This window comes from Passer domesticus, chromosome 1 (assembly GCF_036417665.1).
Source record: "Passer domesticus isolate bPasDom1 chromosome 1, bPasDom1.hap1, whole genome shotgun sequence".
Classification (NCBI taxonomy): domain Eukaryota; kingdom Metazoa; phylum Chordata; class Aves; order Passeriformes; family Passeridae; genus Passer; species Passer domesticus.
This window is the reverse complement of record NC_087474.1, coordinates 87,103,929-87,220,631: the sequence shown is the minus strand read 5'-3', so window position 1 is coordinate 87,220,631 and position 116,703 is coordinate 87,103,929. Positions and strand designations below refer to the sequence as shown.

Genomic DNA, 116,703 nt, shown 5'->3' with positions numbered 1-116,703 from the left:
GAAGTTCACCCTGATGATTATCCCTTATATTAAGGGAATCCAGCCATGTTAATCATCAAGGATGCAGTCACACCTTTGTGTTTGCAGTGGGGCATTATATTCAAAGTCTGGATATTCTTTTTATTTCTGTTCTTGATCAGCAAGATATTACTGTACATGGGGTAAATATTGGCTTGGGGAGAGGGTGATGATGGCAGTGAATATATCTACTAGTTCCATGAGAGAAATAAACTGGCTTCTATGGTGAATCTCAGCAGCTTGTCACTTATTCTGAGAAGCATCCTCAGTAAGGTGGACAGCTTCCCACTGCTTTGTTTTTAATGGGGTGGCCACATCCTCCCCACTTACCCCCCACCACCTTCATCCCTTGCAAAACTACTGTGACAGGGTAAACCACAGTGACCAGAAGCACAGACCCATCATTACATTTCCATCAGACTATGCAAGTAGTAATTTTAAAACAGGAAGTCCTTGCGTTGTTGCCTAGCTGCATTCTTTAGGAAGGAAACAAACAGGCAGGGGTTAAAATCTAGGTGACTGATGGTACCATCTTGACAATCTTTGCTTCTATACCAGTGTATTTCAGAGCACTTTATGATGGTGTACTGCTGCCTTTCCTGAGACAGTGAGGTAACTGTCATGAGGGCCAGCAATCAGTAAAAATAATGGGGCTTTTTCAAAACAAGCTGCAAATTCTCTTTTGTAGTTTCAGTATTTAAGAGGAAAAAAAAGGCATTTTTAGGTCTATTTCTTTGGTTATAATTGTTATCTCCACATGCCATTGCTGTTCTGTACTAAAATACAGAGTCAACAGCTTGCAATTAACGTGAATGCTTTCTTAGTGAAATTGATCGCTTATTTATCCACTAATTTTATTTTTTTCCAAAGTCTTCCTTTACAGATCTGTCACTCTATATCGACAGATCTCTATAGGCTATAATTAGCTGTTTATTTAGTTGGAATTGAAGGATGGCTTCAGCCAAGCTTCAGAAAGCTTCAACCTTGTAACTAGGGACAGAATCTGAATTGATATGTGGCTATTACAAGATGTATAAATTTGTAGAACTCTTATTTATAGAAATCTTATTGTGGATTAAACATGCAAGCACGAAACATGCATACTTCACTTTCTGTCCCACAGTGGCCAGAAACAGGAACTCCCAAAGACACTGATCTTCACATATGGAAGTATTGAAGCTAAAAAGCAAAGCATATGTTTTAAACTGGTTATTGTCTACCAGAGGAAGTGATTTTTTTTTCTTTTTGTACATTCAATTAAAAGTATTTAGGAATGCTATGCATCCTACCAAATCTGTGTGATACTCAGATGCTGTAGTGCCTGTGGATACATGCTCCATACCAAATTGCTCCATCGTTTACAACAAAAGGAAAATTGTATAAGGGGACTAATGAGAGGACCATGTGGAACATGGACTCATCTTTTCTGAGCTTGCCATCTGAGAAGCTGTTGTATTAAATTATAATCATAGGCCTAAATTTCCTATTGGCCTATGCATATATGTTCTCTGACATAAGTGAGAGAGAATTTTTTTCATGGTTTTTTTTCAGTGATGCATTTTCCCCAAGACTAAGACCCAGCAAGGAAAACAATCCAGAGCAGAACAATAGAACAGCTTGACCAGCTGGCAGAGCTCTGTGATCAGTAGGTAGAATATTATTTTCCTTTGGAGTGTGGGTGTGGAAAAGGGTAAACTACTTTGTTTTTCCATTGTGATAAATTTTCGGGAAGACCTGAGCTCCTGGAACTTCTGTTTTTCACAGTCAATTTTTGGGATTTATGGTAAATTTGGCAATCGGGAAGTGGAGTCATCCTTCCTGACTTATGATGATGAAGTGCAAATATCAGCTCTTCATTCTCCTGAAGGTCGTATGACTTGCTGTGAACTGCTGTGAATGCTGGCTTCTCAGACCAAAAAGAATAAACAGTGTTTTCAGCTGAAAGGCCACTAGGTTCACAGGATACTTAAGCTCAGTACGGAGTAAGAACTGCTGCAGTCATGTCATGTCTCTTCCACAACTGTCTGCCTCACATGGTCTCTTAATACTTTGAACACAAATAGATTTTATCAGCTCTGAGAGGCATGACAATATTTATTTTTCTCTTATTAGTATAGAAATCGTAGTTCCTTAGTCCTTCTTCTCTTCTGGTTAATTTCTTAGGTTCAAACTAAGTTTGTAACTTGAAGAAAAATGGAGAAAGCCTGAAATGATGATTTAGTATTCATGCAGGGTATGAGAGAGTCACAGTCAACACTGGTATACCCAGTATGATACAGCCATCAAGAAGTCCTTATATATGACTCCTTCATTTGCTCCCAGTGTTTGGAATGAGAAATAAAGGCATTATATCAGCTAAGATCTGCAAGATAAATGTGGAGTTCTTAATGGTTACTAGCACACAGCTCAAAACCTGACAACCAAACCTCTTCTACAAGTCTCAAATATACAGCTCTCTTTAGTGGAGGCAGAGAGGTTCACTGTGTAAGTGTCTGGCATTTCCTTCTATTCAAGGAAAATTGCATGGTACATATTTACTCTTGACAATCCATCAAGAGGCTTGTGTAAGCCAAGAGTGTACGTTCATGTCAAATATTTCACCCATAATTCTTATTTTTTCATTCCAAAGCTTGCTTAAGAGTTGCATAAAGTGGATATGTGTGGGTGCGTAGGCGAGAGGAAGGTTTTCCTAGCTGAGACCCACACATCTGGAATTCTCTCTTCATAGTCATCATCTGGCCAAGTAAATATCCTGTGTGGGATCCTTCAGAGAAAGACTCAAAGATCCCTTCCTTTTCTCTTTATCATGGTTTCCCTGTAATTGCTGTTTTGTGTGGTTTTGATGTAAGGGGAAAAAGGGGACAGTGTTTTGAGACAGTCTTTGGAGTGCCTTTCAGGTGCCACTCTGAAGTCTGCTGATGTAATTATTTCTGTACTACACAGTTTGATTAGTTGTTAATGAACTTGTAACCAATAGCTACTTAAGAAAGAGGAGTTTAACAAGAAAGCTTGCTGTTTACTCTTTGAAGGGAACTACAATAGTCTGAAACTTCACTAAGTTTTGCATGGCCACCTCGGCAATATCTCTCACATTCTGGCTCCCTGAAAATGTTTGGAGCGTGTCAGCTGGTCTCATGTTGTCCCCCACTTCTGCTGGCATAAACCTAGAGGCCTGTGGCTGAAGTCACTGCAGGTTTGTGTAGTCTGTGCTGTTTAGGTTATTTTGCTAAACCCCACCTTCTCTGTATAGTTGTTTTTAATAGGAATACAATGAGAATAAAAACTTATTCTCCCAATGTTTTCCAGACTGTTTGGTGAATTACTTGGGGTTCAACTACTGACCTGGGGGTGTCTAGGTTGTTTTCCCTCTTGTGATTAAGTGAGGTGAGTTGATATTGCCGGAAGCATAGCTGCAACACAGGGAATGGACTGAGACAGACTAAGAGTTTTGTTTTGCAGACAGGCCAGACTTATTTTTGGTGGCTTTGGCTTGGTCATGTTTCAGAAACCTCATTCCATAAGGGTTTTTTCCTGCCTTCAAAACCTCAGTTGTTTTAACAATAACAATAACAAATTATAAATGTCTCCATCTGTAAGAGAAGTAACTCGATCAAATTGAAAGGCTCATGTTACCCAAGACATAGGGAGCAGGGTGCTTGAGTGCTCTGCAAACATTGTCCAGAAGCATTGCCCTTAGGCCTCGTGGAGATTTCTGCACTGCAGAGTACCTGTGGGTACAGAATTTCACAAAATAGCTGTCTTTGCAAGTAATGCTAGAAGTAGGATTGATTCTAGGCTGGCTTTTAGGCTGCTGTTCTTGGTTGTCTTGCAGGTGGATAGGTAGCTTAAATATAAACCTAACATGTCACCTGGCATGGCAGAAAGGCTGAACAGTTGACAGTACCACCATTTGGAGTTTGCTTCCACAACCAGTCCACAACTAATTCTACAGTTCTATAGTTTCTTTCTTGCATATTTTTGTCTGGCTAGTCTCTAGCTGATCCCAAGTTATTTGGTACAAAGTAACTTAAGCCTTTAACAGCTTATTCTCTCTGCTTTACATTAGCCTGCACTGAAACCCCATTTGTATATGGGGCAGAAGGAGACTTACAGACACCCCCCACTGCTGATTTGCAGCATGTGAGTCATGTACCTTAATGAACAGAACCCTTCCAGTGGCTTTAAAAACAAAGGCTTTCAGGCTTAAAACCTGTCAATACAATATTCCTTTAAAATAAAAAAAAAAAATTCTTTTATTTTGGCTATGATCATTGTAGAAATGATAACTACCAGAAAGTAGTTGGTAGGGAAAGAAGAGAGACAAGGTATATTTCATAATAAAATACTTTTAAAAATACAGCAAAAGCTGGTTAATTTTGGACCTCTGTTTTCGTTGTATTTTACTGTCTAATGAATCAGAAATAAAATATTTTATTGAAAATATAAAATAAATCCAGATGTTTACATTCAGTAGTGTCTACAAGGAGAATGTTATCCTATTAGATTTATTCCTCTGAACAAAACCAAACAGCTCATGCTGAGTAAGACTGGAGCTTCCGTTCAAACAGCAGTGGTAAGACTGTGGGACTGGAATCTCCTGTATGAAGGGAAAATTTTAACACTAATACACATAAAGTCTGTGAAAACATAACACACTGGGCTCTTTGTACTTCAGAAATATGCAACTATTCTTCTTATAATTTTTTTTTACTTTGAGAATTTTGGTGTGTGGCATTTGCAACTGCACTAAAAATTTATAATAATGCTATCTAAAACGGAACTATTCTCTTGAGGAAGTTTTTACTTGTGATTCTACTTGGATGTGGTTATGCTTTGGTTCTAACTTGATGAGAGTCCTCAAAGCTGGAGATGTCTGTCAAAAGGGAGTGGGCTCCTTACTTGTAGGGGAGACTGAGAAGATTGAATTTGGAGCTTCGCTACGTAAACTCTCCCCACGATATTTTATGGGCCAGACTTTCATTCTGTGGGAAGATACTCAGAGCATGTTTGCAGTGGCTGAGTTCTTTCTGTGACGTGTCCTGGCCATAGGCCTGACACTGAGGAGTGGCTCTCTGGTTAGTCTAATGGCACACTGGTTCTGAAAAGGAGAAATGAGAGTTCTGCTTCTTTGAGAGTCCCCATCTGGGGAAAGCACTGGCAGGGAAATTTGAGACAGCCTAGCATGAGTTTAAGTCTTATTGAAAGTGTAGTGCTTTATGTTTAAACAAACTGAGTACCATGTATTAAAGGAGGAATGTATCAGTAAAAGAGGCTTCGCAGTCCTGAGCCTCTGTGACAGCCAAGTGAAGACACCCAGTATAATCCATTATTTGTAACTTTTACTTCCTCTGACTCCTGTGATTATTTTTTTGGGGTGTGTGTGAAAGTCTGTGGCAGTCAAACTGTTTGAAACATTACAGTAAATGAGGTCATTGGGGCAGGAATAGAGGTGTGGGGATTGTTCAGACAGTCTTTTTCCATTACTGTCAACAAATTTAGTTTGGTTCCTTGATTGTGGGCATTGATGCAATCTTTATTTAGATCATCACATCCTATTTTTCATTCTAAGGCAAAACTGAGAATAAGACCTCCCAGGATTGCTGTGATCCCAGAGTGGCTTAATACTGCTGTGTCTGATGCAGTAATGAAAACTGGATATATTTATCCTGTATAATCAATCAAATCTGTATTTTTTTCATATACATTGATACATAATGTCCACAGTAAACCACTTTTCACACAGAAGGGTGCCAGTAATTCCCCCCAAAAAATATAAATTGCCTCACTGAGGCAAGTTCTTCAACAGCCAGACAAATTAAAATAACCCTGTAACAGGGGAAATAATAACCCTGTAAGGTATTTGAGTGTCCTGAAAGACTTTGCAAGCTCTTCTCCTTCCTCCTGATGGGGCCTGAGTGAGGAGCTGGCATGGTGGGGCAAGAGGAGACAGCTGTGTCCCTCAGTGGCCATGAGCACACAGAAGGGTTGAGATGTTGAGGTATGTTGAGGTCTGGGTGACTCAAGACTCATGGGAAGCTGTTGCAAAGCTGCTAGAGGTTCTCTTATTCCCATTCCCTTCATAATGCTAGACCTTACTTACAACAGAGTGTGCCACATCTGCTGGCAGGACTTTTGTGAACATTTCTTTTGTGTACTTTGTACAGTGTTCCATGAAAATTAACTCTCATAGATACTTGCATTAAAGTACTTTACACATTTACTTGTGTAAAGGGCATTGCCCTAACTTTAGAGGTGAAAATCAAAACACAGAGAAATTAAAGTCAAAAGTCTTTGGTGACTTGAAATATCTGATCTGAAAAGCCTTTAAAATCTGAGTGTCAAAAGCCCACATATACTATATGACATGTTGAAAGCATGCCTCCCTCTCCACAGCTTCATTTGCAGTTCTGAATGTTGAGTTTTTAAGCCAGATTGATGGGTGTCCTTTGAGTGTCTGGTTAGCACTCTTGAAATTTCTGTCTTGCATGAATGTCCCACATCCCACAGGGGCTGTGTCAGAGGTGGGCACATAATTTTCTTTTCCAGCGCCAGTATCAAGTTGCCCAAAGGAAGATCACTCAACCTCAGTGTGATTTTCCCTGCAGCTGCATCTTCTGACTCCTCATCATTCTTATTCTAGGGATCAAGTAGAATCACTAGGTGTGCCTGTGAAAGGTTTCACTGTACACAGCCCAGATAAAATCTTTTGGGGGATATGAGCTTTGCAGTTAAGTAGCCTGCTCTGAATGCATAGATTATGGCTAGTACAAAGGCTTGTATTCTGCCTGGATTTCAGTGATTGTGCATTCCTTTTACTCCTGTGGCTGTAATTCCATTGCAGCAGACTTCATATCTTGCTGGAAAGCACTGGGTATGATTTTTTAAAAATAGAGGTTTTCTTCTCTTGTTAAATCAGGAAGAAAGGCTCCTCCCACTTGTTAGGAATTTTAGAATTGTTTTGAGTCAATCTAAGGTGCAAAATTATGCAGGTCAAGGAACAACTCAATAATGAAGATGTAGCTTGTCTTTTGGTAACAAAGGAATGAGGCTGGTTATAGAGAGATGCTGTCTAAATTACTAACTACACAGCATGGCTGCTTGCCTTACAGTATCACACAAAACTTGTCCCTCTAGAATCCAGAAAATGCTGTAGTCAAGTCAAGAACATCAAAGGGTATTTCTCATATTGCACCAGCAGCAGCATGAAAAAAAATTGAATTAAGTGATAGCAGAACAGAAGGATACAGAAAACTTACAGGGATCTAAACAGAGTCTGAACAAGAGCTCCAGGTTTATTGTAGAGATAAGGTAGATTAAGAAGTGTGTCTCAAAGATGTGCTTCTTGCAGTTTAATTGCTTTAAGTTCTTTTGGTAGTGTGATGAACAAAACATCAATGTTTTAATGATTAGAGACATATAGTCCCATGTTTTCTTGTATTTTTGTACAAGTCTCATTCTAAGTTTAGTCTAGGTCTACATGTAAGTTGATTGGATACTGATCAGTAGCACTCTTTTTTCTTCTACTGCTGGCTTTTGCCCAAATCAAACATTTCTTACTTGACAGATTACACAAGAAAAAGAAGATGACTCTCTCCTTCATCGGTAAACAGAAGCCTTGTTTTTTTCACTCAACATGTACTTCACTCCCCCTGTTTTTCTTGCAGTATTTAAGGGATTTATAATGTTGTTTCCCCTGTGCCCCCTACATCCCAAGATTTTTTCTGCTGTGGTCAGGTCTTTCCTGCCTTCTTTTGGAAAACAGGACTGTGACTTCATCATATTGTGTAATGAAGTTTAAACTAGTGCAGGGAGAGATGGTACAAAATAATATTTTTAAAAAATTTCTGGAATAAGCTTCATAATCTGAGAGTAAAAAGAAATACAAGTTATTGGTCTAAAAATTTGCAAAGCAATCTACATAATTTTTATTTTAAGATCAAGTATCTTTACCATAAAATTAATAGTTTGGTATGCAGATTTGCTGCATATAGCATTTGTTTTTCAAATCGATCTTTGTAGTCTTGTGGAATAGTTCAAAGTATGTAGTGCAAAAGATCTATGCATGCATACTTCATCTGGGTAGATGTTTTTGTTTTGGTTGGTTGGGTTTTTTGTTTGTTTGTTTCCTATAAAAGGAAAGCCTTTGTATTGTGGTGAACAATAAATCATTTGTCCAACTCTCATGCAAGTGGTGGCCAACACTTTCTTAAATTGTCTAACAAGGCCCACTATAAAGTCCAACAATCTGCTCTTAGGAAAGGGTGAAGAGTTGAAAAAATTATTTTGAGTTCCCTTTATGTCAGAGCAGTTAGCCTGCTTCTTAAATGCAGCCTGAAACATACTTCCAAAAAATTTAAATTACTTTATTTTTCAGGAATCCATTATAGCTCTATAGGTACATATAAATTGTCTTTATTTTAGGAAAATGTTATAGTTAGCAGATATATGTCCCCTATATAAAACTCCCTTATGGTCATTTGCACAAGTGAAGGTCTCCTCGTGGTTGTACTAGTAGGACAGTGACTGATGATCTGATGTATGAAAATCTAATTTTTGGTTGTAACAAATGATCCCTAAAGTCTGTGAAAGTAACTTTTCCTTTGGTGTTTTGAAATAAATTGTTCATTATATCTACTTTAAAGTGATAAAAACTATTAATTGCATATGAATTTTATTTATTTCCATTCTCGTGCTGCTGTCCTCTTTCCTTGTGGGAGAGATGTCTCTCCCTAATTTTTTATGCACCTTTACAACAACAGAAGTGAAAGCAGCTAGTATGACAACTTCATCGAAAACCAACTGTATACCTATTAATTTGGAGAAGCTGAAGAAAAGTAAGTTAAATTCTAGATAATGCTCATCCATTGACTTTCTTTCCCAGTGGAGTGGTTAGTAAGAATTTGTTTTAATCATGGTGCAGGACAGAAAGGTCTAATTCCAGGAATGGGTCAGCCAAAGTTGTGCCAGGTAAACTACAGCAAGTTGCCTCTATTGCACTATAGGTAATAGGACCTGTGACTAAACCAGAGCTTGGGAATTTAATTCCACATGAATAAGTGTGACTTTTGGTGTCATGAGCTTCTGAAGTTCATTTTACTTGGTATTTCTGATGGTTGTTGTATTCAAATAATTAAGCCAAGCATGTCTAATGCCCACAAAGATTAGACATGTGATGAACCAAGGAAATGCTGAATTTAAAGAAACAAGGCAGGCAAAGAACTCTCGGCCCCTGTGTTTTGCTCTCCCAAAAGAGAGTATTCTGGTAGCAAATAATTTTTGATTGTCTTTCTAAAAGTAAACTTTGTGCCTGTTGATTGTTCTGTGTTGTGCATACAAGCTGTGTTGAGATCAGGGCTGTTCGCTAAGGGATGGGGAGATGGAAGTCAAGGGTGATCCCTGGAGTATCAGGATAAGGGCCTCACTAGTCCCAGCCCACCCTCCAGTACCCACAAGAGCCAGGCAGGACAGATCTGTAGCTGGTGACCAAGTAATACCAAGAGTTTGGATCATCATGCAATGTCACGGCTGTAGGCAGATTGAAGGTCAAGCCAGGAAGTCAATCCATAGGTCAGGGTTAGGAACAAAAAATCCCAACCAACCAAAACAAAACCATCTACCCAGATGAAGCATGCAAACACAGATCTTTTTCACTACATACTTTGAACTATTCCACAAGATTACAAAGATCCACAGTCAATCCATAGGTCAGGGTTAGGATCATAGGCCAGTGATCACCCGGCAGGAATGCAGCAATAAGGCTAGGCTTAGGCTGAGCCAGGAAAAGAGTCTGTGAGCCTAAATTAAGGATCTTCAGTGGCCAGCTGTGGCTGTGGAGAGCAGCACTCCTCTGTCATGGCCCAGGCGAGGAGGGAAGGCCCAGGGCTGAGCTTGAATAGACCTCCTGGGCTCAAGGGTGTGGAGTGGCCTCAGCTGAGGCTGGTTACAGCTATTTATGGTGTGTTAGTGCACTCAGGGTCTGCCAGACCAGGGCTATCTTGCAATGTACCCCAAATGTTTAATGGTAATGGATTCACATTTTTCCTTTATTTTCCTGCCCCCCCCCCCCCCCCCCCCGCCCCCTTCCTCCATAATGGGCACAGCAGTATAGGAAATCAGCACAGGTAAGAAGACTTTTTTTTTAATGTCCTGAATTCTTAACAAAGGCCCTCCTTCCCATAAGCTACATTTCAGAGATCTTTGTGGTGCATCTTTATTAAAGTCTCATTTCTGCAGGCTGCTAATGTACTCCTTGAACATCACCAGTATGAAAATCAGATATAGATAGGATGTTTCATTATGAGTTGAAGATGACTTATGAAAGCAAATTTCTACAGTGTGCAGAGCACCAGCTGAGCAAAGGTCAAACTTTTTGTTTAGTTTGGATATTTGTTGTTTCTTAAGAACCTCTTAAAATTCATGAGGCAGGTGTGTGTGCAGAGGAAAAAGTAGAATTCCTGTCATTTTAGAGTGAGCTGGTGGAAGGAAATAGGAAGAACCTGGATTCCTGTACCTGAAGATGTCCTGGCAAGAATGAAGGGTGGGAGAGTGTTCTATGCCATAAAGCTAAGACACTAAATGTGATCCTGAGCTGCTGCTGCAATGTGTCACAGAGGGGATGAGAGAAACTCCTCTTTCTCTTGGTAAGACACTGGAAGTTGAGTTGTGAGCAGCTGAAGTGTAAGAACCTGGGCTCACTGATGGATAAGTTCTCTCCATGAGTTGGGTCAAAACCTTCTCTAAACAGGTTCACATTTCTGTGGATGTGAGTTAAGCAATTTTATGGATTTTTTTTGTTGTTGTTCTTAAAATTTTAGCTTTGTAAGAAACCTTATATGACCTATTCTTATCTTTTTGCTGTCTGACCTGCTAATCATTGTGTAGTCAAAGCTGTACAATGAGTTTAAAATAACATTGGTGTTTAACTGATACATGCTTGCTTCAGTTTACACCCTGCATTCAGGATGCTGTAAAGTCAGGAGCCTGATAGAAACCTGTGAGTAAGCACTCAGACTAGAACTGGTATAAAAAAAGCAGTGTGGAGTTGGAAAAATACGGCAGGAAGAAGCACTGAGCAGCTCTTCCGGAAGAAAAAAAAATCTTACCAATTTGTCAGGAGTCAGGTTTCCAATTCAATTAGGTATTTCAGTGCATATCTTGTATGATAGTTTATGTCCTTGAAATTAATGGAGAACCTACACAAATGTCTGGATTCTTTACTTGAATGAAAGTCAGAATGGTCTCTTTTCCATACTTATAAGTGGTTTTAACACTATTAGTCATCTTTTTTTTTCATCTGTGAAGTTTTGCTAGTTTATTACTTCAAGTGGGTTGTCTCAACAGTTGGATCACTACCTGATTTGTAATGAGTTGTGTAACATGTCGTGTTCATTTTTCCCAATTTCTCTTTTTTTTCTCCCTTGTATTGTGAAATTCTCAAAGCATAGTTGTCAAAAGCAGGGATTCATGCTGAGGACATGGATTGTCAATCAAGAAACTCTCTTTAATATATTTCAAGATTGCCATTTATCCTCTGAACAGGAAATATTACAGAAATTTACTCTGTTCCTTTCTTAACCATGGTTTCCAAGGCCCTGTGATACTTGTGCTTGTAGGGGCAGCACAAAACAGCTGTCTTCTCTCACCTTGGGTACCTTTAAAATGGTGCCAGCTGTGTCATTACAGAGCTCTCCAGAGACAGAAAGTTGCTGCACAGAAATAGTGCTGTAATTAGCCTGCACTATCACCAATGACTAACTGTCTGAAATTCCTTCCCTGGAAAATACTGTTCTGCTGACATCAAAAGAGCCACACTGTATGGGTAGTACTCATGGTGATTTCAGTCCTCCTGATTTGACTCTAGTAGTTTTTAGACCCCCCCCACTCTCAACTTAAAGGAAAAGTAATGGGAAAAGCCTGTGCTGTAAACACTTGATGAGCAGGAGAACTTCCCTGATTCTGTGAGGTCTGTGTGCCGTGAGGAGTGTGCAGTGGCACTGACAGTGCATGGTTTAATGATTGCTTGTGTCTTTGTTTTACTGGCTTTTATCCCGAGATCATCTGACTGAGTGCTTTTTTCTTCTCCAGAAACAAGCCCTGCTCCCAGTGATGTCCTGTTTCTCATCCTACCCTCTTTCTCTGGTTTGTGTTTTAACCTGTGCAGCATCCTTTTTTTTTCCTGATGCCTTTGGGCATCTCGCCCTGCATGCCCAGTTGCCTTAACAGAGTTAAAGTATATATAAAGGTGTCTGTAAGAAGATAGGTCTCTGTGCTTTATGAAAGGAGGTAACCATGTGGGCTTTAAAAGAATTTATTTTCCTTGAAATCTAAAGGATGACTTCCTGGTGTGGCACTTATGCTAGGTGAATAAGTGATATTCCCTTCTGTTGCTTCAGTTTGTGAAGAAGTTGGAATCTGCAGAAACGGTACTTAACATGTTCACAAATTATATTTATCAACAGCATAGCCTAAAGGAATGCCAATTTAATTGCAAAGGATGTCTAGTGCAGAATGATAAACTGCAAAAGTCTGCCTTAAAATGGTAGATAGCTTCTTACAGAATAAAACTCTCTTATTTATTTTCAACATTTCATTTTTTATCTTTAGGCATAGAGAAACAGGTTTTTGCTGTACCAAACTTTATCATGCTGAACAAAACTTGGGTTTCCATGGTATCTGACTCACATATGATGATGTATGAGACTGTGTATTCAAGTGTGGTAACATGAGTTTCTGTTCTCTTGGCACTTGAATCCATCTGATCATCCCTCAAATGATGATCAGCTGGATTATAAAAATAATGTTATCTGCTTGATAATACAGATGGTGTATTTTGCTTTCTTATCAATCTCTTTACATTAAAAATGGTAACTTCAATTTTACGGTTGCTTTAACCACATGGGCTGATAGTCCTCATTAGGCTGAAAACTAGTACCAGCCATTTTGAAAAGCAAACCACACCTTTGATAAATTGATTTCAGTAGAAGTGTAGGAACCAGGAAGCTGTGTTCTGCAGTCTCAGCAGAGGGTGAGGATCACTTAAGTGCTTGAATAGCTGCTTTGTAATTGCAGCTGTTAAATCTGTGTAACCTTTACCTGAGCTATGCATCAGTGCCTTGCCCACACATCTGTGCTCTGTATATTGCTTGCAAGCACTTCAGTGTGCGTCCTCTCAGCACAGGCGCACGTGAACAGTAACTCAATTCTGTTTTTAAATTTCTCTGATTGAGCATTCATGGGGCAAATTGATACAACTCAAATCCCCCTCCATCTGTTAACTTGGTGCCTCTGTCCTGCCAGGGTTGATTGATTGCAGGACTGTGCTGTGGTCAGGTGAGTGGCAATTGAGCTGACAAAGCAGTGGTTTACCCCTGCTGACAGGGAGGTTTATTAGTCAGGATCATAATGAGCTCCAGCAATGAAAAAGGATAGCAGGCAACAGCAATTTTTTTGTGCTGTACCTTTCTGTTTAGAGATACATGTGGACTGAGTATTGAAGTAAAAGAAAATAGGTTGTCTTAAAATCACATTTCAGATCACCTTTATAGTTAGGCTGCTCTTCAGCTTCACAATGGGCATTATGATTTTGGTCACCTTTGCTTTTTTCCTGGGACATTGCAAACTATTTGCATAAAAGTATTTTATTTTAATGCAAGTAGTGCATGCAAGGACTTTTTTTTAAATGTGGTGGGACTATATTTTGTTTATGACAGTAATGAGCATTCTGTCAGTTTTGAGTCATGTTGGAAGCTGGTGTAGCAATTAGCACTTGAAAGAGAAAAAAGGGAAATATCAGTATTTGTGACTGAAAACAGGAGTCTCTGAGTTTAACTACTTTAGCATGTATTCTGGTTATTGCTACCTATTTCCAGACTAAAAATGCGTGTCAGGGGCTAATGACATCCCTCTAAATTAACTTTTGTAAGGTACTTGTACAGGCACGCCATTTGCCTAGGAAGACCAGCCAAGGCCTTGACCTTAACTACATTTAGAAATGCAAAATATGAGTTTTATAGAGCAAGTTCTTATTTCCCTGCCATGCTAGCTGCAACAAAAGACCTGAGGAGAATTCCTGGGCAAGCTAAGTGTTTGGTACTTTCATGGAGTGTTCCCTCTATGCACAAGAAAATCAGAAAGGATCAAAATGTTCAGACTGAAGTGCATGTTTTTCAGAGCTTTTTCTGGTAGCTGGAACAAAGTAGTAATGTTCAATTCAATTTGCCTCAGTATGATTCTGATTTGTGAGGATGTACGAAAAATAAGGAGTCAAATGTAATCGTATTACAGCTCCTGAGGTTAAGTATAGCTAAGTATGCAGGAGATTAGTTTCCTTTCAGACAGGGAGGAACTGACCCATTCTCTCTGAGAGCTCTAATTAGAGCAGCCAGTAATATAATCAGCACTGCTTCTTCACTGAGACAGTCAGGTTGTGCTGTTGGTAAAGGCAGCAGAGCAACTTTGTCAGCTCACAAAGTGTGGTCAGGTGTCCTTCAGAGAGGATGTTCTCACCTGCTTAGCAGGTTTGAGGATGTGTGTTGAGAGATGAGGTTGCTGGGGTTTTAAGCCTAGTGATTTACAGGCTGGTAAGGAGTTGTACTCTTAAATATGACTGAACACCACCTTGCTTTTCACTTCTTCAGGAGCCAGTTATGAATCTAGTATCCCTTGGACTAAGGGGGGGGGGAACACCCTGAAAAACCCAGAAAAGCAGGCTTGTAAATGCCATTTCTGAAGAGGGAAGGAGAGAAAACAGACAGATGTACTTTGTTGACCCTTCATTCTCTTCCCCCACGCTCTCCTCCCACAACAGCTTAGATCATTAAGCTCCTGTATAATTAAACCTTGGTCCAAGTCACACTAATTCTGTTTACTGGCCACAGTGAAGGATATAAATACCTCATCACTTCCTTACACAGAGGCTGCTTCCTGCTAGTGGTTTGCAGTTGTGAAGGACTTGGTCCCTCAGCAAGCTCCTTGTCCAGCTGCTTGCCCTCTGTGAAGGAGCCTTACTCCAAAGTGGTCCCCTGCCACAGCACATTTATTTCCACAGATTCCACCTCCTGTTTTTTCAAAGGGAGTAATGTCACTTTCTATAAACAAACAGCATAGAAAGGCTATTGTCAATGCACATAATAACTGGAATTAAATTTACAGAATGAAATTTAAAAGGGAAGAAGAGACTGTCTTTTGAGGTTTTCTGATGGGACTGCTGTTGTAATGGTCAGCTGAAACCACAGCACAGAAGTCCTTACAGATGAAAAGGTCCTGAGCATATATCCACTGAAGTCATAGCAGTGGTTAATTGACAGCACCATAATTAATACAAAGTGTTCTCAATATGGAATTCAAAATGTCCATCAGTCATCCTCAGCATGCAGAAGTTAAACAAAGTGCTGCCTGCAGTAGTATTTCATGGGCTTGTTAGATCCATCCAACACCCTTCTCTCTCTGTAGGAAGGAATTACTGCCTGAGGGGAAAGCAGGGAAGAGGGAGAACCTTCCTAATTCACATCACCATGTTCTTGTGAAGCTGTCATAAGTGGCAGCTTGAAATAAGCAACTACTCTTGAGCTCCTGTAGGGTAGATGTGGCTCTGACTCATTGACGAGCGAGAGATGTACTAACAATCATACAACCTGCTTGGACACTGCATGTGGAACAAGTCTCAAAATTAGATGGAGGGTTTTCTCGAGACAATAGGAATCCAGACCTGTTATTCTTGATGGCCTTGAGCTCAGCAACTCCAAGTAGTTACTGCATGAGCTACTGCTTCTTCTGTGAAATGAGAAAGTTTCTCTTGATTTGCAATTCTGCCCTAAGTGAATGTACTGCAATCACAGCCTTTTGACTTCACTAACAGCTTCAGAAATACTCCTTGTTCTGCTGAGGATTTAAAGCAAGTTATTTCTGTCTTTTCTCTCTCCTTATTTATGAAAGCTGAGTGCTGCTGTAATCAAATAAGGTTGGATTGTATTTTGCTTATGTTTTATCTATGCAACTTCATAAGTACCTAATGGTGAAAGATACTAGATGAAGACCTTTAAAATTCTTTAATAAAATAATTTCCAGGTAGTATTGGTAAATCTTGTGTTTAAGCTATAGTCAAAGAGTGACACAAAATACATCAGTCCTGTCAGAATGGACAGGGCTTGTGCTTTGGTGTTTGAAGGGAGTCTATTTTAATACCTTTTCAAGCCATGTGGGGGAGAAGGTAATAGTTACACACTTAGCCCTTAATATGCACTGGTGCTCCCACTCAATCTTCTGTAAAGCAGTTTTAGTTACATGGGTTATTAGCATAAAAGTAACTTTAAAGTAGTAGCCATATTAATAACACCTTAAAATTTATAAAAAATTATCTGGGATACAGGTAAAATATGCATTTATTTCAACCAAACCTGTGTGAAATAGAAGCAATTCAATGGAAATGAGTGTTAGACATATATCTATTTTAGCTTTACTTATTTTCTGCATCAGATATATACCTATACAATTCCCTAGGCATTTAATGTTGTTTTGTTGTAGAATTAATGGTTCAAATAATTTTATTTGAATGCAGGCCACTTAGTGAGCATTTGAATTCATTTGTCTTATTCTTCTGTACTCTATGCATGTTGCCCTGCATATTTCTTTATTACCTTCTACTAGGGTACCTAATATCTGTCATGATTTTTCTTCCCACCTTGTTGAGGCGGAAGTGCAGTGGATTGCCTTGTGTGTGGCTTTTTCCATTTATTTTTAATTACTACATGCAGTTTTATAGAAGAAACAAAGCAAAGAATTGCAGATGAGGTTTGTGTCGGATATTTATTTAACAGACTGAATGTGAGACTTTGTCTTCTACACAAACAGCACCTCTTCCTCCCTGGCCCCCTCCTTCCTCTCCCCAGGAGATACTCATGGCAGTCAAAAAGGAAGGGTGATCTATTCCAGCTGTGAGCCAGAAGCTGCGGGTGGTTTTTTTAAAATAAGGCTGCTGATGGTGTGCCTATCATTTCACCTACCTCAGCTTCAGTTTCAACCAGCCTTCTCTCATCTTGTAATTGCTCTTCTCCAAATACTGAATCCCTGGGTGTAGCAGTAATGCTCTGTCAACAAAGAGCTCTGTGCCACCTGAATGTTTATATGCATTATCTGGCCAATTTATCTCAGTGTTCAGCATTGGTAAATATGTGTTTGAAGGGTGCAGTGGATCTAAAGCAGAGAATTCATTAGCATAAGACAGAGTTTAAGCCCTTCTAGTATGTTTCCACAGGACCAAGTTGGATGGGAAAACAACTTCTGCTTAGCAGAGTATGATGATGCAGAGTAGCCCAAAAGACAGAAATTTTGCATTGTTTGCTATCTGGCATGGTGAGAAATTACCACTAAACAAAATCTCTAAGACAAGGAGACTTCCAAACAGGTTATTTTTTAATTTTTTTGTATGAATGTATATAAACAACATAGGAAGGATTGCTTATAGATTATATATTAAAATTTCCAGAACTTCATGTAAAAAAATCTGTCGTTTTGAAGCCTTTTGGTTCAGCCTTAGGCATGGTGTCACACTGCTATCTTCATAATTAACTATTGCATAACAGTTGTCTTTGTAATGACAGTCATTAGCTTTCTTGGTCCTTTTCCTTCTCATTTCACAACTTTCGCATTCTACATTTACTTGTCTTAAAGTCTTGTTTAGTGGAAATGGGAGACAAAATAGTTGTAGATGAATAACAAGATTTTTCAAGCTGCATGCAATGAATGGAAAAAGAAGAAAGCGAATTGTTATTTCCTGAGTATATTTTTTTAAAGGTGTGCTTTCATTGTTGTAAAGATAGCATGCAAAACTGCAAAAAAAAAAGGATAAATGATGTTTCTGAGGCCTTAACAGCATAACAGGTTCAGTATAAAATTCAGAGACTCAAAGAGATTTCTAGAGAAGATGTGGAGACTTTGCGGGCTTAAAAAGAAGCTAAAATCCTTCTCTCATTTTATTCAGCTTCTCTGGCAATTTAGAGTACCCTGCGTGTGTTATACAGGTTGGAAATGAGGACATGCTTTTAGAGCTAGTTTTAAAAAAGCTGATTCCATTTTAATTTTATTTCTTACCAAAATAAGAAATTTCTTCTGAAGATGAAAGAGTGAACTGTAGCCCGGAATCTTAGCACTGGGAACTGTCTGGTACATTTCTTTGGGTATTTTACTTGTTGCTTGTGTAATTATCTGGGATTTATATGCTGCATTTACAGAGGCCACTGTAACTTCTGAATTCTGCAAACTGCACAGGTACTTCAGTCGGGCTAGTTATCCAGTTGTTAGGGGTGCTACTATCCAAATGGATCAGGCTAGCATGGATATGATATGATGCAAAGCCCATGGCAGGCATAGCAATATTCTTTGCTCATACTCCTTGCCAAGTCTGGATGATTTACTTTGCAGGTCACCCCACTGCTCTTGGCTAACTTTCAAACTCAGTATTATCTAACCTACAAATCACTGCTGTTCCAGTAGTTCAGCTCAAGCAAACAAAAAAGAATTTAAATGAGAAAAAAAAAAAATTGCCTAATTGAATGAATAATTGAAGATGGAGTTTGGTCCAGAGAGAGACGTATTTCAATCTGGGGAATGAAGAGCAGAAGAACTAATGGCAGCTGCATAAATAATTAATAAAGTCTCAGCACCCTTTCTTTTGCTGCTGAGACTGAGGGAAATAAGGATGCAATGCTTTTCCCCTCCTCATATGGACTGCAGTGATTTATCCTTTAGGCAGCTACCTGCATAACTGTGACATAAGAGGAGAAATCCCTGAAGGTGACTGCAATGGAAAGACAGTGCTTGGCTTATCTGTCTTTGATTTGGAAGACAAGTGATGTTCACTGGTTCTGTGCAGAGAGGAAAGTGCGTATTTTCACTGTATTTCTTTAGGAAGGTTGATCTCTGACCTTCATGTTAGAAGTAATGTGTATTGTTCAATCAAATTCTAAGTGATGTCTCTGCTGCTCTTTCTTGGGAAGACAGAGGTGATTGATCTTGTGATTTCACCACTATATAGCAGTTACTACTGTCCACATTTCTATTGTAACATCTTCCTTGAGATGAGCAAAAGAGTAATGCTAAGAAATTGTTTCTACTCAATGTATCTGAGACTGACAGTGCAGGTATTATCTAATAAAGAGGGGTTTTCAACTGCTGGTTAAATGGTGCAGTTATACATTCAAAAGCTATTGCTGTCAGTTTGATTATGGGTTATTCCCTTATGTATGAAAATGGAAGAAACTTTGACTCCCTTGTATCTGGTCTGTTAAAGAAGAGGTATAAAGAAGTAAATACTGCTATTTCCTAGAGGTGTCCACATGCATTAAGGTAGTCTTTTGGTTTGTTTCCTTAGGCTGAAAGATTTGCTGGTCAAACCCCCTAAGACAACAAAGTTAATTTATTTAACAGCCATTTGTAGCCATCTCTAGTGTGTGCCACATGGCAATGAAGTCACCTAAGTCACTTACGGCTACAGTTGTCTTGGTTCAGGTAGGTATCACCATTTTCACCCACCTCTTATGTACAAAAACCACTTTTATTTGTTCAGAAAATTCTTCTCCATGAAATTCGGATGGATCCTTGCTTTGCAGTGCTGCAGCTAAATAAGACCAAACATAACGATGACTGAAAAAAAACCAGGGGAGTAAGAAGTGCAGTAGACTGGCTAATAAGTGATGCAACAACAATATGATTGTTGACTTTCCCAACTGTTTATGCCCCATTTTTACAAACACCTTTTAATATGGAGCATGCTAGAGCACTAATTTTGAGCTCACTTCGCTTTTAATAGTGAACTTTCAAAAGTCAACTTCAAAGGTCAAAAGTAGAGTCAGAGTATGCATGAAGGTGCCTTTGATACTAGCGATGCCACGCTTTTCAGAAAATATATGGGAAGACAGCATCATTGTCATAAAAACTGTTGGGTTTTAGCTGTAACAGATTAGGTAGAAGAGAGATCCTCTGGTGTGTTTATATATACCTGTGTCTTGCACATGAAGAAGTGTCCATGAGACTGTTGCCATCAACTGCTTAAGCAAACCTTTTCAAATCAATCAGGGTGTGAAAGTTAAAATATTTGTCATTGGGGTAGCACTGTCTAGTGGTCAAAAAACTGTATGCAGATTTGAGGCTTACCACAAGATAGGGAAGGACTGAAGTATAAGAACTGAGTGTTTCCTGTGTGAGGATTAGATAGCTGAAATCAGCTCATTAAATCACAGTGAAGGTCTATTATATAAAATTTCTCTCAGTGATGGAATGATGACAAATTTTTTGAGTTGTCACAGCACATGTTTCCAGGCTTCTGTCCCAGCAGGACTCCACTGTGTAGGATGTTAACTTTGTGTTTGCAGGGATCCACACACTCATTAGAATCTTAAACTTGTCATCTTCTTTATTACTGGCTGAAAATACATATTTAAAAACCCAATTTTCTTGACTCTGTGGCTTTCTAAAACAAGCCAGTGTGCAGTGATAAACATAAACCAGCCATCTTGCAAATTAATCTCGGAGAAATGAATGTGGTAACAATCACTGTTTATATGGCTTTATTCATACCTCAGTGATGCACACAATAGGGGGTGTTTAGACTGGGAAAAAAAATTAGTCAGCGTCTGAAGTACTCTCTATGTTTTATGGAAAGAAAGGGGAATAAAACCCTTGAGTCAAAGCCTCTTTGTTTATGTAGAAACACTCAACTTCCAGCATGAACACAAGTTGGCACACCCTTTCTTATCCTTCAATAATCTTAAAAAATTAGAAGTGCTCAGACCAGAACTGTTTAAGCAGGCTTCTTGTATATATCTGGAGTTGAGGATACTTGCAAGTAAGTAGTTTGACACCCAGACTATTGACAAGTACCAGTACTGTAAAAAAGCTACCCTTTTAATTGTTTTGCTGTTGATACCTTGGCATTCAGGATGCAATAACCAAGGCAGGATGTAAAGAGTAGCAGAAAGTCCTCATGACACTGAACAGTTGTTGAAATTCTGTGTAGAGAGATAAGAAGTGATGCTCAAGGGGTATATGGAGGAACCACTCCCATCTTGCACACAAGGCATTGTTTGTCCTCCAGATTTCTGAGAAATGGCACACAGACAAGGCCAGGCTGGATGGAGCCCTGAGCAACCTGGACTAGGGAAAGGTGTCCCTACCCATGGCAGGGGAGGTTGGAACTAGACAATAAGGTCCCTTCCAACTGAAACCATCCTGTGATTCTATGATTTTGTTGCAGTCATTTGTTTTACTGTCAGCTCAATGCACTGTAGTGGTAAAGTCCAGAACAAACAGCCCTGGACCACTGCATAAATTCAGAGTATACCTATACCTGGCACATTGTGTACTCTTAGGATATTGCTTTTCACCCTGTACTTCTCTTTTCCACTTAATCCTCCACCAAGCCTTCCTCCAAAAGAGATAATAAAATGGAAGGAAAAAAGGTCAGAGGTATGCAATGACTTCTGGATGAAAAATCAGCTCAACAGACTTCGACTCTTCAGGATGGAAGGGAGAGAAGCAGATGCCACATGTAATATTTGTAATGTCACAGGTAGTGGGGTTGGATTGCTTAGTGGGGTTAGATTGCTTGGTGACCCTTCTGATGCAGAAATAGGGAATATTAAATGAAACTGGCAGTGCTCAGGTTTGAAGCTTCTTGTTAAGCATTAGAAAAGCCTATCAGAGGATGTTATTTTTATTAATGTTTTTATATATGTATAAAATTTTATTTTGTTATATAAGAACATACTATGTTTTATGTATGTTCAAAAGGATACTGGACAAATCTGTAGAATAGAATAATATCCTCTATTATTAAATAATAGTTATCAGTTGTTCAGGAAGTTTGTCTGAGCTGAGTCACTGGACAGTGCATGCATGTTACAGGAAAAGATGGCTCCCCACTCATTCTTGTTGTACACTTTCTCCAGGCTGTGTGCCTTTTGTGCCAATGGCAAGTATTGGGACAGGTCCTGGCTTCCCAGTGCCACTCTTCCTTTCTTCTGAGAGGCCTCTGCACCTCAGCCTTGTCTTATCAGGTGCTCTTTTCAAAAGCAGGTGACATTATGAGAGAAGCCAGGTAAGAGGAATCACCAATAAACCCAACTGATGATTTGGCACATCGGCTACTGAGTTAGACTGTTCCTGCTCTTTCTGCCCATTGCCTCATGTATATGAATGTGTGTGTGTATATTCACACACACACAGAATTTATGTGCCAGAAGACCATAGAACCACCAATTGAGCTCAAGAGTTTCGATTAAGAACTTAGTCTAAAAATTCACGTTTTCCCATGTGCCAAGAAAATGCCTTCAAGTGTTTTAATTCAGCCTGTTTGTCTTGCAGGCTTAGCCAGGCTCACTAAGACATAAAAGCTTTTGGTGAGGTTCTAAGTTAAATTTATAAAACCTGCTATACTGGAACATCCACACGTGAAGATTGGTCTCTCCTCAGCAGCTTTGGTATCCTCAGTAGTGGATTTGAGGTGTCAGACTGTCCATTGCCTGTCTGGTGGGTATTTAGGCTGAAAGCTGAGCACACTGCTGCAAACACTCTTCCCCAGAGGCTGCAGCAGTAGGTGTAGGTTACAGCCCACTGGGCTTAGCAACACAGGGGCAAACTAATCTTTTTAGCTTGGCATTAAATTGTGCCTTGGGATTCATCAAGGAATTGGGGTCAAGGAATTTGTCTGATTGTTGTTATTTCCAGAGAAATATGTTATATCTGTAAAAGAGATATTTCACAAATGCACTCTGTAAAGATTCTCACATTTCCAGTAGGGAATGAGACATTAGATACTTCAGTCCCATCATCAAGGGGACACAGTACTTTATGTAGTGTGTGGCCTGCATGAATTCAAATTACATAAATAGCTGTTGAAATTAATTTGGTTTTCACATAAATGTATACCTAGCATTTAATTATTTTTCCCTTTAAGAATGCTTAACTAATTTTCCATTGCAATTTTGAGAAAGTAGAGAAACCTTTTGTCATAAAAACAAATGTTATTTTTTATGAGCTCTGAATATGAAAAAGGTCTTTTAATTAAGAAAACCAAGTTTTGCATTAATATGCAGAAGTGCTTAAATTCCGTCACAGGTAAAACAAAGTAATGAACCATTTTCTTTAAGTTTATATTGCTTGTTGAATTGTCATTTTCAAATCTAGCAAATAATGGTTTTGTGCCCTCAAGTGATAAACAAATGAAGTAATTGGTGTAGAGGTTGCATTTTTTGAGCTAATGATCTGTCACAAACTGTACCAAAGCCTTGAAGTTTTTCATTGTCAGTAAAATGTCTCAGTAGGAGGCACCAGAGAGCAAAGAGAAGGTTAAAGGATTATTGAGCTAATTCTGCTAGGCTGGCACCACCCTTCAAGAAGAGAGGTATATAGTGGAAATTACCTTCTAGTCAAACTGCCAGAGGTTTCTCTCCCATCCTTGCTTCCCTGATTTCTGGGCAGTTTAAATATGCACACATTGCTTCCTTTCTTCTAATTTTCCCGAAATTTTCCTGCTCCAAATAAAGCATTAAAACCCCCATACCTATGAAATGCCTACATTTTTAATGAGAAAGTTACTTTCAAGTTCTCTCACAGTTATCTCCATATCTTTGTTTTCTGCATAACACAATAGTAGTTTTTTAAAACCCAAGGGAGATTTCTTTACTGCCCTTCCCATCCTCTCTAGCAGTCAGGAAAAGAAAAATTGAGCTTCTAAACGTTTTTCCTTTACCCTTCTACCATGTGGCTGCAGCTTTTTTTAGCCTCAGCCATTACGTCACCTGGGCCTTTTCATGCCCTGTGTTTAGGCTGGGTCAGTGCTCTTTCACCCTTTCTTACAGAAAATCTGCCCCACCACTTTCTGTTTAAAATGCCGGACGCTGTAAAAAGTACTCTCCAGTTTCTGATGTGCAAACCTAGAGTCCTTTGAAGTTTAGGGGAAACAGTATTTTTCTGCAGAAATGTCATAGCTAACTTTCTGGATGCTTCTAGGTCTCTGTGTTAGTGCTTCCCACTGAGAAGAGAGAGAAACTGCTTTCCTGGGGATCCTTTTTTGCAGCTGGTTCCTGCGGCTTCTAAGGCCAAGATCTGCAGTCCTGAAATAGCCATGTGGTAGCAAGTGCTGTGGCTGCTGCCTTTGCAGCTGGTCTGTATAAAATAGCCATAATGAGTCTCTTTTCCTTACAGCTAATGTGGCATAATACTTAGAAGCTATGATTTCTGTCTTCCTCTGGCATATCGTAAACTTCCAGATTTTGAGCTGGCTGGAGGAGGTTTTCCTTTGAAACGATAAATATAGGCTAGTCAGCTTCATATAGTTGGGAAAAAAAATAGTGCTAAATATATATTTGATAGGCAAAAAGGATGGACCAGTAATTTGGTTTGTATCTTGATGAAAGAGAACCATGATGTGCGCTTAAACTGCTAATATCGCGGTGAGGTTTCTGTAACCCCCATGGTAAAGCCTCCAAACTCAGCATGAAGGTATTAATTCTAAGGGACAAACAGGTTGCTAATGAGCCCTGCAAGCAGAGCAGATGCCTGTCTGGTCTTCATGCCATCCAGTGCAAAACCAGGTGTGTGAGATGGACCCATCCAGAGTCATATTTAATTACATCCTTCTGCAGTAATTTCCATGTGCATTTGATGTTACCTCCTTGGCCTTTTCCTTGAGATAGGAGCACATGAAGAGGGAGAAGAAAAGGTTTTTATTACATTTTTTCCCCCCAGAATCTCAAAAGTTTTGAAAATGATCTTAATGTCAGGTATGTGCCTTTAACTGCTGAAAGAGGCTGTAGGATGATGGATGGTTCTTTATTCATGAGACTTGTTTTGACTCTACAGTTTTTTTTCTGGGACTGATAGTCCCCAGTGGCCTTAAGCAGCCTTACTTGGGGTCGCCCATGACCTCGGTTTTAGTTCATCTCCAGGTCTTCTGCTGCTCTACAAGAGTCTGTAACACTCCTGCCCTGGTCATGGACAGTGCTGTTCCTGACCTGTGCTACCCTAGCCTTGACCTATCCCCAGGGAGGCACCTGAAGCCAGAGCCAGGGCTGCCCACCAGCCTGCCCTGCTTCCTGGCTGGGGCTGTGAGGTGGCCCTGGTCCCAAGGCAGCAGCCAGTCCTCAGTGTGCTCCAAAATCTTTTCTGAGTAAGCAACAAAAAGTTCTGAGCTGATCAGCACTCTGATAACAGAAAGTTTGTTGGTAGCAAATCACAACCCACTTCCTCTTGTACAGGTCAAGTTGTTGCTTCATTAGCATTGATGTGTGCATGGTGAATAATGAGCAGTAAAATTAAAAAGTGCTTCACAGAATGCAAGTTAATTACATAGTTCAGATTCACTGTGTTTGCTTACGTATGTGTGTATGAAGATTAGAAAATCTGGAGAGATCATTAGGCTCTAACAAGTAATCACAACTATTTGACGCTTAGACTTTTTTAGATTGTAGGTTTGATAGCTGCTCTGTAAAGATCACACAATATTCAGGGTGCAGAGGGCAGGAAACACTAAACTGAGGGTTATGCCTGCCTTTCTCTGGAGTTTCAGCATGGTAGGTTAGAGCACCTGTCCTGGAGTTTAGGGCTGCCTTCCAAAGAGATTTGAGAAGTTTGAGATCTAATTTTCTTATATTCCAGAAATTTCCCATGCAGGTCAGAATCCAGTATTGCATTGGCACTGCTTTTTTAAAGTCATGTTGGTGCCTGGGATCTTCCATGTCAAAGGAGACCCTACTGTTGCACTGCAGTCTCATCTCCCTCTAAAAGACAGTCTTCAACTTTGCTGCCTCTGCTCCCAATACTGGATCACAAACAGAATAATCATCATGACAACAATAATAGCCTGAGAGTCCACATGTTGGTTCATGACTGCAGGTAGAGTTTGAGGCTGGATTTTAGCAGGATGACCTCAAGATGTCAAGAAGATACCTCAAGGCTCCAGCTCTGTGTTTATAAACTCACAGTTCAAATCTGTGTGTGTGTGACTCCACAGCTCTTGCACTGAGAATGACCTCTGCTACTATAAGGGAGCCAGTGTCTGGGCTGGCTTGCAAGGTAGCACAGGCTTTATAACTGACTTTTCTCTTTGTAGCTTTTTGCCTTGGCATGAGCCTTCTGTAGATGAAGTTAATTCACCTACATGAATTCATCATGGGGTTAATTCTCTAACTGTCCACTTTACATATTTCAGCTATCTTGTTCAACTCAAGTGGCCTAGCATGACCTTCCCAAACAGAAATGAAACAAAACACTTCAGTGCCACTTAGCTTCACGTAAGGGGATGATGGTGCTTGCCTGCTCACTGGAGGTGCTTGTGGCACGTGGCAGGGAGCCAGGCAGGGCACGGCCTCTGTGGGCAGGGGCTGAGGCTCAGGCAGTCTCCTTCATCCTCTCCCATGTTTGCTCTCACTGGAACCAGCACACAAATGCTGCCAAAGCCCAGGGTTTGCTGGACACTTGAGCCGCTGGTCCTGTGAAAAAAGGGTGTTTCTATTTGGTGTCACTCCAACAAATGTTATTTTATTCTGTATCCCTGATATTGGTGTTTCTATCAGTTTTTATCTCTGGCAGTCACTGGGATAGCTAAAATTCCTGATAGGCTGATATAGTAGCTAATATTGTTGTAATTGTGGTGTGTAGGTAGTTTCTCTCCTCCTCAATCTTGCTGTATATACTGGAAGATAATCAAAAGAAGCTTGTTGGTTTGGTTTAAATTTTTAATAATTTATCATTATTAAAATTTAAGAATTAAAATTTATTATTATCATTTAAGAAACAAGTTACTCATCTTTGCTACTTTTCAGCAGTCCTGACTTGTCCTAAAATAAGCTATAACAGTAAAATATCATCACTGAATGGGCTGCTTCCCTGGACTTGTTTTCCCCTTAAATACTGTTTTGTATTATTTTTTTCCTCTCTGAGTAACTGACTTCCAGCAAAAAAAAAGGTTGATGTTTACTTTTCTGTTCCTGTTAGTGTCTTTTTTGCTGAGTTTTTATCTTTTTTTTTTTTTTTTTCTAATGAACCTACATAAAGCACTACTTGAGTAAAAACATTTTGGATCATAAACAGCCAGAGTGCTACTCATTTCTTGGTTTTTTCCAGAATTTTATTTGGCAGGCAGGATCAGTGTCTGTGGGAGGAAATAAACTGTCTTAAATTTGGGGAAATACAGGATGGAGCTTGAAAGGGTGTGTCCTCAAAGATGTGTGCACATGTGTCACACTTGCAAGTTGGGTAATTGCATATTTAGTTTCCTGTCTGTATACGTGTGTGGGAGCAAATGTACGGTTTGTGTGCCATAAGGGAGATAGATCCATGCACTGAGGCCATCACCACTTTCAGGCTGTTTTGAACTCAGTGCACTGGAAGAACTTACAGGGTGCTGTGAGCCACGGTGGTGACTCAGAAATTCAGTCCCACTTTTATGTCTGTCTACCAAATCCTGGTAATAATTGTGATGTTAAATATGTTTTGGCATATACTGATGTCAATTAAACAAGAATATGCTGGTGGATTTTAAAGGGCTGTTATCCTCAGGCCTCATGGGAGCTTGGCTAACAGCAGCCTTACTCCACTTGAGCTTTAAATACCAGTACATCCTTGGTGCTACCTGTGCCATCCTTGTGGAAAAATACCCCTTACTGCTCTATTTTAGTTGTTGATACTGCCACTTGGATAGCCTGATAAAAAGCCTCAAGCGTAGGAGCTGAATGGAAAAAGAAAGAGAGGGCACATACAGGTCAGCATTCAGTGACAGTGCTGAAAGACAAGAAAGATGATGAGGTTTTCTTGTAAACAGTTTGTATTGGTAGCTAACGAAAGGAATAAATTTAATGCTGGTTTTCGTGTTTCTATTCTGTATCCCCAGCTTCCCACATGGTGATGCTCATCTTCCATTTGGAGTCCTTCTGATTATAACTATGAAAAATAAGCTATTTCTGATACACCAATAAATATGCTTGCTCACTAGTCCTGAAAAACAACTCCTTGCAATTATGATTGTGGTGACTGCACATAATGAATGACAGAGTTAGTGGTAAAAAGTTTTGCTGTCATAACCAACCTTTTAAAAATGTAAACTTTCAAAACAAGCATCCCACTGTTGACAGTTTGCATTTCAGATACTTCAAAACACGAAATACAAGTTAAAACTTATTTCTGCCATGAAATTGCATTATATGGCCATGCAGGCATGATGTGTTGTCCTTCATTTTTCCTGTTGTAATGAACGTTTATAAATGAGTATTTTTATTCTAAGGTATAAACATCCTTTCTTGTAAGTTATGGAATTAATTAATTATAAGGTAAACACCCTGATACTCCTCTGAGGGCTGTGAAAACTTTGAAATCTAGACACCACACAAAACTGCAGATGTGAAATGACTGACTTTCTGGAGGGGTTTCCAAGCTTCTTGCAGAGGTTTTGGCAAGCCAATAGCCTTACTCTAATATTGTAATTTTAAATAGAAATTAAGGATTATTTTCTTTAAGGATTGGTGTGGGGCACTAGAATGGAGTACAAATAATGCAGTTGTCACTAGCTCAGGTATGTCTGCTATTGCCTGCTACAAGCTGGTGAGGTTTGGCATGGGCCCTGCAGGGTTTGGCATTGGGTTGGATTCCTGCTCAGACTCAGGACATCTGTCTGGGACTCTGCCATGCAAAGACTTAGACCTTGCTCTTCAAGTCTTAAACACACACTGGGAGAGGCCTAGTCCTACAAACTGATGTTTTATTTCCCATAGAAAGTGATAGCAAGGGGGATAGGGAACAGGGGCACTTTTGTGTCTTTTGGGCCTTTTCTTTGTAAATTGGTTTAAGGTCTTCAAGAAAGATTTAAGAAGTTACTGTGCCTAAAGCCTGGCTCAATTTCATCACTGTTATTCATGAACATGCCCAATTCAGAGCTCTGCCACTTAGATCAACCAGAACAAGGACAATAGATTCATAGCAAGATCTGAGCTGGAAGGGACCTTGAACACCCCTGTTGTGGGCAGAGACACCTTCCAGTGCACCATGCTGCTCACACATGAGTAGCCTCTGCTTCCTGGTTAGGTGACCTGTAGTTCTTGAGGTGTTCTAAAACTGAAGGAAGGTGACTGTAGGAAGTGTCTGCTTGTCCTTCCTCATTCCTCTTTACAAGCACCTTTCTCTATGAAAGCACCTCTATGAAAATGTTGTGGTGGCAGTCTGGTGACTAAATTCAGCTGTCTGCTTCCTCTGAGCCTTAAAATCACCTTATCAGCATGGATTGATCTCCCTTTTAACCAAAAGCTGCCTGTGATATTGCCCCAGGTTGCTGAGGTACAATGATACCCTTATGAAGAATCATGAAATGACAGAGGAGGGAAAAGTTACCTAAAATAATCAGTCTGCCTACACTGTATGCTGTGCTCAAGTTATCTCTGTGCAGATGTGTGTTGTTCTATAGTGAGACACTGTTTGAAATTCTGGATGGGAGCAAAGGAAATGGGTCTCTCTAGGCTCAAAAATGTTCTTCTGGCTAGGTAACTGACTTTTCAGCTGAGCAAGAGAAAGGAGCTAAGATGATGAAGCAATCATTCTGGGAATGACACCCAAAGATCAGATGCTGATCCATGTGGACAGTCCTAGGCACACTCAGAGCTGAACTATTTCCTCTGACACTTGAAATTCCTTTAGGATTTGTCAATTTCAAAAGTGGGAGATCTAAGCCTCCTCTAGTCAGGAAAGATCCTATGACATCTGAAAATGCAGCTGCTCAATCGTGTGTGATGCTCCTTGCAATGTATGATGCTGTATCTTCTCCTGGTTTACTCCCTGGAACTAAAACCTGCTTTTCCACTGGGTCAAAACTTTAGTGTACCCAGTGCTCTAGACTGGATGTTAGCTATATCTGTTGTAAGTCCTAAGGCTTAAAAGTATTTTTAAGGCAATTTCCATTTTTAGGCAAGGCTTAACATTTATTTACGCCTTAAATAAATTGTCTGCTTTTCTCTTAAATTCACTATGGTGGGATGGTGACAAAATAGTGACAGTGAGCAAGTCTGCTTGTAGTTCTAAGCATGCATACACACACACATATATATATACTCACATACATGAGTTGAATATGTGCATGTATACATATGCACGTATAAGTGTTTTGAAGTGTAGGTGTGCAGATTTTTCTGATTTAAAGTCAGACAGGATTTAAATTTATGTTTGGGGAACTGGTAACAGGAGAACAGAGATGCAAAGGAGTACAGTGAAACTCTAATAGATAAAGTCACAGAATAGCCTGATTTGGAAGGGACCCACAAATGATCACTGAGTCCAGCTCTTAGTCCTGCACAGGACGGCCCCAAGATGTCACACCATGTGCCTCAGAATGTTCTTGAAATTTCTTGGGCTTGGTGCTATGACCAAGTCCTTGGGGAGCCTGTTCCAGTGCTCAACCACCCTCTGGCTGAAAAACCTTTTCCTGATCTATCCTATGCCTCAATCAACTCAGCTTCAGGACATTTCCTGGAGTCCTGTCACTGGTCATAAGAGAGTGACAGTGCCTGCCCCTTTGCTTCCCCTCATGAGGATGTTGAAGACTGCAACAAGGTCTCCCCTCAGTCTCCCCCTCTCCAGGCTGAGACCTCAGTTGCTCCTCACATGGCTTCGCCTCCAAGTTCCTTCATCATCCACATGGCTCGCCTTTGGACACTAACAGATCAGTGTCTGTTTAATGTTGGGCACCCAAAACTGCACACAGTGCTCAAGATCAGGCTTCATCAGAGCAGACAGGGCCAATCCCCTCCCATGCTTGGCTGGCCATGCTGTGCCTGATGTCCCCCAGGGCAGGATTGGCCCTCCTGGCTGCCAGGGCACTGCTGACCCATGTCCAACTTGCCATCGACCAGGGCCCCTTTCCACAGTGCTGTTTCCAGCATCTCATTCCCTGGTCTATACAAACATCCAGGGCTGCCCCATCAAAGATGCAGAATCTTGCACTTGACCTTTTAAACTTCTTAGTTTAAATTAATGAGTTGGTGATTGTTCATCTGTCTAATTTGTTGAGGTCTCTCTGCCCTCAAGGTAGTTGACATCTCCTCCTAATTTAGTGTTATTAGCAAACTTACTTAGTGTTCCTGCCAGTCCTTCCAAGTGGTTAATGAAGATGTTGAAAAGGACAGGGCTGAGGACAGAGCCCCCGCTAGTGACCAGTTGTCACCCCATTCACTATTAGTTTTTGTGCCCAATCCATGAGCCAGCATGAAGTCCAGCATTCAGATGGAAAAACACATTTGGTGCAGAAGGATCCTGTGAGAGACAGTATCAAAAACTTTGCTGAAGTCCAGAAAGATTACATCTACTGGCTGAAATACACAGACTGAGACCAGCCCCTTGACACTGTTCTCTTGCAGCTCTGGAGAATCTGTTGTGCTGGGGCAGTGTAACAGCATGCTTCTTGGGAAACTGACTTTAGCTCATATGGGCAGTGTCTGTGATGGAACCAAATCTGTTGGCTAGAAAAACAAAATGTCACCTAAAATGTGTGGTTTCTGTTTTTTCTTTCTTTTTTTTTTTTTTTCCTGTGACAGAATTTTCCATTCTGTTGCTTCTCTTTAAGCCTTTCAATACTTACGGAAAGTTTTCTCTAATCTGCTTCTTGAGCCTGATGAAAGATAGGAGGAAATCTGATCAGTGGATGAAAGAATCAGGAGAAAAAAAACTTCTTGCTAGAGAAGGGAAGTAATGAGACTTAACAAGTGTCTACTGTCTGGAGTTTGTAAGAGAGGGGTTTGTTTCAGGCAGTGACAGACTCTGTGTCCAGCCAAAAGGTTTCTTGAAACAAAAACCATTAAATGTAAATGACTGACTGGTATGCATCAGGTGGCTGTACTGCACACACTCTCACCATATGTCCCTGAGTGGAGAAATGGCAATGGAGTGCCTTAATTTTGATATTGGATTTCTGAGAAGCTAGGAAGTATTTTAATCTGCCAGGACCATGATACAAGTATAGTGACTTGGAATATGTGTACTAGTTGCATCACTTGGAGAGGAGGTGACAACTGAAAAGTATGAACAGAGTGGCAACTGTTTAATTTTTTTCCACTTTATGTAAATAAAGACAACTGGGTTTGAGGTTCCCTGATATCATGCTGGTAGATTTTCTTGCTTGTCAGGATCACAATGCACTACCTGAAAAAGCAGGATTTATCAGCAAGAAATATTTTCTTCCCTCTTTCAAATTCTGACTGAGAGCATTTTAGTATTTAACTTTGTCCTTAGATTAGCTGCTGGAGGTTTTTGTCCTAATGTGATTATTGTTAAAGAACTAAAGAGTTTTTATTAGCTTCCTGGCATACAAGTTGGAAATACTTTTTCTGCACTGATGTTGAAGAAAAATTAAAGTAGTATATGAAAATTGCCTGAAAACCTTATGAGATGGTTCTAGTTTTGGTTGAAGAGTTTTGAGGTCTGTCTTCACTCTCATGGCAAGGGTGAGGAAGAAATATTTTCTTGTACTGAACCTTATCCCTTCCTGGGAAGCACAGGCACAGTGCTTCCATGAGTGGCAGAAGGTCACTTGGCTTAGTGGTTTCTTGGCTGACGTCTGTCAGTGCTCATAGCTGGCCTTCTTGATGAGACTGCTGATAGTGGCATCCAGGTGGGTTAGGCTCTTTGGGAACTGTTGGTGTATTTCTCTGATCATCTATCTTAGCTGATTTTCCTGAAAGACAGTTAATCAAAATCCAAATGTTTTTAGGCATAGTATTGTTTCAGCTTGTACATTTCCTATGTAAACAAAATGGAGGGTTTTTCTTTTTTTTCTTTTCCAATTTTCAGTACTTTGTGATTGACACCAGAGCCTTTGCAGTAAACCATATGGTTAGTTGCTAGTTTGAAGTCTGGCACTTCAATTTTATTTTTTTAACAGGTACCAGTAACTTATATTGTAATTCTTATTTTCCAGCAAGCCTCACGGGGCACACAAGTTACAGTGAGTGTTGGTGCGGAAAGAGGGTCTAGTCCTGCATGGCCATTGAAGAGTATAAAATTGATCTAAACAGTCAGTGACTTTGGGAATAGAAGCACATTTGAAGGTGATGTCATGGCTAGTTATTTTTAGAGTGCATGGTTTTAAGAACATCTAGAATATATAGAAAATTCTAGATATATTCTCTATGTTGCAGGGGCTAGCTCCATCCAGTAGCCCAACAGAGGGGATGCTGCCACAGCTTTTACCCTTGGTTCCAACCAGTGCTGGGGCTGAGTGTGTATTTGCAGTAAGGGAATGTGCATGCACATACATACCCTGCATGTGTACAGCAGGTATCTACCTGCCTGACCACGCAGGTCAACACAGACAGGCACACAAATGGCACCAGTGGCCTCATCCTGTTTCCCTCTGGCTGAACAAGATGAAGGTCTCTCAGTGTGAAACATTAATACCTAATTATATGTCTGTCTCTCTCTCTCTCCAGATACACACCCTATGTATTATATATTTTCAGTATATTAATTATATGTTATGTCACTAATATGTATTAACAACTAATAATCATAGGATTATGGCCAAAAATGACTATTAATTATTACTAGTTATAATTAAATATATATATATAGATATAATTATATATGCACACATATACATATCCCATGGATCTCTCCAGCAGAAGGACTTAGGCATGCAGACTAAGCTACCAGGTACCTGTCCCTGGCTCCTTCTTTGAGAAGACAGGACAGACTCTGCTGGACAGCTGCAGGACAGGAGTAGACAAATGTCCTGAGAAGCTACCTGCTGACATGTGATCAGCCCTTTTGATTCCCTTATCCATTCTTTCATGCTTCCCCCATCCTTCACAAAAACGTACAGTAAGTCCTGTGCAATCACAAAATGCTCTTCCCTTGCATCCATAATGTGTCCTATACCCCTAGGCAGAGCATGAGACACACTCTGGGGAGATGATCCTGTTGTCCCTCCTTGATAGGTCAGAGTCTGGGCAGTGGGGCTGAGGTTCTCCTGGGACTTGTAGGTATGAGCCTTTGATGGGCTGATGGCTCCTGGGATGAGCCTGGGAGTAGCTGAGCAGGGGATTATTTGGGGTCCCCCATTGCCATTGTCCTTGTGTGTGTGTACAAGCTTTTTCCCAAAACCTAGGGCTGGGTGTAGAACATGCACAACTCCTGGTCTGTTTGGCCAAGACAAGGCTTTGCATGAGAAGATACATTTTCCTTGCTTTTGTCTTGTGCAGGTTAATTAAGAATAATTTTTGTATTCATGATCCACAAGGTTTTAGAGGGCTCAGAGAAGCTTGAAAAGAAAAAAGAAAAAAGGAAGAAAAAAAAGGGGTTGAAGTGGGGGAATTGGAAGGATGGACACAGAACTGTATTAATTATATTCCCTTTTTTGGAAATACTACTACAGCCTGAACACAAGAGATAGAACATAAAGCACCACAGCCTGGGCTGATATGCAGCTGAAGGAGACCTGTGCAAGAACTAAGCCTGTCCACATCCCAGAGTTCTTATGTGAGGCAGCTGCTCCTACACACTCCTCACAGTTCATGCCACTCTTTGGGTAGGAACTGCATCCCATCCAGAATAAGAGTGTCATTGCTGCTGTATGAGCATGTTGAAGTAGAGAAATATAGCTTCTCTTGGCTATGACATGAACATTTTTATGTTAGAATGGTTAAAAGCCTTGTTAACTCTTCATTCCTATAATGTTTGGCACCAAATACAGATTGCACAAATATTCAATTAAAAACCTTTAATGAATTTGTAAGGCAAAGTAATAAGACATTTGAGGCAAGCCAGATGTAAAATTTTGCTCATTGACACATGTAGTCTTTGCAGGTAAGATCACAGTATGGCTTCCCATCCATTTTGGGATGCTTGCCTCCATCACTTCATTAAATGGGAAACATTAAATGAACAGCCACTAATATTTTGTATTTTATTGAAGAGTCCCAACTTCATAGCAGTGTAGACCAAACTGATTTTATTATGGCTTTTTAGAAGGTTAGCAGATTTTTGCATGTTTCTTAAATAGTTTCTTTATGTAGTACTTCTGAGTTAGAGAAGGTGGGTGGAAAATGGAGGTGGGCAGAGAAGTCAAGAAGATAGGCAAAACAGGTTCTCACAATTTACTATTTTTCTTATATGCTGATACCATACTTACTTAGGATTATGAACCCTGGAAAATCCTTCTACAACTCTTTCTGCGCCATCTGGGAACTGTTATGCTTCTTACACACCAAGAAAACCTGTTAAATTTAAATTATGAAACACCTGAGGTATGGTCTTCCCAGTAGATTGGGATTTATCTTGTTCAACTGGCATGAAAATTTTCAATTGGCAAGACTATTCTCCCTAAAAGCCTGGGACAAATTTAGCAAGCAGTTAAAAAGAAGGCTTGCTTACAACTTCCTCTTGAATTTTTCTTCTTTACCTAGTTTCATATGCAGATTTACTGGTGAGTGACATGCTCAAGTGCTCTCTGGTTGTATTTTTCTCACCCCTTTTGAAAAACCGTATCTTCATGCATCAGTGAAAAGATTATTTCATTTGTTCCGTTTGGGATTATTATTGGGAATAAGTGAAAATGGTTCATAGGAAGAACATATCAGAGCAAAGAACGGATTTGTCTATCAAAAATCATAAATCTGTAAGATTATTCACTAGGGGTAGCAGGATCCTGTAAGGAAATCAGCTGAACTCCCCTCTTCCTCCCTCACCACTGTCAAGACTTAATCCTGTTTTATACTGAAGCAATTTTTTTCCAGTAATGGATAGGTACTTTAGTATGGCAAAGCCGATAAACAAACGTGCCACATGGAAAAGATTATGTCATTGAAAAGACTTGGATGTGTCTCTAAAGGGAGGAAGGCATGGTGCTGGGGAAAGGATGGATGGGCAGGAAAGCAGCTCCGTGAGCACACACGTACTGCTGCAGCCTGGCCGGAGAGGTCCGTGCACCTCTTCTGCACGGGATCTGAGCTAGAGCGAGCAGCCGAGGAAGGGGTGGTGTGACCGGGAGCTAAACACGCCTTAGGGCTCCCCTAAGCTTATTGAAGGGCATTTATTGCCCTCTAGTGTTTCTGGCTGCAAAGCTACTGTCGCTCGCGGGTGCGGTGTGCTGCATGGGAGGAGCAGAGGAAGCGTATCCCGATGTGGATACAGCCGGAGCGTTTGGTGGCAGCAGGTGAACAAGGGACCGAGAAAGTAACTTGTTTGTATCACTCTTCTTCACGTGTTCTCATGGATGTGACTAAACAGAAACTGAGCATGAAGGCAAATGCAAGGTGTGTCAAGCTTGCTGTAAGAAAGAACCCAAATTCTGGCTGACATAATGGGCTTGTGTGAATTCATAGCAGCTGAGTGTAAGCTCTTAAATGTAATCAATCCTCTTACAGCAAGAGCTGGATGTGTACTGAAATGCAGAGCAGAGCCATGTGGTAAATTTTACTACATAGATGCCTGACTTAATTTGGCTTCTAGCTGGCATCAAAAGCCAAGGTAAAGCAGGCTGTGAGTTGATTTCATTGAAAATTCTATGTGACTGGAAAGTGAGGGGTGCTGCAAAGCCTTTCATTCTGCAGGGCTGGTTTAGTTCAAGAGAGTTGCAGTTTTTCAGAATCCAGGAGAGTGATGTCTCCTGCATTTTCTTTGGCTTCTGTGTTCTCCCATCAAAGAGAGGATGCAGTATACAAATAGATTTACCAAAACTACTTCTGGGGCTGAAATAGCAATATGCCAGCTCTGAAATGTCCCCCATGCTCAGAAATTGGAAATTATCTGAGCTACCGAAGTGGATGATGAGGCTAGGCCCAGCTCAGTGCCGAGAACTGAAAATTATTTTAGGGTGCTAGCAGAAATTGCATTGTAGTGTATATCATGTGCTTTTCTTCCACCCACCATCAAGTATTCCTTTAACAAATCTTGCTCATTCATACTCTTGGGAAAAATCCAGACATGTGTGTGAGTATGCATTAGGTGGTTTTTTTTGTGACCTGACACTTGAGATACTGTGTTGCACAAGGGAATATCTTGCTCAGGCAAGAAGCTACATATGCTATTTCTTCTTTACCTCATTCATGCAATGGTAGCCAGTTACAAGGGGACCTGGAGTGCGTATCAATGGACCAGCTGTATTTTTCTGATGGTATATGTTTTGACTCTAAAGACTGTGTTGCAGATCAAATTTTGTATATGATAAAAAAAAGACTCCTTTTTTGTCTTATGGTTAGGGACAGTGGATGGGGATCATTAAGGAATGCCCAAAAGGCCAGTTCAACACAAACTGGATGTTTAAAACCAAACAACTGCATCAAATTCAGATACATACTGTGTTTTAATCAAGATTCACTTAGAGAAAGAAAATAAAATTTGTTCCTTGCTTATCACTTCTCTCATGTGCTTTTAAATTACGGTATTGATAGACACCATCCTCCTGGGTGATTCTTTTTGTTGAAGAGGTGAGTTAAAAATAAAATTCTACCTGTGAACCAGAGTTACTATTTATAGCATTTAATATCAGTCTTTTGATTTCTCCAAATGGATGTTAAACTGGCTCCAAAGACATTCAGATGACAAAGATACTTGTGCCCAGGAGAAAATGTGTTCATCGAAGAGATGTGATGGGAATCTGTGACAGTCAGTCTAGACAGTCCCTGAGCGATTGCTGTGTCAGTGGCTGTGCTGATGAGGAAGCAGCAGCACTCAGCTGTCACATTCAGTGGTGACCTCAGGCACATTAAGCAGTAGCTCCTGATGGGAAGTACATCTTAGGCAGCTGGGTGGATTTTTACCAAGTATACAATGATCTTTTTGAAATAGTGGAGAAAATGGTGTGAGGATGGTCTGCATCACCTGAGCACAATGGTTGTTCTGTCTCACAGACTCCTCAGCAGATTTTACCACTGCTGCTTATAAGTCTGATTTCTATTGAAAACATTAATCCAATATAAATATATAGATCCAAAGTGATGATGCAGGGGTCTTATGTACTATCAGATCTGGAATTCAGGATGCAAAGTTGATTTATAATTTTAGTGCCATGGGCATATAAGACTTTTGGTAAACTGGAAATTAGAGATTTGGTAAACTGTGAGGCTTGTTGATCCCAAAGTGAGCAGAACATCAAATCTGGAAGCTGAAATGGACCTTTCCTCAAACATAATGGCCACCCCTTCCTGAACACTTCATGCTGTGTTGGAAGACCTTTTCTTTTTAGCGCTTTGGCTACTTTATCTACAGGGAACAGACTGAATCTGGACTGCAACCAGTGCTACATGTATACGAAGAATACCAGATTAATTTGCGTTTGTAGGTGTCAATCAAGCTGTTAATACAGAAAAGTTTGGATGAAAGACTGGGGAAGATATTAGTGCCAGAAACATGCAATTATTATTTATTTTTAGTGTATGTTTTGTGAGAAAAATCGTTGGAAGTGAATTTTTGTCGTAGAGGTAGTTTTTGTCACCCTTTGAGAGAGGTGTAAACACTGCATCCTTAACTCTAACAGCAAAAGAATAATGAAATTACTCATTGACTGCAGGAGCTTAATGTTCAAATGTTCAGAGTATATGCAAAATAGACACAATGAAAACAGCAAGATCCAAGTTGTGGGTTTTGTGTCCTTTTAGATTTCTTTTGGGTTTCGTATACTTTCAGGTATTTTTGTGGTTTTGGTTTTTGGTTTCATTTTTCTTTTTTTTTGAATACCTGCTTTCCCTGGAAGATAATTGTCGTCTTCCTACCTATATGAGCACTGATTAAATTCCCAGTTCTTACAGTAGTGAAAGAGAAAGGGTTATGATGAAAGTATGTGATAAAAGTGCAGGGAACTGAGGCAATGGCAGATCCTGCTTCCAGGTATTCTTTAGGCAGCAATCTGCAAAATACAACTTCAAGGTGAGAGATTGTGTCATATTGACATCAATTATTGAGACTTTTCTGCTAAAATTTATCTTGTCTTCAAAAATCTTATTGTTCCAGAGGTGTAAATTAAATTTTTCTCACAGATGGGCTCTCTTTCTTTGTAAACAATGGATAAATACCTCATACACGGTTCTTGAAAAATTTCTCCCCAAACCTAACCCAGTACTGTAGTAGCCTCTCATATGCAGTTATGTTAAATAAAGTGTTATTTGACTTGCGGCTCAAGTTTCAAGATTGACAAGTTTTCTTTTCCTTAGAATCATAGTGTATTTTAATGAAACTTTAATGTGTAATTCTACAGGTACTTAGAACACCAATCAAATAAATAAAGAAAAAAGACTAAGTTCTACTTTCATCCCACTGAGGATGGAATTTTCTTCTAGGTGAGGAAAGACTAGAAGTGAAAGCCAATACAGGCATTTTCCAAGCTTGAATTTCTTTTGTGGCATCTGTAGAAATAGTGAGTCAAGCAACAAGAAAATTCTTTAAGGTACAACAGAAAATTTTTGGCCAGGAAAGTATACTGATCAATAAATAGAGACCAAATGTCATTCATGCAAGGTGTACTTGCAATAATGGGTCTGCTCTCATTGATAAAGTTCATTTATGAGCAAACACTGAGAGGCTACTGTATGCTTTTTCTTTTGTGATTACCACATGTGATTCAGTTCTAGTCCCAGCATTTCAAAATTCTCTTCTTGAAGACGTGTGGGCATCAAAATGCTTTTGGCTCACAGTCAAACATAAAAGGTAGCTCACTTCATTGCAGCAGTAAGGATTGCGCTGCATGTGTGAACACCAGCATATGTTTCATGTTAATGAAAAATACCTGGCAACTGCCTGTTGGATCAAGATGATGTTTTGGTGGGGAGGAAGAGATATTTTCAAGGCAATTCATCTTCTCAAGAGGAACATTGTGATACAATGGTCTGCTGACTGAGTGCTACCCTTCCCCTCTGGCATTTTATTCTTGGCCCAGACATGGTGACTGAGCAAAATATTGCAGAGGGGAAATTAACCGTGTACTAATGCTTACAAAACCCACCTATTTGTTGTGCTGCTTTACCTTGCATTCTGCTCCCATTTGGCAGTGTAGAGACTTACAGACCCCTGAATTCTTGTGTGAATTGTATTAAATCATTGTTCCTTGTCTCAGAGGCGCTATCTTGTCTAATGGAGGTTTGGAAAGTTATTTTAGACTTTTTTGAGACATCCTGGCTGCCTGCCAGTTCACAGAAGATCTGTAGCTGTCCAGTCAGTGTGCCCCAAGTGCCAATAGAACGAGCTTTGCTTGGGTGAGAAGACAGTGCTGATAATAGTTACAGGTTATGTACAGCGATTCATATACTAAAATTCAAGAGTGATTTGCAGAATATATTTTAAAGAAAAAAGTTGTCTAGCTATAAATTGTACAAACCAAGCTTTTCTTTTATGTTGACAGTTTTGTCATTGGAGATGTTTCTTTCAGAAATGGTAGAGCTGCAGAGTCTTGTAAGAATTATAAGATTAGATTAGTAAAAAATAATTTTGTGCTAAGAAAAAAATAAAAATAGGCACTTTGAATCCTGTGGTTACATTTCCTTCTGTAGTGATGTAGTTATAACAAAAAGGCTGTTGGTTTAAACATAAAAATCACAGGATAATTGTGCCAGCTGATATATTTTTCTTCATTTATTCTGTAATTTTGCCCTTAGTTGCTTTAGAGCCACTTGTAAGATCTATAGAATTAATTTAGTGAGAGAGTATCAGTAACGGCAATGCTACTTCATGTACTGATGTTGTTGCTCAGTAATGCATTGTATTGAAATAATGAGGATTTATTTTAGGTAACTCCTTCATGCCAACCCGAGTAACATAAATTATGCTGCCAAATAAATTCAACTGAAAGAAATCCTTTGTTCTCATCTCATTATTTCAGTTCTTGCTTTTAAATGCATAGATATAATTGCTTTAGACTAGTGCCTTATTTTTTTAAAACATGAATTGATAGCTTTGTTTGGGGCACTTTAACAAGCGTAAAGCAAACAGAAGCAATGTGTGTGGTTTTAAGAGGCAATAATGAGTTCTTCAAGGCAGTATAGCTATAGCATCCTTTTTAAAAGAAAAAATCTGAAATGTACTTCAGTAGGCCCATTCAGAGCATTGAGCTGTCACAAGCATAAAGAATGTTTATAAAGATGTGTAATTTTTCTCTCCAGACAGCTGTGCAAGTAGACAGGAGCTGGGTGAAAGCACTTGAGAGGAAGTAGGAATGAAGCATGGGATGGAGTTACGGGTAGGAGGTAAAGATGATGTTCCCATCTAAACGGGGAAATTTGCCTGGCTCTTGTCGAAGTTTGTCTGGTGACTCACACAAATAAGAGCTATTATTGGTGTGAATAAGCTAAACTGCCCTATTAGATTCACAGTCTTTAACAAAGACCTGACATGTGGTTTCAGTGGAATAATTTTCACTGGAACACATTATAGTTGGGATATAAATTCAGTACTGGACAAGTTATCTTGTAAGAGAAAATGGTGTCTAGCAGGAGAGGTTTGGAATTGATGAATGGCATCATGCTGAGCAATTAAACTAGCTGCACAGCTGTGCTGATGTCACAGAGCTGACTGCTTTTATATTTATGTCTGGGCTGTTAAAGTGCAATACCAACAGAAACCACAGGACCTGGACAAAGGTTTTTCAGATAAACTGGTGAGAAAAGACATTAATGTTTATTGAAGTGCTCATGTCTGGTGCTTTCCAAGGAACACAGCAACAATTTCCCTGTTTCACCATTTTAAAAGCACTGAAGTACCAAAGGTCTAGTTCCTGGCAACTGGCTTTATCATGCAGAAGTGACACAGGGCAAGTAATATAATGAAAGGGTTTAGCTGGAGTGCTTGCAGTATCGCCTGATTAATGAAAATGGGCCTCTTAAATTAGAGAAAATGAGAGAAAAAAGGCTGGGCTATCATGCACACAGCTGTGGGCTGGAACAGTTGTTGAACAGAGGCTGAAGTGACATGAATGAGGGCCACAAGGACTGTGGTTCACATATTTCACCAGAAAAGGTCCTGGTTTTTTGGTTTTTTTGCCTTTGCTGAATTCAGCAAGAGCCATGATGTAGGATATTACTTGGAATATAATCTATTGCAGAAATGTGGACTTTTTTTGCCTGTACTAGGTGTCACTTGAATGTTCATAAAACTGCTGTCCATATTCCTCATATTTGGTGTTTCCTGCAGCAATCTTAGCCAGACTGCTGAGTTTTGCCTCTTGGCTCTTCATTGAAGGTACTGATGTGGGAACCCCAGGAGAGTAAGGCAGAATGTATGTGTTCAGTTTTTATGAGAGAAGAATCTGTCCAGGGACACTCTGCAGCTGGTCTTTTTTAATATAAGGATTTCTTCTTCTTTTTTAAGGTCTAATTAGTTAAATTTTGTACTGGTGCTTTTTCAGTGCTGCATTCTTCTAGAGCCAGCGCAGGAGAAATGACTGAATGCATAAATATCAATGTTATTGATAATTTTCTCTGCAACATGAGTCTTTCTGACATGCTAAAGATGCTACTTATCCTGTCTTTCCTCTTCCAAAGAAGCAAAGTCTGTCAATAACATGTATGAAATGTGTTTTGATAGGGCAAAGAAACCCCCTCTCTCTCTTGCTACAAGAGAGACAACACAGCTTGTGCTCAGCATAAGAGTGGGAGTGTCCTGTGAGCTGTGTAGATTTCATGAACAGTGATTACCCATGCTGTCTAAGAAATTGCAGAGGGTGCTCTGGGAAAGCTGATTGCCTGCAGCTCTGCTTACAGAGGAAATGCTCACAATTTTGGCAGGAGGGAAGGTGAAACTGATTTCCATGGGAAAACATAAACAAAGAAGGCTGTAACTTCCCTTCCCATATATCTTACTGGTCACAGTACAATGCAGGTTCCCCCAAGAAGATAAAGCTGTCATAAATCCAGTGTTGTTATGGGACTGTGAATGATGTATTGATTTACTTTGCAGTTGTTTCAAAACCTTCTGTACTGTGCTCTAGAGACCATGCTTGTTGGTAGAGCTTTTTGACTTGGTGTGGTGTTTGTTCCCACACTCTGTGAGCCTCTGGGGGCTGGAGACTCTGAGGATAGGGGATACCCTCAGATGGTTAGAGGAGGTCTCTGGAGGACTCTGCTGAGCAGAGTTGCCCCATGAAAAAGAGGAAGCCTTCCCTCAGCACCTGAACAGAAAGGGAAGCTGACCTTTGGGAGGCAACTCCTTTAAGTTGCTGGAGAACCATTTAAGCCAGGTTGCATTTGCAGCCCAGAAAGTCAACCTTGCCCTGGGCTGCAACAAAAGAAGTGTGGCCAGAAGGTCGAGGGAGATGATTCTGCCCCTGTACTCTGCTCTGGTGAGACCCCACCCAGAGTCCTATGTCCAGCTGTTGAGTTCCTTGTTGAGGAATACATATAGCTCAGGGTGCAGTTGTAGTGGGAGTTGCAGGATGAGCTCTGGGTGGCAGCCCCAGGCAAGAGGCCACGAGGAGCCAACTCTTTGCACAACAGAGGGCCCGGGGACCTGTGGCTCATCCAGGTGATGGGACACTCAGAAACACAGCTGGAGCCAAAGACTCAGGAGGAAGAGCCAAGACTTTTGCACCCTTAGACTGGGATGATCAGGCGTCCTTTGTTTGGGTTGTTGGCCTCCTTGGAGGCACCAGCTTAGACTCTTTATGTGTTATTGCACTGTGATATGGAATGAGACATCTGAGATGGTGTTATGGGAAATTCAGGGTCAAACTGATAAGGAAGGCTGGTCTAACTGTGTGGGTGGGGTGTGTAGGGCACCATTCAGCTCGCTGGAGCTACTGGCTGTGAAGGGGCTTCTCCTTAGCATCCCCAGCACAGGAAGGACATGAACCTTCTTGGGTGAGTCCAGAGGAAGACCATGAAGATTATTAGAGGGATGGAGCACCTCTCCTGCGAGGAAAGGCTGAGAGAACTGGGATTGTTCAGCCTGGAGAAAAGAAGGCCCTGTCCAAGGGAGAGCTTATTGTGACTCTTCCATACTTGAAGGTGTCCTGAAAAAAAGATGGGAATGTACATTTTAGCAGGACCTGTTGTGACAAAAGAAGGGATAACAGTTTTAAAATGAAGGAAGGTCAGTTTAGGTCAGATGTGAGAGAAGTGTTATGCTATGGGAGTGGTGAGGTGCTCAACATGTTGCCCAGGGAAGTGGTGAGTGCCCCACCCTCTGCCTGACACTCAAGGTCATGCTGGACAGGGCTCTGAGAAAACAGATCTAGTGGAAGATGTCCCTGTTTGTTGCAGCAGGGGTTGAACTAGGTGATCTTCCAACTCAAATTATTCTATGATTCTAAATTACAGTGGTGTTTGGAAGGGGAGATACAGGCTACATCTGTTGGTTGTGTCTAGTTTAAGGTAATGCTGCAGCTGGAGGAGGGGGAAGGAAATCCTGAATAGAAATGAATGGCTGGCCAGGCTACCTCTTTTGTGATGATGGGTGTTTTAGAATCTTATGTGCCCTGATGCCATTTTAAAGAGCTTAGTTTCTGCAAGATGCTGTTGTGTAAAAAGTAGTCCAGTAAGGGAACAGCTGACTGGAAGGCCTGCATGCTCACCCCAGCTAGTAGGAGAAGCTATTACAAAGGTTAAAAACATTGACCCAAATAGAAACACAATAAAGACAAATTTGGAAGCATTTTGTCGGTGGTGCTGTCAGTGGGCTGGTTTGAGGGAGCAGCCTGCTGCTGATGTGGAATCCCGTATGTGTTTCACAAGCCTGCACCAGGATAAGAGGGTTTGGTTCATAAATAAGGTACAGAGGTAGATTGCAGAGGCTGAACTGAAATAAAATGTGCTAGCTATAAATATGAAGGCTGGTTGTATATTTTTGCATCTGGATATATAATTTAAAGGTAAAAGGGTATTAACGCAACAGTGACATGGTGATACCAATTACAGAAAGCCTCAATGCTGAGGAATTCAATACTGAAAGGAATTCCCTACATTCACTTACAAGAGGTGGCTGAGACTTATCTTGACGCCTTAAGTCTAGATGATTCCTGTGAATTTATTTTCTCTGGGAATGTTCAGTTGTTTCAAATAGCTAGGTTGTAAAATTAGTTTTCTTTCTCCTGCTGTGGTAACTGGTCTGTTCCTTTGGTCTGCTTTTCAAAGTCAGTGCCATAGCACTAACCCATGGCTTTGTCTATAAGATGGATAGAAAACACTTTAAGCACAATCTGATATGTTGTATGTTACTGCACAGCCTTGGCAGACACTCACTTATCTCTTTCCAAAATGTTTCTTGAACTTATACAAATGTTAAAAAAAAAGAAAAAAGTCTTGCTGAATATTGTTCTCTGGGCCATTTTTTGTGGCTCTGGTTGACTTTCATCTGTACTTTTCAACAAAGGAAGGAAAAAGACAAGTTCAAGTGTATGTAGAATGAAGCAGTAAATGTCATTCTCTTTTTTTCCCCTTCATGTTTATAGATATAGCAAAGAATTCAACTCGTCTCCAATCCTTTTGTTTCCCTATAACATTTTAGTGGTCATTTGACTTTCTTTGGCAAAAGTAATGAGTCTCTCCATGGTCCTTCATCAAAATCTTTTTATTACAAAGTCCTTGACAAAATTAATTAAATATTGTTGTTATTTTGATGTGGTAAAGATTACTTTCATTTTCAATGAAGATGAAAGAGACAAGGGAATCCCTTCTAGGGACAGAGCCCCACCTTTGCAGGCATCCCAAACATTGCAGATGGTATAAAATATTACCTAAGGTAACCTGTAAACTGCTAACAATAAAATTCTAATGCCAGACTAAGCAGCAGGTAAAGATATGGGAGTGATTAGAGAGACAGCAGGGTTTTTTTTATTATTATGAACATGCCTGTTGTGTATTACAACCGGTAAGTATGAGGCTATGAAATACTTTGCTTAGGATTATCTCTTGGCTAAAATTTGATAGAATGGGGCAAGTAGAATAATACATTAATTTAAGTCTATTAAATTGAAGGCAAAAGTTCATGATCTTAGCCTACATGGTGACCCCACAATTTTCCATGTGTAGATCCCTCATCTGCCAGGCACAAAGCAGATGTTTGGAAAAGCAAAGTGCACAAATAGTTCCTGTGTGTTGTGATTAGGTGTTTAAGTTGCCTGGGGCTAGCCAACTATCTGAATGGCAAATCTTAGGGAGGTAGAGTAAAAACTAATTGTAGCTGAATTTGATGTCTTTCTGGTTTATATGATAAACTGATGATTTTTTTTGGACACAAGTAATCCCTGTAGGCTGAAGAATTTAAAGGTGAAATATATGGAAAATTCTTTCCATATATTCATAACTATGTCTGTTTGCCATATTGAAAAGGTTTTTTGCCTGGAAACTTCTATGCCTGAAGGGGACAAAATTATCATTAGGGTATTTTTGAGTAAGAGAAGCTTCTGTCATTAAAAGATACAAAAATATAAAACTTTTTTAAAAGACTGCTTATGCTATATCTATACACAGTTATATACAGTGTTGTGCAAAACAGGGTTTACAGGCTTGAATCCCAGTTTTAGCTCTCAGCTGTTTAATTAAAAGAATGGTTTCTGAAGGAGGCTTCTACTAGCATTCTTATTTATAGCCTTATTTTGTCTGCCTAGGTGGTACGAAAAATTTTAAAAATATGACTACTGTAAGTTAATTACAATCTTAGACATCAATGTCCCATATAGTTTCACAGAACCAAGGAATAGTTGAGGTTGGAAGGGACCTCTGGAGACATCTAGTCCAACCTCCTTGCTTAAAGCAGGTCAATAAGATCAGGTTTATCAAGATACTGTCCAACTAAATTTTAAACACAACCAAGAATGGAGGCTCTACAACCTCTCTCGGCAGCCTACTCCAGTACTTAACCACCACCAAAGAAGTTCTTGTTTATTTTAGGTTTAAATGGATCTTCTAGTATTTAATTTTGTTCCCATTATATCTTCTCCTTTTACTGTGTACCTCTGAAGAGAATCCATCTTTATTTTCTTTTTCCGTTCTCTTGGGTCAGCCCACCATATACACACTGATATGGTGGGCTGACCCAAGGAGTTGCAAGGTGCTCATCAAGCCACTCCATTATTCCCCTCCTCAGCTGAGCAGGGAAGACAAAGATATAATGAAAAGCTCATGGGTTGAGATAAGGACAAGGAGAGATCACTCACAAGTTACTATCATGGGCTAAACGGACTTGACTTGGGGAAATGAACTTATTACCAATCAAGTTAGAGCAGGATAATGAGAAATAAAACCAAATCTTAGAATACCTTCTCCGCACCCCTCTATTCTTTCTGGACTTCACTCCCAATTTCTCTACCTCCATCCCCACAGTGGTGCAATGGAACAGGGAATGGGGGCTGCAGTCAGATCACCACATGTCTCTACTTTTCCTTTCTCCTCAGGGAAGGAGGAGAACTCCTCACACTCCTTCACTGCTCCAGCATAGGGTCTCTTCTATGTAGAGCAACCCTTCAGGAACAGGCTGCTGCAGTGTTGGTCCCCCATGGGATCGCAAGTCTTGCCAACAAACCTGGTCCAGCAATTGTTTCTCACAGGGTCATGGCCTTATTTGGGAATCCACCTGCTGCAGTGTGTGGTTCCCCGTGGAATGTGAGAGAAATACATTTTCTTAACCAAGTTAATTTGCTGAGAAAACTTAGTCTTATTTCTGACCTATCTTCAGTAGTTATGTATAAAGGTAACTCTTACAACTCATTATCTGCCTGATACTTGCATCTTCACTAGTGTGTTCAGTTTTCTCTTAAGTACAAGTTGCTTTAGTTTCATGAATACTCTCTTTCTGGCTATTTCTTTTTAAGCTACAATACCCTACATCTGAACAATCTAGATAAAAATCTGCACAGTGAATGCTGTTACTGTGGGAAGTTGTGCATTTTGCTGTGGTACTTGGTGGGAAAATTACAGAATGTGCAAACAGGCCAATAAATAAAAGCAAAGCATGCCAAGTATTTCCTTTAGGAAAGCTTATTTTAAAGCCCTTTTAACTCATAATTAGGCTATCACAGCAACCCATGCAGTTTCCTAATGCAGTTATGAGAAAGCTGTTTGGTTAATTGCTAGTGATTATTTAGATATCTATTGGAATTTCCTAAGTAGAAATTTAATTAAATGGAGGGCTTCTCTATGTTTCTAGACAGAAATATTTGACTTGAATGTCTTGATGAGAATGTGGTATGCAGAACTTAGCTTCTCCTATCCATATAGAAACTGTATCTTCTTTTTTGAACTAGATGCTTAGTAGAGGAGATGTGGCCATATCACCAAGACTGTCTGAGTTCAAGAAGTGTTTGGACTATGCTCTCAGGCACATGGTGTAATATAATACTCTTGGGGTGTCCTGTGCAGGGCCAGGAGTTGGAGAGTTGGACTTGATCGTTCTGATGGGTCCCTTTCAACTCTGTGTGTTCCATGATTCTGTGACTACAATGCCCCTGGCAAAAGAATCAAACAGAAAGGGTGTAAAATTGCTTTCCTGTACACTCTAAGATACTACTGAGACGTGTGGTATCTTTTCCTAGACAATATATTTGGAAGAAAAAGTTGCGTATAGTCTCTTGTATGTTTCTGCATTTAGGCAAAGAAGAGTGATAACATCACTCAATTTGGATAAAGTAACTCAGTCCATAGTACAGTACCTATTACCAGGGGATCAGATCCAGACACCACAGGTTTAGGAAAGGCAGGTCCTTCTAGACCAGATGATCTCCTTTTGTGTCCAGTGACCCACCCAGTGGATGAGGAAAAGGCTGTGGATGTTGCTTATCTGGACTTCAGCAAAGGCTTCAATACTGCTTCCCACAGCCTTCTCCTGGAGAACCCATGGCTTGGACAAATGCACTCTTCACTGGGGGAAACACTGGTTGAATGGCTGGGCCCAGAGAGTGATGGGGAATACAGTTACATCTGATTGGTGGCCAGTCACCAGTGGAGTTCCCCAGGGATAAGTGTTTGGGCCAGTCCTGCTCACTATGTTTATCGCTGATCTGGATGAGATGGTAGAGTTGCACCCTCAGTAAATTTGCAGACAATGCCAAGGTGGGCAGGAATGCTGATTTGCTAGAGGATAGAAAGGCTCTGCACAAGGATCTGGACAGGCTGATGTGCTGAGGCCAGTTGTATGTGGTTCAACAAGGTCAACACCAGAGAGACAAGTAATTCAATACCCTATGGTATTTAAATGATAACCCAACCCCAAACACCAGTAAGGAGTGACTCTGCTTCATAAACTGTATTTTCACAATCTGCATCTTCTTTTGAGGTTTCCATTCAAGTCATTCAAGACCTACCCTTCTATCTTGCCTGAAATACTTAAGCCTCTGTTGCTAGTTTTGTACTGCAGATGGTCTCACATTCAGTCCAGAGCCATTGATTACAAAAGTGAAATAGATAAAATTTCTTTTATGAAGAGCAGTAGGAGGAGACCTATATTAGGTCTCAGCTCTTCTACACCATTAGAAGGGATATTTCCATTTTTGTGGAGTTTCATTTGGACAGTTTCTCTTCTATGGAAGGTCATCTTATTTCTTACTGTAGTTACTTACCCCTGACTATGCTGGATTCCAGAAATGCCAGTTTCCAGGCTGAGGACTGGAGGGAGTTCAGGGGCCACATCTGCTTGTGATAGTGGTTGACTTGTGGGACACATGCTGTGTTGAGGCACCGAGTTGCTAGTTGAGGGAGGAGATGAGCAGGGGAGATGTAGTGACAGGGTCTCTACAGAATGCTTGCAGAGGTGAGGCCCAAAGCACACAATATAAAGCAGGTGATCCAGGTGGACACTAGGCTTGAAGGACAGTGGTGGGTAGTGACTGCCAAGAAGGGGGAGGCTGGAAGCTTCTGGATCAGCAGCCCGAGAAGGTTCTTTCTTCTCTTTGATGTGCATGTACAAAGTGGGTGCTGTGCTGCAATAGCCAATGCATGAGAACAAACTGCATTGAGTCACAGATCAGAGCCAGCGGGGCTGGAGCAGAACACTGGTACCTAGAGGAAATGGTAGGCATTAGTGGTTGGAGATTCATTTTTACATTGGATAGAAGCACCAAGCTGCCAGTGAGACATGCTGTTACAGGAGGTTTGTGGCTTCATGGGGCACAGATCTAGGGTGTTTTAAATGACTGCTAGAATTTATTTGTCCTTCAGAGTGCTACCCATCACTGATTGCCTGCAGGGCATTAATGACACCATCAAGTGACACCTAGAACTAATTAAGAGGGACTGGGAAGCTCTGAAGGCAAAGGTGAAGGAGCTCAGGTTGTCTCATCCTCAGCCTCAAGTGTGAAAGGGAAAATTGGTGTAGGAATGGATGCCTCTTATAAATTACCAAGTGGGAGTGTGGCTGGTGTTGCACAAGGTGCTTTGGCTTTTGTGACTATATTTCCCTTTTCATCAAGGAATGGCAGATGGGTTCCTCTGACAAAATGAGATGAAACCACCCTTAGCTATGGACTTGGCAATGTAGCGTAAAGGGCTTCAAACCAGACATGGGGTGACAGCAGTTTAACAAAAGGAAGGATCAGAAGTTAGGGGTGGCAAATACATTGAGCAAGGTGACTGAAGAGAGCCCCCAGGAAAAGTGAAAATGTTCACAAGAGGCCAGCCCCAAGTACTTGCAGGAGTGCATGCACAATGCATAAACAAAGGAGGCGCAGGAGCTCGGTGTGTTGGAGCAGGGCTGTGATCACTCTGGGGTACCTGAGACACTGGAACAGACAGTGTGACTGCCTACAGGCTGTCTGGGAAGAGTGGCTTGGAAGGGAAGGAGTGGCAATTGCTTTCAGTGGAGGAGTGCTCCAAAAACAATGCGTGAGATTCTGGAGTGAAAAATGTGGCAGTCTGGGACACAGACTTGTACCTGGCTGCCATTGGGTGCTGCCCCTTCAGGATGAGAACCAGACGAGTTTTTATCCTTTGCTAATAACCAGATGCTTTAACTGCCAAACGTAATAATGGCAGTAAGGCTTGTAGACCACAGCAATAACATAGTTGCTTATGAAAACATAGAACCTCACATGCCTCAGGTGCCACATTCAGGTCCTTAACTGTGTTGTACTTTCCACTTACATCTTGCCCATGTCTGGCTCTCTGAAGCGTCTTGAGGAGAATCCAGCTGTAGGGTTGGGACTGCAGTGCTGTTGGCAGCAACACTTCTGGTGGGTTATCTAAAATAGATACATTCTGATTTCACACCTTCTTGATTATGTCTCTTTGTGAAGCAGAAAAGTGTTAATGCAGCAGAGTCCAGTTGCCAAGTCAGTGTAGGAGTTGAAAGGGGACAGAAGTCTGTTAGTTATTTCTCCTCTTTTCATTCCTACAAAGTATAGGTGAATCTGCTTCGTGAGCTGGTGCTGGTAAAGTACAGCTGGCTCTTAATGAATAGAGGTCATAGTGCCAAAAACCATCCTGCTTCACATTAGGTTTTTTCCCCACTCCTACTGGAAAAAGGAGGAAATTTCCAAGCATAAGGGATATTTGCAGAATGTTTTGTAGTTTATGTTATACCTTCCTTTCTGGAATATTATAAAAATGTGTCTTGCAGGTGCAGACATTAAATCAAAAGGTAAAAATGTAAAGAAAATCTCTAGTAACTAGTAAATATGTATTTTAGTTTACTTAACACCTGCTCAAGTCTCTGACAGCTAAAATCAGAATGCCTATTAGGACAAGATATAATTTTCATGTCTTTCTCAGCTGAGGTTTGTTGTAGAAATGGGACCAACTATTCAGTCTTTCTTCAGTCTCACTTGCTTTTAAAGGACCACAGCTATAGGTAGGAGAAATCAAGCACTGGGGTATTTTCTTCTGGGAAAACCCCATAATAGATAATTCTGGTACAGGATGCTGAGGGCTTTTCTGAGGAATTCTTTTTAAAAACCTCAATTTGCTACAGTCCTGCCACCAAAGTTGAGATGAAAATATCTCTGAATAAGTTCAGTTACTTACATGGTCTGCTAGACTGGAAAATTAGTAAGTTTTATAAACAGTAAAAACATGAGAAAAGCATCAGCTTTTACTGTGCTATTTGCTAGTATGCTTTTCTGCTTTTATAGGTGGCTATGTATGTTGTCTTGCATTTGGAGTACTTTGTATTCAAAGAAAATTAATCTTGAATTACAAAAAAGCTTTAATACTGTATAACATAAATTGACTTCTACAGCCACTGTGGCTAAGAGTTTTAAAAATCTCTCTGCTTTCTGACTTGCTGATGTATAATTCCAACATGTTTATCCTTATTTAACTTTGGAATGACACTCAAATTTCATATCCTATTACAAAAATATGTTGTAAACATAAACAGAAAATTATTAATTACTTTCTAAATGAACAGAACTGGCAGGAATTTTACAACTAAATGAGGGCTTGAAAGTCTAGTTGATTAATAAGGTCTTGCCCTGTGAATTAAGTCTCTATTTTTAAATATATTCTAACCAGTAATTTTTCTTTTGTGTCTTTGATATTGCTTCTTAAGGAGAAAATCTGCAGTCTTCTGGAAGATGGAAGGATGGTTTACCTTGAAAATTTGTACTGGAATCAAAATTGTTTTAATACTTGTGTTGCTATGTTGAAAAAGTTATCAGTGACTACTTTATTCCACAAAGCAAATAGAGGGTAGTTAGACCAGACTTAGAGATGATTTTAGAAAATAAGCAAATTACTTTTTGTCTTTTTTTTTAGATCATTACTTTCACAGAAACTTATTTTACCAGTGAAAGACTTGCAAGAGAACTTTTTCAATAGCTTTCTATTTTTTTTTTTTTCTGAAACATTTTGGTATGAAGCAAAAGTCAGGAAGTTTACTTTCTCCGTAAGTCACAAGCCTTGCAAGTCTGCTTCTTAAAAGGCATAAATACGATTCCAAGTATATCCTAAGACAATTCTCCCACAAAAGATGTGCAAAAAAGACTGCTAAAAAATGATGCCAAAGTTTTACTGGTCTAACAGTAAAGAGCTAAAAGCATTGTAAAACTGAAGACTGTTTCCTTACAGTAATGATAAAGTAATTTAAAAACTGCAGACCACAATTGCTGCCATATGACTGTCATTCATTATTTGCCTTAAACAGAACTTTAGCAAACTATAAACAAATCTGCACCACTGATTATGTGCATACTTGGCAACTCTGTAATTTACATTGCATGTTTCTATAACTTCCGTAATCACCACAACTAGAGCTTATATTTTATTTTAGAGGGCATGAAAATTGGTGGTAAATATGCATAGTTGACTTTATATGTATAATCCTCATTTTAGGCATATGTATGTACATGACTGCAGTTGTTAATCCAGACCAAGCATTAATGTGATTTACTGGTTAGTATATTTTCCTGAGGTGGACTTGTAGAAAACTTGTTTATCAAGGCACTGAGGGGCTAAGGAAGCCAAACATCCACGGTTTAATTTTGTCTCTTTGTAATCTGATGGAACCAACAGATTCTTCCTGGTGGTGGTAGAGGGTCATTGTGGGGAAGCTGAGTTATTTTTCTCCTGTGGACTCTGAAATGAGGCTACTGAAGCACCTGAAGACTGAGTGGTGCAGCCATTTTTTATCTCAAGAAGGAACACTCAGAGGAAATTCAAGGTGGTGCTTTTGAAGACACTAACTTAAATAGTAAACAGTTAAGGTGAAGAGCAGCAATGATTAAGGTCAGAAGTCGCCTCTGTCCGGGAGGTGGGGGGGAGATGGGAGAGAGAGAAAACTCGGGGGTGGGGAAATAAGATGCTTTTCAAATATCTTCTACTACATTGAATAAATCTGAACTTTCTGATATCTGAGGACTGAAGTCTATCTCAATGTTCCTGAAATAAAACTGCTGCTGTGCAGGTTTTTTTCTTTCTTTTTTTTTTTTGTTTGTTTGTTTGTTTTGTTTTGTTTTGGATTTGGTTTGCAGTGTATTGTTGTTATTGTTGAGGGTTTTGGTTTTGTTGGTTTTTTTTTTTTTTTCAGTCCTTGAACTTTTAAGTGGTGGAAAGCTGCCAAATTGTGTATTGCCCAGAGACTACCACCAGATAGCAGTGTTGTTTCTGTGCTTAATGAGGCAGGAATTGATCTTTAGCAAAGTATCAGCCTTGTATTAAGGAAAGGCTAATGGAATTGACTTCCTTTTTGGTAGAGGCTGGTATGTCTTTGGCTCACATATCTTATTAGAGCAATTAAACCTAAATTTAAAAAAATATCCTGGAAATTATGTTTTAGCTGATTTTGATGTTGAAATCAAATATATGGTGTTGGGTGATACCATGACAAGTTTGGGTTCATTTGGTATTCTTTCTATAGTAATACTGTACCTTTATAATAGCATAATATGAGGCATGTGCCCAATAAATGAAAAACCAAACCACTCTGCACAGTTCAGTCCATATTTCACAAATGTGACTTCAGTTTTGAATTAAATATCTATTTTTCTACCCTCAGTCTAAGCATTTGTCTGGTTGTCAGGTTGGCACTCGACACGAGTGTGACTTCTAAAAATTTTTATGTCTGCAGGGTGCAAGAGTCATAACCTGTGAACTGTTCATGATTTTTTAATAGTGCAGTTTTTGACTGCATGTTGCAAAATTAACTGTGATGTCACCTTGCCAAAGACTAATGCAGAAGTTCCAAGAGTGAATAAAGGAACTAAAACATTACTGGCTATGCAGTTATCTTTGGACAGTCTCCAGGCTGAAGATGTTTTTTCATTGTAAACTACCAGAGGTCTCAGTGTGAGACCATTTCTTCGGACCCACCACAGGGACCCCATGAGTGCCAAACCTAGAGGGGGAGGAAAATTATTGTCAAATACTCAAGGAAACCTAGCAAGTGTGGTCTCATCACCACATAAATCCCCACGTAAGTCAGTTTTGCTGCATGGTTTCTTTGTTAAGGTCTCTCTTTAAAGCTGCAGTGTCAAAAATTTGAAGTCAAAACAAAAATGTATGAAAGATTGCCTTGGGCAAGTGCAGGATTTTCAACTCTGAGTGCAAGTGCAGTACATTCTTGTTCAAACAGATGAACATTTTTATTAACTTCATTATTTTCTCATTTAAGATTAGCTAGTTTACTCCTGGTTATTCAAAGTGTGATGTATATAGCATGCAGGTTGTTTGTCAGTAGCTACTGGCACTAAAATTCCATTGTTGCATGAAAGAGGGCCAAATGATTGATGAAGTGTTTAGTTTTATATGTGCTACAAGGATCAGAACTCTGAAACCCTGCCTGTATCTGCAATGTGAACAAAACATTACTCCCAAAGAATTGACTTAAAGATGAGTGGATATCTTACAGTGGCCAGCAGGTGCTTACTGTCTTGTCCTACCACAAAGTGCACACACCCCTCCACCCCAGTCCAATTTCAGACTAAATTTTGATAGTTCTGCTTCCTCTCTTAATGTGCCACCTATGACCTTTCCAAAGAATCATTTTCTTTGATCAGATTAGGAAAGCTCAATTGTATTTGAAGTCATCCTTGCGCTTCCTAGAGCATTTCCTGGAGTCATGCTCTAGAAGGTATAGAATACATGTTTGAATGTATTCTTTTAAATAAAATAGCATTTTAGCTATTTTTTCCCCAACTCATATCTCTGCCCTTAGCAAATGTAGTTTTCTCAGTATATGTATGTGTACTTCATGTTGAACTGAATTTGTCAATCTTTCAGTGAGATCATTACTATTGAATTACAGAGAATTACTATTGGGATGAAAGTGTGCGTATAGGAAACTTGTGACTTGGGCTAGTACAATCCTCTCACTTCTTCTTGCTCTCTTCAAGTTTTTCTCATTTATCCTGGAAAATAAGAAGAGAAAAACTGTTATGGAAGCAGCAGTTAGCTTAAAATTTGTATGTGCAAGCAGTTTCAAGGGATGCCATGCTCTTTTATTGTTTCCAGCTATACTTTCTCCAGTGTGGTGTGGGAATGACTTTGCAGAAGAAAGGGAAAGAGGGATAATGAGTGCTGTGCTGAAGTTCCTGCCAATTATGTGATGGCCTCTTCATTGGGAATTTTACTTGCCTAAAAATTAAGAAAAGTACATTGTAGCAAATGGAATCTGTTATGGTATTTCCCAAAATATCTGCCAAGTCCCATTGTAGAAAAGTTAAGTAAAGAAAGTACTCAGAGAAAAGGCACTGTTACTGCTCTGTCCAAAATCTTTTCTAACTGACTTAAAAGTTGAAGAAACCAGCAATGGTAAAAGCTGTAACACTGCTAATACTGTGGGAATGACAGAAGCACTCAATGTGTTTGGAAAGGAGATAAGTACATTCTCTAGTAGCTGGCAACCTCATATTTTTCTCTTGAAATGAAAAAATGAGAACCTTGGTGGGCTGGTGTAGAGAGCTTGTTGGTGCAACTTGGACATTGAGTATTTTGCCCTAATATTTAAAAACTTCTCAACTTCCTGCCCCCTGCCCCAAATAGTTCAACCCACTCTGCTAAGAAAATCCCAAAAACCCAACACCATAGTCTGATGAGACACTGCTGTGAACATAACTGCATAACTTCTTGCTTAGACACCTGCCTGTTGGTTTGGGACAGCAATGCTGTGGCCCTCTGGACTACAGCAAACTTTATATTATCCTGTCCAGGTCCATGGAAGCCTTTTGGTGACTCTCAGATGTGGTTTGTCTATTCCTTGGTTTTGACTGTAACAGAGGCTCCTTTGGTGAAGTCTCACTTTCTGCTTCCCTTCTCCTAAACACCCCTTTCCCCAGCAGTCTGGAAACTTCCCTTGTCCAAGAGAATTGGGCCATAAATGTCTCATATACAGCTCCTAGGTTTAGAAAACTGCCTCTGAGGCTTCTGAATCTTCTAAAGTAGACCACCCCAAGTAATTACTGGCTGGTAACCAGTTGTGTTTGAAGCAGCAAAGTGGCTGGCACAAGCAACCTTTAACAAGAGTTTGCTAGATTTTTAATGATGAGGGAATGAGTCTGATCCTGCTAATTATTAGCTGGTGAGGATCTGCTTAAAGCCCCTGAACAGAACAGAGAACAGATGTTCTTGTTGGCTTGTACAACGCCTGGTGGGATGCTGCAGCCTACTGTGCTGGGAGTCAGTCCAAACAGACATGGTGATTCAGTGGAGGTCCTGAGGATCTTCTCTTACTTTTAGGCTACCAGAATCAATTAAAGGTGAATTATTAGCCAAACAGAAAGCATGCATACATAGTAGAAAAAGGATATGGTAGGGTTCAGCAACTGGAAAATAAAGTCATACTACTGCGACTGAAAAGACTCTCTTCAGTAGTGGAAGAATTTAACCTTTGGAAAAATTGATGAAAGGGTACTGGTGACTTCTGTACTAACAAGGCTGCTCATCTTTCAGACAGGATTTTTCTGATTTTCAAGAATAAGCCTTATGGCCCATATTTAGACATTTTGTTGGACTGGCTTTCTCTGGGCTTAATGCATGAACACTAATGTCTCAAGTCTCTGCTCCGTACATCAGCTTCAGTTCTGCTTTTGATTCTGTTAATATTGCTCATGGCCCCTGAGCACAGTGCTGATGGAGAAAATTGGCCTACCATTTCTAAATTTATGGTACTGGTTGAATTTTGAACTGGCATTTGACATTCCCAAAGTGAAATTTGGAAAAGTGTGCTTTTATTTCCTACAACATAGATTCTATATTTGTTGGCTTAAAGCATAATTGGAGGCAAACTATTGAAGCCAATGCTTTCTTGTTGTATTTTTGATGAAGAAAATTATGACAGTCTTATGGGCTGGGAATAGGATATCCCGTTTTTTAAAGACCTCTAATTAGTAAAATGGTAAAAATGGTCTAAAAGGAGAAAGCTTGGATGGTGAAAGAATTTTTTTAGCAAGACCAGTGATTTAAAACAAACTATCTCTGGTAAAAAGAAATATTTATCCAAGGGGTTAGCATTGGGTTTTTGCAGCTGACAGGATGGTTTCCTTGTCCCTGTTGGAGATACCACCTTCTTTTCCATTTCCCTCCCATTCTTTCAACTCAAACACATCTTTGTTGCTTGGTTTTACTGGTATTTATTCAGTAGCCAGTTTGTCTAATACCGCACACAAGCACTTCTTGCAGAAGGTAGCTGAAGGTATGGCTGCTATCATTCACATTTTTTGGTTTTCAGTCTTTCTCTACTACCATGGACATCCCTGTAATGATAATGATGGATGAGAATATTTAAGAAATTACATTTTAAAAATGGGTATTTATTATGTACAAGTGACAATAATTGTCTTCTCTGGCCTCCAGTATTTCTCAGAAATTATAAAAAGTAGAAAAGTAGAAGCAGTTTTCTTGAAACTACTGGGTTGTGATACTTTTGGCTGAAAATCTAGAAGTGGTTTAGCCTTGAAAAATATTAAAAGTTGAAAACAGAACTCATGGAAATCAAGATTAACCTTCCAGTTTGGCTAGCCTAAATTTGTAATACTAGTGATTTTTTTAATGCTAATTTTTAAACTAAATAGAGCTTTTGCATTATCTGTGGGTAAGTGCTTTTCTTTCTTCTGAAACATAATTTTAGACTGGACTGAGTTGAAGTTGGCATCATTCCCTATGCTCCCCGTGATATCAAAGTGCACCATATATTTTAACTTCTTAGTAGCTTCTGCCAATGAAAACATAGGTTATAATTAATAGTCTCAGCAGTTTTGCTGCCAAGGGTTCCTGGCCACAATTCTTAGTTTGTTTTATGCTACAGATGCCTACTTCTCAACCTCGTTAACAATTTTTTCTCCTTTCCAATGTGCCAATGATTAAAGGCTACTGCTGGCCAAAGAACTAGCCCTACTCAAAAAAAAAAAAAAAAAAAAAAAAGGCAAAAAGCATGGCTATGAAAGAATTAATTTGATTTTGAAGAAACATTTTTAAGGTAGCAAAACAGGAGCTAAGGACAGAAAAGCAGCTAAGATCCTTCTTGAGGTTAAAGCACCATCTCACATATCAGTCAAATAATTTCGAAAATAAATTTTTCTTAGAGTTCCATATCGCAAATGGAGTGTGTTCTGATGCTGAAAAATTACTCTACACATTTAAACATAGGGGTTAGCAGGTTGAGGTCTTATCTCTGCTCTCAGGAGCATCAGGTAATTAATTGCCTTAATAATCTCAGCCCTATAAGACTAGTAAAATCTCTTACACAGTGATATGATACTTTTAAATGATTCAAGTATATGTGTGTTTCTAAATATATGATCTGATTTCTGACTGTAGAGGTAGTTTGAGAAGTGGAACTCTAACACAGGACCTTTAGGAAAAGGTATTTTTTCTTGCCAAAAATTAGGTCTGGTCTCCCTGGAATTTTTTCATTCTCTATTTGTGGAGTTAGACCACACAGAATGGTTTTAAACTATTGACAACTGAAATTGGCTGATGAACTTGCCTTTGCTGAATTTGATGTTAGACAAGTGTTTTTATATCCTGTAGAAATGTTTAATTTTTTTCCCCCTGCATTACCTTCATGGTCGTCGTGCTAATGTAACATAAGCTGAATATTGGTGTGGCAAGACTCTGATGTCTCGTTCAGCTCTTTGCTGTTCTTCCAAAGAAGCTTTTGTTCTGCTTATATCATTTTTTGTGACTGAGCCTCCTGTGGAAAGCGCAGTGTGGGTGGCTCAAACACTGTATCTGATCAGATGCTGTTTACGTAGGGCATCTGATTAATGAGCACATGTCTGAGTGGGATTAATTCTGCAATAAGTGCCTTGGACAGACACAAATTTAAGGAATGGATTCAGGCCATCTTATTCTGAAGCATTTAGTGACTAAGCTGAGTGAAACTTCAAATGGAAACCTCAAAGTTGAAAAACCTATGTGTAACTGATGTATTTTCTAATATTGTCATTTCTATACTTTTCTCTACTTTTTCAGAACAATAATGATTTAAAGAGAGGTAATTAAATGTTCTAGTGCTATTTATTTAGTGCAGCATTCTGTGGGTACTTGAGATGTCCCCACAGGCAGTGCCTAAATGTGTCTAAAATGTCTCATTTTTAAACATGAATCCCCTCCTTCCTTCCTGTCTTTCTTTTTTCACCTGGTAATACACTACTTTTATAGTAGCTAAATGTCCCTTGTACACATTTTGTATTTATTATACTCCTCTATACTATGTCAGCCTTATCAAAAGAAGATCTGAAGTGCTCATGTAATTCGTGAATCTCTTTGCTTCAGTCTTTTAATAAATTCTATAATAGGCTTAGCTCTTAGGAGGGTGATGTTTCCTATTTTTGGAAACACTAATATATTTGATGAGTCATAGGACTGCCATCTTAGCTATTTCTTTAAATCTTGCATTTAAAGGGGGAAAAAATCCTTATAGAAACAAACTTCCCAGATTAGAGTTTGTTAAATGCTCTAAACTGAACTTCCACTGCCAGGACAAGTTTACATCTAACCTGAATCTCAGAAGTAATTTTTGCTGTATCAGAGGTATTGGTTTGAGTGCTTGGCAAGATAACCTGAGGGTCAATGACTTCCATGCAGCTGAATTACAGGAGTCTCTTGTTTAGCAACCAAATGGAGTGTGAATTAAACAAACATTCCTAATTTTCCGACTCTGTGACACCAAGAGGACCAGCTACAGCTATGACAATTCCATCAGTAAGGCATTCCATCTATCCTGAGAAGTAAAAGATGAGCTGTGGAACAGCTGGCCAGCTGCAAAGACATGGTTTAAAAAACATTGTTGATCTTGGTCTGTTATGATTCGTAAAGCTTGAGGACAGTGATTGCTTGCAACTTTGGCAACACTCTCTTCATGCTTGCACTCCCCACTGGACTTGCACCAGTGGAGAACCAAGAACGAGTGGATTAGAGGAGCTGAAGCTGTCAATGCTGTGCTTGACCTCATACCTTAGCTTGGTTGTGCTGGCTCAGGTGCAATAGTGTTAAAACTGGTTGTGTAGGACAGTGTAGGGAGCCTGCATGGAAACCTGAACCTTCCAGGTGAAGGGTAATTCCCTATATGCTGCAGTGTATTTCCAAGTGTGAGAACTCTGCTGGGGAATAGATATGTGTGGGTCCATTCTGGTCCATTTTAGTATTGTTGTCATTAAGTATATGTACCTTCCTCTCTAAGTAGGAATTAAAGTTAATATTGCTGCAAATGGAGTGGTGCTTGTGGTGTTTGTGCTATGACATGAGTGTAAACAATGGGAGGACTGTAGGATGTAGGTTACTCCCTGGGGTTAAATTAGAGTTAAAAATTTCTTAGAGAAGAAATCTTGATAGAATAATGGAGAGGTCCCTGCTCTTAATTATCCTCAAATGGATTCTACCTCTAGGGGTCTTGAACTGCTGCAGGAAGAGCCTCTGCTGAGAGGATGCCTTGAATATCAGCCTTCCCCAGTGAAGGTTTTCAAGAGGTAGCTCTTGGCCTCTGAGGCAGAGATGCTTCAGGACTGCTGAGCAGCAGAACAGAAAGTCCTCCTGTTGGTATCAGGAACAAAAAACTGCTTATTTTTCCTATCATAATTTGATCAGTAAAAAGCAGGGTTTTGAGACCTTCACAGCTTTTAATTGCTAGAATATTATTTTGATCAAATAAACAGTAAGAAATATGGGGGGGGGTTTTGTCTTCTCTGTTCAGGAAAAAGGAAAAGAAAAAGGTAGTGAGAGAGTAAACATTTTGACTTGCATAGAAAAACACTGAAATCACTTGGAACTATAAGCTTTCTATCTTCCCACGGCTTCTTGCTATTATTCTTTTCTAGTTTAGTGGTTTACCTACAACATGCATCCAGCAGAACTGTGCAACTCCATAGGCAGGAGAGCTGGCAACAATTGTGTGTAGAAAAATCTGTGTAGGTGTGGAAGACTTGATGGGACATGCAATGCTGTGAAAAGCTAAACTGGAAAATTAAAACCTGACTGTCTTTAAACAGAAATATAATCTATTTGCTCCCTGCAGAGCTCACTAGATTTCACAGGTGGACAGTGGTATCTCTTTGCTTATGTCTATTGTTATAGTCTGCCATCCAACAAGAGCTGATGTAGTCCACACTCAACTTGGTATCACTGCAGCTTTCTAATAAACTATGGTGAAAGTAAGCATGTTTTAAATCTCTCAAGTATCTCTTGCACGTGCTGCTGTGTATAGACTTAAACTGTGTTCTTGAATATAAAATTAACATTTAACCAAGTAACCAATAACATCTGGCTTCTCTTTCCCACACAGAATCACAGAATTAGTTGCCTAAAAAAGATTTCTGTAGGGCACCTGGTCCAATCTCCTGCCTAGAACAGGGTGAACTCATGGGATCACATGACACTCTAAATTGGAAGAGACCCACAAGGATCACCACATCCAACCCTTCCGTGAATGGCCTATACAGGAATTAAATCCACAGCCCTGATGGTATTAACACTATGAACTAACCAGCTGAGCTAGATGAGGCTACCAGCACACCATGAAAAGGTATTATTTAGCTACCACTCTCTGACCAAAAATTTGAGTTTCCAGCTCTGAGCTGCTTTAGTGACAGCACGCTAAATTAGTTGCTGAGTAGTAGCAGCAAGTGGCTGCTTTAATAACTTTATCAAGTTGCAGGTAATATTTAAAAATAAAATACTGAAACAAAAGCCCTGGAAAATACTCTTGCTTTGGTTCCATGAGTATATGCTTTCCCTGAGGTGACAGGTACACGTGCAAGTAGTACTGTGTAAGTAGAGGACTGTGGGGCAGCATCTTATTGGTAGAGCTCTCTTGAACAAAATCTATGCCCTTACTGAATGTGATGAACTATTTTCAAGATCTTTCTGAAGCCAGTATATGGAAAATATTGCAAGCCTTATGTTGGAAGCCGTATGCTTTTGTTTTTTTCCTTCCTGAGTATGGGATCTTATTGTGAGTTTGGAAAGGCATGCCTCTGCTACTAAGTCTTGTGGTCTGAAAGAGGGAAGACTCTGCCAATCTCTGTAAAGCTGCTGTTTACTATGTCAAGTAGATGGCAGGGTGTGGTAAATTCAAAGAAATCAATAAAACAAAACAAAAGGCAGGCTTAGGAAATTGTTTCATTGAAGTAAGAGCTCCACTAATTATGTCTGAGGCTACACAGAAGAAGCTTGACACTGGATACATTTTTCAAACTGTTGGAAGGCAAAAAAATTAATTGCAGGCCCAGTCACCAGTTGAGGTCATTTATTTAAGGAGAAACTGTGCTATGGTGCTTCATAGTTTATATGGCTGGGTATGCTTTACATAGCTGGACTTGTAATGTGATATTTCTTATGTTTGTAAAAGGAGACCATATTCCAAAAGGTAAAATTAATATTCTCTTGTGGGAGGTGGTGGCATTGAAAGCAAGTAGTCTGATTTCTTTTGCTGCTGTGCATCCTGGTGGCATTTTGAAAGCTGTCCAGTTCAATAATATGGGTATTGCATAGGAGTTCCTCTTTTGGTCTAATAATGTGAAAGGCAGAACAAATTGTGGTTTGCTAGAAGTGCTGCAGCTTGTGGAATGCTACAGGCAGAATGTTGAGCTGCTCTTTTTCTTTTGTACAACACTGGCAAATTCTCCTTGTTATGACAACAAGCAGAGAGTGAACCAGCCTTTACTTGTGGGCTAATGATCCTTGCTGTCTTTTCTCATTTAGGTCTCTTAGTCCTGGGATGAATCGCAACCAGCCACAGTTACATTGAGCTTGTTTGAGGCAAACCATTTTTTTTTGCTTGCCATGTTCTGCAGTTATAAAGCTTAGTTAGCAGAATTAGTTTAAGTAAACTGGTGCAAAGTTTTTGGAATATAATGAAATTATTTTTTTTTGTGTGTGTGCTGGTGTAAGAAGTCTTGATGGAAGGGGCTACTTCAAATTCACCACTTGTACTGGAATTGGAATATGTCAAGATTGTAGATTGTAAAATTTGAACTGCCAACAGTAAATGCAGACACTGTGTTTGTTACTGTGACCTCAACTACCGGAGCCAGAGAACTGTCAGGACTCAAGGGAAATCTCATGGAAAGACAAGTACAGGGCAGGAGTATCCTGTCCACTGTCACAGCTTCCTTTCAGCAATGAAGTCACACTCAGTACATGTTTGTGGCTATTGGATAGGGCTAGTGGATATTGGCTATTACAAAATCTTTGCTGAAGTTGAGAAAGGAAAGAAGGATCCTGCAAAGTAGGATATCACTTAAGTAGTAGATGTTAAAAAAACATTTGGGAATGTGATGTTGCTATATATTTCAGGTTTGGCTTGATGTTTCTAATCTCTTATTCTGCAAAGTGAATTTTGAAATAGAGAAGTTTCTCACAGCAATAAAATTAATTTTTTATCTGTGGTGTTATTTTAGAGGATATATGAAGAGGTTCTGACTTCTCAGCAGCTCAAAGGTGTCTTTGTTTTGGTAGCAATTTGCCTACAGTGTTTTATGATGGTGCAATGACAGAAACTGGTTGGTCTATCGCTACAAGCCTTTTAGGACTGAGATCATATTCCACTGACTAACTTGCTTGACATTCAAATGTTAATTTATACTTTTTGGAAAAGCACATGAAGCCAAAATTGCTATTTACAACATCTGGAGAGAATATTTACTGAACTTGGTTCAATCCATTCATCTGTTGGGCTAGAGCTCATTGAGGGGAAAGGAGAAGGTGGAGGGTAGCATAGGAACATTTCTTTTCCACTCTGAACTTCCTCTTCTCTGTTAAAGAGTTTGACATTTCAGTGTAGAGCTGATTAAATTATTCCCAGAGATTTAACATCTGTATCACTTAACGAACTCAAGTGATTGGAGCAAAGAGGCTGAACAAAAAACCCTAATGTAACTCTCTAGTGTTTATTTCACACAATCTGTTACTGGGAGACTGGGGAGAAAGCTATAGAAAGCTTTGTATTGACTGTAAATCTTTATTGTGAATATTGGACAATGTTCTAGCATAGAGAAATAGACAGTATTATGCAAAACTAATTAAAAAGTTGTTTACTGATTGTTGTCCAATGCAGGTGTTTTAAAATTACTGTGGGAAGTGAGGGGGCAAAATTGAAATATTCCTGTTTTGTTAAAAAAGGGTTTTCAGTTCTTTGTATTTTTATTTTCAAAGCAGTTGTTGCCATTCATTTTCCCCATAAATAGTTTAACAAATGGCTTTTTTTCTGAAAAAGGGAACTGAGATGGGCTGTTGATGATTGTTGAAAAATACATTTTAATAAAAGTAAAATATTAGGCTAATTTAAAGCAGGGACTTAATGAAACAAGCCTTGAAGCTACCAACTCTTTTATAAACATTCAAACCTATCTTATTTGAATGTTCCTGTATAATGAATGACTTTCCTGTTGTAAAATGCAACTGTAGAAGCATAGCTGGAAAGCAGGAGGTAATATATACAGGCAGTTATCCAGATGGAATGGCAAGGTTTGTTTATCACTTCATAAATGTATCAGATTTTTAACATATATTTTATATTATCTACACTTGTGACAGCTCTGTGCTGATGTATCTGGGGAATGGAAGCTCCTAATTCATCACAGTTTTTTGAGAGGTCCTCAACTACCATGGCAGGTATGAGACTCCAGGGAAAATGAAGTTTTTTCTTTCCTCGTTTGTTTTGTATACTTTAGGGAGTAGGAAGCATTTCCTTTCCCTTTGATAAATCTCTTTAAGTATGACAAAGTGAAAATCTGAAATCAATGAAATCTGAAAAGCAGAAATGAACAGAGCATCAGGATAAATTCTTTGTAACTGGAAAATAAAGTTTGTATTTTTGTGGGGGTGTTTGTCTGGTTGGTTGGGTTGGGTTTTCTTTGGTCTCAGAGGGGGTTTGTATGTTTTTCTACTACAGACACGCTATTATAGATATGCTCTTGCAAATAGAAAATAGATGGGAATAAACAATTCCATTACCATGCTAGCATGCATTGTGGTATGTAGGTGATTTCTTCACAGCAAGAAAGGGAACGCTGATGGCTGTTTTTAACTTGCTGTCTATCAACACACCCAGACTTTCTCTAGGTACTGTCTAGTTTATCAGCCTTTAGCCTGTACTCTTGCGTAGGGTTATTTCATCCCATGTGCAGGGCTTGATACGTGCATCTCTTGAACTTCTCAAGCTTTCTTGCCTACCCATCTTTCAAGTTTTTACAGGCTCCTGAGTAACAACTTGCTCCAGTGTACTGATTGACTGCAATCTGCTATCTTGTTTGCTGAGAGTGAACTCTGCCTCCATCCTGGTCATTAATAAGGACATCAAGCACTACTGACCATGTCATCATTCTTTGAGGGATAGCCCTGCTGTGTGGCTGCCCATTGGGCTTTGTTCAGTAGTCCTATGGACTAGAGTTTGATTGACTGGCCCATGGCTCTCAAGAGTCTTTTGATACCCTTCTTTAAGGTGAATATATAATTTGTCTTTTTATATTGGGAATATCCTCTGATCTCCATCTTTCTTTGAGTGTCTATAAAGAACCATTGCATCAATGGAAAGGTTTCAGTGTCTTCCTTGTCTGCAGAAATATAAATCAGCTTCTGTTACACTGCTGAGGGACAACAAAAGATGGAGCAACTATTATTGGGTTGCCATTTCAATTGGGAAATGATGCCTGGCAGAAATAGAAAAGGAGAATTCTGAAGGGTTTTCTGGGTGGAAATACCAGAGCAGAAAAACCTAGCAGCCTAACTCTGGTGTCATGGGTAGTTAAGGCACTGTGTGTGCATGCCTGTGAACAAAGATGATGAAAACATTGAATGCTGATGAAGTTCTTGGTTTGGTGGGTTTTTTTGTGGGGTTTCTTTTTTTTCGGGGTTTTTTTTTGTGGTTTTGTGAGGTTTTTTTCTTTATAAATTATTGTTTCTTTATAAGCCCCTCAGTAGTTGCACTGAGTGTTTAAATAATTGACCAAGCACTTAAAAGCTGTTTTGGTTCTTTGCAATCGCAAGTGCAAAGAAGCCAAAGAATGTGTAGGACACTTCTCTGTGTTCCTCTGCATGGTATGGCTGGACTGTCAAAGGGGAGGGGTTCTGGGTAGTTTTTGGAGAATTTGCTTTGGGAAAATGTCATACACTATCCTGTCTGGAAAAAGCATGTAGAGCTTTTCAACTGCAGCAGGAACTGTACATTCCCAGTGTGCGAGTGTGGCTTAGCCAGGTTTGGCTTAGAAGGGTGTCTGATGCAATTTGATATTCCATTAAGTTTCAGAAGCATATACTAGCTGTATTTCTCTCTGCCTTTGGATTCAGAACACATACAAAGAACTGTGTACATGTTGTAACGTTAAGTTTTCAAGCAGTTGTTTTGCAAATGATGCTTGAACCATGCTATAGAGAGGTTGTGAGGACAGAACAAGTAATTGTTAATATCTAAGTGCATTTTACTCTGATTGACTTTACAAAAGGCTGCCATATCATGTTTCCATTGAAGTTTGAGAACTGAAAATGCTTGCAGATAGATTTGGTTCTGCAAGATACTAGAAAAATGTGGGGGATCCAACACTTCAAACATAAGGAAGTTTTTACTGCAGGCTGTGTCACTGTGGCTTACTAAAGTCCTGCCTCAGAAGGGAAGTGTCTGGACTACAGCAGCTGACCATTGTGAAGAAGATACACTGACTTAGAACAAATAACAAGTTTATAGGCGCTTTGCTGATCAGCTTAAAATATTCTGTTTGCTTTGTTTTTTTAAGGAACAACCAAAACAACCTATCTTTGAATATGTAAATGTGGGGAATGATTCTATCCTGAATTGCTACAAGTGATCCAGTCCATCTCTTCAATTTTTAACTCCTGTGAGAAAAGATAAGCTAAAAATGTGGCATGGAGCAGATTAAATCAACATACCATGACATTATAATGAGTTGAAAATCTGATGTCAGTCTGCTGGTAAATTTAGGCCAGCAGGAGCTGTGCATGGTTCGTTGACAAATAATAATATCATTTAGCCAAGGTGTATATCATGTTACAGCATGGGATCTAGGTGCCTTGTGCCAGAAGCAAAATTTACAGGGAAGCAAAGCTACAAAACTGCTGCTTCCAAATCACATGCTGCGAAGGCTCTCTGTAAGGATTAGATATGTAATGAGGTGCTTATTTTCTTCAAGGCTGGGGCAAAAATGTTGGAGATGTACTTAACTTGAATAGAGCCAACTGGCTGCACATTTGCAGTGGGGTCTGGCATGGCCCTTGTCACTGCCATAGAAAACCTCACAGAGCCTGTGCCTCTGCTCCCTCCACGCGGGTAACAGCAGTGAATCCAATCTCCTGCCTCTGTTTATTGCTCTTTCGGTGTTGTTTCCTTGGCTTAAGTAATGGCAGAGGTTGTGGGCCAGCCAGTTAATACAAGTAACACAGAGCTGTGCTAGAGCATTGTTCTTGCTATTCAAGGAACAAGAGGAGGGGGCATAAGACTCTTAAGAGCCTGGAGCCATTAGTCTAATCATCAGGTATAGCATACATTTCTAATAATTTTATTTGCCTTCCTAGGGAAGACATAAGGTATTTTGCTTTCAGATATGACAGGAATACTTCAGTTACTGTACTGTTTTACTCCTGAAACATACACGTATGTGCTCTTTGAAAAACTGCTCAGCCTTGTTGGGTGAGCTCTCTTTTGTTTTTTGAGAAGGCCTAACTTCTGCTGTGAAGTCTTCTTGACTTGCATTGATGTCATCAAAGATGAACAATGCTGCTATGCATAGAGTTTAGTTTTAGGCAGTCATAGGAGGAGCAGGGAGTTGAACTATGATGATCCTTAGGGTGCCTTCCAACTTGCAATTCTCTGATTCTAAATTCTATTGAATTTACTAAGGATATTCCTGTTACCAGTGTTTTTATGCTTGCATCTTCTGTAGAGAGATACATAACTCTGACTGGTTTTTGAGTCAGAAAAGTAGATAAATCCTTAAATCCATTGTGCTGTATGTAGCAATTATGTGTGAAAAGACATTGCAAGCCTTCTTGTGTCAATTTTTCTTTAATATGTTTTGAAACTCCTGTTTTGGGTGTCTGTCATTAAATTTTGGTGGGGCATGGGGGGAAAAGTGAAATTCTGCAAATAAACTTTATTAATTTGCAATTTTAAAAATTGTTTTAATGATTTTATTAATTTGTTTATCAATTAACTTTGTTTATTAATTATGCCAATTAATAAACATGAAAATGAATATTATTCAGGTTTTTTTGGCTTTTGTTTCAAAAAACTTCTATGGAGCTGCCAAGGGATACTGTCCCTGTGATGGAGATGTGTCTTGCCATTCCTATGTTTTGTGGGCGTTACTGTCACCTTGGTTAAATCCAGAAGTCTACGTTCATTGAGCATGCCCCAGCCTGGAGTTTGTCAAGAATTTTCCCTTGTGTTTGGCTCCTGACATAGTCCCATAAAGTGTGGCCTGGCCTGAGTTTACTTCTTAGTTTGGTACTGCTTTCATATGATCAAGGGTTTTTCCAAAATTATCCTGGTTGCCAAAGATTGTGTGATGCTGAAAAATCCCCCAGTGAGGAGAAGCCCAGGTGTTGCAGTACAGAAGTGTATTTGTTGTCAGGGGCTGGTAGGCCTGGCTGCATCTCTTCTGAAATCTGCAGAACAAGCCAAAGACAGTGGAATTTCAGTCTAGGAGATGCTGAGCTGTCTCACAGGTTGAATGCAAAATCAGCCAGAGGATCAGTGTGGGCACCAGTACTGAATAGCAACTAATATGATCCCACAATCACAGCCTATTCTGCATTGAAGGGACCCACAAAGATCAGTGAGTCCAACCCCTGGCCCTGCACAGAAGAGTCACACCATGTGCCTGAGAGCATTGCCTAAACACTTCTTGAACTCTGTCAGGCTGCTGCTGTAACCACTTCCCTGAGGAGCCTGTTCCAGTGCCCAAACACCCTCTGGGTGAAAAACCTTTTCTAACATCTGACTTAAACCTCTCCTGACACAATTTCAGGCCATTCCCCTGGGTGCTGTCACTGGACACCACAGAAAAGAGATCAGTGCCTGTCCCCCCTCTTCCCCTCATGAGAAAGTTGTAGATGAGGTCTCCACTCAGTCTCTTGCTCACAGAGGACTAGAATGGGATAATGTTGTGTGCTTGTTTTTGGATGGACTGGGCCATCTGGGATCATCAGTTTTACCTAAGGCACAGCTTCATTTGCATTATCTTTGTGTTGCAATCCTTCATGCTCCTATGGCAGGCAAGCTAAAGTTATCTTCCAAGAAAGCTGCCTCAGTGCTAGTGGAACCTCAGCTACCAAAATTATTTGGACAGCTTCAAAGATTCAAGACAGCTATAAAGATTAGTTATGAGCTGACCTTTGGATTTGGGTGGCTGCTCACACATGAGCTGTTGCTCAGCTGATGAGCCTGTAGGAGCTCAAATTGGCTTTGCAGAGCACCAGTTTTGACTGGGCAGCTTCCAGGGAGAGTTGACAAGGAATGCCTGGTCACTGGAGCTCTCTCTTTCCATGGTGTTGCCTCACAAAACAGTTGATATTTGGCCAACTTGTGGTTTCCAAATTTAAACTATTTAAATCACACAACTAGAACTTTCTGTTGGGTTTTACAGTCTCATGATAGCTAATGAAAACTGAGGTAGTGTGGGTACCACACCATGTAATGCTTTTGGGATACATCTTAATTTTGTTTCAGTTAGAGAGTGCAAAAAGTGTTGAAAGTGTAATGCTAGACACCAGTTGTTGAAAGAGTCACTGTTGGACGGAGTGACAAAGGTAAAAATGTAAAACCAGAAAGGCCTCAAAGCACAAAGTAACCCCTTTGGTGTTCAAAAGTCTGAACATTTTCTCTTGTAATCATGTACAACATGCAAAAAATGTATGGCTCAGTGTAATGGTTTTTTTAAACTTGTTGAGAGCTTGCTTTGATCATCAAAGAACGGAGTCAACAGGCAGTTATGAAAAACTGAACTGAATCAAACTCCTGTATTTGATTTGAGATTGTAGATCCATCTTCTCATGTCCTTTATAAAGACAAGCCATCTCTTCAGAATGCAGCTGATAAAGATTTACTGAACTGGATGCTGGATGCCAATATAGCTCTGCAGAAACCAGTAGTGGAAAGTTGTTTGTTTTTGTTTTTTTTTTTAATTAATATTGCAACGACTGCTCCAATGCCAGAAGTGTTGTTTATTAGTTGTTTTCTAAACTGGGATAAAGTGTGGGTAAAGCACTAGGATGAAACATACGCTTCACTTTATTTACTTGAGAGACTGAGTACAGAAAGGCTGTTGATTTATATTTGACCTGTATTAAAGTACATGAGATTTTAGAATCACCCATAGTAGTATACTTTGTAATGGAAATAACATCATCTTTCCAGTTGGCCCTTTTAAACGTTCATTAATCTCTTCTGCTGGTCTTTGTTACTTTGAAATATCTTGCAAAAGGGAATTTTCTTTGCTAACTCAATATACTCAAAATCAGAACAGAAATTCCTGATACTGACTGAATAAATCCATGACATCTGTGGCAATTTAAAAAATCCTGTAGTTGTGGGCAGAATTCCAGGATGAGTAGGGCTTCTGAATTTGAAGACAGTGTTTTATTTCTCTGTCTTTATGTCTAGGAGGTCATGACAGAGTGGGTAGAGAACTTTATTCACTGTTAAAATTTTTGTCAATGAGATGCTTCTAATCTTCAAATAGCTATCAGTGGCTTGAGGGTTTGCATTCTTTGTTGTTTTGTTGAGGTTTTTTGTTCATTTTGTTTTTCTTAAGTGGTATCTTGTTCTTCTGAAGGCTTAGAAATTATGAAGTTGCCAACTTGGTCACTATTACCACAAAAATTAGTGTGCAGAATACTCAAAGAAGCACACTGTTGTTCAACTTCATGATTCATTCAACAGGGAAACATTGGATTTGGCAAACCTAACTGCCATATTGAAACACTTGAGTGGGAAAATATACTTTCTCTGTTTCATGTCAGTCCAACATGCCATCTCATGTGCTGGAGCTAGCATGAAAAATCATTACATCCCAGAGATGCAGCCTCTGGGTAAAAGTAATCCATGGATGAAATGGTAATAGTGCTGACTTCATTATTCAGCCTTTCCCTTCAAGTATGCCTTAGAGATAATACTAACCTGGAAGGAGCTGGTTTTAGTACTATGAGAGAAGAAAATTACTTCAAAGTTTTATTAGCTGATATGGAAAAATGTATAAGAGTTTCTCTAAGATTCATCTGTTGTAAGGGAAGTGAGAAGCTGTTTAATAGTAGGGTCCATTTGTTGCATTTTAAAGGAAGGGTTATAAAAAGAAGCTTGTGAGGCACTAGTCTGACTTTAATTAGAGTTACTGTGCTGCTTAGCTGCCTGTGTGTGTATCACAGATGGCTGGCAGGGATTCGGAGGTTGAAGAAACTGGATTTCTCAAAGATTGTCCAGTTCATCAGCCACGAACTCTGACTTCTGTTCCTGTTAGTCTAAATGTGTAGTGCTCATTATAACTCGCTCACTCTGACAGGTCTTGAGGGTGTTCCCTTCTGGGATGGGTGGTGACTGAGGTTCAATGCCAGCTCAGAGATGGTGAGGCTAAGAGATGCTGAGGATCAGAGATATCTCCCTGGATGTGATCCCACCTTGTTCTTAACTGCAGCCCTGGCAGTAGGAGTCACAAGTTCCCAGCTGCTGGGCTGTGGTGACTGGCTCCTGCTCACAACAAGAGACTGAGCCCAGAATTTGCAGGACCTGGGAGTGGTGCAGGACTCTGCTTTGGGCAAAGCAGTAGGAGAGCTCTGGGGACAGGATTTGAGGAGCAGTATTGATTATCCTAAGATAAATTACTTGTCAGTAGAATTGCCTTGTTTGAAGTTTAAGGCTTGGCATGCTTCAAAGATCCCAGGCCCAAGGGGAGGTTAACAAAGCTTAGAAAGAAGAGTGCTACTGATAGTGAACACAAAGAATGCAGAGCTTAGAACTTGGCAAGAACACCCAAGATAAGAAGGTACTAACTAAACTAATTCAGCAACTGTGTTGAAATCTGTTCCAACTGGGTAAAGGGTAACTCTCACAGTGGGAGATCACAACCAAATTACCTCTGACTCAAATGAAAGACCCTGATCATGCACAGTAGCTAATAATGAATTAAACAGCATCTTGCACAATCAACCTTTTTATGAGTAACCAATAATAGAGCAATAAACAATGAATTTTTATTAGATAGGTGGACTATATTAGATCAACAGTGTATAAATAATGATTGTCTTCTCTGCTTAGGGTGCTAGCTTGTGGATTTACCACCTGCTAATCATCCATGTGCAAATATGAAATAAATCATTACCTGGTGTCTTACTGCACACTGGGTGATGACTCCTGATTTTGGGAGAACCGTTTTCTGGTGTTCCAGGTAGGACAAGCCTAAAAGGCCTTTCCCCGTTCAGCTGTGAACCTGAAAGGAAGAAGGGGTGTGGTTGAACAGATTCCAGCACACACCAGCTTTTGGTTGGGGGATCCTGGACAACCTGCCCTGTGTAATGTTTATAACCTATCATCATGCTAGGACTGAACTAAAAAATGGGGTGGCTTTCCCCTGTGGAACACAGAACATTGGCCTGATGTGTACAAGATAAATGGTAAACTGTTGGTGTCCAGAAACATAAACTGTGTAAAAGTAATGTAATTATTTTCTGAAACCATATAAATTGAGATGTATTCCTAATCTGCATGAATTTGGGGCAAGGAGAATACTCTAACCAATGTGTGTCTCAGAAATTTGTGGCATTTTTACACATTTGCTTTCAAAATAAGTTTTAGTTGAGTTTTAGAAATTTTCCTTGCTCTGTGTGATTTTTTTTTTATTTTTAGACAACAGAGCAGTTAAAAATCTATCAAGTAGAATAGAATGCATTGGAGAATACAGATGTTGTTGTTTTTTTTTTTTTTTACTGTAGTTTAAGACTTAGACAAAGCTAAGCAACTGAATGAAATATTACTTTAAACAAAATGCAATCTTTTAGTTCTTCGTGTGTTTCTTTTTCAAACAATTTCTGTTCAAATAATTCTGTTCTCTGGCAACAGACGAAAAATATACTCCCCTGAAAGAGCAATCAAGAGCTAATCCATTCATCTCTGCTAAAACTCCCCAAAACCAGAGACCCTTCAAATATATCCCAGGTCCCTACAGTTAACTCACGGAAACGAAAGGCTCTCCTTGACTATGTACCAGACTTCTTTTTCTGTGCAAGCAATTTCCCCTGAGAACTGAGGCTCTGAGCAGACGTTGCTGTTCAGCATCAGGATTTTTTGGCTGGGCTGACCACCACTTTAGCTAAAAACTTGTTCCTGGCATCAGTCAAAACCCAGACAGTAACTAAACAAGCAATGAAAATTTTGCTTGGATAGTAAAGGGTCATATTTATTCTTTTGAAATGCAGGACTCAAAGACTGCCATATATGATCCTCTAGGCATCAGAGAGCTCAGGAAATTTTGCAGCACTTAAAGGACTTGGAGGTGGTAGACAAAATGTCTTCAAGGACTAGAATCCACACATATGACTGTTAGGCTTTGTGATACACCACTCATCCTCACACACAGTTATTTTTTGTTTGATTCAGTTTGATTAAAAATCAGGCAGCACAACTTTCAATCCTTTTGTTCATCCTTTCTTAACACAGATGGTCTAGGTTTTGTTGCACCTGTGCAGTAAAATAAAACACTGTTCTTGGAAAGTTAGTTTGAATTTTCACTGCAGTCATCTGAAATGTTTGGTTTTCCTTTAGAGATTTGAGTACCTTTCTTCTTTTTATACAAATCACTTTGTACAATTTTTTCAGAAACAAAAACTAACTTGTATTGCATTTCAATAGGAACATTTAGCTTTGTTGACACTTAAATGCTGAATATTTTGTTATTTTAAGCTTAAGAAAATTAAGTGGGCTGTATATTTGGGAGAAAACAGATGAACAGGGATGCTGATAAATTGTTTTATGATTAATTCCTAGATCATGTGAACTTATTACATATCTGTACTAGGGATCCTGGATCCGTTTATGGAATGGTCAAAAGGAGCCCTGGCAAGGGGCCATGCTCCAGGCAGGAGAGGGCACAACCACCCTGAGACATTTTCTGGTCCACCATGTGGGTAAAAAAGCCTTACTTCCCTTAGCTGCAGGGCGCAAGAGGTGACTTTGTGGTACATGAGCATCAGGCAGAAATGTAGCCCAAATGGATCAGTGGAGCCCTAATAAGTGGTCATGCTCCATGCTGCAGGGGAAAGCAGAAAATCTCTGGAGTCCAGTGCCAATCTGCCTCAGGGGAAAATTCCTTCCTGACCCCATGACTGGTGATCAGCTTTTCCCTTAGCATGTGAGCAAGACCTGCCTCCTCATCCCACAGCCTTCTGGTCCTGCCTCCCAGGAGATGCCCAAGCCCTATTCTCTCTCAACTTGAAGCCATCTCAGGGCTTTACAAGATAGGCCAAATGCCATAGTCCTAGGGGGCAAGAATCCTTTCCAAGCATAGTGGGTGCTACAATGTCCTGAGACCCCTGGAAAGCATTTCTGGATCCCATTTCTTATGGCTGCTGCCTGTGGCTCCACGGGGATGAGGACACCAAGCTCTGCAGTTCTCCTCAGGAAGGAGCATTCAAGAAGGCATTCCCTTGGTCCTGTAATTGCTACCCAGCTGAAAAGGCTCCACAGCCCCCGGCACATCCAGGGGTTGGTGGTTCTCATCTCTGGAGGGGGTTGCATCTGTTCTGTAAGGCTGGAGCAGGATTTCCTTCTACCAGATGGGCCTTGAAATGGCCTCTCCAGGAGCTGGCTTTGCAGTGGAGAACCTCCAGCAGCCCCCTCCAGAGCCTCCCCCTCAGCTCCCATCAAGTAATTCCACTAGCTCCTGAAGGGCTTCTGTGATGTTTTCACAGTGCCTCTGGCCTCCTCTGGCAGCACAAGATGGGAGGATGCTCCCTTTTATCCTGGCCCTATGGTTTAATAAGAGCAGCATCAACTGGCTCCTATTTTTTGGATACATAAGTATTCATTTTTTTAGGAACAATAGAGAATGAACTGTCTTTCTTCTTTTCCTACATCAATTTAATTACATATGTTTTCCAGGCAGTACCAGTGCTAATTCAGCAGGGCACATGTGCACGTTGCAAAAGCTCTTGTAAAAGAAAAATTATTGCAATTTCACATTTCTACAGAAGGAAAAAAAAAACCACAATCAAATCCCTGCAATTGCCCTGTGTTTGCTCTGTTGTTCTCAAACTATAAATGTTTTATGTAAACTCTGGGATTTGTATGTACATTCATCCTTTAAGGAGAAGAATAAATCTCAATCCCCAGGGGTCTTGGTTTACCAAAGATGTGAAGCCTCTGGCTTTTCTGCTCCTGCTGCATGTTGCTTTCTGCAACATGGGACATCACTCACACCAGAGCTCCAAGGCAGATGGACAGCTGATGGGTATTGCTTTGTCACTAAGCAGACTGCTTTAAAATACCAAATACTAATGTAGTTATTGAAGTATGTTTCTGATTAAAAAATGTCCATTTTGTGTTCCTCATTCCAAAGCCACATTTAGTAATGCCAAAAGAAGCAATGAAGTGATCTTTTTAACGTAGCAAAACCACAAGAAAACCTACTAGTGTTGAAAAATTAGTGTCCAAATTTTTGATACGTAAATACTAATACAAATCACCTCATTACTAGAAGACTAACCTATATGTCAAAGAATCCATGGGTGAGAGTGAAATCCATACCATATTTTAAGTGGCCTGATCATATTGTGCGTTCTGACTTGGAAATATTGCAGTGGTTTGCCTTTTGGGGAGATTGTTTCCTTTTGTTTTTTGTAATTTTTTTTCTCTTTGTTGAAAAGCTCTTGAAACAACTATTAAATAAAGGCAAACAACTAACAGTCCTTTTCTTCCATCAAAGGATGGAAAAACATATCCATCTGCCTTTCTACGTATTGTAAGGGAAGGAGGTGAAAGCTATGCTAAATATCTGAGGAATGATGGAGTAGGGCAAATTGCACTCTGATTTTCTGTATCAGCTGCATAACTCATTCATCACTATTACAGTTTGCAGCTGGGGATATTGCAGGGTTCTGACATGAACTGTACTGGGAGATGGAAACACCCTGGTGAGTTGACTGCACAGTGTAGTTAAGAGGCCTCTGCTGTTACTTCATGTTGTAAATGCTCCTCGATTGCTGCTAAGAAAACCAGTACCATTTTAAACAAAAAGCTTGAGTGACTTCTGACTCTTGGAAAGGTCTAGACTGGTGACCTGCAGTTTCAAATTTGGTTAGGTTTGTTTTTTTAAAAGTCCTTGGGAGGTGGCAGATTCACTGGAACTTTCTTTGCATTTTCCTAGCCATTTTTTTCAGCGCACACACGGGGGGCTGTAAGTAGAATCTGAATTTTAGGAGAAAGGGATAATGCCTATTTGCTGTCCCCTACTAAAACTGTTACCAGTAGTTCAAATATTCCAGTATTTTAATTTCTTCCTTGCTTTCCCCTTTTCCTCCCTTCTCTTTTGCATGTTCTCACTGCTTTGACTTGGATTTTTTTTCTGCTTGCTTTTGTTTCCTAAATATTTGCTTTTTTGCTTAGTCTTATGCCCTGCCTGAACATTTAACTTTCAGTTTTGAATTCCAACCTCTTCTGGTTTGTTCTGGCAGAATCCTGACCGTCAGACTTCCAGATACTGTCAGAAGAGTCCAGCTATTGTTAGCTCTGGATCTAGAAAGTGGTATAACCATACTGGAGGTGAGCCCCATCTCTTCTGAGAAAAGTAGAATGACTGAAATGTGGCGATGTCCCTTCAGGCCACTAGTGTGCAGTAGCTTCATTGCAATGCAACAGCAGTGTTTAGAATAGATAATGTATGGTTTTAGTAGAGAGAGACACCCTGAAAGGACAGAGGTCTTGGAAGCCTTTCAAGTTAAGTTTTGAATTTCAGGGGTTTAGAAAAGTTTATAAATTTCTTCCCTAAAATTCAGAGATTTAACATTGTAGTTTCAGTTTGCATAGTATATTTTATGTTTTAATAGCTGTGTCTTACTGAGAAAACCAATATGATGCCTTTTCAGGGGACTTTTGTATCCCTACACTACTGCAAATAATTGCTGTCTGAACCAGACTGCTGGGTTTTCTCATGACTGTCAAAGGATTTTGAGAAGGCTTCAGTGCAGTAATTTTATGATTTATAACACAAGCTATTAGTGCTGTTTTCAGCATAACAGGATCCTATTTTAATTGTAGGACTGATATACCTTTAAGGCTGCTATATTTTTTTAAACTTTTGGATTACTAGACAGCATAGCAGGTGGAGCTTTTGTCAATTAAATATAGGAAGTGTTTATTGCAATGGTCTCGCTGTGCTAGCAAGTGGGAAAGGAAGAGATTTTTTTTCTGTCTTGGACATGGGGTATGTGCTGTATTAAACCAATTATGTGTACTAAGCTGTTTGTTGTCTTTCAACCAAGCCTTCTGTTCAGTCCAGCACTTGCATACCAAGAGTAGCCACTTTCCCCTTTTCCCAAGTCTTGCAAGTAACCACAAATAGACTGTTGGCCAGGGTGGTAAGTTCTTGAATTTGTCATAGTTATTAGTGATAAATTATCTTTCCCATAAGGACATGTTGGGGAGGAGGTGAACATAAATACTTCTGTGCTGTGGTTATGACCCTTAGAGTGAGCTAAGTACAAAGGAGGACCTGAGAGCTTAGAAGCCTCAGAGAAGGTCAGGTGGCAAATATGACTATGAACCATGCTTTCTCTTTTCATGACACTACTTCCCCTTGACCAGGAAAGCCCAATTAATTTTAGAAATTTTTATTTTTCTCTCTTTTCTGTCAGTGTAGAACAATGTTCCTTTTTTAGAAAGCTTTAAGTTTTATTTTCCTGGCTTAAATTAGAGATTAGGTTCACAAAAACAATAAGATGCTCAGTTTTTACAATAGATATAAATATAGAAATGACTATTCATAAATCTAAATAAGGCTGTAAAATTCAACCTGATTGTAAAAAAGAATGGAAGGGATTTTTTAGTTTATGCATATGGACTTTGTTCATCCTCTAGTCCATAAAAAAGCTCCATAAAGGATTCAGGTCCATAATTCCATGTTTTTGCATTAGATACCCTCAGTGTGACACACAATGAAAAGCTCCCTACTTGGCAGTTACTGGGGATCAGGGTGCTCATGAGGAAGGCCCTAATACTGATTTAATGATTAATTTAAAATAAATTTAATTAATTTATTATTAAATTTAATAATACTCATTTAATGGCAGGAGACATTATTAATACTTTTAAAAGTTTGGTGATTGCTAGTCAATGCATGCCAACAGGCTAAGATGGGTTCACTGAAGTCTGGTACTGGTGACATATCTATATCCACCACCATTCTGCTGAAGATAACTGGAAAGATAGCTCATTGGCAGTGAACTCTAATTTTAGGGTTTCATACTTCTGCCTGCCTGAGAAGGGGTTTTGTTGCCTTCTACTATACCCAAAACATTCTTTTCTCTAGCAAAAATGTGAAATAATGGACTTTATTTCCTTTGACGTAATTTGTCATATGGCATCTTATATGGAGTGGCCTGCCACTTTTCAAATGTATGATTTAATGCATTGCAATATTTTTAATGCTTTTAGAATACATCACGATATTAGTACATTATGGATACTAGTAGTCAGTCTAGAGTTAAAGTTGCAAGTTGCTTTTCTTCATTATGAAGTTCTATTTCACTGTTTTGTGCTCTGTCCCTGAAATACTAGTATGCTTTTAAAAACAGTCTGAACTTGCTTGATGAACTGCACCGTGATTATTTCAGTAGCTGCATAACACAGCTTCACAGACAGGGTGAGAAGAGTCTTTCAAGGCTGCAGCAAGTCTCACTAAATCCAGCTAAAAAGGAAAGAAAACAAAAGAAAACAGATTGAGAGCTACATACCCAGTTGCATCCGTGTTTAAAAGGATATCACCCCAACAGTTTAAAGACCAGATTGATAAGTTTCTGTCTTCTTTTATACTGTGATTATTTCATTCCTGTTAAAGCTCTTTTGTGATTCTGTGACTACCCAACCTTGGCAAAAAGCCATCGTGATGAGCCTTCGCTTCTTGGCACATAGATGGTGTTGAATTCCTAACAACACAATGGGACGCCTGCACTAAAACTCTTATCCTGGATTTTTGTGTCAACCTTTAAAAGCACTTACATCCTGAAAGAAGATTGGCTATGGATAGGGTGCAGACTCCTCTGGGTACGCATTAGGCAGTGGTGGTGTTCACTCTTTACAGGGATGCCTGAATCATGCCTCCTCCTGAGCATATCCTCAACCTAAATCCAACATTGTGTTTTCATATTCAGGCTCCGTCTCTCTTCCAGGCACCCTGATTCTGAGTGTCTTGGATTTTCTAAGGTATGCTGGCACAGTCATAAGGGGATATATGAAGTTTCATCTATGACCTGGTGGTCTGAACCTCTTTTTTGTAAAAACAAGTGTTGAAGTTGCCTATTTTGAGGGCACTGAGCTCAAATTGTCCGTCTGATGGTGGGTCACTTATTCCCCTCCTCATTTTTGTAGGAGGTGCCTACTTTTGAGACCGTACTGCAAGGGAAGGGACTTAACCTGTTGTTGCAGGTCTTTAGCACAGAGATGGTTTAGGATGTATGAACGTATGGCATATACAAGCACATGATTTGGGGTTACAAGAGATTTTGCATGTAAAGCAGTCAATTAAAAACGTGAAGCATGCTGAGCAACCCCTTGACTTCCCTTGTCACGTGCTTTTTTCCTGTGAATTTCTTTCCAAGGCATGTGAGGCATGACTGTTTTTCTGCTCTGGGAATCAGTTGCTTCAGAGGCATGATGAGTCCCTCCCTCTATTTTAAATCTAAGAACTGACTATACTGTCACACTATTCCAGCATATACCTTGTCTCATATCCAGAAAATGTGCTTTTCTCTTTCACAGAAATATGTATTATTCTTTTGGAGATATTCTCTGTATATTCCCAATCATACCATGAAAGATTAAAGCAAAGGTCTCTCAGCTGGAAACTCGCTAAACCTGCACAATTTCTCTTTGTCTGGAAAGCACCTGATATTTTATATACATCTCATAAAGATGATTTTATTCATCATTAATTTACTCCTGCTATAAAATGCTTAAAACTTACTCCCATCCATGTAGATGTGTAGCATCAGCCCTTGGTTACAGGATAACACCAGGCAATACCTACAGTAATTGTAAATTGTCCTGGAATTGGTTCTTTTACTTTTCACTGCAAAGTTTTCTCCTGGTCTGCAGTGCCCACCCACACATTCATATACTCATGTGAAGAGCTCAGCTGCAGGAGCTGGGCCAACAACTGGGGTTTTTATATGCACATACAAACACACATATGGAGAATAATGAATATTTTGGTGAAGAAATGCTTAACAGTTAAAAATGTGGTTTGAATTATGTAGTTTTCTGTTTCCTATGAATGTGTATCATTCCCATCAGAATGGGCTCTTGTGTAAGCTGGTATATTTGGAGTTCGCAGTTACTGCATTCATTTAGCCAGAAATTCTGTTGTATGGTAAGTGAAAAAGATAGCACAAATCTGCAATTTTCTAAAAAGATTGTGGTGTTGCACTCAAAAAGCCTAAGATGGAGATGGTGAGAATCCCCAACCCATCCCCAAAACTGGATTTCATCAGTACTGCTGAAACAATTTGGCAGCAAACTCCTTTTTTCAGGTTACTTTCCAGCCTTCTGGCAGCTGTGTACTCTGCTCATCAAAACCATGAAAAAGACTTGTAATTCATTGGCAAGGTTTAAAATCATTTACATGTGTAACTTTGAGTGTTTGAAAGGTAATGTTATAGACATGTCATTAGCCTAGGTGATAACATAATCCATAATGCTTGGTATTTCTCATAGTAAGGTTTTTTTTCCTAAGTTTTATGTGGTATTTTTGCTAGGCTTTAACAGTTTGAACTGCAATTTTCCATTTTGGATATCTGTCTCAAGCGGACCTGGAGGTGGGGAAATGAGCTAAAACTTCTTTAATGAAGACTAAACAATTATATCCTCTATTTTCTTAAAGTTTAGCATCTTCTTACTGTGCAGAAATTATTTGATATTTAATAGGAGGCTATCTTCATGTTGAGTATTCTGCTGTTCATCTAGGGAGGGTAAAAAAATCCCAACTTGGCTAAGATATAAGACCTTTAAGAGTGCTATGAACATGGAGTCTGAGTCAAGAGCAGAGATTTGCAAAATTGGAAAGATAAGGTTTCATATATTCACAACACAGTTCACTAGGCTTTGAATTACTACACTGTATGAAGTACAATGGTGAGAACACAGGCCCTGAGAGTTAACTGGTGCTTACAGTGTTGGTATGGTTGTACCTTGTCTTCACCTCTGGAAGGTGGGTAGAATTCCACTGTAGGGTATGGATACAAATTAGTTTTCATGAGCCACTTATGCTCTAGTAATAGTATTAGTTTTAGTTCTATTTCTCTTTTCAAGTAGTAGTATTTTATCCTGTTATTGAAAAAAATGTAAATAATCTTACCCTGCAGGAAATATGCCCAAGGCATAGAGCAGCAAGAAAAAGGCAAAATGAATGTTGAATATATGTTTTGTAAAGGAATTCTGTTCACCCATGGCTGGTCTGGTGAGCATCCTATGGAAAATAGTCACAGGACATAGCGCAATGCAGTATCATATATACATATAATATATGTGTGTGTAGAAAGACAGGGAAAAGCAAATTAAGATCAACTTTTCAACCATTTTTGCCTACGTCTATTTACAGCAAAAAGATAGAAAATAGAATATATATTTTTAAGCAATATTAGTGTTGTTTACATTTGTCTCTAAAATTATGTGTTAAACATGTATCAACAGTCAGCTGTAGGTTTGTTTTGTTGTGGAAATAAAACATGAGCCAATTGTACAACTTCTGGTAGGGTTTGAATTTGAATTTTCATTAATTGCCAACTAATTATAGGACAGATGCTCTGATAATAGTGAAGTGAATGCTCCATTAAGTAAAGCACACACGTGTGCCCTTAGCGAACAAGCAGTGTTTAAAACATTGCCATTGCTTTACCTTGTCATGCCTGAGTGCTGGCTGTCAACATTCATTAGCAATCTGTGTTAGAAACAGGGCTCTGCTTTGGCTGTAAGAGATCTGAACTGCTATTCCTATGGTTTCTCTTCTGCTCAGGAATCATTCCAAGCCTAAATTTAGCATGTTTTTTTTTTTTAATCTCTTTTTAGTGTAACATTCAAACTGATAACACTAACCAAGAGCATGTCTGATTTTAGAGCTGTAGTCTTTACAATGTTTGTATTGGAAGAAAGCTTCTCTTACTCTTTGCATTACTGATCTCTGTTTTTCTCTTGAGGCTGGAACATAAAGTTCATGATATGGTATGGCTTGGGAACACCTGAGTCCTTTCTATTATTGAGAAAAATATTTTTAGATTGAAAAGTGTTCTTTTTATTTACACTGCTAATAACTCATTGAGAAATTTTAGTTTTATCTTGTTTCAATTTAAATTAATAGATATTTGTTATGTTGGTTTGACCTTTTGAGGCAGTTATTTTTAGTTAGTAAAATAAATTGTAAAATATTGTAATCTTAGATACAATAGTGCATGTTCTCTTAATGAATATGTATTTTCTTAAGTATTTTTTCTTGCTTTTCCTCAACTGTCTTTCTCTAATGCAGATTGTATTTCATATAGTCTCTTGAAAGAATAATTACAAGTGAATTTTTATGTATTGTAATCTACAGGATCTATTTCTTTGTTAACAAGTGAAGGAGTTACCCAAATAAATCAGTGATTGGTATGAATATCTCCTGTTAAGCAACTGTGCATATCTTAACAAGACCGCCAGTTTTCCAGCCAGGTTATCCTTACAAGCCTTGATCAGATGACTGCTCTGGTGCTTTTCTTGGCTTAAGAAAATATGGTTGTATGAACAAAAAAAAACCCAGTAATCCTTTTCAGGGCCTGTTATGAGTAAGGAAGCATGAATTTTATTGCTTAATTAAATTTGGAATTCTTGTCAGTAAGTGCCTGGTCTGCTTTGGCTTGTATGATAAAATGGAAGGTTTTAAAGTGTTCTTCCATTGCTGGTGCATTGCTTGAACAATGAGTGCTTTTTTTTTTTTTTTTTTTTTTTTGTAAAGTCATGGCAAAAATATCTTGTCTAATCTCATCCCATGAATACAAACAAAATGAATGATACCTTTGTCTGTTCTGCTGCTCATGCTCAGAATTAGGTTTCTGTTGGAATTCCCTGGTTCCTGAATTCAGTTTTAAGTGGAGCTCTTGATATCAAATGGGTGTATCTTTAAGAGTACCAGGATGTGGTGTGTCCAAAATTAATGAAGGTCTGCCATCAACAGCAGTAGTGTAGATGCCTTGCAAGACAGATGTTCCAGGTTGGTGTGGAATATTTTAAAGGCAGCAGCACACTGCCAACTAAGTGGATAAGAACATGGAATTGTCCATGAGGTTAATACTTGCTGGGGCTTGCGGGGGCTGGCTGGAACAGGGAGATTTGGGCAGATGCATCTCCAAGAGTCTGGCAAAAGCCTCATGGAATTGATAAATGGAAGTGCATAGAACCTTAACTTAGGTGGCAATGCTCAGTTAAAAACCAAATTGGCAGTGAAAAATATGGGGATTGGGTGTGTGGACACACAGAGGCAAAGGTGCAGAAGGTTGAGAGCAATTAGAGCAGCACACTAAGAGAAGATGTTTATCTTGCTCTTGCCTTAGCATTACTCTCTGCTGCCTCAGGACCTTTCTTAGGGCTTTACCCCAGTGCCTCCAGTGTCCTGATATTATGCCTGTAGGTTTTTCTCCTATTAAAATGCTGTCTCTTCCCCCAGTGTGCTGGAATGTTTCTTATCTATGATATTTTCTACTTTTCTGCTGTTGTCTCTAATGTCTGTTTGGTCTTGTACCACAACAGCTAAGCACCTGTGGCCTATAGTCACAAACCCGTAATCACAAAAGGCTTGTTTTATTCTACACAGCAGCTGGCTGGAATTGATGTGTCTCTGTTTCTTACCTGGCAGGAGCATTTTTTTTCTCCTCCATTTTAGTGCTGGGAATCTGAGATTCCCATATACAACCCTGTCATGGAATTCTGTGAAGGAGTAGTTTCTGGTTCTGGGTGTCCACAGACCTTAACTGCACTAAAAGTTCACAACAGAGTAAGTCAAGTAAAAAAACCTGCACATCACAGATCTGAGTCTGTACTAGATTTAGAGTTTTGCTTAATCCCATCCTTACCTTTTCCTTCTGATTTTTTTATTTTAACAGTCCAGGAAAAATGACATTTTAAGAGTTTAAAATTCAATAAATAGGTTGTTAATGCATAGCTTCCTGTTAATCCGTTGGGATTTTTTTTTGAAATGCTGCAGTTTTAATATACTTCGACAGATCTCTTTCAAAACTTCTTACAAACCTTATAAACAGTGATGAGAAATTAATATTATTTCATATCTTATGGGAATGTGGTCAGTAACTGAATGAAAAAGAGAAGATTCAGAAAAGTTTCAATCAAAAAACTATTATCTGCCTTGAATATAGCTTTCTGCCACTGCTCTACTATACATAATTTGATATTTAAAAGTGAAAACCTAGACTGACAATGAGACACACTGAAGAAAAAAATTAGCTATGGGCTGAGGACAGAGTAAATGCTTAACTTCAATTACAGATTTAATGCCTTTGATGAATATTTGGTTGAGGGTTTTTTTTCTAAGATCAGTTTTGATTGAACTAAACCTGCTATATTTAGATCAATTATGAATTTCTTCTGTGCACAAAACCACAAAGACAATGTGTATTAACATATACCTGTCCCATGAAAAATTTTCAGAGGTACTCAAAGAGTGGGAAAATCATTACAGTTTTCTTTATTCTGTATTCTGCAATTCTCCAGAAACATCAAAGTTGGACACAAGAATCAGCATAAGAGTTCAAAAGGTTTTCAAGAAATTATTTTGGTACTTGTTTTAAATGATGCTGACCTCAGTATATTAAAAAGAAATCAACCCTACTGCTTCCTTCCAATAAAAGGAAGAACATAGGGGGTATGCACATTCGGTGTGTTTCTTCTGCTAATTAGAGGTTTGAAAGAACTGTGCATGAAAAACTCCCCACTGAGCTTATTGAATTTTATGTAACAGCCCCATTATCTGGTATTAGTGTTAAATGTCCATTTTCTCTTATGTCCCCATGCTGGTAGATGAAAACTTACTGTTTGGGCTTTTTGTGTTGGCTTGATTGCACACAGTGCTAAGTGAATTTAAATGGACAAAAGTCCATTTAAATGAGCTCAGAGCAAGGAAAATATGTTCCAGTAGGAAAAGTGGTTTGGACTATTTTGGAATGTGTTGTTGTGGCTTTAGCAATAGTTAAGAAAAACTACCGTGTAATATTTTAGCTGCCTATGGGACAGCAGCATGCAAAATGTATGATGTCATTCTTCCCATCGTCCCTGTTGTTTTGGGGAAGGGAGGAAGAAGGTATGGAGTGAAATTGTGAGAACAGTCTCCAAGATACACTTTTGTTAGGGTTACAGCTTGAGAATACGTGAGAATGTTTTTGCTCTAATGAATAAGTCTGTTGCTTTATCTGCAACTTTTCACATGCTTTACATTCCCCATTTATTTACATTGCTTTTGGTTTTTATGTCTATGGAGGCTGGTTGCTTTAACTATTCAAATTGTCTCAAAGCAGATAGCTTTCTTGGATTGTGATTTGCTAGTTGAATTGTATGGCCAGAATATGTAGCATGACATAATATAAATAGTTGGTGTAAGATATATATATATATATAGCAATATGGTAGAAAGCCTGAAAAAGCTGTTATTTGTCTTTCTGTACTTCCTCTGGATTCATGTGGATTTTTTGGCATAAGCATTTTTGTGTAACAGAAGATACAAACTATATCACATAAATTGACTGCAGAAAGCTAACTCTGATATCCTGCTGTTATTGCATTTTTGTTACATTTGTAATGTAAAAAGTTAGTATTTAGATACTATCTCTGAAGGAGAACCTGAGGAAAATATCGTTTGTGCTTGTTCTGGGCCCTTGTTTTTTTCTGCTGGTACTTGCAATAAATATGAGGAATTTCTTACTATGAGAAAGTATTTTGGACTGTTCAGCATTTTTATTCCCAAAAGTGATTGCAGGTTTTTGATTTCCCCCTAGGAGTTGTCAGCCTGGTTTGCTTGGGGTGCCACTGGCCATGAGAGCTCCTGCAGAGGCACATCTGTGCTCATCCTGGCCTCATTTTATTCTCTAAGCTGTGATGTGCCCTAAGGTTTTTCATTCATTCAGGGTGTGAGCTGCATGGCATCCGTGCACTTCCTCGCACCCTGAATTAGTTCAGTTCTGTTTCTTTGCTCACCTACCATCAGCCTGTGTCTTGTCAAAGGCTTTAGACTGCCTTTGTGGCCCATCGAGCCAACACTTCACACAGGCAATTCAGATCCATATCCTGCCAATGTTTCTCAGGCCTCTTCTGTTATGTCTGCTGATGACGATGTTTTCTGAGGGAAATCTTAGACTCTAACAGGTTGGAAAGATTTTTAATTTCACTTCTAATCACTAGAAAGATTTAAGCCATTTTGAGAAGTGTCATCCACTTCTGAAATATTTTCTCTGTGTCCCATACAAGGCCTATATTGCCATCAATTGGTGTTTGCTGCTGAATGCGCTCAGCCTCTAGGTAAAGGAATTAGGGCTATTCTTGATAATTTTAACTATTTGTCCCTATAAATATTTGGCAAATTGTCTCCATCTGTCTTTAAAGGCCTTTCTTTAGTCTCACCAACAGTGATTACTTACTCTCTTCACATTTTCTTCTTTGACAGGTGAATTGCTTCACATATGGGATGTTTGCTTGTACAAACAGTTTTGTAAAATCATTCAGAGAAAGGAAGAAAATCAGTTAAACAATTGAGATAAGGCTGGTCAAACAATGGAAAAGATCTTCCTTCTCCAGGTTATCCTACATGCCAAGAGAAGGCTGTACTGCTGTTGCCAAGCTTCTGACATATTTCAAATTTTAATGAGAAGTTTAAACCCCTACTGGTATCCTTTGGAGGGAAAATCTTTCATGAAATATGAGCTACCAGCTGAAAATAATAGTATATTTTGAACCTGGGAGTCAAGTTAAATTAACGTCACAACTAAAAGACAAATATGATAATCTTTCCTGTTGCTCATTTTTTCCAGTTGAGGCATTTGTTGCTTAATTGTGACTGACTTTATGCATAAATAGCTTTGCAGGGTTAATACATTGCTTTCTAGCAAGTATCTGGACACTTTCCCACTTAGGACCAGTCAGTGTTCTCCTGGTGCCCATTTCCTCTCTCCTTCCTTCCCCCATTCCAAATGCCCATGGTTGTGTTCAAATGGGAAGGGCATCAGTGTATCCACACGAACAATCAGGCACAGAACTCTCAGATTTAAAGCCCTGCAGTGGAGATGCCTGGATGGTAAAGACAAAGCTTCCAGTTTGGCATTTCAGCCCGGATTCAGGCTGAGGGGACAGCGGGAGCAGGGACGGGGCAGGAGAGACCTGGCAGGAATGACCCTGGGGCCTGGGAGAGAGCCCGCCAGGGCTGGCCCTGCGGCCCCTGGGAGAAATTTCTGCTCCCCACCACACGTTTCTGTCTGCATTTGGTGAAATAGAACAAATAATTAACTTATTTTCAGGTCTGTGTAAGGCCTAGGATCTCCTTAGATGTGAACTCTGCAGGAGTAATTTCTTTCTTCTATGGCTATTTTATCTAGAAAATTGAATATTCAGCCTAAATATAACAGTCCAGGAGTAAGCTATGCTGCTTGAACAGCTACAGACAGGAATTCCCAGCCTTACCCTGTGGCCTACATTCCTGTGCAGAAATGCATAGGAATGTCCGTGATTTCGGTTCCATGATGGCTGATCAGGCCAACCACACCATTTCTCACTGTTGTTTTAAATGATGGCTGTTTACATTTATATAATGCTGTTTCATTCTTTGCCTTTCCTGAGATGTTAGCTGAAAACTGAAAACAATGGTAACAAATAACCAGTGGAGGACAAAGGGCTTTTTGTTTAAAAATAGAGAATCTGAATGCTAATTTTGGTCCCCAGATATGTTTCTGGCAGAGTAGGTAAGCCCAAATGTTGTTTTGTTTTTCCTTAGTAAGAGTACCTAGACATCTGAATTCTATCCTTCATACTGTCAAACAATATCTGGAAGAAGCATAATAAACATGGAAATGTTTCAAACTTTTTTTTTTTTTTTTTTAATGACAGCATTAATTTTAGAAAACACTTTGGGAAAACTCTAGACCAGGCACAGTTCTGAGGAATCATCAATATAATTTGTGTTCTGCAAGGAGAAGAGACAAAAACATGAGTTTGGGGGGTTTTTTAGCATGTATTTTCACTCCCACATCACCTTTTACTAGAGGGATTAAAGAAAAGATAGCTGATTACTGCCAGAGCTTTGTGAAGAAAATAATTGGTTTCAGAGGGCTGTACTTCCATGATTTAATTGGACATTTTCCACTGAAGTAATTGGGACAACAGTGTTTTCCTCAGCATCCCATCTTCTGAATTCTGAGCATGTGAACTGAGCTGAGGCTGCCCAGCATGGCTGTGATGTGGGAGCAGCTCCCTTTCCCCAGCTGGCTGTGGCATGGAGCTGCAGTCAGGAGAAGCACGCCCTGGTTGGCTCCTGGGCACTGGGCCATTTTTCTCCTGCTGCAAGGCTCACAGACAAAGTTGGCTGGCGGCCTGATCAGCTGCATTCAGCCTGTGTTTTTGAGGAGCTGAAGAGAATGTATGCACTGTATTTTTTGGCATGAAATGTAACAGGTAGAGAATAATTTTTACCAAAAAAAAGTTCAGTTTCTTTTCCTGGTTTTGGGAATACTTGTATATATTCTCCATCATCAACCACTTCTGTATCAAGTGGTTGGGGTCCCAGTCCCCTGAATGCTGGCACAGCACAGACATTTCTGAACAAACAAACCCTTCCTAGCTTGAGACCTCCTTAGTGTAGTTCTTGCAGGTCCAGCCAGCTCTCTCTGTGCATCAGTGCAGGATTCATGACAAGAAATCTGCGTAAACATCACAAGACCTCTCCCCTGCATTTTGAACTATAACAGCCACACCTGCTCCCCACCCACACAGACTCAGTGAACTGATAGAAACCACTTAGTTTCAAAAACATGAATCTGTGTGCAATACTGATGACAATAAATACTTTAAAATCAGTGTATTTCCAACCTCCTTTGCTTGGGGTGTAGTGGATTTGTGAAGTCCTTGGCACTGGGTTGGTGTTTTTGTGTCATGTCTCACACACCCTGACAGGCTCACTCAAGCAGTAAGGTAGGTGTAATCTTGTAGTAGAGGTTGATTTCACTCCACATGATGCATGGCCCTGATTTGAGGCCTGAGAGAAACTGCATCCCATTCTTGGGCTAGAATTCATGTCCTTCATTGCTTTTTGCTCAAGGCAAAGAACATTTATACTCAGTTCATGTCCAGTCCAGCTGCTACAGTCAAAAAATATCAGTATCTGGGTAAAGTAGAGGTAAATCTATTTCATGGTGAAAGTCAAAGATTAAATGAGAAATTACTCCCTTCAATTGCTTTGGCTTTTTTTTTTTTCCTACTAGTGAAAGATACATTCTTTATTTTCACCAAGCAAATCCCTTTGTAGATTGCTTTTCCCCATCTTTTGTTTTGTGACGTTGGCTGTGAGAGAGATGCAATTTTATGCTTGTCTCACTAATTTTTGCTGATAGTTATGTTTATTCAAATGTCATAGTGTGTGATTACAAACAAGACAATATCTTTGCAAACAATACCTGTTTCATATCTCATGGAATCTGGTAACCTTCGTTCAGGTGTCTTCTTTCTGGTGTTGTGGGGACAGGGCCCTGATCCTGCAGCTCTGACAGCAGTATTGTGTGACTACGTAACCTGACTTGTGGCTCTGCTGAACCCTTTTTGTAGGGAAGATTGAATGGGTTTTTTGCCATTTCCTTCACTCCATTAAAATACTGATGCTTTTGCCTGTGCTTACACCTTCTTGCCTCTTTCCTCCTGCCAGTTAATTTTGGCCCTATTATCCCATTGTTCAGACTCAGGTATTGTCTTTTTCCATAGCCCTATCTCCAATGTCAGACCTTCGTCCAGTTCTCTTTCAGCTCCCAACCTTGAGCCTCACATATGTAAAATGGATTAGGTCTCACTCATCCTTTAAAAAAAAAAAAAGGCATATTTTTTAAAAATTAAATTTTAAAAAAGGCAGAAAGAGTGCCTGTTCTCAGAACAGATTGCTTCTTTCTGTTGCTGTTCCATTACTTCCACTGCTCACCCACCACAAACATACTGCTGGTTTTATGGGTTCCACCCCCCTGACTGTTTTCGTGCAGGATGCCAAGCACACAAGGAAGGAAGGAGAAGAAGAAATAGTAGTAGTAATAGCTATGATCCAAACAGAATAAGTCTCTGAGTAATGCTGGCACTTCTCTTTCAATATCCTCAAGTGAGTGGGGCGAATGTTTTGCAGAAGTGATCAAAGAAAAATCAAAGAGCATTATGTAAACACATCTGAGTTAACAAAATGTCTTATCACATCTCAATTTACACCTCTAATAAGTTACACAAAAGTTACGGGAACTGTTCATATGCACAAAACTTGGATACAGTTCACTTGCTGAATTAAGGGTCCAAGTTCTCTTCCCCATTGTATAATAGTTTCGAAGTAAAACAATACTCTTTTTAAATGATAAAATGAAAAAAACCCAAGAAGGAAACTCAGCAGGAACAATGAACACTTTATATCTTCCCCCCTTCTCCCCTCTCTTAGATTTGGCAGGATCCTTCAGGAATGGAAAACATACCTTAACATTAACCAGCATACAGAAATGTCTCAAAATTTCTGCTCTTAGTAATCTTTGAGCCAAAATTTGAAAGGGCCTTAAGCTCATTCCTGCATATGATGTTTATGTATGCCTTCCTGATGATTATTTTTTAGTGTATTAATGAGCCCCTAGCACAGACAAGATGCTGCTAGGAGAAGAAACAATTGTACACAGGAGTGACTTGGATAACCACACAGTTGCAAAGATTATTTTTTTATGTGCTTTTACCATGTTAAACTGAAGAACTTAGAAAATGTGGCTTGAGGGATATTTTTAAAGCAGGTATTCAACTTGGATCCAGTTTTGTATGCATAATTATATACATACAGGGCCTGATGGTTATCAGAACCAGGTTTTATTGCCAAGGGACACATTCCATTATTTGTAATACACACCAGTATAAGTCTACTATGCTTACCCTTGGATTTATGTTGCTGCAGTGCTTGTGAGCCCTTGTCATGGATGAGGAGTTTATTGTGTTAGGCTCTGCACAAATGGAGGACAAATTGGTGTTCCTTATTCCCAAAGGCAACCCTCCACAAACTATTTGGATGCCCGATAAGATTTTTTCTCTCAGCTGCACCTCAGATTTGGGAGGTTTTTTCTCAAACTTCAGCAAAATATAATGCTGTCATTTTACATTGATGACAATACAATATTTAAGAGGGCTTCCTCATATTGTAACCCCAAACCTTGATCTTATTAATAAACGTCTTTCATAATATTTTAATCCCAACCATCAAGAGAACATTCAGAAAAATTCCAGCTGTGTGAAATGTTAAGTGTTATTGCTGTCATTTGTGTTAATATGTGCAATAGTGTTGAATGAAGTACAGAGGGAATTTGTTTTCCCATTGTTATTAGATTGTAAGAGCTTAAACTTGGAGGGTTCATGAAGCTCAAATTTGTTACAGGAGAGCATATGGATAGCTAAAAGGTGTTGCTGTTCATATTTAAAGTAAAAACGAGGGATGAGAGGCACACTGACAATCTATGGAGTAATGGAGGTAAGGAAAGAGGGAGGGTGCATACAGGGACAGTGACTGCTCTGAAGTGGTGAGGTTGGTGTTTTCACAGCCTCTGTAGGTAGTCTCTACCACACCTCCACTGTTGCCATAAACAGGTCACAGCTCTGATGTTTCAGTTTATACTCATTGCTTTCCATCCTCCCACTGTACATCACTGTAATGATGCCTTAAGATGCACTTGTCTCCATCTTCTCAAGGATTTCCTTGGATATATTGGAAAACTGCCATGAGCTGTCTCCAGTGCCCTTGGTTCTCCAGACCTGAAAAAGCCCCCCTCCCTCAGCCCTCCTCAGAGGACAATATTCCAGCCCCCAAACACTGAACTCACTTCAGTTTATTGATGTCCATCCTGTATCAGGGGTCCAGAGTTAGACTCAGATGATTGAAAATGAAATCTCACAGGTGCTGAACAGATAGAATTCCTCCCCTCCATGTGCTGGCTGTGACCCTGTTGACAGAGCCCAGGACACTGTTGGCTGTCCCTGCTATGTATGAAGCTACAGAGATGTTAAGGTGTCATAGTACTTAATGGTCTTACTACTTACATAAGTAGTCACACTGCTTAAGTAGCACTGTGTTGTGCTATGTAAGTAACACTGATCAGTCCTTAAAAGCTAAAAAATCAGATCCAAAGCTTAAAAAAAACCAAGTAGGAGGTGGGAAAGTGAGATTGGAGTAAGGTGAGATTGAATTTTGAAATGCAGAATCATATTTGCAGTTGACTGTACCCAAGGTCCAGAAAAATACAAGCAATATATCTGAAAATGCTAAAGCAGGTGGGATTGCATTCTTGGCCCAAGTTCACTCCTTCATGAATTTTTAGGTGTTTGGTTGAACAGGATGTCTCTGAATCATATATCAGTATCTATCAGTTTAATACCACAGCCTAAGGTGTGTCAAACCACAGAAGAGCAATGGCCAAAGATGGTGAAATTCTGTAAAACTGGCTGTAGATGTGAATCTAGCTTTTTCTCTTTGAAAACCTCTTACAATAATTTTTCTTTGACTTTTTCTCTTTTTTTTTTGTGTGTGTGTTTTTTTTTCCCTGCTTTAATCAGTCTCCAGACCCTATTAAACAGGAACAAAAAGAGGAAAAGGAAGTACACAGTATCTGCTTTCTACAAAGCAGACTGTATTTATTTGTTTAAGTGAGACAGAATCTCAATATCTTCAGTGTTTCTTAAAAGCAGATTTAAGCAAATCAGCCAGGCAGTCAGCCAGGCAGAATGCATTTTTAGGCACTGGCTCAAAGGCAATGTCAAGTCATATTAAGCTGGGTGCCTAGAAATAATATATGTGAGATTAAAAAAAAAAAAGAATACTGGAAGATCATCTTGCCACAGTTGTGGATGATTATTTGATACAGGTTGAAAAGAAATTGTATTGTAAATCATAAAAGGGTGATGAAAAATGCTTTGGAATATTAAGCTAATATAGTTTCTAAGGCTGAATGCCACCTGCTTGCTACTTCTGAGACACTTCACTATGAATCATCTGAACGTAGTCAATAAAATAGCTGATTCAAACCAGTTCTCTGGGTTTGACCACCTTCCCAGGGAAAAAAAAAAAAAAGGGAGATATCTTAATTGAAAACTTGCTTAAATGATTGTGTATTTCAGTAGGAGATTTTTTTATATTACTAGGTTGAAACTTCCTTTTATATTACTAGGTTGAAACTATTTTGACTTCCTCATTTTTTAATATATTCACCAGTACAAATTAAGCACTTCACCCACAAAATACCATCTATGTGATGAATAACCAATTTTGTTCTTAACCCTTGGTGCTGACATGGGAGCAGAGTTTTCCTCAGCTTTGAGGACCACAGAACCCTTAGGATTGGAAGGGACCTCTGGAGATCATCTCATCCAACCCTCTTGCCAAGGCAGGGTCACCTAGAGCAGGTTGCACAGGAATGTGTCCAGCTGGGGTTTGAATGTCTTCAACAAGAGAAAATTCATGACCTACCCCAGCAGCCTGTTCCAGTGCTCTGTCATCCTCAATGTAAAGAAGTTTTTCCCCATGTTGAGGTGAAACTTCTTGTGCTTTGGTTTATGACCATTGCTCCTCATCCTGTTGCTGGGCACCACTATAAAGAATGTGGCACCATCTTCTCGACACACCTGCCTTTGAGATATTTGTGTGTATTGATGAGATCCCCTCTCACTCTCCTCTTCTCCAGGATAAACAGGCCAAAAAGCAACAATCATTGGTGAAATTAAACGGTTTTCACTGCAAGATGAAATAAGTTTTCTACTTGTAACTAACAACAAGGTAATTCATTATACCGTTTTTCTAACACACTTGGCAAGACATGCTAGGGTTTACAGAGGCTCATCTCGGTAGATGGTGCTGTTGTGTCTTAAACTACTTCCTAGGATGAGATGGAAACACTGCCCGAGGCAATAGAGGCACCCTAAAGGTTCTGCCTCTAGAGCAATTAACAGACGGCCTTAAATAAGTTTTGTTTTGACTTGTTTGGTTTGTTGTTTGTTGGTTGTTTTTTTTGTGGTTTTGGGTGTTTTTTTGTTTGTTTGTTTTTGTTTTGATTTTCTTTTTAATTAAGAATGGGCAGGATTGATTTGTTGAGGGTTTATGTGTCTGTAAAACCTGTGCCAAAAAAAAAGCCCAACCTTTGAAGTAGGTCATGGGGTTAGCGTAAGGCAAAACAAACTCTGTGTGGGATGAATCAGCTGCACTACTGAGTCAGGAATGAAAGAAAATCTTTAGGTGTGCACTGAGTTATTAGTGCTCATGGACATTAGTTGCCTGTAAAAGGATACAACCTTATCTAATCATGCTTTTCCTCAGACTATTTGAATGACAACCCTGGCACAGGTTCCATAAAAAGAACGTTGCACAGAAGGGTGCTGCTAGTATGTGCATGAAAAGAACCCTGTGCTGCACTGGAGTGCTCTGCTCTTACTTCAGTACCTGACATGCAGAAATCAAAACAGAAGGTTTTCTTTCAGGCTGGGAAAAAAATCCCCAAGGCATGTGAGCCTACAAACATGAGATTATTTCCCCTTCTCCACCCCTCATCCCCAACCTACCCCCTCCCTTTGTTTTTCTTAGAAGCATTTCCTCACTGGTTCTCGGGATTTCAATAGTGCACAAGACTAGTGATACAGTCAGAGAGCACTCAGACTCTACACTCTGGTCATTTCTGTTATATTCCCCAAAGCTTTTTTTGGCTTTTGCACAGCAGATAGCAATGCCTGGATCCCAGTTCTGCTGAGCCAGCTGTGCTCTTACAGCCTGTTTACAGCTGGGAGCTGTGCTGCTGAGAGACTGAGGACAGTAAGAAATATTGGCACTCTCAGGATAGTGGGAGGTAAGGCAGCCTTAAGTCAGCAGAAAATTAGGGCAGCATTAACTTACAGTCTAGGTCTGGGCCAGTCTTAGCCATGTAAGTAGCCTTACATGATGGATAAACTGGAGGGACTTGATCTGTTTAATGATCAGCAGCATTTTTTTTTTTTTTTAATAGATATAATTAAAGTAGCAGACTGCTGCCCCACAGCATGCTCCCAGATGGCAGCATGATCTCTAAGCCAAGGTTTCCGTCTGTTTTCTTGTAGGCTGTCCCTGGAGCAAAAGAAGTCGAGTTACTATGGTGACTTAATACAGGAGGAGTGGATATCACAAACACAAAAGCATCCCATTTGTTGAGCATCTCCTGGACACATCTTTTCCATTCTGCTGAGCTGATATAGTCTAGCTGAGCCAAGCTGTTTTGCTTAATTCCTCAAGAGCAAAAAAAAAATTATTTCTGTGTCACATCTGTCTGGTTGCCACTCCCTGTCATGAAAGCCTCTCTTTGTTATATGCTATTAAGCACACTTGATCTCTTAATCAATTTTTAAGGCGAGAGAAGATGGTTGTGATTCAGAGAGAACACTTCACTGGAAACTGTACACCTAGCTCGTACCCTCATATTGTGAGTAGAGTTTCCTCTTGTGATGCATAAGAATTTATATTAGAGAAATGATGACATGTTATGGTATTTTCCTCTTATTACATATGTAATGTATTATTGACAAATCTTATAAAGCCACAAAAAAACTGTATAGATTTTGGTGGGAGACATATGTAGACATGCAGACATGGTATTAACCTGAACACTTTATTTCTTAAGTAGCTTACATTTTTTATGGAGAAAAGCTGCTTTACAACCCATTTAGATGAAGATTAACTTGTTTAATGTTTAGTTTCATTCCCAGTAGAGCAATGATTGAAATCTATTTAGTCTGAGACAAATGCAACAGCAGTGTTTTGCCTTAATTTGAATATTGCTAAGGATAAGGGACAGAAACTCTTGAAAATGAGTCCAAACAGCCAACTGTTTACACAATACTTGAGTCACTTGGTTGGACTGCCATCTTCTTATCTTTGCATGCACAAGACTATTCCAGTCTTCTCAAAATGAGTCTTAGGAGCCTGGATCACTTCTCTAAGCTCTACAGAAGACTGAGCGTGCCTAATTAAGTGGCTGTTAAAATGAGACTGGCCACAAACATTTCAGAATTTATAAATAAATGACTGAATCTGAGTCTGGTGTAGCAAATCCTAAATCCTGAAAGTAGATTTTGTGCTGTTTTACATCCATGAGTTGTAGGAATATGGTGACATAAGCCACATTTGCAAGTAAACCAGGTTTGCAAGGAATTAGTTATTAGTAAAGCCAGCAACCCTCATTTTTCAGGTCAATATATTGCCTTCCTTAAAACTCAGTGCATCTCCAAAATGTCTATGACTGATCACCTCAGATAGGGAACCAGACTATTCCACGTTTAAGCAATTTTTCTCTGTGCCCAATACTGGTTTTCTAGAGGGATGCTTGCCTCCCTGAGCTCTTGCATGCTGCTCTAGCTCATGCCTATGCATGCAATTGCTCTGTTTACCCCTCTCCCTTTCAGCCACAGAAACAGGAGCAGGACAAATAAAATAACATGAAAAAAGTAATTTTATAATACTTCCTGGTTTTTTATAGTACTTTAGTTTGGTTTCAAATATTCCAAAAGAAATATTTTGAACTAAAACAAAAAAACAAACAAACAAAAAAAACCCCATAAAAGGTGGGGGGAACAAACCTAGGTGTCGCTCTCAAGCAGTTTGAATCTGATGGGGCAGTGGATTAAGTCAACATTTACCTTCTGACTTGCTTTTGTGGCAACCAGAGGGAGGCAGCTGTTGGGTCTGCTTGGCCCTGCCATTCCTAGAGCATAGGCTGGCATGCTCAGGTGTCATCGTAGTTCCCAGACGGTGATTCATTCTGGTGGCTGGTCCATGACAAGCTGATGGGCAGGTGAAATGATTTCAGTCCTGCAAAGAAGGGAAGGTGTAATTCAGGCCATATGACAGGGCTGTGTGTGTAGAAGCAAGTGGGAGAGGGATTACAGTAGAAGGGAAGAAATAAGTGATTGAACCAAGAGCAGAGAGAATTGAAATTTATCCTAAATATATTGCCTAAGATTTTGGTAATGCTTCCATTATTGCTAATGATGAGGCTGGGAGGTTTGGAGTTCCACTGATTGGTAGCTGCACCCTTGGAAAGGGATGTGGGGAAACATTCTCCTCTGTCAGGATCTGATTATTCGCAGTGGAGTCTCACAGCTGTAAGGTTACTTGTGTTTAAATCAGTCAGGCAGAAGAGGAGTCAGACAAAAATTTCATTTTGCCTTGGCACAGTGTGAGAACTGTCATCCTGGAGTCCGAGCAGCACAGCCACTGCCATGTGCCAAGCAAGGCTGTATCATTCCCAAGCTATTTTTTTCCATGCTCGGGCCACAGCAGAGAGTACAGAGCCATGTACTCTCTGCTGTGGCCCGAGAGCCTTCCTCCCTGGAGCTTCCCTCCTTCTCCCTCCTTTTCCTTCCTTTTATTTCTGTGAGAGGCAGAGGCAGTGAGCAACACTTACCTGTCCCCTTTCTGAGCTGCATGGATTTGAGAACATGGCTGCATTTGTTTCCTACACTGTCATGTCATTGTTTCCTCTCCTTCCAGTCCTGTGAAAGGCTGCAGGGAAAGGAATAACACTGGCCTCTAAAGTGGAAGTCACAAGAAGAAGATAACATTTTTAGGAACAACATGGATCCCAGAAAACTAGCTGGGGCAGGACTGGGAGTTGGAGCTGGGCTTGCCAGGATCTCATGACAGACTCTCCTGCCAACATCTTGGGTGTCAGCTGGACCTGGAAGCAAACTTGGTTTGTTTTATATTTGTTTAATCAGACTTGGAAGAAATAATCCAGATGCATACCAACTTTTAAGTGTTTTTTCTCAGTGTGTGAGAGATGTGGATTCAGGTTTCTTGTTTGGAAACTCACTGCAGTGAGTTAGAGGTGCCATAAACTGAGTAAACTTTCTGAGGTGACTGATCCAGCTTATTTATCTGGCAATATGTTGTACATCTACCAGGTCTTTAACCTGGGTTTCCAAGTGTCAGTTTGTAGTACGTGGAGAGGATACACAATACCCTCTCAGAAATTAGGCAAGGTTTGACATTTTTTTAAGGGATGAAAGTGATAGCAGAAGAAAATTATTTTGGTATCTACAGTTACCAAGCTGGGAATCTTTTCTCTGAAGAGATACTAAACCTCTACTTATTTTGAAAGTTTCAAAGTGAAGCATTGCAGAAAATGTTGAGGAAGAAGAAATAGTTCTGATTTCGAACCTTTCTGTAATACGGAATTGTTGATCGTCCTAAGGTGAGGCACAGAGCAGTGGGTCAATTCACTTGAAATTGTAGATCTGCTTGGGAAATTTCTGGCTGTGATCAATGGACAGGCTGCACGATTCTCTCATGTGTGGATATAAATTTTTAAAAAGCTAGAAAATTATCTTCAGGAGCAATGCTGTAAAACATAGCTTTTAGCATACACTGTCGGTAGGCCACTTAAGAAAACAACGACTCAAGTTGACCACCTCAGAAGCTTTGGGGATGCAGAAAGTATTTGGCTGGCATAAATTTGCCCAGGAAAGAAGAGCTTGTCATTTTTATGTACTCTTCCTCTCCTTTTCCATTCTTCCTCATCTCTCTCCCTTTTAGTGGTAATTCATTGGAGTAGATTATTCACTGGGGATGGTGCTCTGTTTTTCTCTGCTTATACCATCACACCAAATGCACCTAACACTCATCTTTGCCAGCCCTGGGGTTCATAAAGTGCCAGAGAAAATATGAAGTTTAGCATCCTCTCTCCTTTAGCATCCTCTCTCCTCTCATCCTTTTCCTTTTTTAATGCACAAATAGTGACAGTTTCTGTGCCTGCCTATCTATGCAGCCCCATCCTATTGCTTTGGTTGACACCTCCTATCTCCCTGGGACACCAGGGACTTAGCAATTGGAGCTGAGACTACAGACATGGCCTCACCTCTCCCCCACCCCTGCCTCTTCCCTGATGTTTTTGTGCTTGCAGTACTCTGATGCAAACGAGAAGCCATGGATCTATTCAGCACTGTCTCCTCTATTAGCCTTAGGAAAAGGGGTGGAGAACACTTTGTTATAAGTGGGAGGAGCAGGGAATGATGGAGGGGTGTAGGCAGAAGCAGCCAAGATCAGGCTCTGTGTGTTGGGCCAGGCTGGGGCTGGTGCTGTGACTTTCCAGGTACAGGGCTGTTTCAAGTGCCATGCTGAGGCAGCTGTGCAAGAGCCACGTGCGATGTGAATGCATCACTTTCCTGAGGAAAAAGTGCCAAGGGCTCAGCTCTTGCAAGCTTCAGTCTAGCTTTTACTCCTCCCACGCAATTATCCAAGTTTCTTCAATCCTCCCTGCTTGTGCATTGTGAGTAGGCTTTCCCTTTGCGTGACTGGAGCGCCTTACTTTCTCCAGCAAAAGAAAATGTACATATTCTCTTCTCACTGTTTCTACTGCCCAATGTCCTGCTGTCTGAAACATGTGCTTTATGTATGTCCCCTTCCCACTTTCTTTCCTATATTCTCTTGTAGCTGTGGTCAAAGACCCATATCTCTTCATATAATCACTCTCTCTTCTCTAGAGGCATTTTCTACCTTTTCTCAGGTTCTTGGGGGGAACACTGCTGTAGATGACTGCAGAAAATGTTATTTACATCAGTTTATTCTCACTGGGGAAACCTGCAAGTTGTAAAATGTATGTATAAGCCTGTTGGTTGAGGCCTAAAGTGAAAATTAACCCCCAGCATTGCACTTCTCCACTTTGCCCACATAGCAGAGGGCAGAGAAACGTAAAAAATGATGAGTGTTCTGTTTATATCTCAGGGGGTGTAGGAAAGACAGGGAGGGCCAATGGGTGAACCTAAAATATATTAGGTTTTAATGCATTAGTAAGTCTGAGAGGACTTTCTGCTGAAAAGGGAGCAGAGCTTCAGGCCAATTAACCCTAACTGTGCCTGGGATAATCTCATCTCCTTGTGTGCTGCAGTTGCTTCCAGGGCTGGAGTGGAAAGATTGAGGTGGACAGGGGAGAAGAGAAAGAGATGGTCTTCTGAGAATGTTTGGCAACCTCTGGCACAGAAAAAGATTTCTTATGGGTTTCCTGGGAGCTGAAAAACAAAAGCAGCTGCTGAAGAATCACCTTCAAGGGAAATTCCTGGTGGAGTGTATTTAGCTCTCCGTGTTATCCACACTTTCTCAGAACCTGAAGTAACAAATTGAGCAGAGTGGCAGGGAAGTTATCACTGTTTTTAGCAAGATGGGTGGATTGATGCCTGATTGGCTGAGGCAGCAAGGCCCACTTTAGGAGAACATCATGATTACAGATCCTCTGAGGTGACTCTAGACCTTGCTATTTGTCCAAAACGAAAACTAGGAGGCTTTAGCATTTCTCTTCAGCAGAAAAAAAGATAACAATATGTAAACAATAATGTAAATTGTCATTGGTGCTATACTTCAGGGACTTCCTCCTTCCCCAGAGGAGGGTCAAGGCAGTGTTCTTTTAAAAAATTCTTTAAATGTAAACTATATCCTTGTTGTTGGCAGGAGGGCCACACACACATGTAACTTTGCAATAGTGTCCAAAGATTTTACATGTCAAAACCCTCTTGCTGCACAAGTGAAAGGGAGATGCTTGTACTGCACATTAAGTCCATAATGAGAGACGTGTGTGTGCAGAGTGGGGGGCGTATTTGAGGAAATTGCAAAATATTTCATGAGTTAAGTATGTTTATGAAACATTTCAGTCAGGACCAGTTATACACCAGTGATTCCCAGCCACTTTCAACCTTTTCCATAGCACTGCATGTTGTTTTCTTGTCTCCCATCTTGACAGAAACCCCCACAGTCCTGTTGCTGCCCCTGCCTTCCTCCACTGCTGTCAGTTTGAGAAGGTGCCAGTGGAAAGACTTAGATAATCAGCCAAGCAAAGCACATTAGTTTTGTCTCTCAACTCTAATGTTGGTGTTCAAGCCAGAGAGGTTATTTTAATTGGGACCCAGTACTAGAGATAATTTTTTTTTTCTTAGAAAGTGATCGTGTTAACTTTGAGATTAATGCTAAGATTGATTAAATTCAACCTGGACACTGATTTAACTTTCAGTCCCTCGACAGTGTCTTCCACAATACAGAAGAAAAAAACCAAAGCAGACGGAGTATGGGATATGTCAATCTCAGCTATTCATTTTTAGGATATTACAGGAGGTGAATGTGTTTGGACAGTGAAAGGAGAAGAATGGCCTGGCTTTAGAAATGCTTAGTTTCCCAGAAAATTCCTGGTACATTTAAATTTTGGATGCTAAATCTTCTGCACATCAGACCTACAGAGTACTCACAGTATTGAATGAAAAGATCTAGAGTTCCTATTTTCATGCTGTTTTTTTTCCCCCCTTTTGCTTCATTGTAAGTGATTAAAACCAACTGACAATACCTCCTCTCCCTCCTTCTTTATTAATTCATGATGAATTCTGTTTTCTGGCTGACATCAGTTCACTGTCATGGTTCAAAACTTTTCCAGTGCTTGGTTGGCTTGTTGCTTGCTTGCTGAGAAAAGTGTTTATATCAGGATTTCTGGAAAGAAACAAAACATGATGTTATAGGGAGGGAGAAGTTATTTTGTTTTGTTTCTACAGAACTTGAACTTTGAGATATTTACATTGTCTTATACATGATTCCTATTAAGAAAAAATAATGCAAATTGTTCTGGTGGTTTTTTTTTTCTAGCCATTCTTTTGTTATACTTTTGACGGAGTATTAATCTAAAATAGGAGGTGGCATTCTGTGCAAACACTTAGGTGAGGTGTCTGGCGAATTTATCAGAGGGTACAACATCTTTGAGAGAAGTCTCAGGTATTCCTGTGATCATTTCTTTTTCTCTACTTGAGTTTCATGTCCATCTCACAGTTACCTGCTGCTATATGAAAATCCTTTCTGATTATTAGTTTTGACCTTAATGATGCCTTCTGTTAAATGCTCTGAGCCTGAAGTAGGCTCACATGTCTCAATCTGATCCCATAAGTGTTCTACATAAGAAGTGAGCTCTCACCCAAGTGTGTAAATCTTGAAAATCAAGTGTTTCATCACAAGCCTTTGTACTGGAACAAAGATGACCTTTCTATTTTGTGAATTCCATGAAAGCATTAAAAAAATTAAGAATCAGCTATCTACCAAACCAAAGATCATTCTAACTCTCACCTTTGCTACAACCTGATATGTTTATTTAAAAACATTAAATATCAAACGGGTAATGGTTTTGCATGTAAAGCAAGGGAATATAGTTATTGTCAGAGACAAGTGTAAAGTTTTAAGACATAAAATGATGATTTTCTCATACTGTTCTCAGTGTCAAAGAGAAAGTGATTCTCTACAAAAAAAAAAAAAAAGAAAAAGACTACTGATTGGCAGTTTTATGTATTAAAAGATGTCCCATCTACAGTGATATTTATACTACAAAATTAATTGCATATATCATTAACTTACAATAATTATGGGTAGTCTAAGAAAATTTCCAGAAAGCTAACAAAAACTGTGGTTATGACGATTCATGAGTTACTGCACTGACTTCATTCTGGCCTTTTGTACGCAGTGCTTAACAAGAGATCAGTTGGAGAAATGGTGTTCTAAATAACACCATTGATAAATCAGAGTCTTTTGCTTCAACTCATAAAAAAACTTGGTTCCTGAAATGAAAAAAGTACAATAATGGGAAGTCCTGACTAGTTTATAACACTACTCTTCTTTCTGGGTATGTTCTCAAAATACTTGAGCATTCTAACTCCCAATGGATTTGATGTTGTTTGGTGCCTAAAAGCAACTTGCTTCTTGGATAGCCAACTTAATTCAGGATGCATTACCTACACTCAGATTATCTGACACATGTTGAGATTGGTATCTGGCCACATGGACAACCAGAAAATTCAGACGTTTGAGCCTTTGTAGTGTCTCTTTCTGAGATGTCCTTGCAAAAAACTGTTGGGTTTTGGTTTTTTTTTTGGTTTTTTTTTTTTTGTTTTGTTTTGTTTTTTTTTTTGTTTTTTTTTTTTTTTTTTTTTGGTTGGTTGTTTGGTTGGTTGGTTTTGTTTTTGTTTTTTTTGGGGGGGGGGTTGGTGAGGGTGTTTCAAACTGAAGGTCAAATGTACTTCATTGAATATCTATCTTTCTTTTCTTTCTTTGTTCAACAGAATGCTGTCCATGTTTTACTGTGTCCAGCTGGCACACCCTCAGCATGCTGATTTAATTTGAAAAATCACTACCCATTGTAGAAGCCAGATGTAGCTGAACAGAAGAGTTTTGCTCATAGTATGGCTCTGGTGCCTGAACTGTTCCAAGGACCATCACTGCAAACAGTGCAGTGAGTACTTCCAGTACAGTGGGAGAAGGCAGGAAGTGCTGCATCTGTGATGTGCCTGAGAGTAGGACTGTGCTTTGACAGGGTGGGCTTCTGTCATCCCATTGCTCTAGAACTGGAGATTGTTCTTCAAACACCTGAGTTACTGGGACTCACTTAAGTTGTAGCAAATTGTACAGGCTTTCAGGCATCATCCCTGCCCAGTCCCAAACTTGCAGCTACAAATTTGTACCTGGGGAGCAGCAAAAGGGCTATGGACAGCTTGCTTTCAAAAACTATAGAGCAGCCATCAATATAGTGAAGATTCCCATAAGGTTATTTTGTAGTTTCACACTGCAATACTATCAACTCAGACCTGGTAGCAAAAATACAGTGAGAAAAGTACCATTTACATTAGATATACCACCATGATTTTTGAACATTGTTTATGCTGTCCAAGAATTGAAAGCTGGAAGGATGTTTGTCAACAGATTACAGTAAATCTGACTGCTAGATCATTCTCTTTATCCCTCTCCTCCCTGGCCTTTTACAAACAGGTTTTCTGGCTATTCATACTGTTGTTTAGGTGGGGAAGAAATGAGATTATAAAGACAGCTGGATGCCCATAGTAGAAATGAGGATAAGAACAACTGATATGGGTACAGATAAAACAGTCTGAGGTTTCTTCCACAGTAGAAACTTTGCTTTGGTATAAAATGACAGTCATTCAATATCTTTCATTCAGAAAGACCCTGTAACCTAAACAGTATCTAGAAAATAGTGGCTACAGGTGAGAGCATGAGACTGATCATGAAATGCCTTGAACTTTGTTCTTGGCTTTTCTGAGTTGTTTTGGATAAGTAACCTTCTCACTGTTTAAATCCCTCATTTGCATTTTAATAATATGTAAGCATCCAATGTTTGCTGCCTGTCTTTGTCAAACTTACCCTTTACATTTTGAAAATGGTTATGTCTCTTTCTTCCCTGTCTAAACAATCTCATGCCTTTGATTTTTTTCCAATTAGGTCCTATTTTCTAATGGCTTGATCAACCTCTTTGCCTTTCTCTGGATTCCTTCACCCCCTACATAAAAATCCATAACTGCTGTGGGTATAACAGGGCATGTCAGCCCAGCTCAGGCTGTCTCCCTCTGAGGACTGGAGAGCACTTGCTAAGGATGCTGAAGTACCCCAACTAGGAAAAAAAAGAGAGACTGGGAAGGTGCTCTCAGACCTGAATGTTTTCAATACCTTCTATGGAAGTCTTGATCACCAGATGCTAATTCTAAATCATCAATTGTAAGCATTGCTGTCATCTCATTCAAGCCTTATTTGTGTAGCTACAAGCACCCTCCATAAGCTTTCTTTTGCCTTGCTGTCATCTTAATTGATGTTCTCTAAGTGACTTTTTTGGAAACACATGGTAAACTAAATTTATAAAACTATTTTGGCTATATTAGGATCTAATGAGAGTGTATTACCTTATCTTGTACAGAAATAGTCCAGAAATGGACTTCTTAATTTTGTAGTGGCCTCCCATGTGACAGGAGGTTCCTGGAACTGTAAGGGAACAGCTACTAGAAAAATGCTGATTAACTGCCGTGCCCATAGCAGTGCTTGGCTGTTTAAGACGCAACCTGCCTACTCTTTCCTTCAAGCCAGTGAATATCACCATCCATTTTAATAGTTACTGATGTCTCTCCTTTACCAGGCTGTTCTTTCTCCTGTATCCCCTGAACCGCATTAAGCAGGTCAGGCATTGCAGTCTTTGGTGTTTGCTTGAGTTTCATCTTTGAGATGTTGTGTGTCATTTTGACCCTGCCAAAAAAAGAAGAAATTGTCTGAAACTTTTTATCTTGGGGCTTTCTGCTGCATTGTTCAGGACTAGCCAAAACTTTAATCACATCTTAAAATAGAACTTATGAAGAATAGACATTGTAGTACAAGAAAATTATGGTGAGGTTGGTTTTGTGTTTTTGTTTATTTTTCCAGGTAGCCATTTCTGGAAAAGGATATACTAGGCTTGAGCGTTAGAGAAAATTGACTGCATGCTCTTTGTGGAGGCTGTACTTGTTCTGTACTGCCTTTTTGGACTGTGTGGATCTTGGATGTTGTGTGGAAAACAGCAAACTTTTCCTCTGTTTACTGAGCATCTAAGCAGCACTGCCTTGCATGCTGCCAGTGAGGAGACACAGAGACTGCAAAGTTCCTCGTGCCAGAGAAAGGAACAAGTCTGGTTCAGTGTGGTGGTTTGACCCTGGCTCTGAACACCAGGTGCCTACCAAAGCCATTCTATTTCTTCTCAGCTGGACAGAGGAGAGAACATACAAGAAAAGGCTCATGGATCAAGGTCAGGGAGAGGTCCCTCTCTTGATTATTGTCATGGGCAAAATGGGCTTGACTTTGAGAAATTAGTTTAATTTATTACCAATCAAATTGGAGTATGATAATGAAAAGTAAAACCAAATCATAAAACGCCTTTCCCTCACCCTTCCCTTCCTACTGGGCTCAACTTTGCTCCTGGTTTTTAGTACCTCCTCTGCTCCAGCAGCACAAGGGGACAGGGAATGGGGGCTGTCATCAGTTCATCCCATGCTGTCTGGGCCACTCCTTCCTACTCAGAAGGACTCATCACAGTCTTCCCCTGCTCCAGTGTGGGGTCCCTCCCATGGGGTGCAGTCCTGCATGAGCTCCTCAAGGTGGGTCTTCCCACAGGGTGCAGCTCTTCACAGACAGCACAAACACTGTGAGTCTCTTCCAGGGGTGCAGTCCTTCAGGAAAAGGCTGCTCCAGCGTGTGTCCTGCATGGGGTCACAAGTCCTGCCAGCAAACTAATTCAGCATCCTCACTCCATGGCTCCACATGTCCTGCCAGGAGTCTGCTCCAGCCCAGGCCTCCCACAGGGTCAGACCCTCCCTTGGGCACCCACTTCCTCTGGCACAGGGCCCTCCTGGAGCTGGAGGTTGGTCTCTGCTCCCCTGGGGATTTCCATGGGCTGCAGGGGCACAGCTGCCTCACCATGGTCATCTCCACAGGATACAAGGGAATCTCTGCTCCTGTGCCTGGAGCAACCCCTCCCCTCCCTCTGCACTGACCTGGTTGTCTGCAGGGCTGCTCCCCTTGCATATTCTCACTCCTCTCTCTGACTGCTGTGGCGCAGTGTTGATTTTTTACCCCTTCTTAAATACATTATCCCAGAGGCGCTACCAAGGTAGCTGCTGGGCTTGGCCTTGGCCAGCAGCAGGTCCATCTTGGAGCCAGCTGGCATTGGCTCTGATGGACACGGGGAAGCTTCTAGCAGCTTCCCACAGAAGCCACTCCTGCAGCCCCCCTGCTACCAAAACCTTGCTATGCAAACCCAATACACTCAGAAGCAGATGGGGAGTCAGGCCTGTTGGAAGGGATCTGGTAAAAACATGGGCTACAGCTGAAGCAAAGGTAGGGGCTGGATGGTAGGAAGCACTGAGGAGGGACAAGGAACTGAAGGAAGATTTCACGTCTACAGCAGAGACATAGAGCACCAAAAAGAGCACCAAGAGCTCTTCCCTCCCTTTCCCATTTTCTTAAATTCATCATCTGAAAACTGAATTATGCATCTGCTGGTGTGCATTCTGGGCAAGTGGCATCCCTGCCTTTCCCTAAAATGTTTGGGGAAATGCCCTGAACTAAGTCTGTATCCAAGAGCATTAAGAGACAAATCAAGTTGATATATGAAAGTTGCTCTTGGTGTGAGCTTCTTCAACAACAACAAGAAAACTTTCCATTGCTTTGCTTTAACAGTTTTACTTAGAAGGTATTTTAGTGCAGAGTAGCAAACCAGCTATTTTCATGCTGAGAGTACTTCTTTTTTTCCGTCAGGATACCTTTTATATCTATCATTTGAGTAAGATATTCTCATTTTAAGTCCTTATCAAGACAATCCAGAATTTCATGGTACAAAGAGGTATAGCTATCTTAAGGTTTGCATTTGCAGGTTTGCTTTTAATGCAAAGTACTGTATATTCTTCTTTCTGGAGCCTACATTCTTATTCATATATACAATATGTAGCCTCTGTTACATAAAAATAAATCTTTACCAGCTGTGATCATGAGATAAACCCTTACATCTGAATTGCCTGACTTTGAAAATGGTGGGAGAGCATATTTTGTACTTGAGTCTCCAGGTATGGCCCAGTGGAATAATGAAGAAGTTAAATGATAGCCCAGTTTAAAAATCATTGTTTGCTATTTTCACAGATTATCTGTGTTGGGAGATTAATTAGGGAGTGGAGGAACTTTCTTCATCAGCAACCAATCAATCCAAAATACATCCCCAGCTAGACAGGGACCAGTTACGTTGCCTCAGGGGAGAGGGAATGTCATCTCAGAGACAGCAGGGCAGAAGGACATCAGCACATAACTATTCTAGCAGCAAATCAATATGTTTCTGAGCACAAAGCCATTTGTAACTTTTAGTATTGAGGCCACCAAATAGAGTGGGAAGTTAGCTGCTTTTGATGCAGCAGTCAAAGGGTCAAATTCTTTTCCCTGCTTGCTCCAGTGTAGCTCTGTGGCAGTCTGCTGGGCTCCGCCAGTGAAACTGAAGAGGAGGATTTGGCTTGCAGCCTGGTTTTAATCTGCACGTATGGTATCAATTTTGGAAGCATTTTCTGGTTGTCCTCACAGTTATAAAAGGGTAGAAAAATATATTTCTTCTCTTCCCCATCAAAAAAAAGCCAGGCTTTTGTTAACTCATTTGTGTTAATTCTCTACCTGAAAAGTGTAATGCTTGTCTTCATCTGCAGTTTTGCCACAGCATTGGCCTGTCTATTAGTAAGTTCCTCTGCTGACTGTCCTAAGGGAAAGGCTGCTCTGGAGATCTGCCCCAGCAGATTCCAGTTCTCTCCTGCACATGTAGCTGCTGCTGAGTCCATGAGGACACTACTCTATGGATCCCCTTTCTGATCATAGGCACTGGAGTCTCCTGCTCATCAGTCTTCTTCCTTTTTCTCTTGGCATGTTCATCCAGTTATTGTTTTCTCAGTAATGAGGAGTTCTGTGGTGTATGGGCTGTTGGCAACAATTGTGTACATTTTCAAGTGCCCGCTGAAGAGGGAATGTCTCCTCATGCTCGCCAAAATCTTCGCCTCTATTGATGAGTGCAGGAGCCATCAGCCATGGAGAAGTGTCTGGCCCCATTAACGAGCACTGACCCCCTTGGTGTTCCTTCTCAAGCACTGTCATAAGTTTCTTAATTGCTGTTTTACTATAAGGTTTTTCCTGCATATTCCTTGATTATGGTCCCTTCAGTATTTTAGGTCATCCTTTTCTTAGGGATAGACACGACTTCCTCCTGTTTCTGAAAAATAGGAGAATCTCTCCCCAAGACACAGGACTGCGAGAAGCTGCCTGTAACAAGGACATCAGTTTTCCCAAGTAATTGCAGAGAGCATCCATGTTTTCTTCAGAATCTGAGGAAATTTACATTTGAGAGGTAATTAAACTTTGACAATAACGTTTGCCCTTTTTTTTTTCTGCTGCTTTCTCATTTAATTAGTGATTTTTCTTACCTTGAAGTTGCTTCTTACTTTATGAGTCATTCCACCCTCTTTTTGTACTCTCCTCCTTTTTTTACCTCTTTCATCTACTCTGGCACTCACTTAGCACCCAAAATCAAAATTTCCATGTAGCTGTACATACTTAATCAATTCTTGGCTCTTTTAATGGCTTAAAAATTTTCCTCGGCATTAAATACTTCAATAAATAGAGTAAGATATTCATGTAAGAGGCAACTGAACAGCAGTGGCAGGCTGCATGTGGTGAACTTATCTTTAGTTATGCTACTAAGAAATTAAATGGCTGCAAAACCTAGAAGGTGAGAAAACTGAAGCAGGGAGATGAGTCAAGGTTGTTGGGTGCAGAGTGATAAGGGCAGCCCTATCATGTATGAGACAGTAGGTAACACTTGCCACCTGGAACTTCTGCTGACAGCTATCCATGTGTGCTACTACTATTATTATTGTAAGTTAACAAATCAATGGAAGTTCTCATTATTTCCTGCAAACTAGAACTGTAATTGCTTCTAGCAATTTCCCTAGACTCCTTGACCTGTAACATCAGGAGTTCATAATGATTAAAATAGGAAGCAATGCAGCAAGTTCATCATCCTTTATAGAGCACAGCACTGCTTTGGTACTTTAAACAGAATACATAACATCTGTATTGTGCTGGTTTAGATTTCTTTCGATTTCTTATATTTTATGGAAGACAGATCTCTATCTGCTGAAATAACTGAAATTACCTTCTAAGAGACTCATCAGGAAAACAAACTTTAACACCCGCAGACCACTATGGCTGTGTCTGTAATTCAAGAACTGAGAATATCTGTAGGAGGTTCTCTTTTAATAAGATGAAAATAGATGACCATCCAAAACAGTTAACTGATTAGGATCATCATTACCGTATCTTAATTTGGCTGTTTTGCATGTTGAAGGTGAGAAATATCCTGGTTTTGAAATACATTCCCAATATTCAAAGTGACTCTGGAAACACCACAGATTCTTCACTTTTTACTTCCAACATCAATGTTTTAAATGAGAAATAAATAATTCAACTGAAAGAATATAGGTTTCTGGATCTATCAGATTTGTTCTGGCTATCTACCACCAATCACTACTCCAGTTCCAGTTCACGTAAGTCTTTTGCTTTATGCAGTAGTTTGATCATGACTGTAAGTAGGGGCTTGTTCCCATAATTTTCATGTTTAATTTTGGATAATGTTAGCAACAGTTGGAAATCTTAGCTAATCAGGCCTTTGAACACAAGTCTGATGTGTCTGGGGTTTATCACTGCACCATTAGAGAAGCTCTGGCCATTGCAAATTTACATCTGCATGACCCAATTGACAATAATTCTGAGTAACTCTGGAATATGTTTATGACATGTCCAGAACCTCAGGCTTGAAGTACTGCACAAAACACTGTCAGTTTTCAAACACTGATTTGCCGATTCTCTGCATAACTCTTGCACAGCTAGTGGGTTAAACAAGGTTATTGAAAAGATTTTTCTGACTTTTAAGGGTTTGTATGCAAGGGTTATTTAAATTTTTATTCTGAAAAAAAAAAAAAAGAGTTCCAGGGCAAATTAAAATGTTAAGAAACCCACAGTAAATAAATTTAGGTAGTGCCTTCACACATTCTGGACTAGATCAATCAGGCAATATAATTATTAGATTGGATTTGTCCAACGAAAATGACATGCCTCTGCACTGTATGCTTTGACCTCTTCTTGCCTCTGCACTGTATGCATTGACCTCTTCTTGCTTCTGCACTGTATGCTTTGACCTCTTTTTCACTTGCCCTGTTGAATAGCTTAGGAAAAAGTCCACAACTTTGCTAAACAAATATGTTTGTTTGGTTGTACCAAGCTTTTGTTTCAGCAGTGGAATTCATTAAAACAACATGTTCTGTATGTTGCCAGCAGGTCATCAATGCGTGCTTGAGTCAGATTCCTGACCTTTACTTTCATTTGCCAAGTCTGCTAAGTTGCCTCATCCTGGGGACTCTTAAAATATATATCATTAAAAGTATACCTTGCCCTATTTTTCTTATAGCTGAAAATATATTCACAGGTGTACTCCTTGGTTTTCTCTGGTAATTATAAACTAGTTTATTTTACGTAGAGTCAGATGCTTAACTCTAAATAGTTGCTGAACTGTATGAAATTGAAATATTTTTTTCCTCACCTAAAGAAAATTTAAATTAAATTTGAAACCTATTTAGGATTTGAGGTAAGCTTTTTCCTTCTGTGGGATGGTTGGAGGTCATCTCAAACAGCTACTCAACAGTATATATTCCCAGGGAATTATGTGGACTAGTCATTTTCTAATCTGATATTCCGGTTGCTTTTCTAGGTGTAAAGGAGGTTAAATTTTGCTACAGTGCTACCCCATCAACAGCTGTAAAAAAATGTGCCCCTACACTCTACTCAAGTTGGAAAATGGTGATCAATCCATAGAGGCCCAGCTCAGCACGTCCCTAACCTCTGTGTTTAAGTGCTGTATTTCACACCCTGTTTTCATTTTGCTGCTGACCATAAGCACCCCAGTCCATATAACCCTAAGTGTCAGGACAGCTCCTACTTCAGGGTCACTATCTGGAATCAAGAAATTATAGCCCTGCCTCCCTAATTTTGTAGATCTTCTCAGAATGTTCTCAGTGCAGTTGACTTGTATCAGACCTATCATCTTGGGATCAATGTAGGGGAATTTGTTCAAAAAAAGGGATTTTTTTTTTTTTGTTGTTTCCAAGTTGCAAATATTTTGCAGCTGGAATCAGTGAGGAGACTACATGTCTACACATAAAACCTCACCATGTTCTTCTCTTCCCTTTTCACAGGAAAATGTGATCCTGTCAAGAGACAAACTTCCTTCAGAGGAGTTGTGCACAAGATCCATGAATGTATGCAAGGGCCCCATGGTGAAATGCCAAGATCTGTACCAGTGTGCTAATTCCACTGTTATTATGGTCAGCAGACTTTTATAGCATCAGGATCCACAGCAATGTAAATACATGTCAGACTCCCCTGAACAAAAGTGTGGTATTGATTTTGCTGTACTGTGTTGCACTCTTATGGATCTTAGTGACAGGCTGTTACTTCAAACAGCATGACAAAAACTTACTAAAATAATCTATTTTTCCTCGGTAATTAAAGGCAAAGCAAAACGGAGATGATCACAAGCAGTCTCTGATGAGAACTTATCTTAATGTTTCTTTTGATCTCTTGTGCTGCTGCTCCAAAGTAAAGCATCTAGGCAAAAATAAAATCATATTAATACAGGATGTTAAATGGAAACATGTTCCTAAGCATGAAGCTATACAATTTAGTGTCTAGCTTTTTTCTGGCATTGGTTAAAGGCCAGTGAATGCAGCTCATTTCAATGTGATTTCAAAAGCAGATAAGCAAGTATGTGCATTATAGAAATCATTCAAAAAAGATGGTTTGAGTTTAAGACCAATCATTTCACAAACGCTTCAATAGTATAGAATACCACTTAATAATTTAAACTCTGCCTTAATAAGAATCTATGAAATTGGCATTTCTTTGAGATATCATTTTTTTCTATTCATGTAAGAGAAGCACCTAAAATACAATTAGAATAATTGGATCTATCCATCACTGAGATTATGTCATGTCCTTGAGACCTGCAGCAGAATCATAGCATCATAGATTGTTTTGGGTTAAAAGGGACCTGTAAAGGTCATCTAGTCCAATCCCCCTGCAATGAGCAGAGACATCTTCAACTGGATCAGGTTGTTCAGAGTCCTGTCCAACCTGACCTTGAGTGTTTGCAGGATGATAAAAGTTGAGATGCAGTTCTTCAATGTTTCCTTGTTCTCCTGTTTCTTCTGTTATGTGGTGTGTTTCCGAAAGCTGTGAGAGGAGTCAGGCATGGTCTACAAAACATAGATTTAATAATGATTATAGTAACTTTGAAAGAAGATTGTGACTGGTGCCTTCCCTTTTCCAATGTACTTTTGTTATTTTCCCTTTTGCCCAGTAACTTTCCAAAAAAATCTTTCCCCTTTCTTTTTGTCAGTCATTATGTAAAACATTGTCCTTCTATGCCTGAGGACCAATGTTAATCATATACAAGCTTTTCCACACAGCTAAATTGTAAATTGGCTAATATGCATGTCAGCGAGTGACAGACAGTGTAAGCATTAATTACCTATGCAAGGTTACTGAATTTACCTAGATGTGATTAATGGTGCTAGTTATCTTATTAAAGGTAATTGAGGGAGAATCTGGTATTACAGTTTTCAAGATCTACAGAAATACAGTCTAAATTAAAGCAACTTCAACTGCAAGTCACTTTCAAATTAAAAAAAAAAAAGTATATATATGAGTGTTTATCTGTATGCAGTATTATTTGGTTGTTTCTTTACTGGTCAAGTAATTAGTCCTGCAGGGCTTTGAAATGAAATTAAGGGAACAACTTGATAAAAGTTTTGGGATTGCAGTAGCTTCATGTGAGTGCTGGGCTCCATATGTGTGTGGAGCTCCAGAAGTAACCACTCCTACAGACTCCTCAGCGTGGCAAATGTAGGCTGTGGCCACCTTGGAGAGGTGAGTCAAGGAGAGTTGCATGCTCTGCAGTTGGTAGAGCATATATCATGTCTATGGACTTGTTCTTGCTGTGCAGAGTGAAATCTGCCATGACAAAGACTCTATCAGTCTGCTGGGACTTGTGTTCCTCATGTGTTCTTGCTGATGAGCCATCCATATCCCCCAAGCTGACTGTACACTATAGTACTGTAGTCATGGTGGTCAGATTTATTGAAAGTACCGTGTAAAAGAGCCAAGAAATGTGAAACAGATGAAAAAATTGTAAAACAAAGATGAGGTATAATGGCTGATCTCATTATAACTTTAGGAATTGTCAGTGCTGTACAGTGATGTCTTAGCCTGTGGCTTTAGGAGAAAACATAAATGCAAACCAGATTTTTCATTTTCTCCCTCTTCAGCTAATGAGGACTTGACCAGGGTGTAAGCATTTCATGTTATTGACCTGCTACCTTCACTCCTTTTGGAAAACAGTTGAGACTTGGATATTTTGTGTAACCCAACACATACATCTAATTTAGCAACCTGCTGGACTATTGCGTCTGTCATGGCAATGTAGTCCCCGCTTTGCACTGAAGCAGGTCTGCTCTGTCTTGATTTGAGCTGAGTTTTCTGCTTTGGACGCACCATGTTCCCTCTGCCCTGGTGTCAGCATTTTCAGTGCAGTATTCCCTCCAGTGGACTGGGTGACAGTGAAGTTTGGTCAGTTGGTCTCTCCTGAGATCAGCCAGTCTCTCCTTCTTCCCAAAGGGAGGGACAAGGGCTGCTTTGCCTAAGAGGGTAAGAAACAGAGAGTGGTTTCAGCCTCCCTGTCTTCCTGCATGTTGCCATGGGGAAGAAAGGGGATTCTAAATCTCTCAAGGTTCTGTGCAGGAGCTGTCAGCCTCAAATCTTTCTCTGTGCACACAAGAAGAGAAAATGCAGCTAAAATGTGTGATGGTAAACCCTTTAATTCACAGGTTAATGCTTTTTATTCCTAGAATTATAATTTTCCCTTTCTCCTTTTAACTTATTTTTATCTCACCCCCAGCAAGCTGTGAATCACACACTTCAGAATTTTGACTTTGTCATATTATTTTGTCACACCTGAAAATGTAGCTTGTCCCAAAATATCATTGCCTCAGTTCCTGTGGCAAAATGGCTGAAGCCTCATTAGGTCAAATAAGCTATTCAGGGTGCTACTTTGAATGAGCCAAGAGCAGTTATCAGAAAATACTCTGCAATAGATTTAATTATCTTAAAAGTGGCATAATAGTATCCAAACCAAAACAGATGGGTTGTCAGCAGGAGCATCTTAAAAGGGGAGGACTCCAAATCAAAAGAATAAAATGGTTAACAAAATATGATTTTGAAAGTATATCACTTTATGCAGTGGTTTTCCCAGCTCTCCCTTTTCTTGTAATGTAAGGCGTAACAAGAAATAAATATCTTAAAGCACAGGCCCATCTGTAGCCTCAAAAAAAGCAACTGATGTGAAAGAACAGTAACCCCAGCTCTGGGGGTTTTTGTGTTGTTTAAAGCCCTACATAAATCAAGTGGAGGCCCACAAAGGGAAGACTGTTTGGTTTCAGGGACTGGTCTTGATTTTCTGCTTAGGATAATCAAGATCAGGAATCCATCTCTAATTAAAGGCAAGCAGAAAATATGAAGGATTTTCACATACATTCTTTTCATACTCATCGTTTAACATGTTATGTATACAGTATTCTTTTCCTTTAATTCAACTTTCTCAAATTATGTGCAGACAGCTCCAGCAGCAAGGAAAGGTGGGAGTATTTAAGATATCTAGAAATTAACTCTTTCACTTCTACAGAAAGGCCTGTTTGTTTATCAGAGGTATTCAATAGAATGCAGTTTCTAGTTTCAACAAAAAACTTCAGTGCATCTGTGATTCTGTTACATGGGGGCTTGGGGGATATTTTGTTAAATGTTTTTTTTTTCTTTTGGTGTTTTTTGTTGGGTGTTTAGGGGCTTTTTTGGTTTGTTTTTTGGTTTTGGTTGGTTTAGTTTTGGTTTTTGTTTGTTTTTTTTTGTTTGCTTATTTGGGGTTT

The 116,703-nt window shown here is 39.7% G+C and overlaps 2 long non-coding RNA genes across 4 annotated transcripts; one reads left to right on the top strand and one right to left on the bottom strand.

Moving 5' to 3' along the window:
* Window positions 1-10,096: 10,096 nt before the first annotated feature.
* On the top strand, window positions 10,097-114,444 carry LOC135305056 (uncharacterized). Of its 3 annotated transcripts, XR_010366351.1 has the most exons (8): window positions 10,097-10,139; window positions 10,252-10,377; window positions 10,485-10,658; window positions 94,995-95,086; window positions 96,394-96,752; window positions 106,541-107,247; window positions 109,838-110,021; window positions 112,924-114,444. It is a non-coding gene; the product is annotated as an uncharacterized LOC135305056 (long non-coding RNA). The 3 variants fall into 3 exon arrangements; XR_010366353.1 differs by lacking the exon at window positions 106,541-107,247 and having other exon boundaries at window positions 109,898-110,021; XR_010366352.1 differs by lacking the exons at window positions 106,541-107,247; window positions 109,838-110,021; window positions 112,924-114,444 and having other exon boundaries at window positions 96,394-97,882.
* LOC135305062 (uncharacterized) lies at window positions 102,666-107,806 on the bottom strand. The gene is made up of 3 exons (XR_010366354.1): window positions 107,644-107,806; window positions 106,030-106,366; window positions 102,666-102,793 (listed from the first exon to the last, which is right to left on the bottom strand). It is a non-coding gene; the product is annotated as an uncharacterized LOC135305062 (long non-coding RNA).
* Window positions 114,445-116,703: the final 2,259 nt, after the last annotated feature.